Source organism: Corvus hawaiiensis, chromosome 5 (genome assembly GCF_020740725.1).
Source record: "Corvus hawaiiensis isolate bCorHaw1 chromosome 5, bCorHaw1.pri.cur, whole genome shotgun sequence".
Taxonomy (NCBI): Eukaryota; Metazoa; Chordata; class Aves; order Passeriformes; family Corvidae; genus Corvus; species Corvus hawaiiensis.
This window is the reverse complement of record NC_063217.1, coordinates 72,523,786-72,660,356: the sequence shown is the minus strand read 5'-3', so window position 1 is coordinate 72,660,356 and position 136,571 is coordinate 72,523,786. Positions and strand designations below refer to the sequence as shown.

The 136,571-nt window shown below is 40.4% G+C and overlaps 1 protein-coding gene and 2 long non-coding RNA genes across 4 annotated transcripts; all 3 read right to left on the bottom strand.

Annotated features, from left to right (window-relative positions):
• Positions 1 to 23,711: 23,711 nt before the first annotated feature.
• On the bottom strand, positions 23,712 to 26,331 carry LOC125326665. The gene is made up of 2 exons (XM_048305121.1): positions 26,247 to 26,331; positions 23,712 to 25,495 (listed from the first exon to the last, which is right to left on the bottom strand). Exon 2 carries the CDS (start codon positions 24,426 to 24,428, stop codon positions 23,712 to 23,714), a length of 717 nt encoding a protein of 238 aa, XP_048161078.1. The 5' UTR covers positions 24,429 to 25,495; positions 26,247 to 26,331.
• A 13-nt stretch (positions 26,332 to 26,344) lies between these two features.
• Positions 26,345 to 77,513, bottom strand: LOC125325967. Of its 2 annotated transcripts, none has more exons than XR_007203634.1 (4): positions 77,011 to 77,513; positions 76,530 to 76,671; positions 35,497 to 35,572; positions 26,345 to 26,423 (listed from the first exon to the last, which is right to left on the bottom strand). It is a non-coding gene; the product is annotated as an uncharacterized LOC125325967 (long non-coding RNA). The 2 variants fall into 2 exon arrangements; XR_007203635.1 differs by lacking the exon at positions 26,345 to 26,423 and adding an exon at positions 30,483 to 30,617.
• Positions 77,514 to 106,418: 28,905 nt separating this feature from the next.
• LOC125325763 lies at positions 106,419 to 109,858 on the bottom strand. Its single transcript, XR_007203532.1, has 3 exons — positions 109,682 to 109,858; positions 107,375 to 107,449; positions 106,419 to 106,539 (listed from the first exon to the last, which is right to left on the bottom strand). It is a non-coding gene; the product is annotated as an uncharacterized LOC125325763 (long non-coding RNA).
• Positions 109,859 to 136,571: the final 26,713 nt, after the last annotated feature.

Here is a 136,571-nt window from a genome sequence, read left to right as displayed (position 1 = left end):
ACTGCAGGTGAACAAGGACCAGTTGTCTCAGCACTCTACCTCTCCTAGTTTCTTTTGTGCCTTTAAACCAGGAACACAGTGTCCTAAACATCACATACCTGAAAAATCCGGGGAGGAGGGTGGGGGGATGGATGTGGTGGTGGTGTTAATTTTTCTGTGTACTCAGCTCGCAGGCCATAAAGCACACCCTGGTTGTGCTTCACAGTTTCTCTCCAGAAGCCAGTCAGCCCTTCCTCATAAACAAAACCAACCAAAACATTGAAACATTCCACAATCTTTGTCTTTCTCACAAATCCCTCGATTTCTCACTTTTATCCACAATTTCTCCCCCTCATTTTCCAGCTTACTGCCTGGATTCAAATCCCCTTCCAGAAAACATGAATAAATGAGTGACAGCTATTTCAGAATAAACATTTACTGTCACGTCCCTTCAAAGCCTTCTCTGAGTTTCTGCCCCATCCTGTACCATGCCACCAACACCTGCAGAATTCCTTGCAGACCTTCCAAGCTGTGATCCTTATCTATCCTCTCCAACCAGTATCCCATTTAACTGCTGTGATCCCACCACCCAAGGGGGAATGACAGCGTCTCTGGTGACACTCAAGACACATCTTGCCATTTCTGTAAGCATGGCCAAGCTGCAGAGGAGTAATCCACAAGGATGAAAATGTTCTCTATTGCAAATGCCAAAGACGCATCAGTCTGGGCTGCTTTTCACTTTGCATTTCCCAGGGAAGCACTCACACAGAAGATGAGGCAACTGCGAAATGCTGCCCCTGCTCTGTTGGTGAGGGGCCGCCCACCCTTCACAGGTACAGTCCCTGTCTGCTTCCATTCCCTGCCAGAGCCAGCCCGGATCGCTCCCGGTTTGCAGCACTGCCTGCAACGCCAGACTAAGGAAACGCCTTTCCCACTCTCCTCCTGGAACAGGCTCCAGCTGGCACCCACGGAAAGCACCCGGCAATGCCTCCTACTTGCCATTACTTAAATGCCACATCTTTATTTAAGAGGAAAAACCCACCAACCTCATCCCCCAGAATGTTGCATCCAGACATCTTTCAAACACAGCAAAACCATGTGCACCTTCCTCTGAGAAGGTCATGGCTATTACTGTTGAAAAATGCTTTCTAATTTCCCAGCTTTTATGTCCACAAGAATTTATTTGGGAAGGAGGAGCTACTCTCCCTTTTTTAGCCCATTTCTGTGCACTGTGCACGAGGCCTTCTCACCTTCTCAGCCACCTTGCTGACCCTGGAAATGTCCCTGCTGCTGCCCCCTTGGCAGAGCTGCTATTTGGCAACAAAACCAGTTCAGGATTGCCTTTAATCAAAATGCCATGAAATGGATTAAAGTTCGTACTAAGAAGATTCTGTCCCTCAGTTCTGTATCTAAAATTTTCAATTGATGACATATTTAAGAAGATGACATGAGAAGAGAGTGCAGTCAGAAGCAATCACCGTTTGTGTTTCAGAACTCTCAGGTTCTCCACCACTTTCCATCACTTTGGTAAATTCCACTCCTCACTACCTGTCAAGCACTTGGCATCTTTTGAAAACCAGGCAAATTATTAAGGAGCCTTAACAAGGTCTTCAGGCCGTACCTGTCAGTCTCCTTTTTTCTTTTAAATATCAGGTGCTGTTTTAATTCACTGCATTTTCCATGTAGGTGGCAGTTTTCCTCTCAGTTACACCAGGCAAAATCCCAAACTTCCCTGAACTGCAGAGTAAATTGTGTTAAAAGTGCCTCAGCACCACATGTTACAAAGTTTAGGATATGGGAAGGTGAGCGTGTAAAGCTTATTGAAAAAAATACAGATACTGAGATTTTCTTGAATCACTGCAGTGTAACTGGAAACTCTCACATTTAGGAGAACTTACATCTGAATTTTCCAGTTAGCTTTCAAGTCATTAAAAATAAAAATTTTTTTAAAATTGCAGTTTGATGCTCTAATAATTCCAAACACAGGGAAAGTTTGCCAGCTGGACAGACCCTCCACATTAACTGCAAGCACTTGGGCAATATCTTTCCTCATAATTTTAATGGATTTTAATTAAAGACATTTCTAAGAGCACAGCTTAAAGGAAGGAACCATCAAGAAGCCGGATCCTTCATGCCAGATGAAAGGCCTGGTTTGAGCCCTGTTCTGTGGACAGAGCTGTGGACAAGGCGGCTGCTGTGCCAACAGCGTTCCTGAAGGAACTGCCTTTGGAAGAAGGTTACCCTAAATTACATCTTTAAACTATTTAAGGAAAGAAAGTACAAGACCTAAACACACTTAGAGAATAACCTTTAAAACCTGCTTCTGCCTTTGCAGCTCACACAATAGGAGTATTAAAGAGCATAAATGTATTTAAGTACTTTTTGCTGCAAATCCTGGGTATAACCCATGGAAGTAACTCCCTTCCCAGGGACAACGTCCCGCAGATTAAGGGTACTCCTACACCTAAGGAACACTCATGATTTATTAAACATGCAAAAGTGCAGGAAGGAAAATTGGTGAATACAAACTAGTAAGGGCAGAAGGACCTGGTGAAAAACCCAAGAGTTGCACTGTGGGTAAAAATAAAGTTCCTTCCAAGACAGCAGAATAAATTCTAAGGGATAATGCAGCAATACATTTTGCTCCGACGGGCATCCCCCTGCCCTGATAATGTGCACATGTGGCTAAAGGAACAGAATTCACAATCCTAAGGAATTTACAAAATGGAAACATGGATTACACTAAAAAATGTATTAATGACAAACTGCACCTGCATTATTTTATTAATTAATGTTTAATGTCCAACAGAATGTAGTTTTGGAACTGATAGATTGCTGGATTGTTACTCCCTTGATTTATTTTCAATAAATTAAACCCCACCAATCTGCTATAGACACCCTTATAGGTACAGGGAAGGCATTTGATTTATAATGTTTCTAAATAGATGGCACTGTGATGAATTACCACTTCACAAGATTAGGAAATTATTACATTGTGGCCTCTATTTTCTACTTCTTCACTTTTAAAGCTATGATTCCCACAAGAAAATCCTTGTGGATGTTGCCAATTTTACAACAAAGGTGATGTGTGGTGATACTGAAAATCATGGTTCTTTTTTCCTAGGCATGGGCAAAATAGGAGTATTTTGGCAGCCTGCACGGGAACCTGGGGAGAAGCAATGCCAGGTACAAGATGCAGAGCAGTCCTTAACCCAGACCAGTACCTTGTGTTTATGGCAAGGCAGGGGGTGGATTTCAACATGAGCATAGTGCAGGGAGACGAGAAAGGAGAGGGGATGAGGAGATGTGTGGCACTGGCATTCATTTCCAAAAACCCACTGAAGACGTTTGCCTGTATGTGCAGAAATGTGTGGACATGGCTTTGTGTATTGGGAAAAAATAGGTGGAAAGGACCTTAACCATCAACCTGGGTGCTTCATCTTTAGAAACCTCATCCATTCCCACAGTTCGTGTCACTATGCTCAATAAGAGATTTCAAAGCTTTTTTAAGGAGACATTCCAGTGCTTGTGTGCACAAGTATGTGCTAACACAAAGATGTTATCTTCAAGTTTGCTGGAAATAAGTACTTCAAATCTGGAATGTGTTATTTAAAACTGCTCTGTTAAAAGAGTATTAATTAATTATTAATTAATTACAATTAATTAAAATTAAAAGACTGAATGCCATTTTTCAAGCTGCCAGTACTGTTCAGAAATGAATTTTTAATATCTCTAATAGCATGTTTTCCTATGGATTACTAAAACCATAACCAAGGGGAACTGTTATTATCAACATGAGTCCAGGGCATCAGACTGCTAATTAATAGGAGATCACTCTTCTCCCAATTCCATGTTTTTTTAAATGTGAAGATCTCCATAATTGAATGTCATGCAAAATATTATGCAAAGCATCCAGCTTTTCTCCAAGATCAGCAGGAGCTGAGTGCCATTGGAAAGGATGTGCCAGTACAGAGTTGGAGGAGCTCTAATGTTTACTCATCGAAAGGCTACAAATGCAAATCACAGTAGGATTCAGAACGGAGCCTGGGGGAATCCGAGAATAACTGAAGCCCAGCTGGAATGAAAAATCCTCTGGAGCAACAAATTCAATATGCCAGGAAAAAAAAATTAAGACTGAATTGAATAAAGTCTTGCAAGCAGACTGGCAAACACAGCAGCAAAAGTTATGCTCAGAGATGGAAACCAAAATAAAAAGGGGGGTTACCATGATGGGAATGGAGACCTAAACCACATTCATTAATTGCATTTTCCCAAATTAAAACAAGGACACTGCCATCCCTAAACGTCTGAAAGGAACCAAGTGCCTCAGCCTTCTGTTGTCCATGCGCAACCAAGCCTTCTCCATGTCTTCCTAATGAAATATGTGTAATATCCAATTACCAATCAGTTGCAAATTAAAACACTATTTCCCAATAATATGATCCTGCTAACTGAATTTCCATGCAGCCCTTGGCATCCTGCTTTATGAGCAGTTCTGCCATCCATCAGTTCTTGTGCTGTCAGGTCTAGGGATGTGCCGAGCAGATGGCCAAGGATGCTGCCTGAATTCCAACTGCTGGTTTCCACACAGGCTGAGGTGGGGAGGGGGGGACAAATATTTCCATGTGGAACACAATTAAAATTAACCCACAAGGTGTCACTGTTGCTCCAGAGAAATTCAGCAACGGGCGGATTTTCCCAGGCATAACCTGGGACTGGGGGACTGACTCCGGTGCACCACCAGGAGCTCTGGTTACTGTCCCTCCCTTTCCCAAACTCTACCCATGCCCACACCTTTAAAGAGAAATCCAACAGCACCACCTACCCAAATGCCACCAGTTGCTCCTTCCTTCTGCCAGTTACTCCCTGCTTGCTGTCCTGCTGCCTCTTGACAAATCCCCATGTTGGATGGAATCAGGCTCTGCCATTGCTCCAGCTGGTGGAGCTGGCAAAATGAAGGCAGCTGGTCCCAGGAGCTTTTAAACCCCAATTTCAGCTGCCTCAGGGAACCAGAGAGCAAAGCTAATAGGAAATAAATCCACTGCTGATCACAGCACACAACAATGACCATGGGCTTCCTTGGGCCTGGCTGCTTTATTCCAATGAAATATTTACAGCAAAAATAAATACTTCAGTAAAACCTTCCAGAACATGTAATTTCAGAGCATGATTGGCTGTATTTAAGAATACATATTCCCAATTTTAACCAAAAAAACAGACAAAAAAAGGGTTCATAGCATTTACCCTGTATGGAAGCACACCTACTGCAAATATTCCAACACTCGTAGGAGCGAAGACTCAGACTAAGCAAAAGCACATCCTCACAGTATCAGCGTCAGGCTTCCCTAAACAGCTGTCTACGGATTAACTGTGCCAGTTTGTTTTTCCCAAGCTCTAAGAGAAGAGAGGTCAGTGGCTCCTCTGTGTGTGTGATGACTCCACTGGAACTGCTCGGCACCGCTGCTGCAGGTGCATGTCCAGCTACGTCCATCAGCGCTGCGTGTGCGGCGTGACAAGAGAAATAACTGTTCCTCGGGAGCCCTGAGCTTCCCTTTAGATGAAGACACTGGCATTCTTGAAAGGAAAAGTTCCTAATTTTCTTGTTAAGCCAGTCTCAAAAGAAACCCCATCTGCACCATTTTCCACTTTTCACCCTTCAGGACCCCTCAGGATAACGGGTTTGTTGGAAATAGAAATGCCAAGGCTTTGTGATTTCCAACACCCCCAAAGACCAGTCATGCCCTCTTTTGCTATGGAAATGATCCCTTTGCTATGGAACTGCCAAGCATTTTGAAGAACTGGAAACACAGTGAACAGGAACCTGTTCTCTCTGCTGAGGCCCCTTGTGACACTGGCTGGATCTCTGCTGTTTTGGAACGGAGAGGATGGCCTAAGCACCTCTGTGTTAGAGGGTTCCCATATAAAGGGGTGTTGCTGCTGTGTGGCTGAAACAATCAGACGCAGCTTTGGTAGCCCCAGAAGGAAGCCAAATTTCCAGCCCAGAGCTCTCCTAGCTGGTATTTCTTTGAGTAAGACCTTCACAGAGCTAATACAGAGAACCACAACCTGCAGAAACACTGGGGTTTAGGCCATGTGCTGCAAAGGCACCCCTGGGTTTGCTGTAAGCCCCCAAATCACACCAAAACTGCAGAATAAATGGACAACGCTGTGTAAGGTAGAGCAGTTTCAGTGTGCCCTGAACTCTCACTCTGTTTTAATCTGAATGCATTAAAAGCTCTCCAGAACCAAGTCAGTGTCTGTGCCCAGATATTTGTGCATTTATGGGGCACACGAGACTTCCACTACATAAATTCTGGGATCTCTTCTGGGCTCAGGAATCCCTGCAGCTCATTCCCACGCTGCCCATAGATCATGGCTCCATGAGCAGGGAGCTGGAGCACAGACTGCCAGGACTCATTCACTGGGTGTGGACGTGGAGATAAAGCTGCCCACTGATGCCTGCCAAGCATCCCAGTCACGTCCCATGCTGGGAATTCTGTTTCCCTACAGCAGTTACAGCTTCCATCCATCGTCCCTCCCCTGTGCCTGCAGGGGTGGCCTGAGGCTGCAGGTGCTGTGCTCAGCCAGGGCCTTGAGTGCCTCTGCCACTTTGGACAGGCAAGGAAAGGAGGAAAGGAGGAGCCAGTGCAGGAGTTATGTTTGGAGCTTGCCTGGACAGATGGATTAGTGCTTGCCTGATCACTGGCTCCAGTTCCCTGAGCTGTTAATAGCCTCAGCCTCTCCCAGGGTTAGTCACAGAAATACTGCTCAGAAAAAGGGGCCATTTCCTTTGCTGAGCTGGGAAAAACAGCCCCTCTAGACTGGGAACACCTTTCTCCTGTCTGATTGTCTCAGAGTTGTCCAAACACAGTAAATACAGCTTTGGAACACAACTCTGGCCTCTGAACTGAATAGTGACATACCTAATACTAATTAATTTTACTTTAAAGACTACCCAGCTATTGCTCTACATTTGCCAGCACTTCCTACAGATATTCCTAACACTAGATTAGTATGGAAAATGTGTAAAAATTGGGTTGCTCCACTTGAATAGGTTATCTTTTCTGTAGACAAAAGACCCACTAAATAGTGAGCTTTCCTGGAAATTGACCTGCTGTATTAAAAAACACAAAAGCCACTCAAGTTACCTCAAAGACATGGGAACCTTCTCTTTTCTAAAGGGAAGAATGACCCATGGATACTGAGCAGGAATTGCTCTTCTCCTGTTTGTTATCCAGGGGAGGTCTTTACCTATCACATTACAGAATCATTCCATACTATTTCAGAGTTCATTTTCCCCCAGGTGCTCTCCACCCTGCCTGATAGTAATTATTTGTGATAGTTAACATTTACTGAACAGTACTGTAATATCCCTCCCAGCCGTGGGGAAAGGGAGCCAATACCTCAGGTAAGCACAAAGGGGTTTTCCCTATGGAAAACCAGCCGTGCAATGTGTGAATCACTGATTTCAGCAAGGGCTGGCTGCTCCACACCAGCACTGACCCAGGCACGGCTGCCTGTGGAAGGCTCTGAAAGGAGCACAAGCCATCACCTCCCTCAGGCTGGGCTGACATCTGACACAAGGAGCCAGCACAAAGCACTCAGTCACACTCTTCACTGCCTTCTCCTATCATCCTCCCGCTGTCAAAGAGGTCACAAATCATCTCAAATCCTAAATATTTCTATTACGTCCAACTCATAGCAATGTAACTGAAACACACCTCTGAGTCAGGCCTTCCCTGACAGCAGCGATGGCCTCGTGCACAAATAAACAAAAATCATGAAATTGCAGGCTCTATTTTCTCAGTACCCCTCACATTTACTCATTTTTCCTCAAAGCTTTTTCCAGCCCCTTATATTCCTTGTGTTTCTGTTGGGATCACTGCTGTAGATCGGAGAGGGGCTTGGACATGAAAGCAGCACAGCTCTTGCCCCTGTGAGTTTCGGAATGGCTATCCTAAACCACAGCAAAAATCTGCCCAGGACACTGTCTCTGGAGACAGGTAGTAGCCAGGTAAAAGAGACACAGATCAAGCACAGAGACAGATTTTTCTTCTGTGCCCACCCAGCTTCCAGCAGCTAAGAGATTTCATAGTGCAAAGATGTGATCTTTGAATCTAGGAGATGAGGAAATGGCTATTCCCTTCAGGTATTTGTGTCATCTCTTTGTCACCCTTATGAAACAATGGAGGGAAACAAACTGGGCACGGAGCTCCCACTTCAGCAGGAGGGAAGAGCCAGAGCTGTGGTGGTGCAGTTTCCTGGGCCCAGGCACTGAGTGGGGACAGGAGCACAGGCAGGAGCCAGGGATGGAGGAAATGGCTGTCAGCTCCAAGCCATCACCTCATTTGTCACTTTTCTTATTCTACTGGTGGTAGATAGAATGAACCAAAGTTAATCACTCCAGTGGTACAGGTTAAAAAGAGTAATGGACAGCTGTTTGTAACCAATCCCCTCAGCTGACCAACATTTGCTAATTGCAGTTTTAAAAAAGTTCATTACAACTTGATTTCTAAGTTGTTAGTAATGACCCACAATATCTTTATGTGAAAGCACTGGTTATTCATAGTGCAAGCAGAATTTAATCACAGGTGTGAAATGATAACTGATGAGCAAGTAAGTCCTAGGGGTATAAAATCACAATTCATCCTGGATTGACCATCATGAACTACCTGAGAACAAGTCACTGCCATGTTTTTTAAAGACATAATACTCTTTGAATTTGCTTTACTGCACTTTTCTCAATTGAAAAACACACTTCCTTGTCATCCTGCCAGTTCTTCCCAATATTTAAGTACCTGAAAAATAAGTTACCTAAACTTAAATAACTTCAACCTACTTACATACTTATTTCCTTTCACAATAAATGTATTTCCTAAAATACTCTAACAGTGATATCATTTCATATGGAATTTTCCTGTCCTTCCCTTCAGGCAGCAGGGGATCTGTTATTGAGTGCAGTAAAGCCAGCCCCAGTTGTTCTGTGCTTTCCCAGGAATCAAATCATCTGTCTTGATTTGCTTTCTGGACCCAAGCAGGTTTTGGTGGGATGGCATTTATTTTGTTTAAACAGTGAGCAAACACAGTTCAGAAATGAAAGTGTCTCAAATTATTCACAAATAACTGTGTCACTGCACAGGAGCTCAATAACCAGTTAAAACAGCATTTCCATTCCCAGTTCCTTGTATGTGCTATCCACAAAGACATTACAAATTTGCAGCACAAAATCCTGACCGGCAGCAGGAACTAATGATTCCCAGTGACCTTCTCTGCCCAGAAATCTTAAAAGCAGATTCTTGAAAACAAACAAGTGGGAGTTAAGTGCACTCAAGTGTACATGACATTGCTCATGACTTGGTTGAAACACACACACAGAAATAGGAAAAGACCCCTGTCAATAAGACAGTTCTGAGCTGTCCCAGCTGATTAAAAAAGCCCGGCCTAGTTGTCACATCAACATCCACGTTTCCTATTTGCTGCCATACTTGTCATAAAGGGCTGTCAAGGGGAAGTCTTTCTGTTGCATTTGCCATAAAGGTGGGTGGGTGGGTGGGAACAGGTATTTAACCACATCCTTTATTTGAGCAGAGAGCCTGCTGTCTCTCTAACGTGGAACTGTGTTTAAATTTGGGCTGCTCGTAGCAATCTAAACCCAGAGAAGTGTCAGGAACGCCAAAATCCATCCGAATTTCAGCTTTAGTCTGGAACAGCAGCAGCAAGGGCCCTGCCGTTCATCTCGCTACAATTTCAGAGTTCCAGCACTTGCTAAGTGTTTTACTTGGGATGCACCTAAACAATCTGAAGCCTCAAATAACACCATTACCTGGGCAATAAAATGGAATTTCTGTAGATTGCTTAGGATCTCCAGAGAATACACGGCAGGGGGAGGGAGAGTGAAGCCTCATGAATGGAAATACAAAGTGAAATTGGAATTGAGGCATTTTGGGAACACTGCTGAGCTGAATGGCCGTTCAAAGAACCCTCCTAAGTGATGGATAAAAGCTCCAAAACAGCTTTATTTTAGGCTTGGCTGCACAGAGAAGTGTGTGCTAATAAACTGAATCACCAAAAATAAGTTGTTTCCACGTTCATTTCTTTAGAATTAATACCTGTAACCAGGGTTTTGTCACATTCATCACACAGAACAAGCTTGTGATCTGATGTTGCACAGGACAACAGGTTTTGAGGAACTGTACTCTGTAGAATTGGGCTACTTGGGTTTTCTACAGTGGAAGTTTTTTCTTTCCCAGAACAGCAGGTATCCACAATGACGGTTTTTAATTAGGGACAACTTTATGTACAGTGCTCAGTATTTAAGCTGCAGGGGAAAAATTGTGAGAGGACACTGAGGAATCCAGGCACGTAATGCCATTAGCTGAAATACTGAAGGACATCGCTGAATTCCTTTACAAGGAGCCAAAATTTACTGGCTCATGGTACTTGCACTTTAGTAACTGGCAGAGGATCCAAGTAAGCCAAAGTCCTGTTTAAGTAGCCGTCCTACAGCAGAAGAGAGGGGGAAAGGTGAACATCACAAATGTGAAGATACTTCAGCATCATCTGTATGTGCAACCTGGAGTTGAGTTGCTGCTCTCATGAGATGGGACTGAGAGGAAGGTACCTTCCTCCTCCCTCCTATCCATAACCCTAACCCTGGCCCCACAGAACACACCTTGCAAAGGAAACTGTAAGAGTCAGATATGGCAAGGCTGTGTTGGCTTTATGGCTCCATCTGCCTCAGCTCACAGAATCCAAATTACAGGTGCAGATCATGAACTTGGCCAGGGCCATACATTTTTTTTGGTCAAGGACAGTTATAAGCAACTTTTAGTTAGCATTTCACAGCATATTAAACAAGAGACAGCTCACAAACAAAACCAAGCATACCATACTTAAGGCTGTAATGCTGCCCATCCAACCCCATCCCTGGGACCCAAGCATGCCTGTGCCTGGAAGTGCTGATGAGGGAAACAAACTGCACACATGTGCACAAATGGTCCACTGGGGCAGTGCAACATTAGACTTGGCTGCACTGGAACAAAGCCCTTCATTACACTGTGATGATAAATATCTCCCTTGCACTGCTGCAATTATCAACAGGCTTGATTAAGGGACTGATTTGAATGCAAACAGCATAATTGACCCATGAGGAAAGAGGAATGGATATGGCCAATGCAGCCTTTCAGTGCATTACAAATAGATGGTAGCAAAGGGAAATGCCACTAGTCACAACTTATTATTTTGCCATTTTCCTTCAAATGAAAAAAAAAAAGAGGAGATTTGCTTTTGTTGCATACAGAGTTTATACAATTTTCCAACATATGTGAGGGCCTTTTGAATAGCCTTCAAAAAGTCTGAAATGGGTCATTTTATTTAGTGCATCCATGAAGTCATGATCTATATTGGGACGTGAAAAAAAATGGTAATGAACATTTAGCCAGACGCCCTTTTCTAAACAACAACAAACAAGAAGATTATTGGAATAATACTTCAGTTTGTTGTCACTTCCTAGTGAGTGGAGATAAAAATGAAACAAAGAGCTGGAACTTTTTGAACTACTGAGATCTGATTTCTGGAGCATTCAAAGGATATTAAACTTTACACAGAGTGTATATATCAAATATCTGCGACATCTCTCCTTTATTTACTACAGTTTCATCCCTGTATTGACTCTAATCAATAGCAATTAGCATGTCTTTAGTGCATTTCATCTTCAAATTGCCCTATGCATAGCACCTAACACATCTTCCCAAGCCCTTGAGAGATGGGTAAGTGAGGGCATTTCATTACCCCTCACCTTCAAGGTGGAGAAACTGAAAAGTGAGGTAAGCAATTCTGAATTGTTAAGCTCACGCTAAAGAAGTTTCAGAATTGGGTCTAGCTTCAGCTAGCATTACTGAACATTGCATGCGCAGCTTAAAAATATGTCATGTCCTTAACTATTTACCTCTGTGCACTGGAGGGCTTGGGAGGGAATAAAAATTGCCTCTAGAAGCGCACAGTAAGGAGTTAATAAACAAAAGGAAACACAGCATCTCTCATGTTTCATTGTGAGTGCACCTTACAAAGGGCAGTCCCTAACCTACTCCTGCTAGCAAACGAACTATGAATTGGGTTAATGTCCAGACAAGTAACAAAGCTAATACAATTACTGAAGTGGCAGCTAACTTGCATGCTGGAATTGCTGATGAAGGATGAGTGACACTCTTTGAAAGGTACGAATATTAACAGTGTTGCCTGAATCTGTTCTGGAGCACTAGGGGAGTCTGCTAATTCCCCACCATTACACATTGCATTGTTCTTATCTCAAACTTAAATAGCTCCTGAAACCACAAAGCAAACAATTCTGGGGGACACTTACATTGGCTTGAAGATGATCAAGAGGCATGAAAAATACATACTCATGGCACTGCATCCTGGCTGTTCAGTTTGCACTGGTGCCATTTCCAGTTCTGCTGCTACAAGCCGCACCTTTAGCATCACTTAACCCATTTCCTTTACATTCTGACAAATAAATCCCTAAACCACCATCATTTTAGGTCTGTAGCTAAAAAAACTGACATTTGGTGTTGAAAGTGAAAAGCCCACAAAACGAAGACTCCGCAATTATTAACCAATAATTTAGGTATTCTGGAAGTCTCGAGCCCTTTGTGGCAATTCCAATTAGAAAGAGAATCAGAAAGAGAAACACAAGCTAAAACCACATCAATCTCATCATAACATGAAAGGACAGGAAAAGCCTTTTTGCACTATGAAATGGCTACTTCAGGGCCATGCTGGAAAATCTTCAGGCTATTTAGAAACTAAATTATGGCCACTGAAGTAATGTAAGCCTTCAACTGAACAGAACACAGCTCTCCAGATATATTTATTACATATTTTTAAAAAGGCTACAGAGATACAAGGGGTTTTTTTAAATGTCTCATCTGAAATTTCATACAAACATGTGAGTTATAGAAATGTAGTAGAACGGCACAAGCAGTCTTCATGCATCCCAAGACAGCAGCAATCGTGATGCATGCTTTGAATATCTGAATTTCTGTCCATACTTCAAAAAGCAGTTAAAGAGATGTGAGTTGGCCATACAGCAAAAAAAATTAAGCTTATGACAAAATATATTTTTCCTTTATAGAACTGCCTGAGGAATTCTGGCATCTCTAGAACTGAAATGCAGAAACAACTCCATTCTGAAGCATTGAAAAATATATACTTACTCAAAATTCATCAAGTCCAGTGAGTTGCTGGCCTCCAAGGAGGACACAGTGAATGTCAGCACATAATTCACTTGATCAGACTTTTAAAAACTGCCTTGTCCCACGAGTCCCCAGTTTCCAGAAACAACCTTTGCCAGCTAGACATAGCTACTGATGTGTAAATCAAGTGTACAGACAGCCAAGGCGGCTCCTGGTGAGCAAGCACTGCAAATAAACACTCCCTTAACATACTCAGTGATGAGAGGGAGGCACAGCATAGCACTAACACGGTCTCTAATAACTCAGCTGAAAGAAATGCATCACTATTTTCTACTTTACAATACAGTTAACTATTAATTGAAGTGGCAACTGGAATCCAGATCTTTCCCTTGTCTCAGTAGATCTCTTTGACTGCAGGCATTCATTCCCATGATCCTAATAAATACTCACTTATTTTATATAACCAGGTTATTTTATATAACTTGGGCTGGACTCACTGAAAACAGAGCCAAACAACCCTTTGAAAACCTATCCACTTATTTCTGACAGGGATTCCCATCTCCAAAGGTGTTAAGACCAACATGCTGAGGACAAAAGAGACAACTGTGCACCCACATCCCGACAGAGAGCTCTAACTGCAAATTTTTGAGTTCAAACAATGTCATTATTACCTGCAGTCAGCAATGTCTCAGCAAAGGCTTGCTTGATTTGCTGTAAGAAAACCCCCAAGCATTAAAAGAAGCTGATTTGTGCTCTGGGTTTTGTGACTGTGCAATACTCAGGTTGATTTAACCAATCAATAATCAAACCAGAAAGTCAGTAGTTAGTGACTATCTCCCAGCTTGCAAATGAATTCTGGGACAACACTGAACTGTGAAGAGCAACTGGGTCCTAATGTGATAGGAGAGGACAGAAAAGACGAGACCAAATCAAACTCATCGCTTGTATGATATAGAGGGCCTGAAATCCTGCTGCCCAAATAAATGAACCAGCAAAATAGTAAGTAGAGGAGCCCTTAATTGGCTTAGTTAACCAGCCATTTAAAAACAAATCCAGCTTGATGGACTTCATGTTAATTTTTCAAGCCAGAACCCTCGATTGTTATGATTAATACAACTCTACCCAGGTTTCCCAGGCCATTTACTACCATGCAGCAGGGATAAAATTGAGCAAGGAGAACAAATTATAGTGGTAAGAACCCTCTACAGCATAAAGCTTTGCACATAGAGGTCAACTCCCCACCCTTCATGCAACATCTAACAGCAGTGGCAATGCATCAGCTCAGCTCCCAGCAGCAGCTGAAAAATGCAGATACCCCAAACAATTCCACTGCCTTGAGCTAAGCCACGTGAAATCCAGTACACTTCAAACAACAAGGAGATGAGAAAGTCTGAAACTCTAATAGTTGCATTTTGGGGTTTAACTCAGCCTGAAAAGATACACAAGAACGCCTTGTCACCATCTGTCCCCAGTCATGCTGGTACCAGGACACAGCACAAGCATCCTCAACCGGAGGATGTTTCTGCTCTCTTCAGGTGGGGTTGGTGCAATGAATGGATGGATTGGATGCACCTTTCCTTCTCTTTCGATGGACGCTTCTTTGCTCGCTTTCTTAACCTTTTTCTCCTCCTTTTGCCTGCTTTAATTGCTTGAAGGTTCAAGAGTTTAAACTATAAAATATTTGTTACGTGTACATTCAGAGGAATAAAGATGCTTTGGGGCTAGAGATGCTGGTAACTCTTGAATAATTTGAGTCATGTTTTTAAGGGGAACACTTCAGGTATGGCAGCAGCCACCAATACACAGGTGCTCTGCTCCTGCTGGTGTTTCCTCTCATTCTGATCTCCAGTTGCCCTAAACACGCTTATTTTACCTTACGTTCCCTTTCATCTGCTTCATTTGCAAAAGTGTTTCAGATGAATAAATAACAGAGAGGATGAGGTAATGCACACAGGCAAAGTTGAGAGCTGTCAAGCTTCCACCACCACAGTAATGTTCTACATCTCTTCATCCATCTTTTTAATCTGTTAATGACGTTTGTACTGAATGTGTCAAGCACAGATGTGAAAAGGCCACTTCAGAGAAGACAAAGAAATATTCAAATGCTAAGCAACTGTGTAAAACCTGAATATTCTATGTTCTATATTCAACTTAGGCTTCAATTAAAAAGAAAGAGAGGAAAAAAAATCAAAATTGAGAATCCAAAATACACTAGCAGGGCCTGCTAAGCTCATAGCTGAAACACTGGCCTAATCCTGTCATTAACAATGTGAGTGATGTTTGTTAGAATAGTGATAATTTAATTACTATGGAGAGCATTGGAAATATGTGAGCTGCCTTGAAAAGATGTGGCATTTGATGACAGGCTGCTCTCACCACAGGGTTGTAGATGCAGCTGGATGGTTCAGAAACCCAGATTTGGATCTGGAGATCCTCAATCAGACTTTAAACTTATTTAACAATGTAAGAAATATTCAGAGAGGTAGACTAGGCTAACTTAAAAACAGATTACACACTTCTAGGGCTCTGTGTGTGAAGATGTACTGTTACTAATGTATTGAGTTTTCTCTGCCTCTCTGTCCATCACAAACACTCGTCTGTGTCACACACACTCAAAGGAAACAGCTGAGAAGTTCGAATGCACCACGGATCAGGCAAGCAAGGAGGACACAGGTACCGTGCAAACACACAGTTTACTGAGGCAGAATTTACAATTGCTCTCGCGCTGTCTGGTTTCAGACACCTTCGCTGCGCCGAAGCGGGCACTGACACCTCTGGGACAGCTGCTGCTGGAGGCTCAGACCCTGCTGCAGAACTGTATTCACCAATGCATTCTTTCTACCTCTCTTTCCATTGCTCTTTGAGGAAGAAAAGCAGGGAAAACGTTGAGGCAAATGGGTGAATTGCAAAGAGAAATTTTAAAAATAGCTGGACAGGTCCAGAGAAAGATTCCTGAACATCTCTCCACGCATACTAACCGTGTATCAAGTATCACCCTTCCTGAAGGCTCAGAGGAAGCATTTGTCAATGAAGCTCTTCCTATTCATATGTTTTTCCAATGTTTATGGCACTTTCACTTGCACTGGACATGACATGATGTCAGTGTAGCATTTTCCCTCCTGATGTCTTTGTGATATTATCAATGACAAGAAGCAAGGTGTGCTGTGTGCATAGTAACAGCTTTTCAAAGGCAAATAACCCAGCTGCTGGGCCTGATTTTTATTTCATAAAGGGCATCAGTTAGTGATTAATTATAAAATAAAAATAATGAAAGACAGCCCAAGGTATCTGCCTTTGAAAAAGCTGCTTTGGCGTAGGCAAAACGTCCATCTTCCCAGTGGGAATTGTGTTAAGCAGACACAAAGTGGGGACTACCTCTTCAAAGGAACAACGTACTTAAGGTCATGGCTGACTTCCCCAGTCCTCCAAATCCTCCCCATATTCTCCACTTAAACCTCTGGAAGCTGCAACTCTATAAACCACCCCCAGTCTCCTAAAGCTGTAGCTTCTTTTTTAATTCATGTAAAGACTTTTGGAACTATTATGAGCTTTAGGTACACAAATGTGTCTCCACAAGTCTCGGGTTCCAGAACTGAGGCTTTTCAGCAATCAAACACCCACACACCTACAAATCACCTCTACACACCTGTCCTGTCTCTCTGGCCCCCCTTGCCAGCCCTCACACAGCTGCCTTTAAGTGAGATGAAACTTTTCACTGGTAAAATCGCAAAAATCTGCCCTAAGTTTTTGACAGAGATTTTTCAACGGTTTCAGTCAATTCACCTCTCCACTTATTTGGCTTCCCCACCTAAGAGCCTGGAATGAGGAGGCCTGGAGAGCCGGTATGAAAGCAGCTATAGCCAAAAGCATTTTGAAATCCTACAGCTGGAAACGGGATGAAAGAAGAAGGTTTTATCTTATCAAATCTCTTCCGATTTATTCTGTTAACCCAGCAGATTAATACACTAACAAGTGCCAGCCCTATTTTAACACAAGGTGCTATTGTACCATGCCTTAAGCTGCCACATAACATAAGCTTAAAAGGTGATTCACGTATATTGCAAAGGTCATTTCTGATAGACCAGGTGGACCATATTAATTAATCTAGGAAAAAAAAAAGAGACGAGAGAGGGGAAAAATAATACATCTAGCTCAGTGGTGAATGGCATAAGGAAGCAGCTGCATCCCAAAGAAAATCTGATGGAAAGAAGATAAGCTCATGCCACACTTCAGATTGGAAGCAGAGCAGTGTTTCATGAAAACAGCAGAAACGAAGCAATGCACTGAGATTTACCTTGAGTCATGGGGATTAGCTACCATCACCAAACAGTTTCATGTAAACAATTCAGTACAGAATCAACTTGCTGTATTTTGATTTTTCAGCTGACTGTGTAAACACCTTGAAATAATCAAGTGCAGAAATTTGTGCAGAGTATTCACTGACTGTATGATTCCTATGGGAATCCCAGGCAGTTATTGCAGTGAAAATGCTTCTTTAGTACAACCTAATACTGGCCATTAACCTGATATTCAGAGGAGACTAACCGGGTTCATTTCTTTTGGCTCCACCAGGGCAGGAGGCGGCCACCAGCTCCGAGTGGCACAGCTCCTGAGGGTATCCATAGTCCATCATCTCCTGGCAGCAGCCCACTGATGGACTGCAGAGCATCTTCCCTGGTGCCTGGATTTGGGCACCTAATCCAGCCCTCCATCTTTTCCACACCACTGAAGCAACTGTCCAGCACCTTTCTTATCATCTCACCAGCTATCTGGAAGCTATTTCAGAGTTTGGAAAGCCAGAATCTTTTTTTAGCCATCTTATTCTGTTGTTTCCTCTTTTAATTCCTGATCTAAAGTCCATAGGAATCACTGCAAGGGTGGTGAGCTTTTTTGGTGTGCTCAGACCTAGTTATATTTTCTCTAATGAAATGTTATTTGCCGGTGTCACTGCGAGTTAAGTACATACCAAAATCAATCCCAAGCTCTTTAACTTCCCAAAGGTTATCCTTTTTGCTTCTATTCTCAAGGCAGTTTTCATCTAACTACTGCAGTGTATTACTGAAGCTAATGGTTTAGCAGGCTGCAAGGATGAATGGGATCTATCTATAGATAATGAGAGCCTCCAGTGTTAACTCTTGACTATCATTAAACAGCTTTAGAAAGAATATAAAACCTCATACTACAGAACTGGAGTTTCTAGGTAACAAGGGTTTGAAAGAAATTCATCCTCTTGAAAGGTGAATCTGTAATTGCCTACTGCAGGATTTCTGTAGCTCTTCCCAAACCCAAACAATCTAATTCTGGTCATCATCAGTGATCTTGTAGCCTGAACCCATCTTCTTGCTCACATATTTCCTTCTGTTGAATTCACAGCCTGCTTTTTTTTTTTTTTTTTTTTTTTGGTCTGCTGATGTGCAGGTTCACTCTTCAAATTTTATTTGAAAGTTTTCTGAAGAGCAAACTTCCTTATTTCATAATTGTTAAAATTAGATACAAATATAAGCTTTAGTCCAGAGCAATACTAGTTAAAGGAGTCATTTCCCTTGTAATTTATTCAGGTCTTTCTCAAAGTGTGGCTATAGTAATTAACTAATAGATCAGAATATTTTGATATAGATATCATATTTTAAAGAGTTAGTCTTGTGGTTTTGCTTCTGACTTCATTTTTTTCCTTTATCTGAATTTTCAGGAGCTGTAAATATTTCTTAATTACGATGATGTTCCCTCCCCAGTCTTTGCTTTTCACTTTGAATCACCAGTGACTATAGCAGAGATTGAATGTGACAGGATTTTAAAGACAAAACCAGAATCTGTAAACCCTGCGAGTTTCTCCCCCAAAGTTCAGTAGATTCCAGAAAAACTGGGTCAACATTTGAAGTGGTCTTCCAAACAAAATTGCAGTTCTTTTCAGATGCATTAATATTGCACAGACTTGCAAAAATGGTTAGTGATGCTCTTCCCTTTTATGTGCCTGTGATTTTACTGTGCAGCTTGAGTAACAGAGCAGCAGCTTGCTCTGTCTCTCTTTGCTGTCACACTGGAGTCAAAAGTGCTGGCTACAGGATGACACATCCTAGACAAAGGGAAGGAAAGGTGGGATTTGCAGCAGCTCCACAGATCCCTGACAAAAGAGGAACTAGGAGGAAACGTGGGAGGAATGAGCAGTGAGTGATGTCCACATTCTGGCATGGCTAGGAAGGGGGAAAGGGCATGTCCAAAGGGATCCTGGAGCTGAGCAAAAATGAAAGCACAAACAGCTTTAAACATGGATGAGAGAAGACAACTTGAGAAGAGGAAAAACAACAGCTCAGACACAGCCCCGAGCAGCCCTGGCTCCAGGAGCACAAGGCTGTGCTCCTGGGGATCAGGCCACCTGCAGCTGCCCTGTCTCATGGCCTCAGTGTTACTGAGGCTGTGAACACCACCAGGGCACCACGCAAAGGCACGTTTGCAAAGCTCTTCTTTGGGCCCCTCGCATCACAGAGCTCTCTCACAGTGAACACGAAAATGTTACCCATTCCCAGAAGTTTGCCAAGTGTCTCACAAAACTAGTAAGCCCTATTTCCCTCTCCAAATTCAGCTTTCAGGAAGTTGAACATAATGTGACATGTCAGTGGGGTCCCACTTCTTAATTTAAAAACAGAATAAAACTTATGGGTAGCCAGCCAGGAGGTACTCCTGAGGTTCTCCTGCCCTGCCTACCATGCTGAACGTAGCTGCAATTCATATTCGTTATTTCCTTATTTAACCTAAGAAATAAGCAGCTATCATATGTCCTTCCATGGACACATCCAGAATGGAGCCATAATGCAGTCCGTAAATAAAAACAGCAATAGTTCACCAGCATCATAGTTGACATTCCACAAATGAAGAAAAAAGGACAAACAACCTAAAAAGGTTGTTTGATTATTTATAAAGTATAATTAATTACACGTGTAACAGGATTAGCAACAGCAACAGCTCTGGACAAGCAATTAGACAGCTAATCATAGGAAAAATGCAACTGAAGGCTCCAACAGATGACCACCCGTCTGCTCCCCGTCCCAGGTGTTCAGGCACTGTCAGGGCTGTTCGTTCAGCTTTCTAAAAAACATCTGCTCGTGCAACTCGGACACAGCCACGAATTCAATACACGGAAGTACAAAGAAGCTCGGCTCTCCCACAAACAGTTCCCTTTTCCTTGGTCCTGCCACTGCTGTCAGCCCAATGAACAGTTCTTGTACCCACCAAAGCACAGAAACTTACACGGGAGGTCTGCTCCCTTTCTCCCATTATGAAACCACTTTCCTGTTGGGAAAAAAAGTGGTATGATCCTTTACATGAGAATGTGCCCTTTTTTTTCTGGAATACTGCAGTTATTTTAAAATCTGCTGCTTTACCTCACTAAATACAGTATTTGGGAAGGGATTTTTTCAGTAATTTATTCCCTTGAGAGAAGTTTACAGCAACTAAATTAATTAGGCATGAATCTAAGTAAACATGAAAGTGCTGATATGCTTCCAAGTGCCTGCACCTACTTAATTAGGTTTTGTTTTATATTTATCTTCCAGCCTGGATGAAAGTCTCCCATGTGACACAAGCACTTTATTTCCTTCCCATGCTCAGTGCCATCTCACCTTCCACAGCTCCTGTCTCAGTTAGGAGGGGAGAGGTTGCCCCCATCTCTGCCCCAACAAACAAAGACAAAAAGGATGTGGACTGAGAACAATGTCTGTGTAACTGCTTCCAACCCAGTTCTGGTTAAATCACTCCAGCAGCTAAAACACTTTAATAATGGGGGTTATCCAACACAGCTCAGTTCAGCACAACTGGCCTGCGGAGAGACTCCAAACGCAGTTCCACTGACAGATCTGAGAGCTGACTCCAGGGAAGGGGTGGGGAACAGCTGAAGATGAGGTGTGGAGCAGCAGGAAACCTTTGACACAAGCTGACTGAATCCAAAATGGCAGCCTGACAGCAGCGTGACTGCGCTCTCCCAGCTTTACACTCCAGAGAGAGGCACAGCGAACATCTGGTGAACATCAGCCCTCGCCAGCTGGCTCTCTCCTGCACCTCACTTTCCTCTCCAGGCCTCAGAACAGGAGCAGGTACAGCACTGCAGGACACGGTGACAGCCCTGCCAGGGACAGGTGACAAACTCGCTCGCAGCGACGGCGGGAGAGGCTCACGGAGCTCCCTCCTGCTGCCCTCAGACACACGGGGCTCAGCGGGAGGGTCGGAACTGAGGAACACTTTGTGATCTGCTTTGTCCCAGAGCAGCTCCAGGGAGCTTTCCAAGGCACCCTCAGCTGGCTCAAGGCCTGGGTTAATCAGAATGGAAAAGCATGGCTGGGGTGGTTGGAAGCAGCAGCCCTTACACGTGTGTGACAGGGCAGAGCCCATCAATGCATTTCCATCATAACCAGGAATATTCTTCCCTTCCTCTGCTGTGCCAGCTCAGTGCATCTGCCCAGGGCTCCCCGTCCTCCCTCGGCTTTGGAAACACCTTCCCACCTCCTCCAGGGGCCCGGGAACCACCTTACAAAGCCACTTAGGAACTCCTCCCTCCTCCTCATCTTTTTATCTCTCTTCTCTCACAGCTCACTGCCAGCCCAGGTTCTGAGGAATGCCAGAGCTCAGGACACTGGGGGCTCCTGGCTCCTGTACCCACAGACAGTTCTAAATCTGGCTGTATCCGATGGCTCCGTTAACAGGATCCACAACTACGTCCCTAATTTTTCCTTTTCTTTCATTTTAAGAAAATGCCACAAAGTTCTCTGTATCAACAAGTGAAACTGGAGTTCTGTAACTCAGAAATCTCACCTCTGCTACTTCACACGTTTTAGAGTTTTGCAGACAGAACAAAGCTCAGCTGAATACCTCTAAACAGCTCCTTTATAAAGATATAGAACACAAAGTCAAGAAACACAGCAGAAAAAAAAAAAAAAAAAAGAATATTTTTGTTGGTTATTTTCCTTTCAACTGTATTGAAAAGCACACAAAGGTGTTCCTGAGGACATGAAAACACTGGATTTCTCACCTGAAAGATGTGCAGAGTCACAAATTAGGTGCCTTCCTCCTTTTCAAAGTCCTCCTTGATACTTGGATTCTTTGACAGCTTTCCAGTTCGTTTTAAATAAAGCTACTTACCTGTGTTCACCTCTTTTTAACAACTATTTGCTGGTACCACTGTATACAACATTAATTCCCAAAGGCTAAGATTTCACTCTGTAAGCCCGATTTCTTTAGAGGAAAATGATTTCTCCTTTTTTCTACCTTCTTACCATGTTCTCAGAACTATACCTAAATACCAATCATTTTCATAAGTGAATTACATATTTTTCCATCCTGTGATTCTCAGCCTTGCCATGAGAGATGGTGGCTCATAACCACTGCTCTCAGCAAGGGACCACTGTTTGCAAAATAGTGACACGCTAAGGGCTGAGCAAGAATTTACAAAATAAGGCTTAATTTAAAATCTTCCCTTCTCAAAATATAGATATTATCTGGAAACAATTGGTATAAAGATTAACATCAATTCTAGGGGAAAAAAAAAATCTCGATATTTTCAAAAGGAGAATGTTATTTCTTAGTCAGGCTCTTTTAAACTGTAGTTTACACTGGCTGCTTGTTGGAGATTTAGGGCTGGGAGACAATTTGGCAATTAAAGCCTGAGACATTTTCTAGCTACCCAGGACATGAAGTTCACATTTCATGAATTAGAAAAAAACTTAGAGGAATAGTTGCTGAGAGGATCTGATGGCTGCAAGTTACCATCAGCTTCAGCCCCCCTCAAACCCTCCCATACTGAGTGGGAGACATTTATAATAATGGAACACTTTCATATAAACTTTTTTCCCCCCCTGCAAAATAGTCATCATACAAATCACACAAAAACATTAGAATTATTACAGGTCGGAGAAATTCCAACAAAATTTTGAAGTTCATGCATTTTTATAATTGCATTTTTTCTCGGTTTTGTCCATCTGTAATTAAAAGCTCTAAAAAGAAAATATCTTTTAAAAACGTAGCACATACCTGGTCGTGCTGTCACAGCTTCAGTGGAAGAGACAGAGGCAGTGGATGAGGAATGCTGGTGTGGGACACATCCGAAGAGTCTGCGTGGGATATTATTGGTCCTTTGCACCCCTTGTGTCTAGCCAAAGCATTTTTATCAGCTTCCAGCCATGTTTCAGAGACAAATACAAATAACAGAAAATAACAAACACTACAAAGTCAGTGTGATTTCAGGAACAGTCCCCAGCCGGGGCTCCTGCCTTCCCCCTCACACACACATTGTGCGTGTGCAACACTTGCTGATGATTCAGGCAGAACTCATTGAGTCAATTCACATTTAATGACTTCTTCAAGGGTAGTTTTACCACTTTCCGAGCTATAAACTCAATTGTAAATTTTTTTTCTCCACACTTCACGAGGAAATTTCCACTCTGGAGCCGGGACTGTAACATTTTACCACAGCTGATGAGGCTGTGGTAATGGCGGCAATCCTGAGGCAGGGCCAGACGGGCTCACTCGCAACTGAAACAGCAGCCAGGGTTTTCACGGAATCCCGGGATTCCCCAAATCCATAGGAATTAGGTTTTCCTGGGAGGCAGCCGGCGAGCAGAGCTGCCAGGGACCGCAGCTCCCACAAGTCGATCCCATTTTCATACGGACACCAGGAGGCGCTTTTGCCCTTGAGGCAGAGGCGGCTCTGACCCGGCCTGGGGGTTCCAATTCCTTCCAGCCCGAGGCGGCTCTGACCCGGCCTGGGGGTTCCAGTTCCTTCCAGCCCGAGGCGGCTCTGACCCGGCCTGGGGGTTCCAATTCCTTCCAGCCCGAGGCGGCTCTGACCCGGCCTGGGGGTTCCATTTCCTTCCAGCCCGAGGCGGCTCTGACCCGGCCTGGGGGTTCCAATTCCTTCCAGCCCGAGGCGGCTCTGACCCGGCCTGGGGGTTCCAATTCCTTCCAGCCCGAGGCGGCTCTGACCCGGCCTGGGGGTTCCAATTCCTTCCAGCCCGAGGCGGCTCTGACCCGGCCTGGGGGCTCCAATTCCTTCCAGCCCGAGGCGGCTCTGACCCGGCCGGGGGGCTCCAATTCCTTCCAGCCCGAGGCGGCTCTGACCCGGCCTGGGGGTTCCAATTCCTTCCAGCCCGAGGCGGCTCTGACCCGGCCTGGGGGCTCCAATTCCTTCCAGCCCGAGGCGGCTCTGACCCGGCCTGGGGGTTCCAATTCCTTCCAGCCCGAGGCGGCTCTGACCCGGCCTGGGGGTTCCATTTCCTTCCAGCCACACCAGCTCCCACCACCTCAGAATCCAAGCTTTCAGCAAACAAGACTGAAATATGCTGGGGTTTTTGAAACTTCCTCCATCGAGACTATCAAGTTTTAAGTGGAAAACACGGGATTATGAGCAGGGTCACAGATCCACCTCTCCACCTACTGCCCTCAGCCCTCAGTGACGCCATCAGGCCCCAGAGCCACCCAGGCCTTCGAACAGCAGAACCAGCTCTTTTTATGTCCCTGAAACAAGTTTTTTCAAGTTCTTTTTATCCAAAAATAGGCATTTTATGTTCCTGATCATCCTGGAGTCTGAAGAAGGCAACAATATGTGTGGGCCTCCCATATACCAGCATTGCTCACTGTGTTTGGACTGACATTTTCAGTGTTCTTTTTCTTTTTCTTCTTAAAACAAAAATCCTAATTGAAAGCCCCACAGAGAAGCTGTAAAGTTAAATTTAGGACAAAGGTAGCTGCTTCTGCAGGTCGGTTTTCAAATCCATGGCTTGAAATGTGACTGACAGACTGACACACCCTGACAGGAAAAGAGCTCCTTTGGAAGGACTTCTAAAAATCAGTGGTTTTATAATTGATCTGAGCTTCAGGAAATGGGAAGACAAAGATGCTTTGCTGGTTTTCCACACATTTACAGGCCATGTTTCTGAAAATTAGTTTGTCATGAAAATTTCTCCTAAGGGCAGCATTTAGGGATAAGTTTAAGTCCCACAGAGATTTCAGCAATACTGAAGGCTGAGTACAGATTTAAATGCTGCTAAAAGGGTTGGTTTTTCTGACAGGCTTTCAAAATCCACTGTTCAGGGAATATGCATTTCAAAAGGGGTTCACACCCCTAGGCTGTCCCAATGTCGTCAGCAATAATAAAGTGCTGCTATGCAGGCATTTCCAAACCACAAATTTCCTGAATTTTTTCTTAGCTGAAGTTTTGCTCATGTCTTTTTGTCTGAAATCTTCTTTCCAATACTCATTTTAACTGAAGTTAGTAGATTAGCATATTTTATCAACTACTGGAGCTCTACCTTTGACTGCAATTAGGTTTGGATCAGGTCCTGAAAAAAAAAAGGACAGGCTATTTCAATAACTTAATTTTTTCGTGTCTTAAAAGTAATACGTAACAGTGATTTAAATGTATATTCAACCACCTTTTTATATTATTATTCTAAACAGAAAACCTGTTTTTCTTTGTTTTCAAGAGAAATCACTAAGTCTGAAGAATATGCTTAAAGAAATCAAAATTGCCCTTAAAAACAATGTCCTTGTAGCTGGGGATTATTTTATTGTCTTTTTTTTTCCCTTCGGCATTTCTTTCAACACTGACTGAAAACCCACCTCTACTTTCAAAACTTTTATTTTCAAAAGTTCCCCCATTTAATCAACACGTATGTTTTCTCCAAAGCCTTTCAGAAAACTCTGTAACAACTGGAACTTGAATTCAAAATGAAATACAAAAGCTATGCAGGAAAGGGGAGAACAGGTGGGGAAGAAAATAAGCCCTGACAAAATGCAAGTTCTTTCAGCTGCTGCTTTAACACAACAAACAAGGTGTTACTTTTCCCAGTGCCCAAAGGAATGTTTCAGGACTGCTGCAGCCTCAAGCACAACCTGCTGCTGCTGGAGAACTGTTTTTAAATCCTGGTGCATTGTTGGAGGGTCGTAGCAGTACCACAGCCATGCTCAATGTGTTCAACAAACGTGACTGTTCCAGATGCAGCAAGGTGCATAGTGCACTCTATTTTTGATAGTTTAACAGAGGGGAAAAGCCACAAGGAATGGCAGCAACAAAAGGTGACATCACTGTACCCGTGTTACCAGGAGTATGCTTGGGCCTGTGGATCACTGAGAATGGTGATCACCTTGGCCTTGGGGGCAAGAGGATGTGCTCATTTGGGAGCTTTCCTAGAGCAGAAATAACTGGCCCTTTTCTCAAAGATGAAATGCCTTGCTGCATCGACTGGAATGGCAAAAAATTCCAGGGACCTGGACAAGTGTGAAAGAGAAATATGGATTAAAAAGCAGAGCTATTCTAATCCCCAAACTATTAACTATAAATATTTTATTTACTATATGTAGGCTATATCTCCAGGATGTATTTATATGCCTGTAAATGATGAACGTAACTGAAATTAGGTGTAAGGATATAAAACCACCAGGGCTGTGTTTATAGATAAAGCTTCAGTCAAATATAAGTTACTGGTGGTGTGACTATTTTATAGCACAGTAAGGTGAAAAGTAGATATCCAGGTTTCCACTCCAGTGCTAGGCTTCCTCCCAGAAGAGCCCAAAGTAATCAATTTATTTATCAGAGAAAAAAATACCTGAAATTTTACTATTTCCTTCATATTGATTCCTGCTCACTGATGAGCCTTACAGGGCCTGATTTACACCACATTCAGTTAATATTGTCAATTCGTTTATGGCCTACACCCAGAGCAGCTCATGACTTCCCATATGGACAGTGACAGAAGCAGTGATAAAGTGAGATATTTATGAAGCTCTGGTACTAATTATTGGAGACTTGGCTGGCTCAAAGATGCCTTTTATCTGCAGGGTAGTGCAAAAAGACAAGTCTAATCAGTGAAGCTTCAAAACTCAAGTTAGGGGTTCCAATCACAATCTAAGTCTGCTTTTCCCAGACCAAAAAAACGGGGGGAAAAAAAGAAATATAGGTACACGAAGGCCTGCTGTTCCTAAGTAAGAAGCATCTTTGGATGCTGCAATGCTTTGCTTTGTTTACTTAGGAATTCCTCCTTCCTGCTTGACTTCTGACAAGAAACTGCTGTTGAGGCGCTTCCTTTGATTGGAATTCTCAAGCTAATCCCAGCTCCATTTTGTCTTATGTTTGTCATGAAATAAACACTACTGATATCTGAAACAGAGCCACAGACAGCTGTGCTAATTATACTAAACCAGCACCTTTATTTAATCACCCTTTTTATCATTATTAGCTAAACAGTAAATTGAGTATTTACACAACATATTAAAAAAATGCAGATTACACATATCTCAAAAAAATCTGTACCTGTCTGGAAACTATTGCAACCTATGAAGTGTGCAGCTGATAAAAAAATGCAGTTAAGGTAGCCTGATGGTCTGAATGGACCATCTATGTCAAAATTCTGCTCCTAATTAACATGGATAAAATCTTAAGTTTCTAATTTGTATCTTTATCTCATTTACAGGAGTGGAATATTTTAATCTTGGAAGTACTGAACTGGGTGTTGAATATCATACATTATCTAAGAGAGGCTTTATCACAACATAAGTTTTAGAGTAAATTTGGCTTATTCTTACCAAAACATGCACACTACTGAAGCAATTCCTCATCCAGTAATCCAAAAAAGGCTGATAACTTTGTATTTCCATGTCTTTGGTACACCTTGTGTAAGAAGGGGGTAAGAATGCTTCCCAGGGACATTTCTGTTGTCAACTAATCAGACACACGAGGCACGTTTCCAGAAGGGTTTCCTTGATGTGATAATAATAAGGGAAATCAGGGATTATAATGCATTGCATCTCACTATTGTTCATTTTATTGCGTCCCATTTAATGGCTTTATTTCCTTCACACTGTTATCTTAGTGCTTCACTAAGATACAGTATGAACTCTGGATTTAATGAATAATTTAATTAATATTCCCCTTGCCTTTTCACCGGATTGTTAAGAGAAATATAAATACAAGATCTAGGAGTTGATCTTGAGATACCAGAACGAGGCCACTTCCTGAGCAAAGCATTCCTCATTGCCTTTTGTTTTATTCTTTTGCTCATTTAATTAGTTGCACTCCCTTTTGTGCATTTCAACCTCCCGTAAAATTACTGTACACTTAGGATGTTTTCTCCAGAATAAATTAACATTGCCAAAATCCAAGCGGGGATAAATTAAGTACGCCCTCGAACTGCTAATATCAGCTATTTCCTGATTTTTGAGGCACTGACTGTTGATATGGGTTTAATTGAATCCATTTGGATAATATGTATGTTCTTGTACATAGACACACTTTTCTCAATTATCTTAATATGTGTTATACCAACTATGACTATGTCTGCAGGGAATATATATTACTAAAGTTGTTATTTAATAATTAATCAGATATTAATCACAGTTTTTTGTGTTTCCAGCCAGCTCAGGCATTAATGTTTTTTCAATATTTACCAAGAAGTTACATTTTTATGTAGAAATTATTTTTTTTTCCAGTAGAAGAAGGTGTTGAAAACGTATACAGACACAAGGCCTTTATTTCACACCATTCTACTCAGTAATTCTCTCTTCTTCCTTTATTTTTGCATTGCATAAAATCTGTTGGTTTGGATGAGCACTTTCAAGAATATATATATGTATGTGTATATATATATATATATATGGCTTAGAACATACAACTTTCATCCTCAAAATCTGTCTATGTTTTCATTTCAGAGTACAATTCACATTTGCTATTTTAAATGGCAGCTTCTATTTTTAGGCATCCAATTTGCTTTAAATCACTTTAACCCCACTACCTTAGAAGTGGGGTTTTTTCCCCTGTTCTTCCTCTCTTCACCATAAGTTTTAGAATTTCTTTGCTTTCACCAGACCCAGCTTGTCTAGACAGCTACAGTAAATGCTGACTTGGTTATCCTGGTGCTGTGCCTCACTGAAAATAGGCATACTTAGTGAACTGGAATGGGAGGAGATCAATAAAACACCTCTCTGTGTTGTTAGCTAAGTACCCCATATCCTGTGCTTGTGTGCTGCACAAAAAGCAGCACTGTAAAAGCTGGAAATAACCTTCCAATTGTCTCAAACAGACATTAATCACTTGTTTAATATTATCATTTGTACTTGATATAAGACCAGCCAAGACCCAGCGCACAGCCAAGAAACAGAGAAAGATGGATGCACGTTATAAATATTAGCTAACACATTTTTAGGCTATAAACTCACTTTGTATCCCTCTCTTCCTGAAGGATTTATTCTCCAACTTAATAACTGTATGCATCCTGTCCCATAATGGTTCTCCTTTCAGACAGCTACTTTCTCACCTCATGATATCTCTTCCCAAGCTTCTTCCTGTAGGACACCAAGCTGAATCTCATCCAGAACAATGCTATGTGCCCATAATGGCAACAGTATTTCAGACTATTTTTGAAAGTCCACTGAAACAGCTAATTAATCTCTTTTTTTTTTCCTGAAAATTTCAGGGGCATACAAAATTATGTGGTGAAATAGGGATCACAGTGAAAACCACGGTGAAAACAGGTATTGTGTCTGGAGCTGACCTTTTTGGTAAATAAATTACAAGGAAACAATCATGCTTCCAAGGCTGGTGGCATTACACTGCTGTTCCCATATGCCCCTGCATAGTCAGCTTTTTGCACAGTAGGAACGAGAAGGAACAAGAATACCTAAGATTTTTTTATCCTTTTCAACCTGAGTTTTCATTTTGCTTTGCCCCTTTCTGTTTACTTCTTTGTTTCTTCATTTGCAATTCTCACATTTTAGCTTGTATCTGAATTCTCCAAAGGCCTTCCATAGGACACGAAGGAAGTCAAGCCTAAATTCTCCTTCTCTAAATAACAGAAAGCTCTTGATGATTTCTGTTCCCAAACCTTAGCACCATTGGAGAACAATTTTATTCGTAAACAATAGAACCTTTTCTTCCTAAATACATGGGATCGACCAAAACTGTTACTTTGTTTACATTTTACCTTCATTGCTTCTCAGTACAACATAAAATAAATTTTCCTGAATCTTGTAATCAGAGAATTTAATACATCTGCATTAAAAATTTATAAAGGAGTACATTCATTCACGAGTTTCACATGGTCTTCTTCTGTCTCCCTTGATCTTCTGATACACAAGAAGTATACAAGTATGAACTCCAGAAACTGAGAAACAGCTGTCCCTTTACACTTAACAAATGCTATCTAATGCTTCTCAGGTTCCTAAATGAGAAACTTGGTTTGGAGTTTCTCAGTAAGATGAAATACACGTCTCTGTCACATCCAGACTTCAAGCAGGCAGGAGATTTTCTCATTTGGACTTTTCTCATCACATTTGGAAGCGTATGCTCTGCTGAAAATGGATGAGGTTTAAGATCCCAAGCCAGTTCTAGTTTGAAGGTCACTGCCCACATTTATCACCTCTTAAAGGCCTTCCCAGAATCCATAAAAGAAAGGCTTTTCTAGATGCTTCCTGAGAGGAACACAGTAAATTAAAACTTGGTACAAGTCAGCAGCTTCCCAGATGGCTTATCATCATATTTAAATCATTGCAGCAAGCCTCTCTTTTCCCTCGGAAGGCAAAACAGTGGAATGGAACAGGATGAAGAATCTAAGTATATGTTGAAATTTTTTGTGTGTGTGTGTTGAGATTTTACTAAGAAACAAACATTTAACTTGACTCATAATTGGGGAACTTGCTGAAGTGTGCTATTAATCATCTTCTCCTGCTAAGACTGCTTTCCTGAAGCACGGCCTCAGGACAAACCACAAACCCCTTAGACAAAACACTGGGAGTGCAAAAGAACTGCTCCAAATGAATCATTCAAATAAATATCCAGCTTGAGAGCTAAATTTGAAAGCTCACTTATATCCTGTAAATATATGCATTTTCAGATATAACAGAGGTGTCTTTTCAAACAAGAGGTGTGTGCATAAAGCAATAACTGCAGAGCATAGCGCACTAATACACTCTATGAAGTCAAAGCTAACAAGTTATAAAGAGACTGAAACGTCTTATTCTCTATCCCACAAGCCCGAAGGAATAAGATGCATTCAGTTTACTTTATTAAGAAAGGATATTAAACCAATCAATCCAGGAACTAGCACGTCTGTGAATCAAAAATAAGCATTGCTTCTGCATGTTGCAACACTCTAGATGTCCTTTAAATTAACTTCTAAATCACAGAAGTACCCTATCTTGAATCTGGTCTCCAGAGCACAGCTGTATGAAACACTCGAGGTAGCTTTTAAGTAAAACTTGCACATAAGGAAGAACAAATGGTATCCAACTGTATTTTGACACAAGCCACTTTCTGTGCATCAGGTTTGCTCTGAAGAATCACAGTGGAGCACAAAAGGATGCATCACAAACTCCCAGCACACTGACTGACTGGAAACTACATTTTGAAAGACTGGCCACTATATCCACTAAACTTTTCTTACTCCTACCTGGACTTCTTTAATTTCCTGAGGTTTTCTTTTAGAAGAATGATAGTCTTCAGAGAGAACAGACTACAAAGGTATGTGAAAGGAGCAGGGCTACAATAAATCCCGAGGAGAAATTTCCTGGGGAAGAGCACTAAGCAGTAGGACATGAAAGACGGGCAGCTTCTCAGATGCTGCACAAACCTGGAATTTTTTAGACCAGACAAAACACCCACAAAAATGGATTAGATGAGAAGTAATAAAGGCAGAGATAATACAGATGCAAAAACATGGCTATTAAGCCTCTTTTGCTCTGAATCACTGGCAAAGAAGAACTTGTTTGTGGTATTCTGGTTTTGACTTCTCTTGAGACACTTCCCATTCGTTAATTCAGAAATCTCACAGCTGTCACCAGGAGGGACAAGTGTGCCTCTCCATGTGACACAGAGACACCTTGCCACCCAGACAAGCTGTGCTGAGGGTCTCAGCACCTGCTTTGCCTTCCGTGGAAGCTGGGCCTCTGCTGGAGCTCACCGAGCTGTGCTTCTGTGGGTATCCTGTTACAGCCATCCTGGGCAGGAGGATTAAACAGAGCTTCAGCAGGGCTCCCCCAACATGTAAGTCACCAAAAGGAACAATCTTCCCGAGGGGATGTATGGCTGGGACACAGCACCCCTCGTGCTCCAGGCACTTGAGCAAGGCGGTGCAATTATGCTCTGTCCCACTCTCAGAGCTCATCTAAGCCTCGTGCTACTGCAGCAAAGCAGACTTGAGCCTATTGATTACATACCTATTTATGTTATGAAGGTACTTTACTTTACAAAGTCTTTTTAAAAAAGAAATCCTACTTCTCTATGGAAAAAAAAAATCTGTTTAATATGTTTTAATCTAAGTAAAATGGCCAGTTTGAGAAAAAGTAAGTGATATGTCTAATAAAATCATAAAATGCAATTTTAAGCTACAGGGAGCTGAGTAAAACGTGGCATAGGAGCCTTCATTTTTTATTATAGTTCATTAATCTTGTTAATGACTTATTGAATATCACTGTAAAAATTGATCCCAGTGGCTACATTGTTGTCTGCTTTAGCAACCTCTTCCAACAGCCGCGTTGAACTGAAGGAGCATTTCTTTAATCCATTCCGTGCAGCTTTGCAGGGAACACTGCAGCAGATGGGCTTTATGGCTGGGCATGATTTAAAAGCTTTCACATTGTTCTGAACTGTGCAGGAACATCTATTTTTCCCTTTTTACATGGATAAGAGGAGTGTATGTACACTCAGAGTAAGTTACCTATGAATGCAAACCATCAGCTTTGCTTTCTCTGGTTTGCTGTCCTGAGTTAGGCTGAAATTCTATTTTTAATGGAGAATATTTCAATAAATCTTACATGTAACAAGACAATTTCCATCCCAAGCTTAAGAAGTATAAGCACACACCCTATTTGAAGAAGGGATTCCAGCAAGACAGACCCAATAAATCTGATTTTAAATGAAGCAGAAAAAGCTGACCAAGGACTACTGCCTGGTAATGCTTTTGTTGCCCAACTTGTCATACATGCATTTGTTTCTTTTCAATACATTTACTGAATAGCAAAAGTGAACACACCCCTTCATTTATAATTCCTTGTTTAAATGAAACTTTGACATATTTAGGGATAACCTGGATACAGCTAAACACAAATGAAAGGTCATAGTACATATTAAAATTAATTACTTCAAGCCTTCTTTCTAAGTGAAGAAGCAGCAGTTGACAGTATCATTAAATACTACCAATACTATCTTTTATCAACTCACAGTTTTAGGACAAACAAAAAGGAGAACAATTTTTCCCTAAAAAGGGACAGAATTTTTAATAAAGACAAAACCAAACTACTTCAGATAATATATCACTACAGGAAATACACTATTAACTATCATAATGGATTTAATTCCAGTAATGACTAGATTAGTAGCACTGTTGCTTTATATTAAAAAAAAGAGATGTATTTATTAAAACTGGAATCTATATTCTATGAAATGTGATTCTTTTATTAAGCAAGGCATTAGTCTTTTTAGCTTTGTCATGCCAACTATGAAGTAGCCTTTTATGCAAAGTCTTTGGATTTTTCTAAATCCTCCAAGCTGATTCCCATTCCCTCAGTGGGTCAAAGTCTTCTCTGAATTAGTGGACTTTACCCTGACATGTTGCAGAAAATGAAGCAAGAAATCACCTCCATCTAATTTCTCTCCCACTTTTCTCATTCATACTCTCATTCATCGTGTTCCATGGGCACCCAAGATTTAAATTACAATAGATGGCAATTAATAATTGAAACATCCAGTCACACTTAATAAGAAATTAACTTCTGTTTTATCTCAGAGTTTTCTGCCTCGCTGCTGCAGTTCTGTAGGACATTTTCCCAATGCTCTTTTTGCTTATGGAGTCAAGAATCCTGACAAAATGTTGAAGTCAGTGATACGGCTGCTAGAGCAGTTCCCTGGAAAGTATGCCATGCCAACTGATTTGCAGATGATCCAACCAGCAGAAATAAATACACTAATTCATTTTAGATATATAGGAATGAGTCAAATGTTTGCCAGAGTAGCCTAAGCAGATACGATGGAAACAAGCAAAAGCTGCACACCTGTTGCAATTGTTTGCCAGGGAGGATTCACATTTCACTAAAATACCACATTTTATGTTCTTGAGATTAATCCTTTTACTCTTTGGCTGGAACCCCGATGCTGCTCCCATTTAGTGGACAGCACATTTAATCATATTTTATATGGCTCATAAAGCAGATGAAGTCTCTCCTATGTATGTCACCAAGTCTTGTGCTGCCACAGCTCCCTGTACGAGAGATGGAAGGTGCTTTGGAGGAAGAGCATTTTCCAAGCGGCCAAAAGGTTCAGTCTGCGGCGCGTGGCAAACCTTGCTCTCCTCCGGCTTCCTGGCAGGAATGATCCCAGTGCTGTAAGAGGGGAGCTCCTTTGGTTTACATTGTTGCACTGTGCAAACCCTCTGCACAAGTTACTGGTTTAATCTCTGGTATTTCAGGTGGCAGGATCAGTCTCCTCAGAGAAAATGGGAACGGTTGCAGCGCTGCAACCTTCATTTCTTGCTTGCACAAGCCAGGCTGTCCCTAGGGTTTAGCAGCACTGTCACTCAGGGGACCATGCACTTTGTTTTCCAGATCCTTCTCTGCTGAACATGGAAAGCACACTACTTATTTACAAAATGAAGAAGCTCTGAGAAGTTTAGAAATGTTCTTACATGTATTTTCTTTCCTTTACAATTAGCTTTGCTTCTAGCTGGATATCTTTTTACTGAAAGTAGATGACCTCTTACCTCTTCGTGCCCTTCCACTTTAAATTCTGTACTATCTTCCAAATTTGTACATGGTTCCACCTGTGTTTCTGCCATGTCCAGCAGATCTCATCACCTCACCCAACAGTCCTCAAGGAATTGCAAGCTCCCCTTTCACACCACGTTGAACTAATGCCACTAAGCATTCCTCATTTTCAAAAGACCAAAAGCTCCTAAAAATATTTGGCTACTATTGAAAAGCAAGTTTCTGGCATTTCACATTTCTTACAGATTAAGGAAAACCACTGTAGCTCCACTGAGTTAATGGGATCTACTCACATCTAACTCGATGACACAGTGGGCACTCGTTTTTGTATTAATCTCCCACTGTACTATTCTTTGTGCAATTCCCCCAGGGACAGTGGAGATGAAGAGGATGCTGACAGTCCTAACTAAATTCTAGCCAGAAAGTGCAGGAAATGGACTGCTTTTACACTGGGGCTACAGATCACCTTCCACTTAGTGCAGGAAGCTGTGACACGTCGGACTTCTCTGTGCTAACCTTCACCTCAGAGGAGCAATTCAGCTCTGCCTTACTGTCAAAGTGTGTAAAAAATGCTCATCTGTCCCAAGGGACTCACCTGGATCTCTGCAGAAACCACTGCCAAAGCAGGTGAGATATGGAACTGTCACAGCTCTGCTGGTGCCCCTGAGTCACTGCAGAGACAGAAATATTTTCACAGCTTTAACAACACAACGAGGGAAAAAAGGGAGCGGGGGGAAGACACAAATGGAAGATCTAAAAGCCCACCTAGAAAAGACACCAATAGCTTTCATATAATGGTAGTTGCAGCAAATTAGTTTATAACCAAAGGGAAAAGCAGCATAAACCCTTCACACATGTACAACAAGACATTCAAACCCTTTGAATCATCAAAAGGTAAGGAACACTTGCTCAGAGCTCTGGTCCTGAGCCAAGAGCATGTTTGTTTGTATCAGTAACAAAACAGAAGTTATTAATTGGGGCTGCTCATGATGGTAACTGAGTTCACTTCTGTCCATATGTCAGGAGCAGAATTTGATTTTCCATGTCTGCCAGAGCCTTTTCTACTTCACTTATCCTACATCGGGCTGTGGGCGCAGAGTTATCAAAACAGAAAAGGGAACAGAGATGGAGAATAAATTGATTAGGGCAGACCTACAAGAGATTGTCACAGGAAGAACCAACTGGGAGAGGACAGGGATATTTCAAGAGGTGAACTCCACAGAAGAATGCAAATTTAAATGAATGTTTACTTTCCACAGTGTTTTGTGTCTTCAGGCAATTACTAGCAACACTCAGCAACCTTCCAAAAGAAGCAGACATTTAAGGAAGGAAAATACCAGCTAGAGCTCCTGTGGGTTACAGAGAGTAGCAGGCAATCTCAACCTCTGTGTGACAACGGCCTAACTCATTATTTGCTGGGCTGGCAAGGAAATTCCAGCCTTCTTTCCCTGCATATTTTAGTCCAACAGGCCAGGGACGAGAGAGATTTTTATTCCCTCTCTTCAGAAATGGCAGGCATGGCTGCCTGTCCTCAGCTGGATTAACTGCAGTTCTTGTGTATTTCTCAGACAGAGGGAGTGGACACCAGCCTGGCTTTGGCCAGTGCTCTGCCCCCACCTCCTCTGCTGAAGAAAGCTCATTCCTGGACCTGTTCCAGCAAGAATCTCCAGTTTGGTTCCTTCATCAGGAACTTCAGAGCAACACACTAAGCTAAACTGCTACCAGTCTCCCACTTCATGTTCCCATCTTCACTAAAGATTAATCTAGAATTAATTCAGTACTTTTCACAGCCATGCAAAAGAAGCATATTTTTCTTAATAAACGTGATTTAATAAAGAAATTAAAAAATAAGTCTTTGAATTACAACTTAGGTAGGATTTTCAATTAAAAAATAGCTATAAAAATAAAGACAAGGTTTGCCCCACTGCATTACAGTCTCTCAAACCATTCTGATCCATAAATGTTTTAATCAAGATTCATCTACCAGACCTTTTTTCCACTGGATGATTCCATCATTGATTTGATACATGAAGCAATTTACATTAATAACTACAATATTACACCAATTATTTCTTTTATAATGAAAGCAGAAAAAATATCAAAACCTTGCCAGAAAACTGATATTGAAGGGTTTCTAAAGCCTCACATTTAAATAGCTTTAAAATAATTTAACTGTACATATTTAGTAATGCAAATCTAATGGTTTCAGAGGAATTCTCAGATTGTGTAAGGTAAGCCAGTATTTAGGAAGTCTAATCATAAAACATTCTTTCCCCCCCTGCATGATTAGGAATTGTGAGGATACTTCTCTTAGCTGGTAGGGAAAGAAATAAAAGAAGAAAAGAACATAAGCCACCACTTTCTTCTGCTTAATATTGATGTCATAGCACCGTACAGCTTCCTGGACCACGTTCGGGGCTCCATTAAAATCTAATTCCTGTGAGCAAGTAAACCAAGGAAAAGTACGCTGCAAAAACAGGGATCCAGTAGTGAAAACTTGCAAGGTAAAGGGAACAGCTAAAGCACAAGATGAAAAAAAAAAAAAGTAAAAGAGAATGAACTAATTAACATTCTAAGGATTAATTTAGCCACAGAACATCTGCTTTCACATGTCCCTCTGCTGAGATCCAACACGAGTGCTTGTGTTGGTTGGCTTTGAAGTTGTATTTTATTATCTAAGAGGTTCTGTGCACAGATTTTGATAGGGATTATGGATATCTTAGTGCCAGAGGGACCCCTGGGCCCCTTCTAACTTCTCTTAGTTCCTTTATTTCCACGTGACTTGTATCCATACGGCATTCTCTATTCCTTGTTGAAAAGTTCTCCACTGGGCACAGTTACAGTTCATATTCTATTTTAAAACATTTAATGTTCCATCCCTCATCTGCTTTCTCCACAAAACAGGACATTGTAATTCTTTTTTCCTGTACATTCTGCTACGCAGCCAGCTAGTTACCTAAAAATGAGACCAAGCTCTTACCCATTTCTTTAATTCCTCTACATTTGCTATTCCCCTAATTTAACAGCTTGTTTTCTAAGAGCATCTTCAAAATCGTGTCCATACAGGCCCAAATAAGATCCCAGGGTTCTAACAATACAGAAACCACCTGCAGCACTGTAAGAAATACTTTTTAATCTGGAAAGTTTCTGAGTCCCCTTCTTGCCCTCCTGATTATAAATACAAAATAGAAACTATTTCAAAACCCAGGAGAATGTTCCTGGTGGATCTCTCTGTGGACAGTTTTCTGTTGAAGAATGCCCACGCAGAAATTTTTTAACACAGAAGATCTGAGAAATTCACACTGACCATGGTAATTAAAAAATTCAGACTCAGTGATCAGCAAAGATAATTCATGCACACACAGAGCTGTCCTTGTAAATTAAGAATCAGGCAAATTGGTGGCTCTCAGCAGTGGTGGCACTGATGGTTTTTAACTGCACCCATTATACATGGAACAGATTTCTCAGGCTTTCAGCACTGGCCTACCTGGACCCCTTTATGAATACAAAGTTATTTTCATTAATGAACTAAACTAATCCCACCACAGTTAATAAGTAGCTTGTTTTCCTACCTGCAGGTAACACAAACCTGCAGGTCATTAACTCCTTTCCCACTAGATAGTGTCATTAACACATGCAATAATGATGTTTTCCATTACTCTGTGTTACTTCACTGAGCATCAGAACTAAAAGATAAAGCATTGAATTGACAGCAAAGTCATTTCAGCTCACCGACCCCCAGCTAAACATTTATCAGTCTCTAACTTGGTCATCATATCAAAATAATTTCCCAGGAAAAAACCCTCTCAACTTGTTGACTGCTGAACAAATTGAACCAGGAAATAGCTTCTTGTATTTTTAAAGGAATAATTGATTCTGTGGCTCTGTGGTTGCTGGTCAATACAACAGTAATTGGAATCATCATGACTAATGCACAGATCATTTTACAGGCCTTTCTTATTTGCATGAACATCTCCTCAGCTCACCTCTGGTGTGCTAGGCCAGGATGTTTCCCCCACTCTTGGGGGAACTGGTTGTTAAGCTACACATGCAGTTCTTATTAGGCAGAGCAAACAATCCTATGTATGCTTTAGCTTATTAAAAGCATAATTTAGCTTGCTATTAAGGTACTATTTTGAGTGTGTCTGTCTGATTACATGGGCCCTCATAGTGAAAACAAAAATCTCTTTTTTCATCTTGTGTGTATTATCAGTCTTGACTGCCATTTTTATATCAAAAAAGAAGGATTTTCAAAATATTTTCCACCTTCTTCTTATTCCCCTTTTGGAAGTGCCAGCTTGGACCTCTGGTATCTCACTGCTCACTTTTGGAAAACCTGGAAAAACTGGCCAGTGTACTCTGTCCTTGTCAGAAAGAGACATTATCCCACCTCCTGCATAAATCATGTGTTCCTCCTGCATCTTCTGAAACTCTCATATTTATTAGCAGACAAATACTCTGTTCCTCAAGACTTTAATGCATTCCCTTGCCGTCAGCTTGTACCTGCAAAGCAATTGTGATTCCAGTTGGGTCACTGTTAAATATGCTATTAATTACTTCAGGAAGACATTATACCATACTCAGAACAGACTGTAAACATTTTATGTCATTAGGTAATGCACTGAGGCTGTTTTTAATGCCAGAACAGCTCTATTTATATACTGTGTTGCATAATTAGCTACTAATGAGGCTCTAACTTCCACTGCTGTAAGGCCTAGATATCTGTTCCTCTTTCAATGAATTCATTTTTGCTGTCTCATTAACACACTAAAAAACCTGCAAATTGTATTTTAATTAAAAGCTAAACTACCTCTGTCTGGAGACACTAATGAACAGACACACTCCAAGGGAAACACAAGAACTTTGTCAGTCAAGAGGACAAATACCTTGCCAGAAGAGTAGCACAAAAAGATAACACAGCTCACTCTCTTATTTTCAAGGGCAGGCTCTTCTCTACTTTCTCCCTTTTTTTTTTTTTCCTTAATTTTCTCCTTTTGTATCTTCAGCAAGGTTGCCTGCCCTCAGACTGACAAACTGCAAGCTAGACCCTAAGAAACAGCAAGACTGTCTTAGAATCATGAGGTGTGTGTGTATTTTGAGTCTTCCTGATGCTTGCTACTCCTGTCAAGTCTTCTGTGTCACGTTTTCTCTATAGCTGCAAGGGCTAAAAACACACCAGCATAAACTCATCTAACTACGTGACTTCACAACCATTGCAATAAAATCATGAGCACTGACCACAGTGCTTCATTTCCTGACTTCTGCAGGCACTTCAAGCAATTAATCAAGCAACATTCTCAAATCCATCAAGTCATCAGGTTTGAATATACTGGGCAAGGAACAGCATCCCACTAATCTTATCAACACACACATACAAAGGCAATTGATTGTACAGCGTTCCAGTGGCAGAAACAGAGACTCAGGTTATTTTAAAAGACCTCAAGGCAACATAAAAATAAAATGGAAAATGACACTCAGAACTAATGTTCCAAACTGTATTAAAGCACTGTGAAAACATCCATCTGCAAGCAAATAACCCAGGAGCAGGAGAGAATAACTAACAATTAACATCGGAGGTAAGGAAGCAGCACTTTTGAAACAATACAGGCAGTTCTAGAAACATTCAGGAAAAAGTTCCCATAAGCTCCTGCAATTAGTGACAGAAAAGGGACTGTATTATTCTCACTGGAAATTGCTGACAGAAGCTGTATCAGAGAAAGAGCAGAGGAAAGACCATCATGGAAAGATTTCTGGATTAACTGTCTGCTTCCCTTGCAAACACGGGACTCGGAACTTGCCGTTCTGCCTCACTTCTTAGGATAACTGGAAGCTACCCTAGTAAATGACACCAGACCCCTGTACACAGCCAGGAGTTCTGCTTCTTGGTCTTAAATTCGGGTATTTCATTCCCATCTCCTTCATGTGAAGAGTTCCTTAATCTCTTATGAAGGGTTTTCCTAATATTAAACTAAGTGGTGGATATTAGGAATGCTTAGCAGTCTATTCTCCCTGAAGATGAAAATCCAAAGTAAGCCAACTTAATTAAGAATTAATTCCCTTTAAATCACAGCCCAAATTTCTCTCGCTGATCAATTATTTGTGGCATGAGATGATTTACAGGACACAAGGGCAGATTAATTTAGGTGACAAAAGTGATTTCAACTCTCATCAGAGATATTCCATCCTGTTTTTTAAAAAATTCACCTTTTTAAGATAAGTTTGGGCCTGCTTACAAGTCTCTGTGTTTTGACTTTGATATTTCTTCACACAGAACCCCAATGCCATTTTCATTCTATTACAACCCCTTCTCTCTTCCTAATTGAAGGGATAATTCTGAAAACTGTGCTTTAAAAGAGTGTATCGCCTCCTTGGAATCTCTGAAAGTCTTCCGAGGCTGCAGGAAAAGTACTGGCTCCTTTCGAACACTTCACACCAGGGCTCTGAATATCAATAAAGTTCCAATGAATTAACACTGTTATTGCCCTTCAGTGGAATAACTCAACTGAAATGCTGGGGTTTTCTTCTGGTGAATGAAAGATTCTATCTATCTAAGCAGCTGAATACACAAAGATGGCTCCACAATTGCATGAGAACATTTTAACTTCTGTGTAGATACAAAAATGCTGCTAGCAAGAATTTTCTTGCTATTTTCTAAGTCCGTGAGAGACTTTTCTCTCTCACAGAAGAGGTAGCAGAGTTATGTAAACAACCAACCACCTGCAACCTTGAAAAGTCTTGTTTATGGTACAGCAGAAAAATATTTTGACAATGGATGTTTTAGGATTTTAGCCAATCACCCCAAGGGGTGGCTGATCCTTTGTCCAATTAGACTACGAAGAAAAAAGTCTATAAAAGAGTTTGTAAAATAATTAAATCAATCACTCTTGCTGCACAATTCCTGCCTGCTGGATCTTCTCCCCTCCTCCTCCCCATGGCTGTGGGACATGGTGATATACCCTAGGGCTGCGGTAATATTTGGTGCTGCCCGACGTGATCTGCACTCTCTGACGTGTCCTGCACGCTGAGAGCCAGGCCGAATTCCTGTAGAGGTACGCTGTTCCCCTTCCCCCCGGGACCGGGAGGTCCGACAGAACTAAGAAATGGTGAACAGCGGCTCACAAACAGACACTGTGGTAATAGTCTGGAAAGGTGTGTTCAGCATCATGCACACCTCCATTCCTGAAAACTCAGTTCGGGAATTATTAGATTGGGCTACCTTAAAAGGGATTTCCATGGACAGAGATACTGCCCTGGACTTTGCCTTATGGCAGGAACTTGGCTGTGCTGTCTGGCGCGAACTCCCGTCTGGGGGCCCAGCAGCGTTAGAATTATGCCAGACCTGGCGCTCGTTATTTATCCTGCTGACCGACCTTGACTGCGGCAGCAGAGCTGGATCGCCTATTTCGGTGGCGAGTGACGGAGGAATGTCCGAGGGGGACCCCGCTGACCGGGCTCCACAGGCAGAGCCTGCACCGCCTCACCCTGCACACTCGCAGGACTCCGCGGCCCCCAGGGACCCCGCGCCGGCAGAGGCGGGGGGGTCGGGGCAGCAGGACGGCACACAGCCTGCCTTGCTGCTCGGCTCAGCAGCGGCCACGGCTTATACAGGGCCGCAAATTAGCGGCTTAGCAAATGGTACCCCCAGAGCGGCTCCTAGCCTGTTTGCCTATGCACCAGCGGAGCAAAAGCCGCCCAGATGTCCGTTCTTAGCCAGCGTAGCACCAGGCGTGACTGCACCAAGACTGCCTGGGTGTGGTCTGCTGCCCTCCTTGGCGCTGGACTGTTCTGCACTGCTGCAGAACCGAGCCATCGACCTTTTAATACAGCATCTGCCTTTGCTGACAGAGTTAACGAACATATCTCGGCAGCTGGGAGAACTGCTCGGCTTGCAAAAGCAGCTGCTGCAGATGCCAGATGCACCAGGCCTGTGCCTACCGTGGGAGACGCAGCTCCGAAGCAGGAAGCGGCACAGCTGGCAGCGAACCTGGAAGTAGCGCTGCTGCGGGAAAACCCAGAAGTGGCCGCGGCTGCAGAGCGGCGGCCGGGGGCAGCAGTGCCGAGCACGGCTGGGGAGCAAGGGCCAGCGGTGGCCAGCGGGTGCTGAACGCTGCCGTGGAGTAAGAGACAAGCTCAGCGCCGGGCACGGCTGTAGCCCCGGAGATGGCTGCAGCAGCTCCAGTACCAGTTCGGTTGGGACCGGCCGAGACAGCATCCCATAAAGAGGCTGCTGTTCAAACTGCAGCACAGCCAGCTGCAGTCTGTGCTTTCTGTTCTGCCTCTAGCCAACCTAGCCAAAGTGCCCCTCTCCGTCCATTTCTGTTCGCTCCCAGCACCTCAGAGTTGCCTTTGCCTGATGACTCATCATCGGGAAGTGAGGCAGATGAGGTTCTGGGCCCAGGTCGTCAGGCGGCTGTAGCCGCGCGGCGAAGGAAAAGGCTGCGCCGGTCTCGCCCCTGGACCTTTCAGGACTGCACGGTAACAGTGCGTCCGACCCACTACAGTCGCTTCTTAGAGTCAGTTAAAATGCGAGCTTTGGAGGAGGGTGACTGGAGGTTATTGGAAACCCTTGGAATGCCAAATAGATTTGAGGATTCTGGAGGTAATTGGGAAGCTGCTACACTCCATCCACAGGCTGTGCCCAAAGTTCAGGATGGTAGTGACTCCCCAAAAGGGGAAATCCAAGCTTTCCCAGTGTATAAGGCTCTCCCAAATTCAGGCGAGCGTGATAAGCATGAGGTGATTGCTTGGAAGGTTGCACAGGATCTGCAATCCAAGGTGGCACAACATGGGCTAGGTTCTGCTGAGGTTACGCAGATAATAAGGGTGATAAATACAGATTTGCTTGCCCCGTTTGATATCAGACACTTAGGTCAAATTCTATTTCAACCTGTACAATTTACAGTTTTTGAGAAAACCTGGAGAAAGCTGGCTGCCAAGGCTGCATTAGGGAATATGCAGCTGCCTGCTGCTGATCCTAGACGGACAGCAGGAATGGATGCTTTGATGGGGACTGGTCCCTTCTCTGATCCCAGTCTACAGGGCACCTTGTCCTCTAGCGTCCTGCAGCAAGCTCAACAGGTCGGCATGGCTGCCCTGTTGAAAACCATAGAGTTGTCAGCACCCAGAAAGCGATATACTGAAATAGTTCAAGGGAAATCAGAGTCATTCCTCTCCTTTGTAGAGAAAGTTGCTGCTTCTCTCGAGAAGCAGGTTGAGGATGATGGGTTAAGACAGTTGTTGTTAAGGCAGTTAGTGAGAGATAACGCAAATGAGGAGTGCAGAAAAATCATAGATGCCTTACCAGGGGATCCTGAGGTAACAGACATGGTCGAAGCCTGCGCTAAGGTGGGATCTGGGAACCAGAGAAGGTCTGCTTTGGCTGCGTTCCTGCAGCCTGTTCGCACATCTGGTCATGAACCAAAGCAACCCAAACAGGCGAAAAAACGGAAGCGGCCTAAGCCGAGCCAAAAAGAGAACACACCGATCCCCCAGTGCAAGAGGTGTGGCAGGCCAGGGCATTGCATGGGCTACTGTAGATCGCAGACTCATGCCGATGGTCAGCCGTTGTTGGGAAACTTCCGCCGGGGTGCAAGGAGGGGGAGTTGCTCTCCGATGCAGTCGCTCCCCCAGAGAGTGGCACAGGTACAGGCACAGGCCTACCCAGCCACCCTAGAGACAGCACCCAGGGATCAGACAGCACCCACGGATCAGACGGGTTTGACGTCCACACCGCAGACGCAGTCGTCTTAGACTCTAGCGGTATTTATAAGGTTCCCTTGGATGCATATGGACCCTTAGCCCAGGGATCCAGTGCGATGCTGGTGGGAAAACCTGACGCTAGCCATCAAGGAATCTTAGTGCACTCAGGAGTTATTGATGCTGACTTTAAAGGTCAGATTTGCGCTATGGTCTCCACGCAAAAACCCCCTGTAACTATTCCTGAAAAGACCTGCCTTGCTAAATTAGTGCCTTTTAAGTCTTGTGTCCCCAGGGTAGAACAACAAACTCACAAAGATAACAGCAGTGGATCTACGGGACTTCCGCAGGCCTTCTGGACTGCAGACATCTCTGACCAAAGGCCACAGATGACATGTACCCTGATCCTGCCGAACGCCCGTCCACCCCGGACTCAGCTTCGAGGTTTGATTGATACAGGTGCTGATGTAACTATCATCTCCTTCTCTGCATGGCCTCCCTGATGCCCTTTAGCCCCGGTGGGATTGGCCATCGCAGGAGTAGGAGGAACCACACAGAGCTATTCAAGCGAACGGCCCGTGGTGGTGAAGGATTTAGAGGGGCACACAGCTACAATTAAGCCTTATGTTGCTACCACTCCCCTTAACCTTTGGGGACGGGACATGTTGGCAGCTTGGGGCGTACCGATTGGGACAAATTTTTAGCAGGGTCACTGTGCGTAAGGGCGCACAGTATCCTACACTGCCTTTGTGGTGGCTCACTAACACACCAATCTGAGTCAGACTCTGCTCAGTTAGCTGAATTAAGGGCTGTTATCATGGCTTTTCAATGATTCTCACAGGAACCTTTGAATTTGGTAACTGAAGCGAACTAGCAAAAGCTTTGTATACAATTAATCACCTTACAGTACCACAAAATTCAAATAATCCTGTTATTCTGAATCATTTTCTCTCATTGCAGTCTGCAGGTGAGACACAACTGCCCGGGCAGAAGTCTGGGTATGGAATTTACTTACTAACCAGTGGGAAGGCCCACATGAGCTTATCGTTTGGGGTCGTGGGTATGCTTGCGTTTCCACAGATACTGGGGTACGGTGGCTACCTGCAAAATGCGTTCACCCTGACCTACGGCACCAGAGGCAGAACAGGCAACCTCCAAATGATGGCCAGAACGCCAACCATCCAAATGGCAACCAGAATGTAGATCATCAGCCTAATGACTCTTCTGATGATGACCAGGATGTCAACCATCAGGCAGATGGTCCTTCCACAAGCAGAGACTGGGATGGTCCTTCCACCAGCAGAGGCTGAATTTTAAATTTCTTGTTATGGAGTCAGATAGTTAAAGCCTTAAGGACATATTTAGAATTAATAACTGATGTAGATTTCTATTTAGGATTAATAGTAGAGTTGTTATCAAACAAAAAGGGGTAATTGTAGATACAAAAATGCTGCTAGCGAGGATTTTCTTGCTATTTTCTAAGTCCGTGAGAGACTTTTCTCTCTCAGAAGAGGTAGAAGAGTTGTGTAAACAACCAACCACCTGCAACCTTGAAAAGTCTTGTTTATGCTATAATAGAAAATATTTTGACAATGGATGTTTTAGGATTTTAGCCAATCACCCCAAGGGATGGCTGGTCCTTTGTCCAATTAGACTATGAAGAAAAAAAGTCTATAAAAGAGTTTGTAAAATAATTAAATCAACCAATCTTGCTGAACAATTCCTGCCTGCTGGATCTTCTCCCCTCCTCCTCCCTATGGCTGTGGGACACGGTGATATACCCTAGGGCCTAGGGCCTGTGGTAATATTTCCAGATACTACTTTTTAAACCTCTTTATTTGAGCTTCTGGATCCTACAGTCAGAGGTAGTAGCAGCTGTTTACTTAGTATTTTACTAATTCATTTACTAATTACTAATTAATTAGTATTTTACTGATACCTTCCTTTTTTTAAGAATTAAGTCTTTACGACAAAAAGCAAATAATAAAAACAAAACCTTTTTTTCTCATGATCAACTACGAAGGCTGAGCAAATAGAATTAGAGCAGCAAGTACTCTTTAGGAAAAAAACTTCAAAAAGTATTTTAATGTATTCCAGATATCAGTAGAATAGGATATGAGACAGAGAGTAGTCTTCAGCCCAGACTTATGGAGAAGAAAGAGCCATTTAAGAGGATCTATGGCTTTACTCTTCGAATATTCTCTTGAATTATGTACCATTTTGCACAAATCTGATCTATTACAAAAGCAACAAAACTGCTTTAGGAAGCATTTCCCTCTCTCTTGTTGATGAGGATTATCTGTTTATAAATTACAGGATGAGTAGCTGACACATTTTATCAAGTGCTTCTCGTAAATCCCAAGGAATCTGGTTCAATATACTACCGGATGATGGTCTTTAAACGCTCAGGAGAGTTTTCATTTCAAACATATGTGTGTTTTAATGAGTCACAGAAACAATGATGCAAGCAGGATACACTGTGTGTGAGGAAGAGCAGTTCGAAGAGCAACAGCTGCATGAAAGCATGGTTAGAAAAACTAGAAAACATTTGAAATATGGAATAAAATTGGCAATATAAGCTAGGGCTCTGCATCCATATTTAGGTCATCAATAAGTCTATCCAATGTTGATAAAGGAATACAAATTGTTCTGAAATTAGCTGCAATGCAGCAGTTGAACCACAGTTTTCCACTCTGTGCTCCAGAGACTCTTTGATGTCCATGGATTGCTCTGCGAGTCCATGAAAGGCTTTGCTTATAAAAACAGGCATTATTTGTCAAGAGACCTGAACTTGCTACACAGAACTCTTCAAGGAAACCGACAGTAGATGGTTGGGATATCCCACCGTCTCCTGTACAGCACTGAACACTGGAATAGCAAATTGCATGGAAAGAACCATTATCAGCAACTACTTTAACAAAGAAGGATGGAGGTGGTATTTTTCACATGAGTAATTCTTAGACTTGTCCCAATGTCATCTGATTATACTTGAAAAATGTCATTAATCAATGGGACTTCTTCTGTGAGTAAGGACAACTCTCCAGAGAAGCTGAAGAATTTAATTCCGTGATAGTTAATTTTAATATACAATGGGAGCATTTCAAATGGCCTATTTACACAATTTTCATCTGCATAAAATAGAAAATGTCACCTCAATGCTAATACAACATTCCTGTAAATTATGCACATTTTTAAAGCTAATGAAGCTGTCATTATCATATTAAAATTTGGCACAGCAGTTATTTTTAAGTTATCATTGTGGCTTTTAAAATATTTTGCAATTAAATTAATTCATTTGTATTACTTCTAGGCTTGTATGAAAACTATTTTTTTGTCTTGCCTATTAGGATGAATGAGAGTACTATGCTTTATTACACGTTCAATCACATTCAAAAACGTGGCTGCCTTCACTTCCCCCACCAATATGGATTCTTTCAATCCTGGTCTCAGTGAGAGCAGAAACTAAATTCCAGCTGATTTCACTGGAAGCAGGTCTGAATAATGAATTTATGCTGCTAGTAATAAGGATCAGGAATCACATTTAACATTACGTTTTTCAATCATTTACTATGTATGGAACAAAAGATCACAAATACACTGCTTTTAATTTAATTTAACTAGGCAAAATATAGGTCAGGCCTTAACTAGTACAGAGAGACATCTCTTCATTTGCAGACTGGATCTCTCCCTTTATTTCAGTGCATATTGTCTGCATTTATAGTGAGGAGTCCACAAACACAGTAACAGTATGTATTGCTGCTGGGCACCATAAAGAAAGCAGTAAAAAGTAATCACTTTTTGGTCATTATAATGGTCATTACAATTACACATGTTCACACAATGCCCCATTCCCTGCACATCCCTGCAATGCACTCTTGTTCCCCTTGTCCCAGTACAGACACCATCAAGAATGTGCCCATCCAAGAACCAGGTGGGCCTTTTCCATGACAGAAATATCATCTTCAGATGGCTGAAGATAACACCAGTAATATTGCACTCTGCCGTATCAAGACCCCAAAGCCACATTCCTGTTCTGTTTACAACGGGGTAAATCAGCACTAACTGCACAGTTCAGTTCTACCAGCGTGTGAGTCACAACCAAATTTCTCCCACCAGGATTTTACACACAAATTCCTTTTGCTGGAGACAAATTTGGGGAAATATTGTATTCCTCTCACAGGCAAGCGATGGATTAGACAGCCCCAAAAGATGTTCTGGCTCTGTCACGAGGCTGTTGTGCTGTTTGCTTTCAGATTTAGGCAGCTTCTTAGCAAAGACCTCTGAGTGTCATTTGCTGCTACCAACACAGACAGCTGGAAAAGTCCCCTGAATAATGGGGAGCTTTCAGTCACCAGAAAGACTGAAGCAGCAATTCAAGATTAATGTGCAGCTAAGGGAGAAAAAGGCCTGCAATTAATCAGATGCTTCAGTAATTCCTTAAACACTTTTTCTTTGATTCTGCTTTCCTCAAGAATATGTAAATGAGACTTAAAAAGACACTTAATAATTTTTTCTTTGTAACGAAGATAAAAATTCTGCTGCTAAAATGAGAGACAGTCTTGTAAGGAAATTAAAATGCAGCTGGAAGGTGTGGTGTTATTTGCTATCTGCTGTGTCACCATCTATTTATTAGCATGGCAGCTGCCACTAATCAAACAGAAGAAGAAAGCTGAATAAAAAACATTTGTTGATTTCATCACGCATCTAATATTTTGATAAGAACTCAGCTAAATCACTGTCCAGTAACTCTGCCTATAAAACAAGACTTATAGAGAGGCTTATGGAATAACACTAGCTTAGAAAAGTGGTAGAAGTGCTTTGCAGGCTTCATTAAACTTAAACAAGATACAAGGTCGTTTACTGCAAATACAACACGTTATTTCCCAAGAAGAGGCTGGAGAACTGGAAATCCAGTTCTCCATGACAGTATAAAAACATAAATAGAAATACTACCTTGCAAAATGAGGAGCTGGAACACGCTAAGCTGACAGATGTAAATTCAAACATTCACTCAGATGGCGCACTGAAAATGGGGTTTGTTCTCCAACACTAGCAAAGGTCATAACTGAGAGAATCCCTGAGACAAAATCCATAAAGTGACAACTGCCAACTGCTTAATTGCCTTTGAGGATTTCAAACGGGACCTGCCACAACATCTTAGAACCCCCTTGCTTTTCTGTTATGCCCCCAGAAGAGCAGCAAAGCCCCAAACTCTAACACAGTGTAAACAGGGGACACTTAACCTGAAACAGCTGCTCTTGTGGCCCCCAGCTGAATCAGGTTTTGGTGAGAAAGGCCATTTTAGTCAGCAACGAGTCAACAAAAAATCAGCTATGCTAAGGATTGCAGAACCAAGTATCTGGCTCTCTGGCAGGTGTGTTTTGCTAGCCAAACAGTGCCTTCTTGCCTGTGGGCAAGTGGAGAAGCTTGTCCCGTTCCCATTGCTCTGGATGGAACTAAACAGCTCTATCAATGGCTCTGGCTCTGGATTACTCCCATCAAGGAGCTGTATTTTGTTGTACCAGCAGGGCAAACAGCTCCTAAGCAGCTCCAGAAAATCACCTGAAGAATACACAGCAACCTAGACCAGGCATTAACTGGCTCTCACAAAGTGCAAGTCCTTACTTTAAACCCTTAAGGAGCTGACCAAATGCCCACACCTCGTTAAGAAATTTCTTTAACAAAGATCTAGGATAAGAAGAATATTTCTTCATTATCTTCCAAGAATTTGGAATAAACTGCTCCTGTTTGCCAGGGGGTTAGGACTCCTGCAGGCTACCCCTCCCCACCCTCCCTGTGGTACGAAATATTTTGATTCCCTAGTGGGACATGTAAAATGTAGAACATTCCTGGAGATAAACAAGTGAAAGTACTTCACAGGTTAGGGAAAAAAGAGACACTCATTTCTGCAGGTGATAGAAACTCTCAGAGTGAGAAAGACAATTATTTTTCACAGAGTTTCTCTCTGCAGTTTCAGAAGTAGAACAGAAGGAATTTTCCACTGGGGTGTGAGGATGCTCTTCTTATCATATCATTATCTCAAGCTTATTTCCTCATTTGGAAAAGTTACTTTTCTATTACTCTTCGGAAATGGAATTAAGATGAGCAAATATACATTATGAAATCAATTATAGTCTTAATGACATTTTCCAATGGCAGAGCAGAGAACAGCATTATTTTATTTAGCCTGCCTGTATTAACTTATTTGAAGACATGAAATACACTGTAAGAAATAAGCAGGAAGGAAGGAAGGAAGGAAGGAAGGCAGGCATTTTTCTTGCTCCCTAAAAAATCTGTGTATCTCCTAGTAAGTGTAACCCTCGTTTTTCCACAGATGTCTGGTGTGATTTTTGCTATTAGTCCTTTTAGGATGAAATCCACAGTAAGTGCTACACACATAAACTGATTTGTAGCTGACATTTAGATACTCAGCACCAAAATTACAATCCCCAGTTAGCTCAGTTCATATGAATCCACTAAACAACAGTGACCTGGGGGAAGTGACCCACACATCCAAGGGGATTTAGTACATGCTCCACCTCTCAGAACAAAGTGCAATCCCCTGATGTATACCTCTAATCGATTTTCCTCTGACAGGACACAAATGATAGTAATGGACTCAAGTAAATTCCAGCCCTACTATATTAGAGTGTCCTATATAATTACTCTGAATAACCTTTATTTTACATGCACCAGGTAATTTATGAGAAGTCCTCGTGTATATCCTTCAAGGTATTCAAGTGCTGCTGAGAGGGGCTTCACTTCTTAAATTATGGGAATACGAATAATTTTTTTCTGTCTTCTCAGAGGATCCTCCTTACCACATTAAAACAGACATAAATCTACATTGCTGACTCATCTCTAGGGCTTGTACTAATTCAGATTTCATTTACATGCATGAGTGGTCATATATTTTAATAGAGTCTTTTGCAGTAAATACCACCCATGTCAGAAACTTTGTAAAAACAAAAAAACCAAATTAGAACTGGATTTCTATGTATGATTGGGAATGTTAATTCGTCAGGTTAGTACCCATTTACTCAGGAGCCTTTAACTAGTTTTATAGCTACTGCTCTGTGTTTTGAGGGGTCATTGTTGGACAGAGGACTGTAGAATGTTCACTCAAATAAGTTAACCTATGCTGGGACCTTGGAAAGGTCCAGTTGTACACCTGATCCAGCTGTAAATACTGATCAGCCTAATTACACAATGGTTTGGCTCTTAATGACTTACATCAATCCTCACCTTCTAACTCAGCAATGCTTTTGGGAAGGCTCCAACCAGCTACCACTTCCCAGAGAAAGCAGTCCCTAGTAAGCTCCTTGGCAGAATAGATAATGCTTGGCCAATGATGTCACATTATAACCTGCAGGGGGCAAAAGTGCTGATTTTTCCATCAGAAACACAATGAAAGAGTCTTTCTCTGAAACCCCTCTGTCCGCCATCCCAAAACCAAAACCACCACAGCAAATGATTAAATGCAGTGCAAAGAGAGGAGAAATGATGCAGGCAGACACTACTTTCCACAATGGCAGACGTGTTCTTACTGTTTGTTCAATGGTCTTTATAGATGTTGTTCGCTGAACTGGACTTCCACTCTCTTCTGGACTTGTGGTTTCACCGGAAGAGCTACGCCCTGGAGGATGACTGTGTTTATTGAATTGAAAGGTAAGTGGTGATTTGAACTGAATCTGTGTTTAGTCAGCTAATGACATCCTGAGCCTCAAAATAAAGACTTGATACAATATTGGTGAAGGTAAGTTTTCATTAAAAACTTTTTAGAATAAATTCTTTGTCAAATTCAAGCTTTGCACAATTTATAGAACTGCTCTTCTATAAACTGAACCTTTAGCACTTGCTTTAAAATATACCTGTACTACTTTTCTTTTTCACACTGTGAAATCTTGAAAGAAATCATAAACAGATGATCATTCAGCAAAAATATTGATAACAAATCTGACCTGCCTGAAAGTCTAGGGACAGCTTGCCATGGCCAGCTCTACAGGGTGGCAGAAAAAGAGGCAGTAGCAGAAGAGCCATAAAGGAGGAGCCTCTCCTATCCTAGAAAAATCACAACAGGAGAGGCAGCACCCTGCAGAATGCGCCCTGCCATGAACTGAAGGCATACCTGTGGTTTATCATCCCTCTTTCAAAGGTCTGTTTTGATCTCCACCTGATGTACAGATCTTAAGGAAGGATGGATTTAGCTGCTGCTTTTACAACAGGGGAGATGAATGCAGCAGCTCCACACAGAGACAGATTCGGGGAGTTTTAAATGTTTGGGGCCTGAGCAGCTGGAAGGGTTTCCTTTCTCCATGGCTACATTTCCAAGTAGGAAAACCAGAGAAGATAATTCACTTAAGAATAGCTGCTGGCTGGAGAGCCTCCCTTGGAGGTGTACTCAGCAAGGCAGAAGCTGTGAGTACAAATAAGCTCCCGTGTCTCTGTGGGCACTCAGCTTCCAGCTTTTACAACCCATCCGTCCCTTCCAGAAGCGAGCACAATTCTAGGAAATTTGTGTGACAAAAGCCTGCAAGAGAACTCCTGTCTTCTTTCATCTCTCTGTTCTTCTTCCAGCCCTGCTAGATCTTCCCCATCTAATGTAATAATCTAATAATCTATTAACAAACACCTTTTTTTGATATTCCCCCCAGAGAATAGAGTTCTCAGCCTCTGAGACTGGCAGCTGATCTCCAAACCTGCCTTCTGTTAGCTGAGAAAAGGCCAGTCTGATACCTCATCGACCTGGTCAGGCTTCCTGTTGTGAAGAGGATCTCGGTGGAGCAGAGAGGAAAGAGCATCTGAACCTTTTTCCGTGGCAGTGAACTTTGGGCTGGGCAGCGTGAACTGGCCCCAGTGGAACTCAAGAGCAGCCTCAGAGCTGCTCTTAATCTCAGGCAGCTGAGGAAAACGTCCACAAATAAATAAATAAAGCACAAAACGCTTTACACACAGAACTGAGCTAAGGGTCTCAGCACTTACCAAGTAATTCATCCTGGCATTGATTTCTGTGCCTGATCTCCCAGTCTGAAAGCAGCTCCCAAATCTCCCAGCCAGACGTGGAGCCGGGCAGCCCCCGCTGGCTGTAGGAAACGCTCTGAGCCCGCTGCCCCTCTGCCCAGCCCCAAATTCCTAAACCACAGTGCTCATCTGAAATCAGAGCCTACCTCCAGAACAGGTTCTGTGTATCCACTATGAGGGGTAGAATATTTTTGAGAGATGAAGTCTCATTGGCAAAGCCAACTTTTGTATCACTGCGTATTAACTGATTTTCCATAAAACTTCATTTGTTTCCTGTCTAATTCTGCATAGCATGAGCAGTTGTAAACAATCTATTGCAACCACTTCTCTACTTGCTTGCCTGTCATTTTCTCCAGAAATTAAATACAGCAGCGTATCTTTAACGCTTATTATAGAAGAAATTACTTATTCAGACATAAAAATATTTTGAGCCCTGCTGTTATATGTACAATGGTATAACAGATAATCCAAATTCAGACAGTAAATGTGATGCTAGAAAACACAGAAATACATATTTTATTGCAAGAAACTTGTGCTCTTCAGACGTACCTTTGATTTAATATCTGTTTGGGCACTTTACTTTAGCTGACTTAACTTTTAGTCAAGAAGATGAGTAATAAGGATTTAAACGATATGATTTTCAAACTGGAAATTAGTAATCTGACTGGTTTTCACTTACAACTAAGTAAAAGTACTGAAATAATTTATTAGCATAGCAAACAGTACCTTCATCAATTTATATTTCTTCTTCTTCACTTTTCTTTCTTTCAGTAGATTAACAGAGCTGTATACATTGATACAGTTCATAGTTCTTTGACTGAGCTTTTAGACTGCAGGAAAAGAGGTGACCATTTAAAATGTAAATGTGGGGACAAAAATCCTTTCACAAATTAGGATCTCTTCACAGACCCTGACCTGATTTGTTGCTGAAATCAGGCCTTTATCGACTAAGAATACTGTGATCATAAGATGAACTTTTGAGAAGATACCAAAATTCAAGCATGCATATCAAAAAGAATGAATCATGGATTTCTTTCAGAATGGAATTCCTTGGCCTGTTGTGTTCAAATGCACATTTGGGACAGGGAGATAATGGATGAAACATAGAGTGATCACTGGAAAACCTCAATGAAGTAAGAATAGTTTCATATTGGAGGAACACATTTCTAATTTGATATTACTTTCTTAATAACCCAGACTAAATATTACAGACTGCAATGTGGACATCCTCAAATATTTGCCTGTAATATGAACAACAGACCACGCACATTGGAGAAGCTGAATCAGTGCAAGGTACTTTTTACTAAAAGCACAGTTGTTAGCCTAGCATTCCCCATGGCTGCAAAGCAGATGTTTTAAAGAAGTTGGTTTAAGTAAGGGTGAGAAGATCCCTTTTGGCAATGGGAGCCCAGTAAGCAGTGCTGGTGGGTAGCACTGTGCACACATTTCTGAGCCCTGCACAGTCAGTGCACTGCCAGCACTGCCACCACCTGAGGTGAAGGAGCCGTGCTCCGTCCTGTCCCAGCGGTGGATGCACGCACCCACGGGAGCAGAGAAGTGAGAACCAGCAGCCCCAGTGGCATTCATCCAACATTCCAGCACAGTCCCACTCTGCATTCCTGAGCCCTGCACAGTCAGTGCACTGCCAGCACTGCCATCACCTGAGGTGAAGGAGCCGTGCTCCGTCCTGTCCCAGCGGTGGATGCGCGCACCCACGGGAGCAGAGAAGTGAGAACCAGCAGCCCCAGTGGCATTCATCCAACATTCCAGCACAGTCCCACTCTGCATTCCTGAGCCCTGCACAGTCAGTGCACTGCCAGCACTGACACCACCTGAGGTGAAGGAGCCGTGCTCCGTCCTGTCCCAGCGGTGGATGCGTGCACCCTCGGGAGCAGAGAAGTGAGAACCAGCAGCCCCAGTGGCATTCACCCAACATTCCAGCTCAGTCCCACTCTGCATTCCTGAGCCCTGCACAGTCAGTGCACTGCCAGCACTGCCATCACCTGAGGTGAAGGAGCCGTGATCCGTCCTGTCCCAGCGGTGGATGCGTGCACCCACGGGAGCAGAGAAGTGAGAACCAGCAGCCCCAGTGGCATTCATCCAACATTCCAGCACAGTCCCACTCTGCATTCCTGAGCCCTGCACAGTCAGTGCACTGCCAGCACTGACACCACTGGAGGGGAAGGAGCTGTGCTCCGTCCTGTCCCAGCGGTGGATGCGTGCACCCTCGGGAGCAGAGAAGTGAGAACCAGCAGCCCCAGTGGCATTCATCCAACATTCCAGCACAGTCCCACTCTGCATTCCTGAGCCCTGCACAGTCAGTGCACTGCCAGCACCTGAGGTGAAGGAGCCGTGCTCCGTCCTGTCCCAGCGGTGGATGCGCGCACCCTCGGGAGCAGAGAAGTGAGAACCAGCAGCCCCAGTGGCATTCATCCAACATTCCAGCACAGTCCCACTCTGCATTCCTGAGCCCTGCACAGTCAGTGCACTGCCAGCACTGACACCAGCGGAGGGGAAGGAGCCGTGCTCCGTCCTGTCCCAGCGGTGGATGCGCGCACCCACGGGAGCAGAGAAGTGAGAACCAGCAGCCCCAGTGGCATTCATCCAACATTCCAGCACAGTCCCACTCTGCATTCCTGAGCCCTGCACAGTCAGTGCACTGCCAGCACTGACACCAGCGGAGGGGAAGGAGCCGTGCTCCGTCCTGTCCCAGCGGTGGATGCGCGCACCCACGGGAGCAGAGAAGTGAGAACCAGCAGCCCCAGTGGCATTCATCCAACATTCCAGCACAGTCCCACTCTGCATTCCTGAGCCCTGCACAGTCAGTGCACTGCCAGCACTGACACCAGCGGAGGTGAAGGAGCCGTGCTCCGTCCCGTCCCAGCGGTGGATGCGTGCACCCACGGGAACAGAGAAGTGAGAACCAGCAGCCCCAGTGGCATTCATCCAACATTCCAGCACAGTCCCACTCTGCATTCCTGAGCCCTGCACAGTCAGTGCACTGCCAGCACTGCCATCACCTGAGGTGAAGGAGCTGTGCTCCGTCCTGTCCCAGCGGTGGATGCGCACACCCACGGGAGCAGAGAAGTGAGAACCAGCAGCCCCAGTGGCATTCATCCAACATTCCAGCACAGTCCCACTCTGCATTCCTGAGCCCTGCACAGTCAGTGCACTGCCAGCACTGACACCAGCGGAGGGGAAGGAGCCGTGCTCCGTCCCGTCCCAGCGGTGGATGCGCGCACCCACGGGAGCAGAGAAGTGAGAACCAGCAGCCCCAGTGGCATTCACCCAACATTCCAGCTCAGTCCCACTCTGCATTCCTGAGCCCTGCACAGTCAGTGCACTGCCAGCACTGCCACCACCTGAGGTGAAGGAGCCGTGCTCCGTCCTGTCCCAGCGGTGGATGCGTGCACCCACGGGAGCAGAGAAGTGAGAACCAGCAGCCCCAGTGGCATTCACCCAACATTCCAGCACAGTCCCACTCTGCATTCCTGAGCCCTGCACAGTCAGTGCACTGCCAGCACTGCCATCACCTGAGGTGAAGGAGCCGTGCTCCGTCCTGTCCCAGCGGTGGATGCGTGCACCCACGGGAGCAGAGAAGTGAGAACCAGCAGCCCCAGTGGCATTCATCCAACATTCCAGCACAGTCCCACTCTGCATTCCTGAGCCCTGCACAGTCAGTGCACTGCCAGCACTGACACCACCTGAGGGGAAGGAGCCGTGCTCCGTCCTGTCCCAGCGGTGGATGCGCGCACCCTCGGGAGCAGAGAAGTGAGAACCAGCAGCCCCAGTGGCATTCATCCAACATTCCAGCACAGTCCCACTCTGCATTCCTGAGCCCTGCACAGTCAGTGCACTGCCAGCACTGACACCAGCGGAGGGGAAGGAGCTGTGCTCCGTCCTGTCCCAGCGGTGGATGCGTGCACCCACGGGAGCAGAGAAGTGAGAACCAGCAGCCCCAGTGGCATTCATCCAACATTCCAGCTCAGTCCCACTCTGCATTCCGTGCCTTTTCATGGGGCTGAGCTGCTGCCCGTGGAAACCCACAGGAGGCACGGCTGATTCCGCCACGAACTGAAATAAATGGTACTCACTCTTTGTCCTGCTAGTGCTGCAAAGCTAATGCAGTCCTACAAAAGGGAGCTGCTTTTGATTTTGGCTGACCAGCACTGGCATCAGCTCAGCTCTTCCTGCAAAACCTTCATGACTGATGAGGCAGAAAGCACAAAAGGCAGCGCTTTGGCTTTCAGACCACAGATGAAGCTTCCAAAGGCTTCTTCTCTTTCTTTTGTTTCTATCAATTAAAAATATATTAAAACAGAGTCTCTGTAAGCAACAGACATGCAAGCACATACCATCTTTTTGCTGTATAAAGGCAGAATCACACTCTGAGATGGAGCACTGAAACATAAAACCAGAGTCCCTTCTCACAGTCTGCGTAGTTCAGAGCTGTGTTTTAGAGAGCACTCTCCATCCCACTGATGGCATTTCTGACATGGCAGGAACTGCCAAAGCCTGCTTTCCTGCTGCTGCTCCCTCTCTCTGCCGTGTCTGACAGCATTTTTAGGGTTTAACTGACCTAAAAATGGCTTCTGCCCATTACTGAAAATGCAAAAAAGGGTTCCACTAAAAACAGCACTTAGGGAGAAATTAGGATTAAAGAGCAGCCAGCACTTAAACCATGTAAAACTGAGTGATGTCAAACTGACTGCAATGACAGAGCTCAAGAGCAATCTCATGGATGCTTTCTGCTGTTTCAAGTGAAGCATTAAAACATTTTAATACAAGGCTGTTTAAAATGCATATTCTGTGCCACTCTAACTCAAGCTATGATAGTGGCTTGATAAATTTCCTCTTTCTGACCGGCACACAGCAAAAGATCCCCCACACCTCTGTGTGTTGAGTCCTGTAAATTTAACAGCTTTTTTTTTTTTTTTACACCATGTATCCTGTAACATTTTTGTGTTGGAAAACCTGAACTCATAAAATCAGTATCTCTAAAATTTCTGCTCTACCCTGCAGCCAGACTGTAACATGTGGCATGTTTGAAGGCCTAAAATTTGCAGCTTTAAAACGTCTCTGACTGGAATAATTAGGTACCATCTTGTATGCCTGCTACAATGTTTGCCACATAAATTACTTATAAACCACTGTGAGATTCAAACAAGAATGTGACAGAGAAAAATAGGTATTAACTCCTATGAGTAATTTAGGCATGTCAAAACTATAAATTGTTGCCTTACTTTTTTCTTCTTATGATTTGTGACACAAGAGTGGATTACATTTGCACTATTTCCTACTTTGGTTATGATTTTTGTCATTCAAATGAAGGCAGAGCAAGAAAGAATGAAAATAAATTATTATGGCTCAGTGTAAACTATTTGCATGATAGTCTTAAAAAGGAAATAAATAGAAAAGATATATTCTTAAATTTCAATTCTGAGAATTGTAACCTTAATGGAAAAAACTGTGTAAAGTTAACCAATGTGTATCTAGTTCTGGTACAATTATCTAGTTCTCCATGCTGCAACATCTGAGAGTGATGATGACCTTGAAGTTCTAAAAATAATGACTAGAATTTTCACCTTTCTTGTCCATTGTTACAGCTAAGTGCCACTACAATTCATTTACCTGGTGCCATCTTCCTGTCCAGTTATAATTCTTGTCACAGAAATGAAGAATTTGAAACCTTTTCCAGATCATTTTTAACATTCTGCATCTGGTTCTGTTGCTAATTCTATCTCCACATTCATCTACAGGCACGATCTCTGAATACATATGTAAGGTTCACTGAGCCAACCAAATGAAATATGGAATATTAACAAGATGAAACTTCTTTTTCCTTGCTGAACTGTGTGTTACTACATATCACTAGAAGACATCCCAATTCTTATAAATCACACGGTACCGTGCATAAGAAAGGGGAATGACTCAGGAGAAAAGCAAAAATATCATTGGTGTGCTCTTAAAGTAATGTTAGAGTCATTCTTAGATGCCTACAAGTGTGATTGGACTGTGATATATATGTGTATTTCACTAGTTGTGGAAGAGATTCTATCAAGGCACTCTATTTTAACAACAGAATGATGTACTCCAGGTAACTTTGCATCCCAGTTCTGAGCCTTACCCAAAATTCCATCATAAACCCATCATTCCACGAATTCTGTTGTACAAAGGGCCAGCAAAGTCCCCGTGCCAGTCACACAGCCTGTTAAGATTTCCTGAAGTGACTTTTCCTTCAAGTATTGAGAAGTTTCAGAAGGAGGCTCACAGTCTTGTGGTTTGCCAGTGCATTTGTCCTTCAGCTAAATGTCTCTTGCAAAGAGGTTTCTTGCAGGACAGAGCTGCCCCGTGCCCCTCTTTGTCTTGCAGAAGGTCTGAGTCTCTCAAGGCCTAAATCTCTCAAGCGAAGAACTCAAACACACTGCAAGGAAGTACCACAACCCATTTCCCATCCCTTTCCCCTCCAACACACATTATCAGGGTGTGAAACACGCAGCAAACACAAGCTCAAACACCGGGAAATGCAAAATGCGGGCAGCCCGTGCTACCGTAAATACAAATTTCGCTGCCCGGGGCCGAGCTCCGGGAGGGGCTTTGTGCCGGGCTCTGCTCAGGGGGCGGCCAAGCTCAGCTAAAGGAGCCGGCAGGCAGCGCTCCTGCCCGGCCCGGCCCTGTGTTCCATGCGTGGCCCTGGCTCCTTCCCTCAGCCATCCCACCCTGAATGCAGAACCCGCAATGCCAGCGCCATTCGCGGCCACTCAGCCACTTAAACAAACAAGGAGGTGCGTATTGACCCTGGGGAAAAACTCCCGCAAGCGCCCTCAGCGTTTTAGCCCAGGACTTTTAAATCGGGACGCCTCTCTGAGAATTGAGCTGCTTCAAGAGATGTTCTCCTCTTTTAGGATGTTTCCCATCTTTTGTGTGGAAGAAGGACTTTTTCAAAAGTGTTCATTTTTGGCTTCATTGGTAACTCTGGTATAAGGGATCTGTGCAATGGCATAATACTTGTCAACAACCCTGTGGGTCCTAAATCCCACACAGTTCTGCAGTTTTCAAGACTTCACGGACTCATTTCAGTGTTCTCCCACCATCTCCCTTTACAGAGGGGCAAAACACAGAGCATGTAAGAATTCAATCAAACAAAGAGGTGTCATTTGCATCACAAACCAGATTTCACAGATGTTTGTAAAGGTTTCAATATTGTTATTTTTCTACTTAAAATGCTTCTGGTTTTATGTCTAACATGAGCTGTTGCTTCAATGCTACCAATAAACCACAGAAGCATTTGCAGTATCTCTGCTGCATTATGAACTTTTATATGGATGCAGATCCCTCCATCCAGTCACCTACAAACCTGATGCAACAACTGTCTGTCATCTTCCATTTGATCAGAACTCATTCAAAGCAATTTACAAAACTATTTTCTACTTTTACTAGATAACTGCAGAAGGTAAACAATATGAATTTAACTCTTTTTTTCTAACAGAGATAACATATACTGTTGGACTACAACCCAAAAAAACAGATTTACTGATATTTGACATTCACTTGTAATTCTGTTTCTCTTCTTAGCAAGGATAGAACAGAGAATCGTGGGCTGGGAAGTTTGCCTTTCTTTTCCATTCCTATATATAATCTTTGCAGTTTAAACAACAGTGTAGTGCTTAAAAACACAGCACAGTAGCTGTGGAACATGGTATTGCATCTGGACACCATCCATTTTCAAGAAATGCCATCTATATGACTGAATTTGGATCTAGTTTGGGAGAAGCCAGGATTTCCAACACTATCAGTTTAGAATTTGGCTATTTTTCTCTTCCTTTGCTTATAAAATCCTGTAGATTTGTGGGAAGAAAAAGCTGTTCTGAGCGTGATGTGTTTATAATCAATGAGATGGTCTAGAGAGATTTGGACTTTCAGACATTTGGATTGAATTTCAGCTGTGTCTCAGCACAGTAATTGATTATCACAAAAATAATTCTACCTTCAGCTCAAGTCTATCAGACCAGACAATTCAAAATGTTTTCAAAAGCCAGGCTATTTTAACTACTTTGCAGAATGCCAGGCTACCAGATGGAGAAAGAAAACCCTAGCAAGAGAAATAATGGGATTATTATGTTACTTTAGACCGCGGTAGTTTCTTCATAGATAGAAACATCTGTTGTGTCTATGTGTGTGCATATGTTTAACAAAAAAAAGATGGCATGTCTGTGTGCACGTGTGTACATGTCTGTGTATAGTCTAACAGCTGAAGGCTTTTCAGTTGAGAAAGCTATTTCAGAAAAAAAAAGGGTTTTTTTCACGTTCATACAGATTTCGCTGCTGTTCTTATGGAAAAAAAAATATGAAAGAGTGAAAGTAGTTTTGCTAACACATGAATTAATGAAGTCTAGTTTCTTATGAGTTTAGTCTGCTGGTTCCTTATGTCAGAGTCAAAGATGGTCTGGCTAACATCTTCCCAGCCCCTGGAGAACAAAAAGGGATCTCTCTCAACCAAGAGGCAAAGAGCAGCCAGTGGTACAACAACAGGGTCACACAGCCAGGGAGACAGACAGATGGATTCCCGCCCTTGCTCCATCTCCCCTGCCCTCCCTTTCTTTCCTCCATCTCCTCTGCCATTTCCCATGAGGATTATACAGCTCTAGTTTCCACAGGAAGCCATGCTAGAAAGTCTGTCAAAGCACAAATACCAAGGCTTATCCCGCCCCGTGGGAAGCGCGTCACTGCACAGCGAATGAACCGCTGCAAGGCAGCGGGGTGCTTTTATTTTCAGCTCCACAGAGAAAGAATAAACATCACAAGCACCTTTTGTTCTTCTCTCCCCACCACGAGCAACTCCAGAGGGAGAAAATGCATGAGAAGTAGATCATTTAATGGTGAGAGACATCATTATGATCAAGGGGAAATAAAGCTTTAGAGCTGCAATCCAGGGAGAAACACTTTCCCTTCCTGTCACCAGGACAGCTGCGCTTGTGCTGGCAGCCAGGCCCTGCCAGGGCAGAGACCCTGGCACACACCTTCCTCTGCTCCTACCCTGGGGCAGTGCCCACAGCTGGATTTTGGCAATATCCCAGGATATTGCAGGGACCGCTCCCCTCAGGCAGCCTCGGTGCTGCCTTCCTGTTTGTGAGGTTAAGAGAGTTCAGCTCCACGAGCTTGTGGGGCGTTGTGCCTTTTGCCTTCTGGGTGCCAAGCAGCCTGAATCCAGTTTTTATTTTAGAAGTACAAACGTGGGCTGCAAGTTCAGCTCCTAAGGCTGACACATTGTGAGAAAGGCCTCTTCCACCACAGGTCAAGTAAAGCAATTTGTTCTGTACTGGCTTAGTTTTCAGAATGTTATTTTAAGCCACAGATGCATTGCCAAGATTCCAAGCTCTCCTGATACAGAGGCAAAAAGACCTGAACCTGTGTCAATCAGGCACATGTATCGAATCTCCTGCTTATCTGAAATATCACTCTTATGTAGGACCTTAAATCCTAGCCTCAGCCAAAATTCCAGATGGTAGTTTCCCCTTCATCAGGGTTCTTTCTATTTCTTTATCACAAAATGTGCTTAACTTCATACCCTTTTAAAGTCAGAGTCAGCATATTTCACAGGGTTTAAGTAGCTGCATGTAAGATTTGTAGTTTTTGGAATAGCACAGGTATGTTAGTTCTCCCCAGACTGCTATGCAGTTTATTTCAATTGAGCTGGCATCTATTTTGGGTAGGATTGCAGATTAGTTGATGAGTCTTAATTCCAAATTGAATCTAGCAATGCCAGCTCAAAAATGTAGCTGGTGACGATTGCTTCACAAAGACTCAAAAATTATATAATGTGTATGGTATTAATCAGCTCCTGACCATCCCAATCCTGGATGAAGCAGGTGATTAAAAAAAACCCAAACCACTGGCAACACAAGAAACCAGGCACAACTCTGGTCCAAATTGCATCTCCACAGAGAACACTGAGCCAAAAGTCAGATTCTGCTGGCAGCACCTCAAGAGAACTTCAGAACTGATTCCAGTTTAAAGAGATTTTACAGAGACTAGATCACAAAATTAATGATCAGAGAGCAATGAACAGAATTACAGATTCTGAACGTACTTTGTTTTATTTGGGGTTGGTGGTGGGGATTTGTTGTTTGGCTTTTTAGGTTTTTGGTTCTTCCTTTTTTGTCTGTATTTGAGAGCTCAGAGGTGCCAACATGGGGGAAAGGAACAACACTGTGGAAACCCTGGAAATGGCACAGCCATTATGAGTGTGACTCAGGACAAATGCTGTCCTCAGGATCAGGCACAGATGCAAAGACCCCTAGAGAGTTAATAATATTGAAATGAGTTCCCTGAATTTCCATTTTTAGCTGCAAAATATAGCAATTTAGTATCAGTGGACACCACTAATATTATTTTGCCTCTTATCTCTGGAAGTCAGTGAAAGAGATGGGAAACAGAACACACATCCCAATCTAATTCCTGCAGTTCAAATAATCACAGGCAATTAGTTATCTGTCTATCATCACAACAAAAAATTTACAGAAAGAATTTCAACAATGTTTCTCCTGACCAGTATTGTTCAGATTATATAGCTATTAAAAGTAAGTTTTACATTAATCTTTTTATGTGTGCTCTCTGGGGAAGTTTAAGAAAAACCATGATGAACAATAACCGGGATTTAATGAAAATAATAATGCAGATGTAGATTGACCTGATTTTAGTCATACTCTGCACATTTGAGAAGCATTAGAAACAATCAATAGGGTTCAGATATCTAATAGATAAACTCAAATTTCCAGCACTTTCCTGGGCACACTAAGGAAAAGCTGTTATGGAATACTAAATTAAATAGGCAACAAAAGAGGACTTTTTAATTCCTAAATAATGCAGTATAAAAGTCATAAGAAAAAGTTTTAAATGAGAATAAATTCATTTTAAGGACCATTATTTCTAGTGTTTTGCCATTCACATCCAAATTCTGAAAATAAGAAATAGCAGATGCTTGGAAGCAGGATCTGAAAATAGAATAGCATTTTATTGCAATAGGAGGCTGAAAAGGTACAGATTAGCGCTGAAATAAGAGAAACAACGTATTGCACCTCTTAAATCTACACTCACATCTGCTCTCTTGCTTTCACAAACCAATTGTTCACATGGAAAATTCTTAAATACATACTCCAGTGTCCCAGTCATTTCTCAAATAGACTTCCTAAGAATTTGGATCCATGTAGACTCTGACTTTGCAACCATAGACCACAGCATCAGAAAGCTCTGCTGGTTTCAACTGGAATCACACGAGTTTAAACATCCCCTTTTGCAAAGAGTATCCAAAGGTATGGGAGGATGCTTTTAAGCAAGAGCTCTAAAACTCAGTATCAAACAGCACATCCAAGTCTTAGTCTGATTAGGAAATGATGCTTGGACCTCTTTTACAACAGTTCTTTCTTCACCTTCTGCCTCTCTTGTCCTTGTCCTGTACTCAACCACGATTTTCCTCAGCTACTGCTGCATGCTGAAGTGTGCAGAAAGGCAAAATATGTTCCAATGGCATTCAATAAAAAAGCTGTTCCCCTGCATTAAGCCACCAGTATTAACCTTCTCTAATTCTTTTAACGTACTGTTCTTTGATTAAGGATTTTTTATCGTACCATAATATTAAATGCTCCCCATCTGTTCAGGAGAGTAGTGCCATTCTTCAGTGGCATGAATAAACTGAGAAGGATTTGCACTGGAGGCGTCTTTTGGGGCTTTGCTGCAGTGGGCTGATGCTCTCATCACAATCACTGTACAAATATAACCAATTGTATGTGGCAACTGGCAACAGATAAGAGAGTGGCACTGATGGAACCCTCTGGATAATGTCTGAACATGCTGGAATGAGACACACAGTCTGGTCTGTTTCCCAGAAAAATCCTTCCATTAGTGATATTGTGATAATTTCCATGATTAGGAGGATTTCATTTTGTTAAGGCAGTAAAAGCACACCCCCGAGTTTTATTTATTGTCTGCTCTAATTTTGTTGTTTCAGCTTAACACATTTATGTTCCAAGTGTAATAGTGTTTTGAATTCATGCCCAGCTTACATCATAAAAATTCATTTGCTAAGATGGCTTTCTTTTAGTATCGAGTGTCTTCTAAAAGGACAAATATAACTCTGGCATTTTACTTCTCTAATCATGTTACTAAAATATATATAAAAAACCCGTTAGAGATTCATGTGATCTGGTTGTGCAGATATGGTAGAGTTCTTACCACCTAGAACCCTCATTAAAAAAATCCAGATAATGAAGGAGAATAATGACAATTCTCCATAAATCTAGTTTGATATCTGAAACCACCACCAAAAAAAAAATCTATCACTAAGAAGCAACAAGAAAAAACCATTATTTTCACAGTACTTCAGGTATTAATTTGAAAGAGAAAAACCTGTTTCATACAGAAATACTGGCACATTATCCTAGCCATTCCTTCAGAGTCAAATGATTTTTGTCATCAAATGCACTTAATATATTCATAACCCTTACAGAAAATGTATGTCCATGGATTACAGGACCCAACGATTTAAAGCCTCAAACTCTTCCTCTAAAATAATCATATTCTGTGCATCATCTTGCCTTGAGGGTGGAACTGAAGCTGGTAATGGCAGTGTCTCCTGGGCACTAAAGCAAACTGCTGAGCCCCCTGCCCCTGTATTCCTCCAGCCATACTTTGTAACCTGGCTGTGAAGGCCTTGCTCTGTTCGGGTTAGATCCGGTGGAAGATGAACTGCTACACCAGAACCAGCTTTTCTCCGTAGAGCTGCGGCCCCCGGCTGCCCCGCGGGCTCCCACCGGCCCTTCTGGATGCACAGACCGAGGCCGCAGCCTCCGCCCAGCCACCACTGAACGCCGCTCTTCCCCCTCTCAGCTCGCAGCTCATTCCTTGTTTACACACTCTGCCTGAGGCCCCTTCCCCTCCACGGGAGCCAAAATCCAGCTGTTAACAGAAACTCCTCTTGACAGTCTGCAGTGACCTTCTCCTTTCCAGGCTCTGATCCATTACCAGATTTCCACAGCCTCTGACCCGTCAGTCACCCTTAACATTTTTCTCCTTATTCATACTTCTTCTCATGCTTCTGCTAGCCTCACTTCTCTCATCTCACCCTTTGCTTCTTACTCTGCCCATGACCTGGCTGTTCTTTTAACTCTTCCTGTGCAGAACCTGTCTCATTCCCCATCCAGTTTTCACTGAGGTGCCTCATTAGGCTCAATCTCTGACTGATCACCTTTCCCTCTTCACACCAATTGCACCCGTAATAACTTTGTCCGAAGTTTTGCACAAGGATGTCAGTTCTGACAATGCTAATTCAAGGAGTTCATTTTTGATGCTCTAAATGAATCATTAAAGTTAAAATCTGGACACCAAGCTGTTGGTTCAGAGCTGTTCCTGCTTCGGAGCAGAGCGAACAACAAACTTAATACCAAAAAAATCAGATTTCTCTCCCACAGATGATGTTATCTGTAACTCCAAGGAAGATCTTTTGAAATGTTAATAAACTGTATGAGATTAAGGTGTCTTGAAGACACCAGTGGCCTCATGAATTCCTGCAGTAAACAATGATATAGTAAGGAAACGATACTGTGAATAAAGATGCTGAGTGAAGTCCAGCCTCAAAGGGATCAGAGATGAGGTATAAAGGTGCCCATTTAAAAGGGAAGCTGAAACATTTAGCTTATCTAGCTAAATGTATTATGGCTATCTTAGCATGATTTTTGTAACAGCAGAACCATATTTAGCTAATGCTCCACAAATGGAACTAATTAATCTGTATTTAAAGTATTTTATTTACAATTGATAATTGTCCATTTCCTGCAGATCAGACTAATGAGGCAAGTACTTAATTTTGAAATTATTTTCTAAGCATTTACATAAACTAGCATGGCTACTTGAACTTTATACTCAGTTGCAAGATCTAGACTGCTCTGCATCGATAATAATTTAGAGAGGTGATATGGTAGGTGACGGGGGCAAGCAAGCCTTGACCACACATTGCTGGTAATAGAGGCAGGTAAAGGTAAGTTCTATTTTTACAGTTCCATGGCTACAATCTATCAAAAGTCTGCCCAGACAAAAAGCTAAGTAAACTTTCAGAGAGAAATGGAGAACCAATTTTTCCTTCTACCCTACTATTTACATCGCTGCTCTTCATCTCTGGAATCTGGTGGGACTTTTTTAATCACAGCATACATGCCATTGCTTACTTACTACACCAAACTCTACCCTGGAGTCTTTATTACAAATAGAACAAAAAATACTAGCTGAGAGTAATTACCTTAGAGCATTTCTAGAAAAACTGGATATAAAGAAGATAGAAAGTGCTCAGGACACTGGTTCTTTAATCACCAAAGTCTCAAGTTCATAGCTGCACAGAACCTGCAGTTGAATCAGTTCTGCTGCACTGAGTGGCTCTAGGGAATGCCACGTTCTGCTCCCACACTTTTGGGGCAAAACCTTGTGATTAATGCATGTAGTTACATGAATGAGGTGACTGAGTTCCAAGGAGCAGAAAGTATGGGTAAAACCACTTTCTGCCCATTTTTGATATTCCAGGCCAGTATCTCCCTTCTCACTTTTGAAAGAAGGGAGATGCTTTTTTTCCCAAAACTGCTTTCTTTCTGTCCATAAACACAGGGGAAGCAGGAAAGGCTCAGAGAAGGAATTTGAGCCATTCTAACTCCCTGTCAGCACACACCTGATGTTCAAAGCTGTCTTTAGCCCACAGCACCCGTTCACGTGTTTCTCGTCTGGTTGTTAAAGCCTGTGTAAACCAAAGAATCATATTAACAATGTGCCAAAAGATACATGAAGGCAAATTAATTAAATTTGACTAACCTTGCCTGCTAAAGCTGGTTTGCACTGAAAATGTCTGGCTGGTATTGGTACACATATTTGTAAATTACCCGCACGATTTTTCACCGATACCATCTTCCCTCCCACTGACTACTTCAGAGGACTCCAATTCTTTTTTAATTAGAATTCAGTAAAACCAAAGAGACCAACCTAAAGCTTGTCAATAGCATCCCTCCTTTCAGGCAGCACAGTTTTAGACAACACTGATACATCAGCTGTTGTCAGACAGAAACCTCGAACTAAGGTAATTTGTTTAAAGATCACAAACATTTATTTAGAGGCCCTTATTTAATCACAGAGCACTGTTTCAGCAGCTATGAAGCACTTGATGAGTTCTAAACTGGGGTAAAACACCTTTAAAGGAAACACAGCTTAATAAAATTAAGTTTCACCAAAGACTCCTGTAGCAGAAATCAAACACATCCATTTGGTGGGACACAATTGTATGTATGTTTGGTTGGTTTTGGTTTTTTTTTTTAATAACTGAAAAGTCTAATTCATTGAAATCAGGACTGATCTTTCCCTAAAAACCAATGACTCCCATATTGCCTACTACAGAAGATCTGGAATCTCTTCTAAACTGCTTTCAGATACCAGTGCACATTCATCACTGAGTCTTTACTGGTAAAAACATATCAAAATAAAGCCATTTTGAGGAAAAACCAGTTCCCACTCACCCAATCATACATTTTGCTACACTTGCAGCAATTTTTGCAAACCCTTATTGCTCATATCAAGAGCAAACATTTTGATTGATTTTGACTACCACTTGTACAGAGAAAAGTGCTGAAGAATCCTAACACGCTATTTTTGGAAAGTTTAATGTTTTATATTTTAAGCATATCTGTAAAACTGTAATAAGAACCCTGCAAGATCACAGCTAACAGAAATTAAAGCTGGTATGCTTAGATCTTAAATGTAGGGAGTTTGTTCATTTTATAAGAATTCTATCATTTCATTGCATTATTTTCTAATTCTCCAGCAAACCTTTCCTACAATGCTCATCCTAAGAAAGAAGTTTAATCTACTTGAATGCCTGACAATCTGCCAGAACTCTTCTGCTAAAGCTTTCATTCAGAATTATACTGGAAAGAGAAGCTGAGTAAAAGAGAATAGAACTGTGAATGCTTTGAGGCATTTTCCCAGTATTTCTGTGTTTATCCACATCTTCTATGAGACACAAATCAATGATACAAGTGCAGCTACCTGGTGCTATTGTCCAAATCAGCAGGCTCTAACTTTTGATACTACAGGCAAGAAATGCTTCTCACATCCTTTGCTATTTTGTTGCTTAAAAAAAAAAAAATTCAAGGAGTCATTAGAACTTGTCAGGCTGGCAAGGTATTACAAGAGGAGAGAGAAAACATGCTGTGCACAGCACAGTCTGCTTTTCACAGTCAGAAGTCAGGGTCAGTTGGAGGGAAAAGAACTGTAAGCTTCAAGGAAAGATTTAGGTGGAAGTAAGTTAGGCATTTTATCATTTTTACCCTTTTCTCTACATGCTTTGAGCTTTGGGGGAATGGAGGGGACAGGGAGAAGTGTTTGAAGATGCTGGTTCAGACTCAATGTAATCAACTTCCCAGTTCCTGAGACTTGAAGAACTTACAGGTACCAATTTCAGCTGGGTTGATGGTATGAGCAGAAACTGATAAAAGACACGGCACTAGAACAAGCAGGTCACATCATTTCACCCTCAGTGAGATGCCAAATGTCAGCCCCATCACTGAGGCCAGAAGAAATATATGACCACATAGAGTACCCAAAATCCCCCTTTCCTGCTCTCCAGGAATTAGTTCAGTCCCACTGGCCGCAGTCTCAGACACCACAGGCAGAGCCGACCTGCAGAGCTCACGGGTTTGCAGCCACTGCTGGCTTCAGCTGACAGAGACCCCGCTGTCTTTTGAGCCTCACGGGGCCCTTCTCTCCTCTCTTCCTACCCCTCTGGCAGCTTCTGTTCTTCTCCCGGGAGGTGGAGATTACTTGCACCTTCCAAATCCAGGCTCTCCTCGACTGCAGCCTACCATTCACCCTTCTTTAGTAAAGGGAAAGGAAAGCCATCACTCTCTTCTCTCTCATCTTTCTGGCTTAGACCTTTCCTTAGGTCAAAGAGAGGTGGAAATTCTTTGTGTAAAGCAGCACTATCACCCTGATGAGTGAGAGTTGTTTGGGCAGCTTATTTCACAGCTTATTTAACCACGGATAGATCTGAGTCATTCTCCTAACACAACACAACAACACAGAGCCTGAAAAATGCCTGGAGCAACTGGAGCAATTACACAAACACTAATGAGGCAGTACAGCCCAGATCTTACCCAGCGGACGTGTGGGGACCTGAGAAGCTCCCTGACCTGGAAAGCCTTTCCAGGAGCCAGCCTTTCCAGGAGCCAGCCTTTCCAGGAGCCAGCCATTCCAGCTCCAGCTGGAGCATGTGCCAAACCACCTCACGCTATGTATGGTTTGAAAAGAGCAGCAGGAGACACATGGGAAAAATACGGGCTTTGTAATAACTCTGCTTTATAGACAGAAGAAATAATACTGCTAGTTTCTTCCTGCTGTCCACTAAGACTGCTGAGTTCATAAACAAAAAGTTCATAATCTAACTGTAATAGATTTTGCTTCCTCAGGCAACACAGGGCTATGAAAGTGTTTAAAATGGACTTTTCTCTGTGTAATCAATAAAGCTTTCACAAAGATTGGTTCTGTTCCAAAGACTTTTTTAGCTGCTTAGGCAGGACTCCCAAACACTAAATAAGCCTTTTATCAATTTCTATTTTGTAACTTTCTCCTACTTCTTTATAATCCCTCCTCAAAGTACACAGAACGCAATGGTGAAAGATTTATTTAAATCATAAACTAAAAAAACAATTCCACTCATAATTTGTAGCTCAAATTGTCACTATATGCAACTTCAGTTTTACTGACAGAGAAAGTATTTCTATTTTATAGTGTATTTCATCATATCTGCATTTGAAAACATATATCCAGGCTCAGAACCTCCTAACTGCCATTGGGTGTTTATTGACATTACATGGAATTCCATCAAAAACTGGAGGTTTAAATGGCTAACATAACCAAAATCAGGATAACTGCACTCTTATCAAAATAGATCCATTTACAAAGACTTTTTTCTTTTTTTTTTCTTTTTTTTTTTTTTTTTTTTTTTTTGTCTTTATCATACAATTTTATCTGTAATCACATGGCAGAATTTTGACTGGGCATGCCACACCTAAAATTACAAAACCTTAATCTGGGCTTTTGTGTACAGTAACTCTGTAATCAGTTCAGATGGAAATCTATTACCCCTTCTCCCACAGCAGTGTTTACCCTCCCATCACTGACCACAGGCTCTGGCACACGTAATCCAGTGGCTGGGCATTTGTAATAAATAATTAGAAATTTTTTTGCATGTATTTCAGAACAATTCAGCTGAATTTCCATGACTTCCCCAGGCTTCTCTTGTGGTTGCAGAGGTCAAAACTCCACTGTGCTGCATGTCTGTGTACAACAGAACCCAAACCAGCTGTCAAATCCCCCATCCTTGCCCTTTCTCCCAGTCCACATGCACTTTCTGCCCTACTGGAATCAAGCTGAGCACACCACTAGGCAGAGCTTTTGCTCTCAAGAATTCTCCTCCTCTGCCAAAATCATTATCCTGATTTTCACCCAGGGAAAATGGTCCAGTGGAGAATTTAGTGGATGTCTTACCATTCATTCCACAATGCTGAAAACTGCAGAAGTACTGCTCATTACTTTTGCAATGAAAAGTAAGGGAAGCTGGATAGTGCTAGGACTACTTAATGTGTTAATGCAACATTTGGCTTCCCCCATATTCCAGCCATTTTCCCTAACAGAATTACAGCAACAGGAACCCTGAGCGTCCATTTTTATGCAGTATTCGGTCTCATTTCAGGAACTGAAAACTTGTCTGAATGTGAAGGAAAAGTAAGTGCCTTGAGGCTCAATCCTGCAGGTGCTCAGTGCTCACAACTCTCACAGAAATCATCCACATTCTGAGATTTTGACCTGCTCTCATCCTTCTCTTGACTTCTCTTGCAGAAGGAGATTGCACAGATGAGGCATAAGGAATGAGACCAGATTGTCTGCAGATGGAAGCCACGATGGGATAAATCAGGGAGGGAATTTGAAGTCTAGTAGTTGTTCTCCACTGCTCCCATATGTGGCCACATTTAGCCCATACAAAAACATTCCTGGTGTGGGAATTACTGAGCCCACAGCAGAGCTACTGCAGAATTGCCACACAATGGGAACTGCTCAGCGTGTTTTACAGCTGCACCCAGGCACTAATTCTGTTTTATTCCAGGTAACATGTTTCTTTAACATGGTTGATCTCCAAGTCAATATTAGGCTTTTTTTCATTAGCAGCAGTCAATAACTGGTTATCTCATATTTCTGATCTGATATTTTTAACATCTGAGCACTGTCTCATTACCTTCCCCTGCCAAGCACACACTCTTGATCTACCACTTTGAACTCTGAGGAGCTCAGAAAAGATTGATTTTTTTTTCCTCTCATCTGTGGAGAAACTTCTAAAATTGTATATAATCTGAGCTGAGAGGTAACAGGGACTTGAAGAGCTCTAGCATTTTTTTTCCCCTCTGGGAAGATGTGGTCAATGTGGTCACAGGAGAGAAAACAGAAAATAGACTATGGCATCTGTAGAACTCATATATTAAGAAGGCAGAATGTTTGGCAGTGAAAAAGTAAAGTGATCTAGAGCAGTAGTTTCAATTTATTTCAGCTGCTGATTTCCACATCCATTTCCACCCTCAGGAGGTGGTATCTGTAGCTGTGACATCTTGGGAGCACATTTTTGCACTCTACCATGAAGTGCCTACTGTCCCTTCTGTTTCAGATGTCACCACTGCTGTGTTCATCTCCCCTGAATTAAGAGCAGTAGCACTGAGCTTTCCTGTAGTGTGTCAGGGTGATTCAAATGCAGCAGTCGTGGCTGGCTGTATTCGCCATGACAATCAAGGTACTTCAGAGTCGTTAAACGACGAGGAAAAAAATATCTTTGGATAGCTGGGCTGCCACAAAAGAGTCCTGTGATTCTGTGATATTCCCTGCATAGTCCCTGCCACAGAGTCATTTTGTCTTAGCCTTCCATTGCCTCATGCCTTTTATATGTACTCTTTAAAAAAATACATATTTTTTTTACAGTCCAATTGCCTCATGCCTTTTATATGTACTCTTTAAAAAATACATATTTTTTTTACAGTCCAAAAAATTGCAATGCTAGTGAATACTGAACCCAGAGCAAATACTTATGAGAAATGTGGGCCAAGGAACACTCCTACAAAGACAGACACAGTTATTAGAAGTTAAATCATAAACTGCTTGAGATTCACCTGTAAGATGCTTACACTGAAAAAGGAAAAATGCTACACTTGATTATATTAACAATAACAGTATGTGTCAAACCAGCACAATAATCCTTCTGCTCTGCTCAGCAATGCTCAGGCTTCAGCAGCACGACTGACTTGATTCAGTTTGAGACATGACATTTTAAAAAGACAAATTGAAAACCAAGCAGATGAGAACAACAAAGATGACAAAATGGCTTAGAAAATATGATTCAGAAGGGTTTATGCTTTGCATTCTTTCCACATGTATAAAGAAACTGGAGCTTGAGATATATCCCTCTAAGAAAGATGGAGTAAGAAAAAATGGTAGTTTCATGGAATGCTAAAATTGCTGTGTTTATCACTTTCTGTTTAATAATTTGGGTGAAGACAAGAAAAATGACTGGGCAGAAAAGTGAGGTTATCTTCCCATTTGTCATGGCACAACATCATACAAAGATGTCATAGCTGTCGAACGTGAAGAGGTGCACACTGAAGGTGCTCTGAATGCAGCAGTATTTTCATGCGTGTGTCCTGTGGGGTAAGTGAGCACCTAGTCACTATTTAATTACCTACCCTCACTCTATAGCTGAACAGAGGGCTGAATAAAAGGCCTTGTACCTCCTGAAAGGGCACCATTTCTTTTCTAGTCATTCCAAGTTCTTCTATAATGTTCAACATTATGATTAGAATGGTACAGGAAATTAATTTCCTTAAAAAAAAAAAAAAAAAGAAGGAAGACAATACTCTTTTGTTCTCCTCCTTCCTTTCCCTAGAAACATTTTGCAGAAGAAAAATAGAATTAAAAGAAGAAAGGTATCCAATGCTATCAAAATTAGACCCTGAATGGTTCAGTCCTGTAGTCAGGAACTGGTGACAGCATGAACAGCCAAGGTCAGTCTTGGTCTCTACGGTCCCAATCCCTGCAGGAAAACCAGCTGCAGTGGGGAAGGATGCTAACAGCAACAGTTTACTCAGAAGCTCTACTTCTGGAGAGGGTTTAGTGCCCAGGGCATTTCCAGAGACTTCAGCTACCAAAATCCATATGTTTCTAGTAAATGCCCTAAAATGGGATTTTTCAGAGACGAGTGACTTGATAGGCAAATTTCACAGAGATGGAAAGAACTCATCCCAGGAAAAGATTGCTCCTCTGATCTCAAGCCTCTGCTCCACCACACAGAGGATATGAGATCATTTGGATTAAATGCTTATGTGATTTTATTAGCATGGGTAATAAGAATTTTTCCTTAATTCAGTTTCAGAAAACGGCTATTTTAGCTGAAATAGCAGGAAAACTTTATCTAAAAGGAGACAGTGGTAGGGGAAGGAGGGAAGGTCACATGCATTTTGAAGATACAAAGGTACCTGAAAATAAGGGCTCACAGTAAAATGTGATGGGGGACCGTGGCAATAAGGAGCACTAACAGGCCCACCTTTCCTATCTATGGAATACCAATTACCAGATGTAAATATAACCACTCCCAATCTTTTCAAACTTAAAGGCTGAAAGGAAATAGCCTGAACTGAGTGGAAATCTGACTGCAGATGAGAAAGCATTGACCAAAACATTGCAATATTCACTCCTGGTTTGCTGGGAGGGCTGCTTGGGGTTTTCTTAGGAATATACTTATGCAAAACTAATTCACTAATTCATGCATTTTGAAATAAATTCTTTGATACTAGACTGTCGTTTAAATTCAAATTTTCATATTATTTATAGGTGAACTTCCATGGAAAAGATGTTTCTGGGAAGAAAATTCTGACCTAATTCTGTAGTCACACACTGTCCCCTCCTCACCCAGGTCCCCCCACACTGACACTTGTGTGCTGTTCCCTTGTTTATCTTCGGCTACCAAAGGGGACAAGAACATTATGGGCTGCAAATGCTCAGAGTAACAACAGCAACAGATGCTTATTGCTTCGGAGGAGTCTACTCCCCCAGCACTAAATCAGGTGTTTTAAAATAAACAGATAATAAACCAGGAATACCAGGCCATAGATCTGTCACACCTAAAACAATGTAACCACCTGGTAATTCCTGCATGTGTATTCAGGGCCGGCACTGTAAACAACCCGACCGTGAATGTTTGGGTTCATGATACCCTAAAGCAGACAAGTAGCTCTAATGCATCACAGAGTTTAATGAATAAATGTCTGAATGCAGGGCCTGAAAAGGAGTCTCAGAAGATGAAAAGCTTAATTTTTGAGTCACTACTCATAAAAGGTTAAATATATATATAGTGAGATAAGGTAAACCAATTACTTGGCAAAATATAAAACCTTTCAGTTGCTGCAAACTTCAGACTTGGACAATTTCTGCAATTATTTCACTGCTCTTTTTTGAGGACTGCTGCAAACTTTGCCATGTTTAATGATTAGAAACCCACTTCTAATTTTCAGAGTCGATTTATACATAACTAGTTGAAACATAGTTGTTTGTTCTTCTGCCTCTAGAATTCACACTTCTGAGGCATTTTTAATGTCTATATAATACTGTCTGTCTCCCCTGTGTCTAAGCCTGTCCAGCACTTTTCTACTACTAATCTTCACTCCCTTCTAGGCCCTCTGCAGCTCTCCAGCCCCCTCCTTCCTTTGTGGGGGACTCAGACTGTACATGGCTTCCCAAGTGAGATCCCATCAATCTTTTCCAATAGTATGAATATTTTTCTGTTGGAATTACCTTGCTGGACGGGCTCTACAACAACATCTGCCTTTTCTTCACTGTCTTGGTGTGCACCTTCTGGTACTTATAGCTGGTCCTTCTCCATCTCTACCATTTCCTCCAGATCCTGTATTCAGTTCTTGATGTAAATTCTTTTTACCTGTCAGCAAGAAAATATTGCCTCGTTTTATAAATCCCAGTATTTTACTTTTGAAGATAATTTAGTTCTCTCTGAATGATTTGCTAATTTTCTATTTGATAATGTCCCAGATTTCATTCTCTTTTTATTCCACGTAGATTAAAATATACTTGTGTCTCAGTTTTGAGACAAACATAAGAGAGGACACTATGCCATGAGTAGTCTCCTCTAAAGAGTTTCAACAACTCCCCTCCACCAACAGAAAATGAATACTAATAGAGGAAAGTGGAAAAAACAAACCAAAAACCCCAAGGCAAGGAAGAAAAGCGAACTGCCAAACACGGAGCCGTCAGAACTCACCCCTCGCCCCGCACACACAGAGGAGCACAGACCCAAAAGGTCCCGGGGAGCGGGGCAAATGCTGACGGAGTCCCCCTCGCTGCCCCGTGGCGCGACACGGCGCGGGCTTTCTCTCTGAGGGGAGCGCAGCTTCCACGGAGCAGCTCCAGCAAGAAGCAAGGACCTGGTGGTTCTCTGGCGTCGAGCTCCTCTCCACGGCAGCCACGGCAGGCGGAGAGCCGGGCTGGAAGCTCTCGTTGGGTTTTCTCTCCCCGGCTTGGGGCCGGACCGGGGCGGCCGCGCTCCGCCGGTGCCGCTGCTCCCGCCTCGCTTCACCGCAAGGCACCTGGAGGATTGCCGCTGCAGAGCCTCCGATCCAGGTAAGGGAAAAGCTTTTGCTTGGGTCACGAAAACCAAGCTGGCCAAGCAAAACCGAACCGCGAGCCCCACTGGGCCGGGAGGCTTCGAAAACGCCCCCCAGAGCTCCCCTGGGCCCGGCCGCCGCCTCCCTCAGGGCCTGGGCCTCAAAGACCCAGCAGCCATCTTGGGGCACAAAGCTGAGGATCATGGAGTAGGCTGTCGTCATAAGTCACGGCAAGACATCTCGAAAACATGTTTTAATAATCTTTTTAAAATCCAACTTTGTTTTACTTTTGTCAAATCTGGTTTTAGCCCTGTATTTCTTGATCTCCAAAATATGACTATTTTCTTCATCAATCCATTCATTCTAGTCTTTGGGGGTTCTTGTTCAATCCTGCACTTTTCTGGAAATGATCTCATTAATTTTAGAGTTCTTTGAACACTTTCCCTCCCCTTTCCCACACTTCTTATATACATTTGTGATAGATTTTCCTCTTTTGACTCAAAGAAATTCCAGTCTTTCCCGTTTATATCCGCGCGATTGACTTCACACTAAGAGCTCCTGTGAACCAAAATGTCCTGTTAAAAGTGACAACTTCAGTCACAGATATGTTTTTGCCTATCGTTCTTCTCACTTATAATGAACTAACTGATACTTAATCTGGATTCTATATACTTTTCTCACTACTGTTTTCCTTTCCTGTACTATGCAAAACTTTCAAGACGTGTTGTGGATTCCACCATGTTGCTTTTTTCAGTAGTATAATACTGTATATTTTCATGAATTTATCAAGTGCCTCCATTTTGCTCCTTGAATTAAAAAGCAGCCTCTTGCTCCTGGTGACACTGCTGCAACTATTTATCCAACTACCATTCTCACCATTAACAGGTCATTCTGTAACCATGTTGCTCTTTCTCCCATTTAGGAATATTTAATTAATAACAGCTTTTCCCAGTTACTAGCCTTTATCTCCAAACATGGCACATACCCCTGAGCCGCCGTGCAAGGACAGGTCATTTCTCAAACCTGACATCCAGTCACACAAACAGGGACATAGGGCCATGCAGGAGCACAGAGCTTGAGGCTCAACAATACATTGATTAGGCCAAAGTCACAGTTCAAAGTGGCATTTACAAATAAACCAACAAACTTCAGCCTGTTTTATCTAGAAAAATCCTGGTTTAGTTTACAGCTGAAAAATAATTTTTATCTGTGAAAGAAAAAAAGATTTGTTTTTCACTAGAATTTAGAAAGCCACTGAGAAGAGCAGAGAAAAACAGATCAACAACAAAGCAAAATTATACTACAATAAGAGAATTTTACTGGCCTTTCCTGTGAACACATTGATCTCTTTGCGCAATTTTTCTGTTGTCTGAGAAACAACATTGTTAGCTTCCTTTACCACTAAATTCAACTTAGACTGATTCCTTTCTTAGCAATGTTGATAATAGAGTCTGGTCTGATTACTCAGTAAAACCTAACTTTTCCCCCTTAAAGAAAACGAATGTATTGTTTTAAAAATTGGTACAAGACAATCCAGATAAAATATCGACTATTTTTACACAAATGTTTAACACAAGCAAAGGAAATTTCTGCTGGTGCTAGATACTGTATTTTCGTATATACAGTGGGTGAAGAGAATCAAATTAAATTAGAACAGCAGCAGCTGGAAAATATCCAAAGATCTGCTTTCCTTCTTGATGTACCCATGGTTCAAACAGTGTGTACTGGTATTTTTCTCTGTTACTATTTATGTCTCTCCTCATCATTACTTGGCTTCTTATTCATTCCTGTGTTCTGTCTCTTACCAGCTGCCTGCTATCATGATCATCTTTGCAGTATCCATCTCTGCTATTTCCATCTTGAGATATTGCAACAAAATATGCAGCAAAATATACAAAACTGAGCGAAGAAGCAAACAGGAACAAGAGACATGCTAGAACCTCAGACTGCTGAAAGAACAGGCATGATTTGATGGAAATCTGTTTTCTTTGACTCATAGAAAGCTAGAAAAATTTGGTCACTTCTCTTTCTGTTGTCCTTTGGCAGAGATATGGCTTTATTTAACAACACAAACTCCCCATTTCTGGACTTGGCATATCACCAGCTCCACTCTACACTCCAGTCCGACTCAAGTTCTGTTCTTTGCTCATTTCCCATCTCCTGTTCCCCTCAATGTCAGTAAAAGTCTCTGTACACAGACACATATCCATGTCCTACATACATAGGAGAAACTGTTCCGTACTTCCGATGCACTTCTTGAGATAAAGAAACTGGAATTGCACACATTGTTCTAGATGTGGACATGTCTTTTAATAATCTCTATTCCTTTCTAATAACCTTTAGTGATTGATTTGAATTTTTACCCTTAATTGATGAAGGCGATCAAGGAAACAAAAATCAAATTGCAGCAAAGGCATTTGTAATGGAACATTTAAGAGAAGTGGAAAGCAGTCATTTCAAAATTGAATTCCTTAATCAAAATTCAGGACTCCAGAGCTGTCAGCAGCCACAAATGTTTTTGAAATGGATGACAAGATGGTATACTATCAACAGATACTCTCCTATATTGCAAAAACAAGCATAATTTATTTCAGAGTGGCACAGCCAGCAGACTGAGGAAAGTTATTATATACTCAAGGCAAAATAAGCCAAGTGTGCTTCACTTGCTTGTTTTCAATTTGGCAGATTTTAAATTCTTTTGACAACAGAAGAGAGGCTGAGAATAGAAGTCAATTTGTGAAGCTGATTGTAGCATTATTTACAAGCAAAGAAATAACGTTGGCTGATTATCTATACAGTGTCCCATAAATTTTTCAGCCTAATTGGGATACTGAAAGAGGGCAGAGCTTCTTTGTTTTAGCTTTAAAATCTTCACTATCCCACGGATAATGACTGGTGCTGTTTCCATGGAGAATAGTCCAGAACCTTCCTCACTGCTAACTCTGATTTCCTGTAGAATGTTAAGATTTTAAGGCAGCAGTGCAATGTTAGGGATTTAAACTGAATATTGCTTCATAGATTAAGTAAGAAAATAGTGTGACTTTCTGTTATTCAAATGAATGTGAATAGCTAATATATTCATACACATCCAGGTAAATTTTCTGGCAGATTAAAATAATTTGACTGCAAAACCCTTTAAAATTAACCTACACTTACTTCTGCACTAATGAAAGAACTTCCTCTCCAGGGAAAGAGATTTTCATTAAATTCTTATCTCATATAAATGAAGAAACACATTTTCCAGTAGAGAATTAGAGCTTCAGTGCCAAGAAATCTCACTCAGTTTGGCTATAAGGAATATTTTCTAAAGATGTACCGTTGATTCTTTCTACAACTGTCAGATTTTTCACTGACTCAAGTGGTATCTTTTTTGCCTCTTTGAGAATTGACGATGTTGTATGTGTCAGAAGATTCTAAATGCTTATTTTCTTATGACAACTTACCTCTGAGATAAGAAACATCCGCAACTGAGGAGCTTTGCCCGCTGCTTATCTCATTGTGTACGAAACCCCAGTTAAAAACTGTAACTTCATTCCAGGCAGTGGAAACTTTTCATCTCTTTTAACAGGGCCAAGGTTCCACCCACACACTTTCCCTTCACAGGCATTCTGTAGAGTCCTCCAAATAAACCTAATTACATTCTACACATGGAATATGCCAGGACAGAACAGTTAAGAATTAGGAGAGCCACTTTCATACTTAAAAAGCACAACGAATTGGTACAAAACCTTGCTGATGTCATGTCCCTGATGGAAAAGAACAATTAATACTCTGTCCTAAAATTGCTTGCGGGACTTATTCATCACCACAGAAGTCAATTGGATTTAGGTGGAAGCACTTAGCTACAAATATTTTCCCTATTACTGTTCCCATTATGGAACTTCAATGTAGAAAAGAGAGGGAATTTATGGGTAAGTTTTAGAAAAGAAAGATTTGAAATTTGACGCACAAGCTGTGGGCATATACAGAAGAAAAATAATATTGATACTCATGCTTTAAAAAACCCCAAACAACACTAGATACTACAAAAAAATGCACTAAACTTTCTCGGAACAGAGGTGGGTCAGTCTAAGGCAGCACAAACACTGTGTGCTGGGGCAGGAAGGGGAATCATAGGTGGAACTGGTTTTGTTGGAGCTTGGCAGCTTAGACAGAAATGGGAAAATGGCCCATTTTTTCTGGAGTTCACTGACTGCAAACTCTGTGCTTGATAACACTGCCTATTTTTCTTGCTTTATGCACATTGATTTCCAATCCACACAGCTTGGGATGTTCTCATTTGTCTTCCAAGGGAAAAATCTATCAGAAATCTTGTTGTCCTCTCCTTTGAGAAAAAGGAAGAAGGATCAACTGCTGCCTTTTTTTTAAAGTTCTTTCCCCCTGCAAGTTGTGCAAGAGTGAATTAGAGAAACTCACGTTCATTTATGGAAAGGAAGATGTGACATGCTTGAAGTTGGCTGGTGGTGGTTGGTTCTGGTTTGTTTTTTATTTTTAATTGAGAGAAATGTGGAGTTCATTGCAGAGTTCACTGATTGCAGTGGAAAATGTGACAATGGAAGAATGACAGAAAAAATTTTAAAAAAAGAAGGAAATGTGGCGGGAGCAAAAAAGGCACAAAAAGCATCCAAATTATTGCAGAACTCTTGAAGACTTGTTTAAAGAGTCTTTAAATATATTTTAAAGGCAAAAACACAGAAAGCCGTCTTAAAGCATGAAGAAGTTTTTCACAGCCATTTAAAGTGTAATCTGATAGCGAAGGCAACAGTGAATAAATAGGATTCGTAAAGATAAGAATCATGGCTCAGCTCTAACCATTGGAGAGATCACTGAGATCAGGGTTCAGAGCAGCAATTTATAAAATACTAAAATATATTCGTTTGCAATGTACTGCACAGTGTGATTTTATTCTTTTCTTTGATACTTGAGTTAAAATCTTCTATCAAATACTTTACCAGATGAAGCCATGAGGGCTAAAATATTCAACAGGAAAGACAAGGAAGGGAAGAAGGTTTGGACTAAGCAGCTAATGCTTGAACCAAGTTATTTGGGTCTGAATCATCTGGCCCACAGCTCTTTCAATGTAATTTTTGACAGAGAGTTTTAAGAAAATTGTAATTACTCTGAAACTCTTCAGTAAAGTGTCTTCATTTAAATATAGCAAACATATTTTGCTACCAGCCTACAGAACACAGTGATTAATTCTTTAAAGCTTTCTGTGAGCACCATCTGGCCGTCGTGATTGTTGCTATTTTACTTATCAACATGTTTTAACAAATTTTCTTTTGACAATTTAGTCTTTGACAGTGTCTTTTTGACTGAGAACATGGGGTACTTGGTATTCTCACCACATTTGTGTTACCCACAGCGGGTGTTGGAACCTGTCAAGCGAGATGGAGAATGCATGAGCAAATTTTGTGTGGGGAAACAATTTCAGATGGTGCTTTCTTTGAAGGAAGGGAGATTGCTCCAATTCAGAAGGGGAGTGCTCTTTCTATAGGTGTTGGGGTACCCCTGAATGATTCTGAGAAGGTATTTCCTCCTCACTGAATAAATCTTGCATTGAATGCAAAACCAAAAAAGCTTTGGAACAGATGGGAACACCCATGTCAGAGTAATCATTTATGCTTAGGAGATGCCCAAGTTGGAGAAATAATAAGAGGACTCTGGGAAATGAATTTTTAGGAAGAAAGGTGACCCATCTGAAATACAAGTAGGTGTGGAAGGGGAACGTAAGCTAATGTGAAATTGCAGAGGAATGCCCCATTAAAACAAGTAAGCTTGTTGTTGATGATAGGTGTGATCTCTGCTTTGAACTAGTATTTCCCAGCAAGAGTCTGTGTTTATTACAGATAATGTTTAAATTACATATTTCAGGGAAAAATTCCATACTGCAAGTCATCACCTACTGTTATCGAGCCACTTGCCATCCACAGGGAGAGTTAGAAAAACACATGAAAAACAGTCTAGAAAACACAGAACAAGGGCTGGGTTTAAACCTCTCAGGCAATTTCCTTTCTCAGCATCAGGAGGCTTTGGAGCACGATTTCACGGGTTTTCTGAAGCACTGTCTTAAAGGTGCTGTGAAATAAAAGCTGCTGTTTTAAACCTGTTTGAGGATTTCATTAATCTCTTCCTGTTTTTATGATCAGCTCAGCAGCAGAACAATTCCCCCATTATCTATAATCCCACACTGTTAAAGGAGCATGAGCCTCTTGTGGAGGATAGATCATAAAGACATATTGGCAAAAAGCAGAGTTTGGATTTCCTTTTACTTTTAAATTTTCCCGAGCTTTGTGTTGAAACTGAATTCTGTCAGACTCCAAGTGAACCAAGTCAAAGTGGTTCAAACAAAAAAAAGAAAATTAACACATGGCTATGATGTAACCTTACAACACAATGAGAATGCCAGTGTACTCCTTCAAATGCATAGGGACCCCAGTGCTTCAGAGCGTTTGTGTGATCTTTCCAAAGAGAATATTGCTTTACAAAAAAATCAGAAAAATGATAGCTTTTTAAAGTTCAGGTTGAAAAAAAAAATGTATTTCAACTAGATTGAATCAACAGGTGTAGATCTGCTGGAAAAAGAAAATGAAGCTGATTAAGAAAAATAAGCAATGTTTACACATATTTGTTGTTTTAATATATTCACCCATCATGAAGCTGATTAAGCATAAGTTGATTCTGTATTTCAGATATGGTCTCAAGATGATAAAAAATCTCTACTGTCCTTCTGTTATTCTCAGAGCTCTGCTCAGAGGGATCCATGTGACATCCAGCCAGAATAGCCAAACACAGTAGCCCCAGGTGTTTAGTAAGTCACCTTTGCTGCCCACAACCCAGAGGAAGAAATATATTCCCTTGAGACTGGGAGAATTCGACATAAAAGCTTCCTAACTTAACCTGCCTGCACATGATTTCTAGAAAACTAAGAGAATGACTTGTAATGTTAAATTACTGATTCTGATAGCATGTTCCTTGCACCAAATACATGTTTGAAAAGAGCCTTCGTAAGAACATATTTTTAAAAGATAAAAGACTAAAAGATACATACACCACATATTGAAATATCACATGTATTCAAAGGCCAATAAAACAAAGTGTTTAAAAAGCCTAAAGTAATCCCATACTTTTAATGCACAGGCACCTTCTTTGGGCTATACTAGAATATGGTTTTAATGAATACCTGGAATAAGCAGTTGTCTTGTACTTTCAGGGCTCAGAATTTTAACTACTGAACTTTTCTTTGTTTTAGAAGTCTGAAATCACACGCGTCTCCCATTCATAGCTGCCTGAGGATTAATATAAAAATTGACTTCAGTCATTTGCATGCTGATTTTTTTCCCAAAAACATATTAGGAACTAAAACCAGAACTGTGTTGATGGTACAAATTATCCAGGATTCCAGTCCTGAACAAAAGCACCTCCTGTGGCTCGTGTAAAGGAATTTAGAAGATAATTGCTATCCTATTTCTCACTGTACATTGAACTTTCAACTGCTTGAACATAATCAGCCTGATTATGCTTGAGCATTCAGTTGGGTAGACAATTAACTGCTTAAAAACAATCTGACCCAAATATTGCACACTGGTATAGCCACAGATTGCAAACACTATCAAATAACGCAATTTTCCATCAATTTAATTTCTCTTCTGCAAAAAACCACCATAGGCTGCTTAAAATTATTTCAACTAAACAGAACAAAAAGCACAAACAACGGCAAAATAAAACCCTCAAACTGTTTGAAACACCCAGAAGGTTTCAGCAGTGTATGGTGAAGAGAAAAAAGGCTGAAGAATATTCAGCTGAATGGATGGCGTTAGAACACATGGAAGTGTAGACATACATTTCAGGTACTTGATGCGAGACTTCAAAACTCCACTGCTCAGAGGCATGTCTGTAAAGTGAAGGTCCAGATTTTCCTGCAGTTAACCCAGCCTGAAATACTGTAGAATGTCATCTACAATAGTTTTTCAGGCTTGCTTGTCTGCTGAAGTCATAATTTAAGGAATGGACAATGATCCTGTATCGTGAGCCTTGTGTTATGAACGAGGAGGAAGATATATGAGGAATAAAGTCTTAGAGAGATTAACAGACTTATCTGTTAATGGCACAGTAAACATTTTAGTAACATCACTGCAATAATTCAGATCTTTTTGACTGCTTCCTTTTAACTTCATTTAACCTTTCTGAACATCCACTTCCCCGCTCTATTCCTACTTGAATATACAATGAAGTCTGTAGGCTTCCTGTTTTTGAGTAGGGTTCATATTATTTCCTTAATTTTTAAATGGAAAAGTAACATTTCAACAAAGTAACAATTACAACACATTTGCAGAATATCTTGCTTTGGGTTTTGGGCTTTGTTTCTTTGTTTGTATGGCTTTTTTGGGGGAGGAGTGTTTGTTTCTAAAAGGCAACCTTTTCTAATGGTCACTTTGACTTCCATAACACATACAGGGGAAAAAAAAAAAGAAAAACCTGTCTAGAAATAAGGCTGGCATCCTGCTGCACAAGAGAGCAAGGCCTTGTTTTCTAGCTATCCAGGCACGCTGTAGTTGGAATGCCTCCCGATCATTTAGAGCATCTAGATAGAAAAACATACAAAGCCAGATGCCCAGGATGACAGGAATTTTACAGGCAACCAGCTGGGAAATTGTTTTGAAAGTCAGGTAGGAAAAAAGTGAAGTTTTTCAGCCTGCTAAGGCATAAGGGCTACAGTGATAAGATTAATAACTGGCCTCACTAGATTTTAACTTCTCTGGGTCAGTCTAAGACAAGATCTCTTTCCCTCTATGCCAAATGTCCTTTTCCTGGAGTTGGGAAGGAGAATGATGTTTTTTGCTTTGTGTCTGATACCTTTGGTCCCAAATGAAGAGTACTTTTCAGCATGAAGCTGTCAGCAACTAATGGGAAATTGAAGATCCTGCATTAATTGAAGCAGATCATCCCAGTTCTTTCACAAGTCAGACTAGCAATCTGGGAAGCTTTATCATTAAAATTCACAGAAAATCAATTAAGAGAGGCCTAAAGCAGACTGGAGTTCCCACAGGGCCTCTTTGCATTACCTCAAAAGGTAACGAATGTCAAGGGACAGAAGATGTCAGTCCCAGCTCTGTTTGCCTGGGAAAAGTTCGTTAAAGAAATTAAAGACTCACACTAAGGAGTGGAGGACCAAGGTAATGTGATTTTGTTAGCCAGTTGGTTCAATATTGAATCATATAAATCAGAGATAAAAATACAAAATGAACACAATGAAAACTTTATCTTAATAATAACTAATTATACTCTGCGTGGATAAACTTCTTAAAATAAACCTCTTCATCTGTTGCAAAAGCAAGGCACCAGTTACAAGAATGGACTTTGTTAATTTTCATAAATCAATTTTAGAGGAGCAAGTGAGACAGGTAAACTGTAACTGGAGCAAGATTTAGCCACCTCATAGTCAGAGGCATTGTTGTGCTAAAGCAGCGGTGAAAAAGCAGATGCTGACCTTGGTACTTACTAGGCATGGAAAGAAGTCACTTTGTCTAGCTGTCCACAGGACTTTGATGCAGAGAACATCTGGTGTTCTCTTGAGACACGGTTGGTTTGGTCCACATAAGAAATTGTGATGGGAGCTGTGAAAGATTTTCCTGTCCATGTGTTGGGGTGAAAAGAAGGAGTCATGCTTCTGTCCTGCTGGAACCTCTTTGAAAGGGCTAAGTAGTGCTGCTGGCTCCAGGAAAATCAAAAACCACCAGTAATTTGCTAGAGTTTGTAAGCTACGTGAGGAACATGGAAACAATGAATCAGAAATAATGCTGCTGTATTAAAGGACTTGTTGAGATAGCATGAAATTGTGCCAAAGCGCATGTCCTTGTGCGTGAGAGACACTTAACATTTCCCTTCTCAGTGTAAGAAATTAAATTCTCTCACAGAAAAAGTAGTTCATCATTAGATCTCATGAAAGCATCCAGGAAAAGCAAGTGTTCTGAAAACCTTAACTACTCTGCTAATGATTTTTTTGAGATAGATGTGCTCTCATCCCAAATTGACATCACCATAACAATGGGCTGTAAGAGCCACAAGCATATATGGAGAGTTAAGTGCTGAACTGGCCATTCATGCATGCCCCAGCACAGCAACATGAAGCTGCAGTAATTGCATGGCCACATTAGATGGCTGAGTGTTCTTTCACAGTTCTGAAGAAAAAAAGTTAGTAAGCATTACAAACACAGGTACCAATTAGTATAATCAGGCATATTGTCCCACAGGCTCAATTTAATCTTTTTCCTAGCAGTGCAGCAATAACTGTTTTTCCTAACATAATTATGTTACATTCAGTAGAGCATTTCCATCTACATTTGCTACCTTAGATATATGCCAGCACTAGCATTCAGCCTAAGATAAAAGTGCAAAGTGGATTTAAAAAACTGCCGAGACATTTTAATGAAGTAAATTAAATAAGACCATTTTTTCTATCTCAGTGATTCCATCTGACAAGAAGGAAAAGGGGAGCAGCAGAAAGCAGGTGAGTTGGTGCAGTCCTGGGTAAGGATCAAAATGAAGTGTGGTGGTTACATACCCACCAGTATGGGAAAAGCAGGCAGGACAGAGAAATCATCTCTGAAATTAAGATGGAAGTTTAGCTTCTTCCTTTTCTGTTAAGATTTATTATTGGGTTGTCTAACAGGTTTTCAGACTGTTTTATTTTACAAACCTTACTTAGATCCATATTAACCAGCTGAGTCTCTGCTGCCGTCAAAATTGAGGGAAGTAACACTTTTTTAGCACTGCTTAGAAACAGAGGAGATAAAACTAAAATATGCAGTCCCAATGAGCAAAGGAATTATGTCCTATCCACCTTCAATAAGTCACAAAGACTAGAATCTCTTTAGAGCATGTCATTTACTTTTAGCCTTGCACAGTGAGCCCTCAGCTCATCATGGATCAAAAGATGCCTCACTAAATTACAAGAAAAATGTCTGCATTCTGTTTAGTTGCAATCCTGTTAGTCATAACAAATCTTGGGTGCATCAGCTGAGCTACAGGAAAGTCATACGCAACAGCAACACCCTTTTTAGAGGCTATTCCTGTACCTTATCTAATAATTGCTCTGTGACTGTAGAAGACTTTCCCCCCCTCACACCTCTAGCAACAAATCTACTAATCTTCCAAATCCTTATTAAATTCCAGATCCCTCTGCCTCTTAACACTCCTGCTTAAAACCGTAGGGCTGCCCACAGGACAAAAGTCCAGTCCCAGAAACTGCTTTTCCTCACAGAAACCCCTTACACATCTTAGACTGGTGCTCTGGAACTGCAAAACTCGTCGGGAGCACCATTATACTTAGAATTAGGGAAACAATTCCTTCTGCTGTGTTAGGTTTGAAACAGTTCAAGGTATAGGAATTATTTATTGTTCATCCTCCTGGAATGTCCCTGTCCTTCAGAGCTCCAGCCCTACTGTGCAAAGCATTTCATGGAGCCAAACAGAAATGACTGCTGTCCCAAAATAAGAGTCTATGAGGAATTCCTTCACGCCTTGAGAAAATTAAGGAGCATTCACTGTTGGGCTGTAGGGTACAAATTCAGTTCAGATGAAAAATTTTCCAGGATGATCTCCCTCCTCTTTATGTTCTAACACAACTACAAACAAGCAAAATGAGAGATTTTTTAAGGAATACGGGATGTTTAAAAGCAAATCTCTAAACTAAGCCTGGGCTGCTTGTTCAGCAGTTAAACACAGAAATGAAGTCACTCTTCGCTACCTAGTTCATGCTAAAAGATTTCTAAACTCTACAAAATTAAGAAATTAAACAGAGAGCAATATAACCATATTTTAATTAATTTAAAGGTATGTAAGAACACATGATACTAGGGGTTTTTTTCCCTTGTTTAGTGCCTGAATAGGATTAGCAATTGGAAAAAAACCTACTGAAACCGTAAATGCATTTTGCCTCAGGATAGAAACAAAAGGTAATTATTTAAAAACTAGGAAAAAAATCCGATCAGAATCATAAAACAATATGGGCCATGTACTGTTTTTATCACCAAGAATTCCCCATATAAAAGCATGGAGAAAACCATAATTCAGAAGCGGGAAAACAGAGTGACTGTAAAAGTGAAATGGAATTCTGACAAATGATACTGTATAGAGTATGGGTTCACAGACAACAAAACAAAACACCCCAGAACTAGCAAACTAGAATAGTGCATATTCCAGCTGAAGCACAGGTGTTACTGTATATTCATCTTGTAAACTGGCACACTTACTTGCCAAGGCTGCTGAACTTCTTCTTTTACTTCTTAAACCCCAAAACCTCCCAGTCCTTGCACAGGAATCACTTAATCAAATGAAGACAGACCAAAAAATGTTATTTTCACGGTTTACAATAACATCAAGTTACGTGCCTAAGATACACCATTTTAAAATATAAATAACAAGCCAGCAAGTGTATAAAACTGGTATTTGAAGAAGTGATAAAAAGACAGGAAACTGAAGCCCAAGGTTAATAGAAAACCCCATGATTAATATAACACAAATGCAGATGGTCAAGAACATACCTAATTATCTCAGTTTTGGGATATAACAAACTTGCATTATTAAAGCAAAAATGATTTCTAACAAAAATCATGTTTTCCAGAATTATATATTACTTGTGGTGGCCACTCATGATCTCTCCATATTATTTCAGAAGTTCAGTTGGCACTAATCTTTCTGAGTACAAGCAGGGAGGACGTATCTGTTCTTATTTTTTAAGTACAAGTTCCTAATAATATGCAGTTCTGTAACTTAATTAGAAACCATTCATCTTTCAATATTTTAAATAAAAGCTAGAAAAGAACCTGTTTTGACACCAACTGTCCTTAGTAGCAACATTTCACAGCACACAATCTGAAAAGGTCAACCTGCCAGGCAATAAAATAAAACATTAAATAAAAATTAAAGTGAGGGCAAGGAAAAACATCTTTAGGTGAAATAGTCTTCTGCAAAACCAAAGTGATATTAAGATTCATCCTGTGAACAACACATTCCTCAGCTATGAGAGAAAATATAATTCTTAAGAATCTGTTCACTACATTAAAGATAGAAAATCAACTACAAATCAGGTGTTAGCTTGTTCAGTACTCAGACATCATCATTATTACCACAGTATTAGCATAACAATCAAATAAACGCATTCCAGATAAGCATTTAAATTCATTTACTAGTGTCAGCCATGCTCTGCTTTGATTCTATCAATACATCCTGCTGCAAAAAGGTTAAATTGTGTTTTGAACATCATGTAAAGTAAGCTCTTTGTCTCGTGGCTCACCACAGACCTCTGAACAGGAGGCAAAGATCTATACCAGTTCTCCTTTCAGAACTTCTAATACATCTATTACCTTTCTGGGGGCAGCTTCAGAAAATAGGGGAAAAGCCATTCCAAAGAACAGTACCCAAGGAGATCACACAGGACTATGGACTTTTTCCAGGCATGAAATTCTTAATGGATTATGTGAAATAACACACAAGCAATTCCTGTCCACAGAAAAGATTTAAAATGTTTTTGCTTCAAGGACAATCACTGTATGTTTAAAACTTCTGGTGTTGAAACTGCATTAGGTCCTTGACATGGAGTAATCAATGTCCCTGCAATCTAAACTGTGAAATTACTACCTCTCCAAGGAGAAAATTTTCAGGATTTCCAACTCATCTAAAAACCTCAGTAAAAGTAAACCAGCAAAATTTTTCTGAGATGACATTTTGTTCTGTTACTCTTCAAATACTTAGGAAAACATACTTGCATTCACTAGGAGAGCTGTTAATGAAAATCTGGAGTAAAACCTATGAGAAATGGCAGTGTGCTGGTCCACAGCAGGCACAATCAAATGCTCCTTGGAGTGGCCTAAAAATTGAGCAGCACTCACTGGCACAGCCTACAGGTGAGGGACCAACAAGGCAGGGCCAGCCTTCTCAGACACGGGCAAGGACAAGAGAGAGCAGATGCCAGCAAGGGTCTGTAGCTGCACCAAGGGAGGTTTGGGTGGGACATTAGGAAGCACTTTGGCCCAAAAAGGGGCATGAGATATTGGAACTGGCTGCCCCGGGGCACGCTGGTGGAGTCACCATTGGGGGAGATGTTCAAGGAAAGCCTGGGCGTGGCACTCAGGGCTCTGGTCTGCTTGCCATGGTGGGCATGGCTCACATATGGGACTTGATGACCTCACAGGCCTCTTGTAAGCCAGTGCATTCTGTGATTCTGTGACATCACAGCCTCTGGGGACAGCACGATGGCTGGCAACTGTCCCCAGCCATTGCCGTGCCCAGAGCCTGAGCAAAACTCCGCACGGAGCAGCATCCAGAGCCTGTGTGGTGGTGGCAGCTCATCGTGCAGAGCACCATGGCTGGCCAGGCCTACTCCTGGCTCCTGCAGTTTTACCTGCTGCTGATGCTGGCCCATCCCCTCGACCCTTCCAGCCCTGCTGGGAGGGACATGGGCACCTCGGGTCTGCTTCCTGAGGAGCTGCAGCTGCAGCACATGGACCCTGAGCCAACCCCGTTGGTGGACATGGTACTGGTTTCCTGGACATGCTTGCTGGTGGAGCTGCTGACCTCGGGCATTGTCCTGGGATGCTGCCTTGGCAGAAGGCTCCGGAGATGCTGGAGAGAGGTGAGGGAGGGGGGTCAGGCAGGCAGGACAGGGTGGACCCCGAGGGTGCAGCGCCTCTTGGGCAGCTCTTTGGCCAAGGCCCCGCGGCAGAGGGGGGCTGAGCCCCGGGAACAGCACCAGGCAGAGGTGGCCGGAGCTCTTCTTCCTGCAGCCTCTGCCCGGGGCAGCCCAGCCAGGCCCGAGTCTCTCGCGCAGAGGCCAAAGGCAGCCCGAGAGGCCTCAGCCCACTCCGCCCCTTCCTTTGGGATCCCTGTGCTTTGCCTTGCAGGAGAAGCGCCAGAGCCCCTCGGCCTGTGCCAGGCCGGGCTGCTGCCGGGGGCGCGGCTGCCCCAGGAAGCTGATCCAGCTGCTGAGGCACAACCGTGCCATGCTGCAGCTGTGCCTGTGCTACTGCTCTCTGGAGAGGTGCAGAGCCAAGAGAGCAGCAAAGGGGGGCATCTAGAAGAGGAGGAGACTCCAAGCCTCCCCTCAGCGCTGACTCCAGCTCCAGCGCGGCACTCTGCGTGCAGAGCATTGCGGGGGATGGGTGACCACTGCCCAGCCCGGGCACAGCGATATCCCCCATCTTAGGCATTAGAGAAACCCCCATTCTTAGTTGTAGGATTCCCCGCCACCTTTCCTGCAAGAAGTTCAAGTTTCCCTTAGTGTTCCGGTTCCAAAAGTTGAACTTTTTTGGCATAAGATTCTCACCCCATAGTCTTCTAGTCATCCCCAGCTGTAAATTTTGGGAGGAGTCAAGTGAATAAAGTCCACATTTTCTACACATTGCTGTGTCATTTCCTTGATATTCCATCTGAGAAGGGACACAGCGAGTGATGGGTGTGCATGGGAGCTCCAGACTGCCTCGAATGGAGAGCCTGAGTGCACCAGCAGGATTTGCAAGAGTGTGGAGGGCAACTGGAAAGAAGATGGTGGGCAACATTCTCCTGCCTCCATCTTCCAAAGAAGCTTGGATTCGATCCCTGTCTACACTCTGCCAGGGGCCCTGCAAAGGCTCCAGGAGGTGTCTGAGTGGCCCCAGAAAGTGCTTGCAGGACCCTGGGCCACCAGGGAAGGAGCTGGATCGTCCCTGGAGTGCTATGAAAGATACCCAGAGGGGCCACCTCTGGGGCCCAAGCAAGGGCTGCATTCAGGCAGGCAAATGCACGCAGGGGCTCCCTGGGCTATGCCAGCCATTCGTCCGGCGAGGTTCAGTCCTGTTTCGTATCTTTCTGGGTTTTTTCTACTTTTTTCTATTTATTTCTTTGTATTTGTCCTGTTGACCCTCAAAATGGGAATCAGAATTCATTTACCTTCAACACAAAACGTGAGTTGTTGTTTTTAGGAATTAACCATGTGTACTTCCTGCTTAAATGACTTCTCTCTGACTTATTCTGCATCTGGCTCCTTTAGAGCACCATCAAACACCTTTGTTAAAATACAGATCCCTCAGTGGAAGCAGGACAATCTTGCTATTTTCTGAAGAATGTTAACTTTGATGGCTTACCCAGTTTTACATACCCAGTAGGGAAAAAACCTACAGATCAGCTTTACAATTTCAAAAGCTAGTTCCTCAGCTCTTACTCACCAGTTTCATTATTGGCGGCATTCAGCAGTGATACCAAAGAAGCACAGAAAACAAATGGAAGAAGAAATGTGAATCAGCAGCAGCGGACACCACCTACCAAAATACATTTTAAATCTAGTTCTAGGGTCGCTAAGAGCAAGTTCAAGTGTGTAAATGGAGGCATTCACACAGAAGTACTACCAGTTGGTAGTTCTGGCATTTCCTCTGAGTTACCTCTTCATTTTTTTTATCTTTCACTGAAATAAGAGAAAAAAAACAAACAAATGTGACCTTTCAGGCAGAGAAAAGATGAGGTTGGTCTTTAAGAAAGCATTTTATTCTGCCTGTATAATAACCTGTTGGGAAAAATATGAGCTTTTAGCAAAATGTCACCGTGCTGTTGCAGTTGTTCTACTACTGTGATGAATAACAGGCACGTCTGTAAGGCTCCTGCAGTTCACCTTGTGCGAGGGTCATTGACCACGTATCACTGTAGGGATCACTGGGAATAATGACGGTGCAAAATATGGAGGGAGCTGGATAAATACATACTTGCCATTTCCTTAGCAAAAAAAACCCCTCAAAACAAAGCTATAAAAATAGTTTGCCTCTGAATTAGGAGAATTTAAATTAACTATTTTATAGTCTGCTTTTGGTTCAGCATTCATCGATCTGAATTTGAATACACATAAGGTACCTACTTAAAGGTAGCCGAAGCTTAAAAATAAATTTACTTGTACATAACCTATACTGAAACACAAAAAAACTAGTGTTTTGATTTAAATCTGCTTGGTATTTACTTCATTCAGCCTTATACTCATTAGATGATTAAATACATGGGGAAATATATTCTTTGTTTCATTAAGAATGTATTATTAATTAGGAAGGCATAGCTTTATTAGAGTCACTGCTGATACCAACATTACTTGGATAAGTTCAGTGTCCTCACACAAGAACATTATAACAGCAGCAATGTTCAACAGAGCCTCAAAAATAAAGATGTAGTTCGAAGTTTTTCAGATATCCTACAGTTACTAAGGCATCTCCAGAAAGAGGAGTAAACTGAAAATAGCACAGGAAATTTTACACCCATTTCTCTTTTGTTTTCTTAACTTTCTTGTGGGCAACAGAAAACTCCTAATAAAGGGAATGAAATGTAATTTTTACACCTGAGTCATGAGTCATCCCCTCAGTTTCAAGCTGATCCAATGCTCAGTGGAATCCTGGTAAGGGTCAAGTCATCAATATGAAATTTAACTTGTATTCACAAAAGTAGGTATTTTTTCTCCATTCATCAATATGAAATTTAACTTGTATTCACAAAAGTAGGTATTTTTTCTCCATTCTCCTCCCTCCCCAAAATGTATTAACACCAAGTAAGAAAGTTTTCATTTGAAAGATAATTATTACGAAATTATACTTGGACATAGTAAGTTCACTACAAGATCCAGAGAAAGGAGAGAAGAATCAGAGGTTATCAAACTCACTATGAAATCTGGCTCATGCTTTCCCCAAAAACCTCATTTAATTTGCCCAGGATTTATAAAACAAATTCACATAATAACATTTCACATATTCTTATCTTAAATACTATAATTTCTGTCTGAAATATTCATAATTATTATGCTTTTCAGAGGTGAATTACAAAATCTTCTGCACCCATCTTCCCAAAATCTGATTCTAAGTGCTTGCAAGTCTATTCCCTTCGGAAGCAAAAGCAGCCCCAGGTGTCTCAGGATCAATAGAAACTAAATGACAAAGCTTGACAAAGTATATTAAATTGTCAATAAAGTCAATAAATATTTTCCACTGTAAAGATAGATCACCAGCTTATGAATTTCGCTAGTGCAGGTTTAGTGAAGAAAAAATAGGTCTTTACTGCCAAATCAGTTATGAGCTGTTCTACTCTACTGCCAGTATGATGTGAGTATAAACACCATATTCTTCATAGTATCATCCATGAAGAATTCTACTTTAAAACTGAGTCTGCTTTTGAGTTTGATGAAACAAATGAAAATTCTCTATTAAAACACAGTGATGGCATCATGGTCACTCTTTGCAGTGAAAAGCTAAGAACTAACAGTAGATTCTTGATCAGATCTCCAAGGTTGAGTGTGCGTGGTTATTGTGATGGCCTGGCCCTTGCTGGCAGCCAAACTTCCACCCATCATTGGCTCATCCACTCCTCTCAGGAGGACAGGGGAGAAAATAAGAAAAGTAGGAACTAGAAAGCTCAGGCTGAGGTCAGGGAGGTGACTGATGAAACAGACTTAACTTGGAAAATCTTATTTATCAGCAATTAAAATGAATATTTAATTATATTATTATTCATTATTATTAGATAGTCAGAGACAGCCAACCTGACCTCAAGTATGCTGAAGCATTGGGCCAGGCAATGCACATCTTCTCAGGAGCTAATTTTGCCATCTTTCTCGAATGAATTTACCCGCACAGAGTTCCACACTGCAATTGCTAGGCTGCCAATAGAAAATATCTCTGGCTAAAAGTCAAACCCCAATACATAAACCATATTAAAGGAAGAATGAAACCTACACCATTTGATTGACCTTCAATGCCCTGAGAAGATTTGAGAATTTCACAAGGTTAAAGAGTTGCCAAAATACAAAGCAAAGGACTGATTTTTATGGATGAAATTTTAAATAGGCCTATAATACTGGACTTCTTAGATTGCACATGAAAGAAGGGGAAAAAAACCCATCCCAACCTTCAAATGCAATTTCAGATCCTTCTTTGAAAGTCTGGTTTAAAAAGAGGGGAATGGCTACAATCTCCCCCTCACCTAGAGATTTTAATGGATTAAAACCATTTCAAGTCTGTGAAAAAAGCCCTATCACAGTCCCAGTCAACATTTTCTTTCATTTTTTATTCTCATTACTACTTCAGAGCAGTCTAAATAACAGCAAATAAGGAAATTAAAGTTGCAATCCAAACGCTAACCCTCTGGAGTCCCCTTTTGCCTTCAAACAACTGTATGAAACTGAAACTTTATGCTTAATACTCTCCAATACATTTAAGTCATTTATTTGCGTATCACTTGGATGCTAAAGCTGTAACTTGCATTTTATTAGCAGATGGGCCTGATTCTTGCCTTCCCCTGATACAGATTAGCAATGTTGACCCTGACTTTCTGGATGGCTCATGCTTAGTTGATAAAAATCTTGGCTTTTCTCTCTGTAACACTGCTCTTCCTAAATCCCACCTAAGGTACTAAGCAGCCACACACCCTCTGAAATTTGCATTGTTGATATCTGCCTCTCAACGAGGATGCTTTGCAAAAACAATTAGGATCAAATGTTGCTTGTGTCTGCTGCAAAGAGGAGCTCTCTGGGTTTTTTACTCCTATTTTTAGAACATTCTGTTTCTAATGCCATGGCAGCTGTGTACAAATATAGAGAAACACCTTGAAGCATTGATAAACAGACGCAACAGAAAACAAAAGCTGTCGCATTTCCTGTGGCCATTTGTGGGTGAAATTGCATGTGTAAAAATACTGCAATTATGTAATACAGTGATATGTACGTTTCAAAGTAAATATATTAAAAGCAGATTATGCAGCATATATTTGTTACCCACTTTAAATTATTACTAGAAGTCAGAGAAAGATTTATTTGATTGCCTCGCGGGTTTATCTTCATAATTTACAATGGAGCAACTACTTTGCTTTAAATGCAGCTTTTTTTTTTCCCTGACAGTTTCATCTACCTGGTCACCAAGCTGATACACGACAGAGTAGCACCGATGGTGCAAGGAACTGATTTGTAATTACATAAGTGGACCTGTCATATGGCTATGACTGATATTTCCAAGTCCTTTCAGACTGCAGACTAACAGCATACATCAAATGTCCTGCCATTCCACCACTTCCTTGTGGCATGTACAGCCCCAGCTTCCACAGAAGTTAGAACAATGCACTTTTACTTTGATGTAATGTGGCTGCTGGAAGTGAGACAATGTAGCCATCCATTTGTATTTGGTAGGTCAGTATTATCCACGAGTTTAAAAACTTATTGTTAGAAGAGGCAAAGTCTCTCCAATCCTGCTGTAAACAAGAGTGTTTAAGAAACCCAACTCCCCCAACTTTAACTTGCTTCCAACTTTATAGTATTTACTGTTTTAGATAACAAAGGATTGTCTGCAGATTACTGTGGATTAAAATTAAGCTATAACTGCAGGCCTGCATACTGATCTCAAGTTTGATGGTATGAGGAAGTTGATGTTCTTCTTATCCATCCCTGTGATCATCATTATGCACTTTCTCGACTATCTCCAAGAGGTATTTTATTTTAACCCGAGTAAACTGTTATATAAAGTTGCTAACAGGGAGAATGGCTGCCTTCCATACGAATCAAAGTGGTTCCATTTTAAAGTGATTAGAACTGTGTCAGTCTTCAGACCCAAATATGTGTAGCCACTGTGTAATACAAAAGCCCTTATGAAAGGCTCACTCAGAAGATGCATAAAAACTTTCCATTCCCTAACACTTCAAAATTCCACCTGAGTAAAATCTCACTTTACAATGAAAGGAAAATATTTTAGTGGTGGTGCCAGGGACAAGGTGAGGAGGATATACGGTACCAGGAAGGATTCTGCACTAACGGATGCTGAGTATCCAGCCAAGAGACAGATATTCATTATGGAACAGACTTCTACAAACTGAAAATAAGCTTGGCTGAGGTAGGTTTCAGTCAACAACTTGGATCCTCCAAAGGCAAAAGTAAAAAGCAGTTTAGTCCTTCCCCCCTCTCCCACTCCCTTTCTGGGTCCACTCCTCCCCAGTTCGGACAAAGAAATGAAGTGTGTCATACAGAATGAGGACATAGGAGCTTCTTTCCATGCTCCAATTCAAAAAATGTGAAAGAAAAATGTCTGCTCTGCATCTTGTTTAAATCTGCCATTTTAAACCACGTTCTGAGTTTATCCGTGCTCACAGGTACTTACTTTCTAAATTTTACTTTTATTTCTCTGCTCAAAAAAATGTTACCACAAGTAAATTTCCCTTTGAATAGTCTGTCAGAGAAGAAGAAACAGTGTTTGCTATCTGCCACCAAATTTTACATCCTGTCCTATAATCTTATTTTCGTAGGCTAAAGGATGTCTGGAGAAGGCTGAGAGAGGTCTACGTTTGTGCATCCTAGCAGGATTCCGCACTGGTAAATACCACTACCTAGTGTTCTTGGGTTAGTGGATCAAAATGTCTTTATAGAACTTGAGGGTCTGCACTCATCTGTGCTAAATGAATGTAAGGACATTTACATTAGGTTAGAAATGCAAACTTAGGAATAGATTGCCTCATAGGCTTGTATTAGTGCCTTTATTTTAGGTGCATTATCAGATTATATGGCTGAAGATATCATATGCTATCTATATTATGAACACACTCCTATATCCCTTGAATATAGTTTCTAGCACTAAAATATTTTGCATGCCATATGCAATGGTGGCCAAAAAGAAACTTATTAAATGTCATCAAAGCTAAGGGACCCTATCAGCATTTTAAGAGAAGCCTTATTAAGATGAAATTCTGTATTTCAGCTCATTGTGAAGTGATTTGACATTTCCGTGTCACATCTAATACTCCTATCAATAATGTAATACACAGTACACAGATTTCAGTGAGTGGAAAGACGGGTTTGTATGCATCAGGTATCTGCTGGAGTTACCATTATAAGAAACTGTGCTGTTAACCTGTATTTGGATTTATGCTTCTTTTCTCTGCTTTTGATCAAATCTATGATAATTTTTATAAGATAAAACAGAGAGAGCAGCTGGAAGAACAGCTCATCTGAATGCAAATGAGCTTTTTGTCCCCCCACATATCTCTCAAGGCTTATCTTTTTATTACTCTCACAGAAAGCAGGACAGTCTGGTTAGAGCCAGGGGCTAAATCAGAAATGCCTTGACAATCCACTGATAACATGGCATTTTTAGAATATATTCTCTACTCTAAGCTCCAATGGCTAAGGGTGAATCATAAAATTGTACAAGTCAATCAGCTTAGGATCTGTTTTTCACATGAAGACTTATGAAAATTCAAGTGTACTTTATCACCTGAAACCAACTTTTACTTTGAACATCTACAACACACTACAGTCACAGGCCAGAAATATGACTGCAAGAGAATATAAATGAAAAAAAGGACTTTTGCTTACTAGATTTGGGGGTTTTTACTGCTGAATATATCTTCTGCTATATTGCCAACTATCAGATAAAAAGTTAGAATCAAAAGATGATGTTAAGAAAATTAGCGTACATTATTCCTTGACTCCCGAGGGCTGAGGTTACTTTTCATCTCTTCTATTATTTCTCAGTCTCAGAACACAGCTAGCCTGGTCCTGTTATATCTGGTCCAACTGCAAGTACCATTTTTTCCAATTGGTTTTCACAACTTACACCTCTTTCAATTGTGCAGTTTTATTCATTTGTAGGTTTTGTTTGGTTCTTTTCACTCATAGGTAGCAAAAATTGGTTCACGTGAAACGTATGTCAGACAGATACAGTCCATCAGCTTTAGGGTTTTTGGGTTTCTTTTCCTTTTCTGGACATAGTTAACAGCAATTTCTGTACTTCTCCCACACAAAAACTAGCACAAGCTTCCCAAAAATGCAGTTTTTGAGAGGCATGCATGTTGGACCATAATTACATGTAGATCAGTGGAATTGCTTCACTAAAGGGGAAAATTAAAGGAGACTAACTAACCGATAGGTTAACAAAAGGTGAGCATTAATGGATGGATAGATCAATTTAAGTGCCAAGTGTCCAGAGTAGCTTTCAAGGGTGATAATGGATTTTAGTACCACTGTAGGGACAGATTTTAATTGTGCACTATAACAGTGCTGTTTGAGCCATTATATGACTGAATTATTACTATTTCTGTAACAACCTGGATGTAAAACTTGACTCTGGGCTGAATTGTGGCACTAAAGGGAATCCAGGACGAAATTATTTTACACATTCAACACAATGAAATGTATTTTGCATTCCTGGCATTACCATTTGCCAACCTTAAACAAATTCTGTGCCAAGCCAATTTATTGTATAAAACCCATGCATTGGTATAACCTATGCTGGTATCTTCCAGAGAAGGAGAGAACAAGAAGGAAACTTCAGCATGTGTCCTAAGAGGTCAAGATCCATGCATTCAGTAGGAGAGAGCAGAGAACAAATGAATCAAGGAAATAAATAGGAAGAGAGAGAGGTAGACTGACGTAAACACTCTTTGCATACTTGAGTTATGCCTTATTATGCCTCCACAAATCCATATGCAGACACAGTAATTCTATGAACAAATCCTGAGTGCTCCATGCCCCTCCCAAGCAAATCAGTAGATCTAAACTTCAGAACGAATAAGACAGAAATCTCCCAAGACTTAATGGCTTCATCTGTCATATAGTGACTATACCCTTGATACACAAAGTTCCTTAATCAATATTTACTTCTCGTATTTCTGTTTTAAAATTAGAATGCAAGCACCATATCCATAATGCAATGTTTCTGAAACTGAAGAGCTAAGACTCGCATCCCAATTAAAATGCAGCAAGCAGATTGGTTTTAACACTCAGTGGCATTCTTTTTATGGACTCTTATTCCTTCTTAGACCACATAGTTATAAATAATCCATGCATAGAGCAATTAGGCCTTTTTCTTGTTTTATGGGTTACAGACTCTATGCCTGTGCAAGTGTCGTATAATATTCTAAAGCACTACAATGCAACAAAACACATTTAAATCCCTACATTAAGAGTAATTGAATAATTTTGATATTTAATTGCTCTTCTTCTGTCATATGATTACAGTCTTTTGAGTGAATCACACAATTACTGAGTCCAGACCAAAGAATGACTGCTACCCAAAGCCATTTTAGAAAAGGGCATCTTTAGCACCTGCAAATGATTAAATGTAATGATGAAATAGGACACTGACCGGAATACAAGGACCTGCAATTTTCACACAACTAACACATCAGAAATGAAACAACAGAAAGTGCCTTCCACACTTTTTATGGTAGAGAAGCAATAGAGTTTTGACTTATTTTAAAAGACTGATCTCATGTGTTTACAGGATCCTGTGAATGACAAGGGAGAGTTGGGTGACTGAAATCAGAGAGGAAAGTCTGCTTCAGTGGCCTCACACCAAGACTCACATGGTTCTTCTGTTCTATGCAGAACTTAGAATAAAACTGAGGCAGGGGGAAGCTACAGAAGACAGAGGCACACTTGGCTTTGCCTTTATTTTTTAAAGCTAAAATCTCTACTGTACTTTCTCTTCTCTTGCAAAAATGCTATTTATAACCTTTATACTTTAAACATAGAGTAGGTTACACAGAATTATAGAATATCTATAGAGATGCTTTAGGAAACTTTGCAGCAACAACTGAAATCTTTGCCCTCCTCTACGTAGAAAAGATTCAATATTGCCTAGGGACTTACATTCAAGGACAGAAATAGAGTGAGAAAAATCTTTCTTAATTTTCTAAAATAAATTTAGTAGACTGTAAAAGACTGGGAAGAATATTAATCTGTTTGACTCATACACACTCTCTTCTAAGACATTAATTATGCAGCAGGGGCATTTAGCATAAAAATACAAGCTTTGAAATGTGAGTGTTAAGTGTAGTACAGGGAAATGAAACTGATAGAACTGATAGAAAGAGATTGAAAGAGGCTAATTAGAAAACGTCTGGAAGTGCATAACCATTTGACAAAAGCACTGTGGGCTTTAGCAGATTATTAATGGTTTGCAAGATTTAGTATCCAATCACCTTTGAGATCAGCTTTTTTTCCCCACCCAATTTAGTCTCAACAACAAAAATGCAAAACAGCAAATGCAACTGTTGTTTATAATGAGGTCACAAGCTAATTGTGTTCTTATTTCAAATTTTAGAGTAATAGCCCTAGGAAGATAGTGCCTTAAAATAAACATTAGTTCAGCAAGCTAAAGCTATAAACTGGAAAACTGTGACCACATTCTTATCTTTCTTGGTTTTTCATAAAAAGTGAGCATAAATCTTCGTCCTGTGGGTCTCAATCTCACTGAAGGTATTAATGCTCTGAGAGGAATTCCCTTTAGTAGGTCTAAGCAGATTCCATTACTGCAATGATATTTTCCCCAAGGAAAAATAGAATAGATAATGTTTCACTCCAGCAGTCACTCATTTAGTCATGTGGCTGAGGAGTATTACTTCTCTCTGTGTGCAATGTTCTGAAACTAGACCCATGAGAAGAGTGACTCGAGACCTCACCACCAATTTTCAATGGAATTCATGTAACAGCAAAGCCTTTAGAAATTATGCAGCAAGTTTATGCAAAACTAGAAGACTTAAAATCATTAGTTTCTCCATCAAAAGGAAACAGTATTTTGAGTATTTGGGAGGTAGATTAAAAAGATGACCCCATATTTTGCCTATTAATCAATTTTAGTAAGAAGGAGGATGTTATTGACATTACACATTACAACAGGGAGTCAGGTAGAAGTGGATGTAGATTACACACCTATCGAATCAATCTGCAGTGCTCTGCTACTTCTGTGAGCCAGGTCTTCTGATTTACCGGAGAGCTTTACATTTCAGAAAATTACGAGAAGTGTGTTTTCTCTAATTTTCAAGCCCACTGGTTTATGGTTGATCATGACACAGCATTTGCTATTATTTGTTAATAATCACACTCTGGGCTTACCACAGAATTACAATAATCTGGCAACAATCCCATGTGCAGTTGGATACAATACATAGATGTGTTTATATTACTTATTCAGAGATAAATAAACAAGCAAAGGGACTAGAGTTTTATGAAACTCTATATACTAGAATACCAAAACAGCGGCAAGGTGCCAGTGGGAACATCAAAAGTAGGCATGTTTCTGGAACTACAGTCCCACATCTGTGAGAACTCTGAAGTGCATGGATCTTATTTTTCTATGGAAGTATTAACTATTCAATAAAACCCACTTCGATAGAACATTCATAGCAATAGACTCTGTATAATAGCAATGTAGTGTTCATTTGAACAAATGCTTGCAACATTTAGGCACTTCATGAAATCACTGCGTGAAACACACAGTGTAACAGAACATGTGTCATTCACGTAATTTTGCGAAGTGACTCAAAGGTTGCAATTCTTTCATAAAATGACTGGTTTCAGATTATGACCAACATAAATATCCTTTGTCCTGCTTGTTTCAAAAATCTGCAGTAGCACACCAGGGAATCAGACCCACACTGTGCCATGTCATGACCTAGAAAACAGAAACCAAATAACAGCACTGGAACTACCAGTATTTTGTTGGCCACAGATAGGTTTATAGTAATTTAAAGCACAAATGGCTGCAAAGAAGAAGAATGGAAGGCAAGGACAATAAAACACGGGGTGTTTCCTGGGAGAAGTTCAAGAGCTGTCTATCACTCCAGCAGCAACCTCAAGTTAATCAAGTTCTACAAGCCCTGGTTTGTCTGGAAGATGGAATGAATTAATGTCCAACAATGCAGAACTCCCTGAGGAATTCTTAATAAAACAATGAGGATTTTATGTAAAAGTAAATGACAGAGTACGCTACTTTTTAAGCTAAATATTGAAATAGGACTTATTTTCAGAGTGCTTTTCAAACATTTAAGATTTGTTTTGAAAACAGAAAAGAAAAAAAGCTACTGATTTGCATGTGGTATTTACAAAAAGTAGATAAAGTGGCAGCAACATTATGTCCACATTTGCAACTGCTGGTATTAAAAAAGGGAAATATGAAATTTTGTTTCAACCCTTCTCTAAGGTTATTTTTGCAGGATTAGTTAGATCAGTAGTGACTGCAATATTAGTGGGAGGGAGAGGGGGAAGTTGTAATATTCGTGAACGATTAGGATTCTTTTTAAAAATGTTGCCATCTGCGTTAATAAAATGTACATACTTTTATTTTGCATGGAAACCCTGAAAACAGCATTCATGTGGGCATGCTTCATGGCTCAGGCTCTGGAAGGTATAAAATAGTTTGCAAAATACTGATCCTCAGTGCCATTCATCACAGGATCCAAACACACATTAGCTCTTCAAACTAATAGGTGTTGGGCGTCTTGCTTAAAAATTCCACAGCAACAGTTTCTATATGAGGTCTGCCTGTGAAAAAGTTTGCAGAATCATACCCCCTTGTTTTTCATAGTTCAACAGAAGTCCTGTAGAGAATCAGCTATGAATAATCTTATATTAATAAATCCCATTCAGCTTTACCTTTGAGACCTGTCCCACTGGAATTCAAAATTAATCTCTAAGTATTTGTTTGGGAAAAAAAAAGAAAATTATGCATTACCTTATGGATGTTTCCCACTGAAACGTGCCTTTGTTCATTAACTCTTTTAGGTTGACTTTACTTAGATTCTGTTTTTATTCTTGGACTTAGTATGTTTTAATGGTTACAGGGCTATTAAAAATGGTGAAATAGCTGTGGTCAATTTTCCTTTTTTGGTCTCATCCACGGAGATAGCAAAAGTCAGGTCAGCCCTACTAAAAGAAACGTTGATCCTGCCGAGATCTTGAATCCAGGTTCTCCAGCTCCATCTTCTGGTACAAAAGTACATAAGAAAAAAGTACTCCCACAGCCGATTTTACCAGCCATAATGTCTTGAATATATAATGGGATTCCAGCAAAAATGAGGTTATCATTCATAATATATGACAAGATCTGAGTTGGTAGTTACTTTACTGAAAGGCAATAATTTCTCTCCCCAGTTTTCACATATTTTCCCCATTTCTTCTAATCCCCAATATGTAATGTAATTAATCTCAAAGATGCTTCAATCCATATCCAGGGACTAGATAAAAATCATTTCGGGATTGTATTCAAGATTGAAACAGACTCAAAATAAATCTTAAAATCTTCTGGGATTCACTTACTACAGATGTCATGTAACATGCACAGAGTTTGAACAAGTCATTCCAGTCTGCACCAGAATAACAGAACCAACTCAAAATCAAATCCTTGACTCCTTAGAATTTAAAGTTTCCCAGGATTTCTATGGGTTTAGTCACATAACTCACTCTGCAATGAACATTAAAAACAGAACTTAAAACCTTGTTTTTTTTCTGAAAACCTTGTTCTTGCTTCCTCTGGTAAACTGTATATGTAATTGCTGAATATTCTAAACTATTCCAATGCTAAAACAATTCAATGTTAAGCAAAATTAAAATTAAAACACAGGAAAAGGCAAATCACTTCGCTAAATCTGGTTCAACCCCACCTTTTTAAAGCAATGTGTTACTTATGGTCTCTTTAGGATTAGGAAGTGCTTTAAGCTGCTGCTGTTCTCACTAATACTGCATGAAGACCTTGAGCTCAAAAAAACCACAAAGGAGATTGGCCTCAGTGCACAAACAGCTCCACTGTGCGTGGCTTTCTGACACAAGATCAAAGGAAATATTAATCCCCAGATTTAGTAAAATTTGAGTCCTTAAAAATTGCAGTCTTGGAGGTTAACTTAGGTATTTAGATGTCTCTTAGTCATTTTAATTATTTGTGATATTTAAAAGTATTTGTGATAGGCACCAGTGTTGCAATATTCCACTATTGCTGCAGCTTTATTTATTTGTGATATTTAAAATATGCTTCCTAATAAGCACCAGCATCACAATTTGCAGTACTGCTGCTACTGCCAATTTAGTTTTAGCAAATTAGTTGTGTTGTCAAAGCACTGAACTGTGTTGAATTACACCATTTGATTTAGAGTCTTCCAAGATGTACAGGAAGAGACATCTGAAACCTGATGCAAAGTTCACCCCCATAGTTCCAACTCTTATTTTCCTGCCCAAATCATTATATTGTCACATGAGCTATGGAAACAGCTGCTGGACTGAAAGAGAAAATAGAAGTAGTTCTCCTACCTGCCTCAGTGAAATGATTTGTGCTTTGAGGTTTTTGAATGAAGAATATCATTGAAGATCACAAAGAACAGTGATTTCTAGATTTGTCCAGGTAGATGTCAACATTTTCTTGATGGAGGGTATTTTTCTGTAATAGAGAGTGCAGAGTTCTTTAATTTTAAAACAGTATTTGACGTGGGGAAGGGAGAGGAGAGTTGGGAATATTTTCTATTTGAATATAGCTCCCATTATTTTTGAATTACAAAAAAATTATCATTTTGTAGTTATGGCTTCTTACTGTGTTGCAATGGAAAAAGCTAGCACAGTAAACTGTTTTCAAATCAAAAAGTGCAAAAGGAAAAATGATGGAGAATAACAATAAAAGCACACTAAACAGTGGGGTGAATGCTTCAACAGAACTTAAAGGAAGACAACTTCTAAAAATTGTCTTCTAACATTTACTCTACAGTCACACCAAATTTGAAGCTTTTAACTCCTAGGAAGTCTCATTACTCCCTGCCTTCCTCTAATTTACCAAACAGTGAATTATTTACATTAAACAGAATTTCTTCCACAGGAAAGGCTTGCATGGTACTTAAAAGCCTGAATAAATCAGGGGCTTCAGCTTAAATGTATACCACCCAAAAAATCCTTTCAGTATCTGGATTGTATTACCTTATTCTACTACTTGTCCATCTGAATTGTTCAGGAATCCACACCAGAAATGCTAGACAATGTCTGTCTATGAAGCTGTGATGTTTTTTCAGTTAGAAAAAAATTTTTTTTTAATTCCCAATTTGCCACAGGTTAACTTTCCATACAAATTATGATGTACTACACCCAAATCCTTGCTATAGCAGGAAGCTCACTTCAGTCTGGAAGTCTTCATGTTGCACCCTGCAGGAATCAACTTATTTTCCATAAAGGGCTGGAAAGCCCCACAAGAACTGGTTTTGGCTGAAGAACTTCTCCGATGTACTTACTCGTGGACTTAGCCAGGTCAGGGATCTATCTTATCTCCCTCTTCTTTGAAGTTCAGTGTGCAACCACTTGTACTGCTGCAAGAAGAACAGAAGAATCATCTGCCTATAGCAAGGACTCTTCTGGTGGGCAAAGTCCAAATTCCATTCTTCATACAAAAAAAAGTGAGGAATTAATGTTTGCTCAAAATTTCATCCTTGACTAGTGAAAGCATTGGAAGTGTACGTACATGTTTAAAAATGGAATTGTCCTAATTTCTACCAAAAAAAATTAGATTCCACCACCATTTTTCTTTGCCCACTCCTTTACTGGAGATCCAAACAGCTGAGAAAGCACGGAATAGTCTGTGGGAATGGTGGGCTAAGTTAAAATAAGAGAATCTCTTGTATCTTCCCTAAGGTAAGAATACAGATCACACAGAAGAGTATTCTGAGAAAAATATTTCTTAGGGGAACACAGAAGACCTCAATTACTATCCAGTGAGGTGGGTAATACATGTTTGTTAAAAAACTATATGACTGTTTTTATACAAGATTTTACTTATCTATTAACTATCACATATTTTGGAAAACAAAAAGACCGCAGCAAAGTAAAATCCCACATTTTTCCTATATCTAAACAACAACAGTATTTCTGAAATGGAAATCCAGAGCCTCAGCAGATAAATATCACCACCTTTCTTCCTTCACTTTGTTCAGGGAATTTGTCATACCCTGCTTCTTCTGGTTTCATTCAGTTGGAACTTCTGTTTGCACAGTGATTGCTCTTTAACGGTTTGGGATTTAAACCAGTCCCTGAAGAGATAGCTGACAAAAAAGTGATGTTACTTTTTAGATCCTTTCTAATTATTTCTACCCTCACCCAGTACCTGCAAACATCTGATCTCCTTCACTATGCTCCCAGCTCATTAAAATTGGAACACTAAATAAGAATATTCAAAAGATTGCATTTTGCATTGCTAAAGGCACCACTACAGTTACTTGACTCATCCTTCAGACTAGAAATAAATAAATAGATGCAGTCTAGGACAGGTGAAAGAAAGACACTATGGGGTTTTTTTTTTAAGGAGACTTAGTAGATTTGCGACCGACCTTTTATTAAGGAAGAGTTTCTAGAGGAATCAACTTAGAGAAATTACTTAATACTTAGTATGTATCTAATTGATTGCAGTTCTTTTTTTACAAATAGAAACCAACATTTTCACTACCACAGTTGGTGGTTTGTAATGTTGAGACTGAAGAGTACTGCAAGGCTAATTTCTCCTCCAGCCTTCATTATTTTTGTGTACCTCAGCACTTCCTCACCCTTACTGAGACTTGATGCAAATTTAAAATACCCTAATAGAGCTGAGATAGTATTGCAACAATGTTTATCTATTGTATCATTAGGGTTCTTGTTACTGTAATGTCACAGTTCTCAGCAACAATTCTCATTTTATGGCCAGGTAATTGAGCTCTATGATACATTAACTGATTTGCAGGGGAAATACATTAAAAGCTGGTTGGAAAAGCGAATTATTCAGGATCTTCCCTCTACTTGCCTTTTAGAGCTACCACACTAGGACCCCTGAAGGAGTTTGTTTTATCTCATGTCAGTGAAGCTACAATTTAGTGTTTGTCCAAATAATGTTCACATTCTAAAATGAAATTGAGGTTACTGTGGTTTCATGAGTTATAAAGGCATAGTTAAAGATTACTGCTGATTCTTAGATCAGGATCACTTCTCAGCTCAAGGAATATTTAGTGGGAAGAGCTAAGGCAAAAGACAGAATTCAATGAAGTGTTGCTGATAAAGTGAGTTATGAGTTACGTATGAAAATGTTAACAAGGGTGATCCAGTCAGAAGTCCTGGCTGCCTGTGATTCAGTCTGCAGCTGGTAGCACCCAGAGTGCCAGTGATCCAATCACTCCTGAGGAACAAGTTTTTTAAAGTCACCACTGTTGTTTCAGGATCAGTGAAATATAGGACAGAGACAAAACTGATGGTACTCCCTCAGCATAAATAGAACTTTTCCAGTGATGAATTTGCCCCCTCTGGTCCTATCTTTGATATTCATCTTTTAAAATTCCTGTTTTTATCAGCTTCTCATAAAAGGCTTTATCACTCAGAGAAGTGAATGTTAGAAGTGTTCATTTGAACGAAATAAAGAATTAAGCAACATCTTCCCTAACCTGATTTTGTAGAAGTTGGTTTTGTTTCATTTTTTTAATGACCCCATGCAAAAGTAGGATCTGAGAAAGAAATTGAGAAGGTTGGCTAAAAGGAGTCAGCCGATAGTAACCTGCCAGTAACCTCTTGCTGCAGCTCACCTGCTGGAAGTCCGAGGTAAGAGGACAAGTGCTTCATCTTCAATCAAGTCCATATAAACCACAAAAAAGGCAGAGGGACAAACATGATTCATAAAGGCAGCCGTCTGTGGCCAAAAGCAGCGGAGTCAGCAGCTAACGTTTCACTTCTGATGATAGCCCACTTGCAAAAGTTCCACTTGAGTACCTGCCAGAAAGCAGAGGTTGTTCTTCATTTATGTGTCAAACCATAACAGCCATACTTCTGTTGCTATTCAAAGAACAGGGGTAAACTCTGGGGTTTGTTAGCTTTAAAATAGTTTCCAATTTCAGGCCTAATAGAAGGCAAAATGGAAAATATCACAGGTAATAGTACTTAAAAATAGAAATATGGAAGAACACAGTGTTATACTCATGTTACCTATTGCTTTCTTCAGCGGAGAAGAGTCTTTGCAAACACAAAAATACATCATTTTTCCCCCAATGGAAAAAAAAAATAAAAATCTATCTTATAGCTGGTAAGAAAAGCCATAAAATCAAAGAAAGCCTGATTCCTGTAAACAGCAAATATTCTTTAAAAATTCAGTTTGGGGAGCATAAATATTTAATGGCCTTGAGCATGTCTTAGAAGCTCAGGTTTACTCAAAATAGTGTCAAGAGCAAACAAAACTGCAAAACAATCTCTTTAAGTAAGAAATGTCTTGTGGAAAAAAAAGTATTTTCTTATAATATTTCACTATTTCACTTTATGTCTGAATCTAGCTCCAAATCCTAGAACAGCAACAGCGGGGGAGAGAGACAATGAGCACTCCTTTCGTTATTTGAATGACTGTAAAGTTTTGACATGTACAATATTAATAAAAAGAATTTATTCTCACAGGGTTTCGTTAGAATAACAAGCTGGTAACCTTGTATATGTTTAAGAAACAAAATGTAACATTTGAAATAGCAGGACAAAACCTTCATAAAAAAATATATACATGTACTGCTAAGTACCAGATATCTATATATGTCTATATCTATAGATATCTCCAATTTCCCAATGTCTTGTTCTAAGTATTAGACAACTGGCTACAAAATTTAGATTTATTAGGTTATTTATTGACTATTAAGTGAATCCTGATTGATAATTAATATCACTGGGGACTATTAGTTATTAAATATACATTGCCTAGTCTTTAATAAATAAACTTTAATAAGAATAATTTAAAATCTAAAATAAAAAAAACAATTTCTGGAACATTTATTTTAAGAAATTGCACTAATAAATAGTAAGACATTATATACAGTTAAATGACTAGCAATTAATTTATATAATCATGGTAACAGTCATAGATATGTACTACAATTATAAGTGTTATGACTTCAAGAGTTTATTTAATCATAGTATCCAAGCATTATTTTCTAAATAACACAAAATAATTTGTCTGATTAAATCTTTGTTTAAGAAAATATGCAATGGGTATGACTAAGAGCTAAAATCAATGGCAAGTGTTAGCTTGGAAAGATAGAGATCTACTGCTGAGAAGTAGGAAGACACACAGAACATATTCACGTAGTTAACACACGTTCATACTATAGACATTAATTTTCAATAAATTTATTTCAGATAAAAATTGACAACTGTGGAATATTCTTCTATATAGATTTTTGAGTGACCATAATTCTGTCTGAAAACACAGACTAGTGTGTTTTCAGAAACTGTCCTGCCTCTCAGAAAAATTATTCCATTTCTACTTAGAGTTTTAGAAAAATATGTGACCAAAATAAGGCTTCATTGCATTTCAGGCTTTGTTGCTCTAAGTAATTGTTGCTATTATTATGAATAATTATTATTTATTTATTTTTAAATTATCTCCATCTAATTTGGGTAAATTACTGAAAAAAGCAAACTAACTTGAATATTTTAAATCTCTCATTTTAAAATGTGATATTCCAGATAGTTCAGCTCTCTGCAACCCTTCAGGGTTAATATTCATGTATATTTTCTGAGTTCAGAAGAAATTTGTAAATTATCTTAGTTGAGTTGAGTTAGATGTATGAGAACCATAGTCACCCCTCAAAATTTACACTCCTATTCTCAGCAATGATAATTTGATTTTTCTGCACAGGTTATTTTCATTCTAGCAGCAGCAAACCAGTTTAAATGGTGAATCACTTTGTGCTGCTCCCCAGGCACCACTAATCATGGTAATCTAATCTGCTCAAATTAACCCTCCTGCTGCAGTTCCACAATTAACCCTTGTGTTGCAGTGGGTTGTGCAAATCAAATCTCAGCCCATTACCATCATCTCCTGCACACTATGCACATTGCTCCAGGATCCATAATTGCTCATAAAGATTCTTCTTTCACATGATTACTCCCGAGATTTGAATCATGTCTGGGTAAAGTTCTGAGGAAAACAGAGACACCAAAATCCATCCATCATCTCAACACGTCTCAGTGTGATATCCAGGTCAGCTCCATAGGAGTGCCGGGGAAGCAGCCCCATTTCCTAGTTTGGAAGGACAGGCTGGGATGTGAAGATGTTTTCCTAGTGCAGTGTTACATGGCTGAGGACAAAATCCTCTCACCACAGCTACTTTAACAGCGTCTTTTGACATTGCTTGTGCTTCACAGCCTGTTAGGTGGCACTTCAGAAAACATATTAGAACTGACCACGAGACAGACTGTTGAACTTCTTGACAATTAGTTTGACTTCCTTAGGACTTAGTTGACTAAAAACTCACTGCCCTGTGTCTACTACTCATGAAGGGCCCTGTCTTTGTCCAAGACAGTATGAAATAAGAGAAAAGTGGATTTCTTCCAGGTCAAAGTTTGTGCCATACCTGTGTGGTCTCTCAGATCCTTGGTTGGGAGAAGGATCCAAATCGTATTTGTTTACACAAATATCTGAACTGAAAATCAATAAGGTAATAAAATCCCCTTGAATAACCCATGTTTTTTCCTCTTGAGAGTTTTCCTGACTTTGGCCCAAGCTTGCAGAGACACGAGAGAGAGAATTACCCAGAAAAGAGATAACAGAGACATAATAGAGGGCAGAAGAACACACCAAAGAAAGGGAGGCTCTGGAAAAAGGTATAAAAGACATATTTCATGTTATATAGTGAAATTAATATTTATCATCCTTGGTGGTCAAGAGACGTCCTGATGAGCTGAATTACAGGTGGCCATAGAGCATCCAAGCCAAGGGATGGGATGTGAGAATCTCCTTGAGTATCCGCATGATCCTCAGGTACTGATTTATCACAAAAGTAGATATAAAGCTGACAGTAGTTATACACAGTTTAAGATTTTATGACAGATACATGAATCCAGAGACACATTCAAGACTGTGGACTGCTTACAAATAGCTCACAAAAAAAAATCAACTCTAAAATCAGCTTCCACAAATTCTATGGCAAAAATCCTTTAACTCGTGTTCTTCTGTATGTTACACAGAAATTATTGCCTTTGAACTAGTCATATTTTAAAACTGAATTTCTTTAATGGTAAGAGGATGTTTTACAGGGTAAAATCTGCTTCTTGACTTAATTAGCAAAGCTCATGGAATCAGGTCTTTTAAATTGTGTTTAAAACCTATCAGATGCTATTTACAGATAATAATCATATAAACACAGATTAAGTTCATTTAAACTCTTGAAGGACCGTCATGTAACTTTCTTACACCACGCTGCATTGACAACATTGTCATTCAGTACAGATACACAGTTACAAATCTGTAATATAGAGTAAGCCCTGCATTCAGCAGCAACAGGAAATTTAGAAGGCAGTGGTTGTTAGAAGCAGATGGAGGGGTCCCTTGCATTACAGCTTAGAGGGGCTGTGATGCACTCCTCTAAGGCAGATCTAGAAATGGATGGAAAAAATACAAATTACATTTGAACAACCATTTCCTGTGTTGCGCTTTCATAGCCCAATGCAATGATTAGCTCTGCCATGCTTCAAGGGACTTCAAAGTCATCATTAGTTGACAGTAAATAACCAGAATACTGCTTAAAATACAAAATAGTTATCAACATATTCCAAATGTTTTTAATTTAAGAGATTATTAGAAGATCACAGGATAATGGCTGAGTCCCTTGAGGATTTTTCCATCTGACAGTGCAGCCCCACGCTTTGTGGTCTGACACATAATGCTTCATGCTGCATTATCAACACTTTGGGACAGCAAAGATATTAAACCAGTCTGAATACATTGATGTGCAGGTTCCTCCCTCACTGTGCATTCAGTCATTCCTTTAAATTAGAAACATTTACCATTTTGCCATCTACAGGAGGGGTTTTATGTTGTTTTGCTGAGAAGTTTAAGAAAGCTCTCTCTGCAGGCAACAATGGATTGCACAGACATACAGAAAAGCTCAGATATTTGAGAAAATCAGAAAGTTTGGTTGTCTCACTGCATTTAGCCTGAGACAGAAATGACAAGTCCAAGTTCTCTCACAATTACCAAGCTAAAAGGAAGAAGCAGTGGGACAAGAAATAGAACCAGTGCAGCAGCATTTTAACCTGTTCTATCCAAGTGTTAACACTTTTCCATCACATTATTCTGTGTTAAACTTGAGTATTAAGCTGACCTTTTGGATACCAAAGGATAAAAATGCTTTAAAACTTCTTGTCTTTCAAACACAAAGACACATCCAGTTTCTTTTCTTTCATCAGGGACAGTTCCTTAAGCCTTATGTTGCAAATTTTCCTGCCAAACTCTAACAACACATTTTTTCCTTCAATCCTCTGTTATTTGTTCTCCCCAAAGACTCAAGAGCTGGGATCAAATGAAGCTTTTCTAATGCTCTTTGCTGCATGGCTCGTGACTTAGAAGGGATAACAGTGGAGCTTATATGACATTAACCTTAACTTGAATTTACACTGAAGGAATTATATCCCAACAACAGGCTTTGGTTTTCTAAATCTGATGTAGCAGAGCAAGTGCTACAATTACTGTCTTCAGTGATCAAGCTCAAAGCACAACAATCACAAGTATCTGGAGCAATAAATCACAATCCATGAGTCTGGGGAAAAAAAGACAAAAATATGCAGCAGTACCAACACAGAGCAACTGCACAACTCTCAGGAAGACCTTTAAGAGGCCTCAGATTGCAGTAAGACTGCCACACACAGTCCCAAGAAGTCAGTGAATGCAAAGTGTTCCGCATACTGCATGTAAAGACCAATCTTCATTTATGGGGAGGTCTGTTTGTAAGATTTGATTCCCAAGTTAACTACAATTATGGCATAAGGTTTTAATTTCTTTATGGCATTAAATTAAGAATTTTTCCTTTGTCCTGGAAATGTTCTGAACTAATTCCATATTTAAATAACATGAGTAAAATCCCTATCTGGGCTGAAGGACACTAAATATTCACAAGAACATGAACAAATCCTACAGGCAGGTGTCCAGTACTGCTGCAGCTATAACCCCAATAATCCCCCTAACACAGCTGAAACAGAGTTCTCCACTTAGTCTCCACTTTTTTACTGTGGGGATTGCTTTAATCTATTCGCAGTACTTAACTGCACTCTGCTGTAAAAACCCACAAAAAATTAGTCACCACTGCAGAGTTTGCAATCTGAAATTAATGCCAAGAATTAATTAAGCATTAGGAAACAGAAAGAAACAATAAGACAGCTGTGGTCACAATGTTGGGATGCAGTCTCAAACATAAGCCACCTGAGCATTGGGGCAGCTTCTTTTGGACATAACACCAGCAAGGAGTTACAGGAAAAGGTTGGAAGGAAGGTAATTAAATCAGTTTGCAGATATTTAGAAGCTAATGGTGAAAACAGCATATTTTTTTCCAGCAGTTAATAAGTGGATGATGAAGGCTGGTATCACAGGTCCATTGAGATGGAATCAATAGTTTAATGACAATTGAAATAAAGCTCAGCAACAAAAGTACCCAGGAAGAGTGGAGAAGACCCTTTCTGATACATGATACCACAAGTCCGCCAATTTAAGAGAGTAAGAAGGAGAACATGTGAATGACTATTATCCCTAGCAGAAAACCAGAAAAGCAATTGAGAGGAGGAGGCTATATCCCCTGACACTGACTGGGCAGAATAAGCAAGTAGAAAGCTTGACCTGTACTCTTCCCACAGAGGTAGGAAAGATTACATGAGGAACTTTTTCCTTACAGAAAACATGACCTTGTGCTTCTTTACGAGTAACTTTTCATTCATATTGGAATTGGTCAATTAACATTAAAAATGTAAAAGGAAAGGCTATAAAATCTGCCTCTGGGATCATTCATTTTTAATCATTTTTTTTTAAATGGCCAAACAAAAGCAAAAAAACAAAAACTAACTCTGTCACACTCCCTGCTTTGAGGTGTGGAGCTGCATAAAAGCAGTTACCTATTGAAGTCAGAAACACAAACAATATAACCACAGGATCCTGTAAAGCTACAAAGCAAAATCTCAAAGGCTGTCCCTGCCGGTTTTGTCCATGCAAAACCACCTTCATTCTGAAGCCAATGAGTGTGTGGGGACATCAAGATATTCCTCTCCACAACTGAGATCACAAAAAAAAAATATAGAGGCACTGATTAAAGTTCAGACTTCAGAATGTTCTTATGAGAGGTGGTCCTTTAAAATCTCTTCATTCTGACTTTCCACTAGAATGTCTTCAGAAATAAAAAGCAACTCCAGCTTTCATTATTTCTATGAATACTAATTTCAAAAACATCACTTCTGGCTTTTGGTCCAGACTCCACATCATTATAAGAAGTTCAGCAGCTTCTTCAGCATTGTTATCTAATTGTGTCATGGTTGTTTATATCATTTAAGGTTGGATATTAGGAAAAAGTTCTTCACCAAAAGGGTTGTCTAAGCATTTTCTGTTGCAGACACTTCTAAATGCAATTTAAAGCATCTGTTAAAGCAGTGAAGTTATCTGTGACGAGTTATGCAAATTTTATCCCGCTACAAAAGATTCAAAGTAAGATATGGGAATAAGTAACTCTAAACTGCCTTAGCTTCCAAGCTCACAAAGGTCATTATATTTATCAGAGAGTCTCAAGAAAACTCTCTGGTAGTGTCAGAGTACCAAATGTGCTCCCTGAAACTTGAGGAAAAAAAATGTGTTAATAATTTAGCAAGTTTTCTCCTTTCTATTTCTTGAACCTCATGAATTTAATTTTGGTTTAAATGACAACCTCCCTCATTTTTCGGTCTTTCAAAGAGTACTTCAAAGGAAATCTAAGTTTTCTGAGTAAAAATAAAATAATATAAAATTATATTATATTAATTTATTTTCTCTTTGTGAATCAATATTAAGAACAACTGATGTAAACAGAGGTGTTATCACTCCATATTATGAAAACTCAGGTATATTTACCATTAAAAATGAATTGCAATAATCAGTGTCCAAGAACAGTTGTTGTCCTTCCTCTTACTGTCAGAGAACAAGTGTGAATTTTTTCTGCAAATGAAAGTTTAGTGGCTATTTTCCAATTTGATTTCCGCTGACCACGTATGCAGAATAAACCGACGCAGCAGGATAAATAATTGTGGCTGTTTCTCTATAGACAGATAAAGGCTCATGATCATTAACAGTAAACAATAACTGCCAGCAATAAACATTTACTGATACTCATAAAAATAATTGGCCATTGTGAAGCTCAACAAATTTAAGACAATTTCACATTAAATTGGTGGTTGTGCATTTAAGAAGACAGTATTTCACTGAAGGACAGGAAGTGATAAAACAGCCACTATCTCCTGATTCTGGCTGTTTAAAAAGACATTTTCTGAAACAGAGCATTCTGTTTTTTTCCTCCTGCATACTCTCCAAGGAATCACCATGCCTTGCCCAAAAATATAATGGGCGCTACTCTTGCAGAAAGTTGTGCAAGTAAAGCAAAAGAAGTCCATTTTATAATTGCCAATTTTGCAACCAGGCAAAACTACAACTAATGCTCTGTTCAGGGAGCAATTTTGCTTGGTTTTCACCAGTCAGTGTCGTCCTCAATGCAAGAAAGGCAAGAAATTACTTTTCTCCATTCAATCCACGAAATACACGGACCAGATGGGTGCAAGCCGACTGTTTTCCTCGGAACATGTTGGTACCACACAGTTATTAAGCCGGCTCTGTGTCCGTCACAATCAGACCAAAGATTCAGATTCAGGACAGGACTTAATCATTTGTCAGCCCCAGTCATCCGAATGTCCCACAGTTACCATAAAAGTCACAGAAACATACTTTCTAAAGGAAAATTGGGAATGGGTGAATTTTTAACATTAACATTTTTTTTAAGCCAAGAGATCCCAGAGCAAGAAAATAATTAGACAGATCCAGTTCACTGTATGGTCAACCATTGGATCATACATAAATCAATTTAAGATTTCAAATTATGGCAATGCACTTTTTAAGTTTTCAAGTGGTTATTTGTACCCACTGCTAAAAACCATCATTCAAAGTGTGGTTTCAAAAAAGACACCTTCAACTAACTTGGCTTACTTTTCCGAAATCCACTGGATGAAACAATTTAAAAGGCAGAATGCAATTTTGTCCCAGGTACAAAGAGCTCTGTGGCCATGAATTAAATCAATAAATCAAATAAAAAATAAATAAAAACTTACGTACAAATGTAGAGAAAAAATGAAATGCTACTTAAATGGAAGCATTGACTTCAGTCATACCAATTTTTAGATAAATGATAAGAACTGGAGAGGGAAAGTGAGGAAAAAACATCGCTTACTTTTAGTTTCAGTTAAGGCACACCTGAAATGAGAGTTAATTACTATACAAAAATAACTCTCCTGTTGGAAGTCTCAACTCAAATGAAGTGCTAGAAATTAAAGTACCTAAAGTCACTGCAATTTTAATATCTTTTCATTTGACTGCTGCAGTATTGCTCTTAAAAGTAATCAGCATCTCTTCATCTTCGTGATCATTATTTCGTTAAGCATCCGCTATCATGTTATCAAGGTCTTGAAGCATTTTTGAGCTTTATTGATCATTACCTGGCATATGAGCCATCAAAAGTCAGATCCTGTGGATATTTAAGTTATAAGTGTACTCATGAGAGAACTCTGGTAACAATAGTTGACATCTGCATTAGTCCACAAGAGGAGCAATCTCAGCATACTCTTTTCTCCATAGCAAACAAAATTTGTTTTGACAGATTAGGCTACCTTGAAAGAAGAGCACGACAAAATATAAATATACTGTCACAAAAACCGGACTGGTAATTCAGCTGAATTTAAACAATGAAATCACAAAAGTGATTTTTACATCCCAAAAGAAAATAAAAATAATTGCATTTAAAGAAAATCTTATTTTCTCGTGATCCAACACTCTTAAGATCCCTATGTTCCAGAAGAATCTGACGTAAATAACAGAAAATTTCAGATTACGGAACTAAGGTGAAATCAGTTGCTTGGCTTCCTTTTCTATGTGGACTCAGCAGGCTAATTTGTCAAGGACGTTCTCAGGGTGGTAATAGTGCTTGGCAGTAATATGTATCTGTAAAACTCCAGCAGAGCAAATAACTGGAATAAGTGTCAAGAAAACTCAGTTATCTGCTGTACTAATAACCACAAGGATGTACACATCATGCTGAGAAAACCTCCAGAAGGAACAATGTCATTACCTTAAAATTTCAGGTTGGCTTGATGAGCTGTTTCTTCCAATTAACACAGAAGGAAATTGCTGGGTAACTACCACCCTCATTTAAGAAGTCTGTCTAATGTTCACACTATGATGAGTTCTGAAACATACTTTTTTTTGAGGATCACTACATTTAAAGCAACATTAAATCACATATGGCAGCTACAAATTTCATCTCTTCATGCCGTAATCACAGACCGAAATAAGTGTCTAAGGAGTGTTCACACATCCAACAGAAAAAGTAAAATACCTGAAACTGCCTCTGATCAGAGCATAAGTTAAATTTTCATTTTACAAAAGGCTGCCAAAATTCTGTTTCCGTGTTGAAAGTCTATATCCCTGGTAATTGTGCAGTTAAGGGAATGAGCACAATACTATAAAATGGTGTCTTGCAAATAGCATGAAATGGTCACTTCTGTCCTTTTCAATATTTGTTTTTCTAAGGTTTAATGAAAGCGGTGGTACATACTGTGTATAACTTTCTCTATGAATTTGCATTTATAACTTTTATAAATTAGTATAATTTTGTGTGTACGAAGACTTCTTTTCACAGGATATTGTATTAGAAAAGAAAGCTAATCCTCATTTTCAATGAATATAGTAGAACACTAATTTATTGATCTATTTTGTGTTACTGGTTGTTTCTTCTATGTGAAATTTTGAAAATTACTCCCAAGAATTTTCAAAATATTCCATAGAAAAAAACAGTTTCTTTGGGCTAAGATGTAAGGTGTGCGTAGTTGAACGGTTTCATTCCACATGGTTACAAGCTGAGCCTTGACCAAATTGAGACGAGGAAGGCAGTGCTTTTTGCAATGGAAAGATCTAAATAACTAAACCCTTAACACGAGAAAGGTTCACAGAAAAATTAAAAGTCCTTGCTGAGCCAAGACAGGTAGAGGAGATCATTATATTTAGTAGATAGGAAAGCTCAGGTCAGAATACTGACCACTTCTCCTCAAGAGCAGCATCCATTGAAACACAGTCTGAAGATAGAATAAGGTTACGCCTTCCCAAAATGGAAAAAAACCCTTCCAATCTGACCTAAATTATGTAATCATCTACACTTACCATTTAAAATTTTGAAAATAGTATCCAAGACTGTGAATCCTAAACTTTGAGCTGATTGACTGATTCTTTTGTTCTAATGATTTCCCATTATTTTCCCTTTTTTCCATTTTAGGCAGAATTACTACAAACAGGAGACAACTATACAAAGCTGCTTAGAGAGAAATAAAAAATTAGCACTTTCAGGATAGTTTTTCATAAACTTGAAAATAGAGGCAGTGAAGTTTACTCATGTCTGTAACACAGGAGGAAACATTTCAGCCTACATAGAAGAACTGGATATGCACAAACAACTACATTAATGGAGATTATTCTGGAAGCTGGATGGCCCACGAGCACTGGGATGTGTCTCACATCAAAGTTTTGAACGTAACTAAGGGTGCAAATGACTACAGTGCTGTGATTTAAAAATTTATGCCTGAAAAATCACTACATCAGAGCAACTTTTAGATCAGGAGTAACCTCTCATTGAAATTATCCAAAAAAATTGGATAGGGTGAAATGATCATGTCGCTGAAATATTTCTGATTTTCAGGAAATAGAATACAGTCATATTCAGTGACATTTAAAAAAAACGTGGACACAACACATTCACATTACAGCATGGTACAGTCAACAACGTTTCTCCTAATCTCCAGTGTCTCTCATAGTAGTAATGGCAGGATGAAATTACCAAACTTAAAAATACTATGTAAGAACTGGTATTCTCCCACATGTATGGGATACCTCTGTCTACTTCAGAGAGATTTATCCTGAGCTTTCTACAGTCTCTGTAAATACTGTAGACATTAAGCAACCACTGGAGTGTTTCATATGTTCCCTCAAAGCTTATTCCAGTAGTTTATGCTTCCAATAGGTATCAGGAAGAGCGGAACTCAACAGCAAGGGGTGGGATAATTGGCTAAAAATAATAGTATTATTGGCACATGAGAAATTAAAAGAATATTGATTACCTAAAGGATCTGAAATACGCACCTTATCAAGTGCAACTTCCATACTGAGGCTTTAAAACAGACACTGTAATTTATAACTTCTAATTTTGAAGTCATGTAAATCTGAAGTCCTCAGCCTCCCCCTCCAAAGTAATCAACTGAGACATATTTGCTATTAAGATTTTATACCGTGGCCTTATTGTTTACAATGTTTCTTGCCAGCAAACATACTGGTTGCATGAATACCTAAACTCAGTATATCCCCCACCACTTGTAAACTGTTACAAAGAGAAATGGTGTTTTTCTGTGCTAATTGTTGACATTATAAGTTACCAGGAGTAGAGTGAATATGGAGTAAGATTTTACACAGCAAAATAAAGAATGCACATAGACATTAAACCCTGGATCCCAGCCCTGAAATCCTATTTTATACTCATTTCTTTGGCTTAGGGAAGACATTAGGACAGCCTGTAGCTTACTAGAAATAAAACATTGACACTGACAATCCTAGTTTAAGCAGCTGTTCTGCAGATGCAAAGGAAGATTTAAAATGTTTCCTGGACAAGCAGCCTGAAAATTGCTCCCTCACAGATGAATAAGCATCAATACAAAATACACTGTTACCAACCTTGTATTTCTATATAACAGATAATGAAAAACCATCTGTCCATTGTAGTTATTTGCCAAGCAGCCAGACTAGCATACCATTTTACTATCTGTATTTAAGATATCCTACTAGTAAACAATATTTCTTAACTGTTTTCATTCTGTCTGCACACACTCAATAAAAACTTCATCATTTAACCCACCTCTTTTCAAGATCAGTCATGTACATAAAAATATTAATTCCTGAAAGTATAACTGTGCTCCTCTTATGTATTTGGAGAAGAAAGAGAGCTTTAAATTAGTCAAAATTAGTGTTAATATTTTATTCTGCAGGAATTCCTCAAGTTAAGCATAATATTTCTATGGACTTTTTATGATCAATATCCTGGGCTCTCAATGTCTAATTCTACTCCTAGTTGTCTTTCAGGTGTCAAAAGCCAGTGGGTATTAAGCGATCAATTGTATCCAGCACTACTTTGGTCCAAAAAAGAACATAAAGAATATGTCTGCAATTAAAATTCACACAATGGAGTATTTTAAGTGAACACATTTTAGTATCAGTAGCAGCACATGTCAATGATGAAAAATACACAATGGCATGGTACTCTGCGCTGTATTATGCAAATGGATGCAGCAAAGGTCAAAGCTTATCTCAATCTCATAATAATGTGGTCTGCAGAGAATAATTAATTTACAGTGTGCTTTCTTATATTGTATACCACAACTTTCTTTTTTATGTTGCAGAGAGAAATCATATCAAACGTTTTCAATTTTCTCTTTGGGGACTATGAGGGAAGGGAAGGCACATTTCTTTGCTTTCTATTAGTCTAATAGTAACACCAAGCTAAAATTAAGCACTAAAAATACTGTGTTTTAATTGCTAAAATGCTGTTAAACTTTGGTGTTTAGGAAAGAGATTTCCATGCCCAACAGCTGCCTTACATTACTACAGCAGAAGTGTTTGAACAATTTCCATGAAGCAAGCAGTACTATAAGGATTCAGTGATACTACACATTTCCCTACAGTGGATAACAATTTAGATGTATTATATGTTTGTAAATTACTGAAGCCCGTGCTGGGGATGGGAAGTGCCATCCAGAGCACAGAGGTTATCAAGTTAGTAGCATAAAAAGCCAGGATGATAACCTGCGTCTGAGGTGCTGGTGGGAAGTTGGAAACCAGTGTTCCCTGAATTCTGGTCCTGTCACTGTAAACCCCATCTTCTCTGTACACTGGTCCAGCTCTATTTTCCTCTGTCTGCCAAAAAGAACAACAATTTCTTGGCTTTGTAAGAAAAATACCCTTCAAGAGCTGATGTTCAGAGCAGCCATGCAAAGACTTTTTCACACCTACTTTTAAATAGACATTAAACATGTAGAGTTTTAGGAAGAGTGGTCTTCTGACATAAGCCTCAAGAGAGCAGATCTCTAAGCAATAGGATGAGATGTTTGTGTTCTTTCAAATCCAAGGGATCTTATTCCTTACCCTCAAATACTTGTACTGTCTTGTCATTTTGAGCTGGAAGCTACATATAGGTGCTTGGGAATCAGGTGGGGTCACACTGTACAGGTGACAGAAAACTACCATGATAAGGAAGGTTTAATTGGTCCCACAGTAAGTCTGTCATTCATCAGGAATTTTAAGTCCCCAATTCTAGCTTCAGTTTGTTTAGCTTATTTTCCTTCATATTTTCTAGGAAGGTACATGCTTGTGGTTGTTTCAAGGGAACCTGAACAACATGTTCTTCATGTGATCCAGTGGTCTCTAAAGCCCATTCCCTGCTGTTTGCACAGGTCAGAACAACTCTTGTGTGGTTTTTATCGCCTTTATGTGAGAAACTTGCACACAGGCAAGCACCTTTCTCCATCTCTAGAAGTCATCTATCACTATAACCTCTAGTGTCCATCACAAGATGCCGAACTAGACCAATGGCAGTGCCATCAAAACTAACACAGATCCTGTTGTCCTTACGTCACTTATCTTTACACACTCCAAACAAAACACCAGCAATTTCCAGGGAAGGTGAAAATGCTGCAGAGTAGTTAATGTTGACAGTAGTTGCTAAAAGGTCATTTGGAGACATTCATTAGTTGCTTGCTGTAGCAGACAGTCATTATTATTGGCAGCAGAAATTGGCAGAAAGCGCTGCTATTGTCAGAAAGCATTAAAAGAGTGTCATTTGTCAATATGTGCTCTTCTACAGAGCAGCAGGCTAAGAGAACTCCATCTTTCAATTTAAGTGGGAAAAAATTAGCAAGAATATCCTGATGTACTTTCATCTGCATCTCCTGATATTGGCATTAAAGATTCTTTAGGAACTCTCTGTCAGCTCACTAGCCTCTTTATCTGGGAGCAGAAGACCAAAAGAATATGCAGAAAGATTTTATCCTAAATCTCAGTTTCTGGGATTCTGCTATGAGTTTTTCCAGCATGAAGAATCTCTGTGATTGTCCACCTATTAGTCAGGCACATTTAACACTAACTCTATTTCTAAGTACAGATACTTAGGTATTGCTATCTAAATGCACTCAGATCTGCTTGCCCTGCATTGGTAAGGGGAAAAATATATTAAGATTCAAGATCCCTTTTTTTTCTTGCTGCGTTTGAGCAAATGCAACCATAATACATTTCAGACTCAGAAGGTGGAAGTAAAGTGTAAATCCAAGTTGCATCTCTATAATTTTCCGTTAAGGCATTCCAATAATGGAATTAATGAAACTTTCATTTTAATGCTGTCAAGTTACATTAAAAGCATTATCTAGCCCTCCCCAAGCCTACATTCTAATAAATGTCAAGTCCCCAATTATTAGATATTTAAATATTTGTGCTAAGAACCTTTAATAATGAGAATACACGCTGCAGATGTGTGCTATTGTACTATTAAACTGAGATAAATAACCTGGGACAATTATTCCCAGTCTTAATAAAGCTGATTTTCTAATCAAATGTCAATAAAATGACTTGTTTTTAATATAGACACAATTACACTAATGATTTAGAGTTATTCAATAATAGCTTTCAGAATGAACACAGAAGCACTGTTAATTTTTTTTTTTTTGGTGACACCCTTCCTTCTCCTACTGTCTTCCTTCACCTCAAGCACTCAGAATCCTTTTCATTCAGTAAAGCAGTCAAAGGCTGGTACTTGACTTGCATTTCCATCTCTGTCCCTGTCACAAGAAAGATGACAAAAGCAAGAAGATGGGAGAGATAGTAGTGTATTTCATTGCTCACCAGCCAGCTCTACATTTTCAATTAGGATGTCCCAACACTTTTCTGCGAGAAAGAAAATGAGCAATTGTTTTAGTACACTTTCCCCATCTCAGTCCTTCATTTGACTGTCTGCTGGATGCACTCATTTTTCTAGAAGCTGAAAAAACTGAAAGCCAGTGTAATACCGTGGGACAAGAATTTCAAAGAAACTAAATGGAAACTGGCAATAGCAGAAGTGTTGATGCAAATCTTACGTCTTTAAGGTTGCTGACAGCTTTGAGTACTGATTTTGACCTTGACCATAACTCTTTTCCCAATTCAAGAGCTTACTTTTTTATTCTATTCATTAACAATGAAACTGAATTTTTAAATGAATTTGCATAGTGAAAGAAGGCGACATGTTTTCACTTCAAAGATTTATGTATTCTTAAGGGACTTTTTCATATGCCCTGTTGGTGAATCATTGAGGAAAAGATGGTTACTGTGTTACAAAAGCAATAAAACATGCAATTTACTAAAACACTATCACAAAATATTATCCAGGGAAGAATGAGTCTGATTAGCTAACAGCAACAGATAGGCTTATGATTGCAAGTTTTATGACTATTTGATAACATAAAGCACTATTTTTTCTCAAAAGGAAGTTGCAGCACTTAATGCATTTGCTGAGCTTGGTGTTGTCAGCACTATAAATCACTCAACAAGTTGCACTCCTCCAAAATAGAATCTGCACTTTATGGTTAGAAATTTACAGTGTGCTAATAAACTACTTGAGAGATAACTTCTGATTTTCATTATCTAATCGAAAGAATAGTTATTGCTACAGTCAAAGGCATTTATTGCTGATAAAAATACAAATAATATCACCAGTTACTTACATTTAATAATGACCATAACTGACCTGGAGCAAGTTGTTCCTTACATTTAAAATCAGCAAAAGATGATAATCTTTGGTGATGGGTTTCAATTATACTTGCAAGATATAGTAATACAAGATAACTAGACAATACACTTGAATGACAATTTTTTATTACATTTCCCTGGTTGGAAATAAAAAAAACAAATGTTTTCTAGTCTTTCCTCATCTTTGGGGCAGACCAAATTATTCAGTTGCTTCAATGTATCCACAAATCACATATTCTGAGTGTTCGGTTCAAGCTCTGTTGTGTTGATTCTATCACAAACAAATATTAATGGAATGCCACAATCACACTTGTACTCAAGGGAAATCTTGAGGCACTACATCCTGGCACTGTCATACAGTTCCCAAGGGCAAGAGAGTCTTTCACTACAGGAATAATATTTGTTATTACTGTATTATTGCTATTTTTAAAGACTGATATTTATTTAAGGACTAGTAATTCTTATTTTAATGCCACATCAAAGAACTTATTGACAAGACAGTGTTTGACACTAGAAAGAACCTGACAAAATGAAAATTAGTGCAGCATCATCTCTAAAAGTATCTGTTTGACTTGAGCTTGTATTAAGGAAAAATTAGGCAGAATGCAGCTGAATAGGTTGTGGCAGATCAGACGTAACCAAGCACAAAATAAAAGCAATATAAAAAAATAAGCCAGCAGCCAATTTAGTCGAAATGACAGGACAACCTTTTCTAGGTGTGTGGTCTGAAGTTTCATTAAGGCACAGGTTCCCAGACTATTTTCAGTGGAGATGCAGGTATTGAGACTGCAGATGTTCCACAGACAGCTCATTAGTCACACAGTGCTTCATTCACCAGACTCCTTCCAGCTGAGAAACTCCACAGACATACAACAAAGAAATATTAAAAAGTGTGTCAATGATATAGACACATTTGTCTATAAGCAATCATCATTATTACAGAGAGGTCACATGCCTCTGTGTCAAAGGATGTCCTCAGAGATTCAATAAAAGTCTTCCTAGAACAAATCTCTATTCAAAACAGGGCTCATCCTGCAGAAGTCTTCAGCATCCCTACTTCCAGCTGCTCCATTTGCCTCACGGAAAGATCTCACTTCAGCCATATGGAAGCACCCGTTCACTCAATCTGCTTACCTCCCACCCTGCTTGCATTAACTGCTCATCTCCTAACAGAGAGATCAGTCCTATCCCATTTGTTTAGCAGCAGCCTAACAAACAGAAACTACAACAACAAAAAATTTCCGCTTCAAACTCTGACAAGCCAAGGCTCATGCAGTGCACTATGAATGACTTCTTAATTTGTTAAAATCTTGAAGGAGCACAATAAAACATGCAAAGGAAGGCTGTAGAACTTTGGACTGTGATGTTGGAATGATGAGCTACAAACATCTGAAGGAGTTTAACAAGATTCTTTTATTAGTCTAAATTGGGTTTAATAAAGTATTAAAAAAAAAGTTCAGATTCTTCTCAAATTCATCACAGTTTTGCCTTACAATGCTCTGGTCTGTCTGACACAAATATCTGCAGATTAATTAGTCCTCTGAAAGATCTACCTGGACACAAGATTTCTGTCTAAATAAAAACCCCCTTCCAAGCTATTTTTCCTGCTTCTGTGGCTCAAGAAACCACCCATTAAACTGGTAACAACAGATAATTAGCCTATAACTGCAGCTGCCTGCATGTTTTCTGGTCTATTTACATATCCTTGAAACTATTATGTCCAATTAGTAGCTTGGATTGTTTCTCCTTTCTAGCAGTAAGAAGGGAAGAAACTCTTTAAAAATGTGATCTCTCCTAGGCTTTCCACTGAATATGCCACTCAGCTACCCTTAGGCCATAAGGTATAAGGTAAAAAGCTGTGCCTTAAATTAGTTGCTGCTTTTCCCTTTACCTAGTACTTTGTACTAGGTGCATGCGCTCCACTGTACCGATACTGCCAGCTGAGTACACTTCATAGTTAACAACCTGAAAGCAACTCTAATTTAAATTGCTCCAATATTACATGCACATTCTCCCTAAAGAAATGTAGAATACTTGTGAAACACCGCTTTTAAGAATCTTGGTTTAGTCACTGAAACACCTACACACCTCAAAAAAATAAATCCATTATAGCTTCTACAATTTTATGTTTTACTTCATGGCTACAGTAAAACAAAATGAATTATTTTAGTGCCAGATTGAATATTTTAAGAGGAGTATTTAAAGTAAAGTATTATCTTGACTAGCACTAGAGCATCAAAATACTTAGTGCCCCTGGAGGAGTTGCCTTTTGCTCACAGCAGATAAACAAAGACTACACGATACTATATTAAATACTCAGATGTATGTGTTCCTCAGGCCAGTTTTATTTATCAGCTATGCATAATTCCAATGTCTTAATTCCTCCTGAAACCACGAGTCCCTGCAGTTCCATCCCAAGCAATGAAGGTACGTACTGAACTCCGAACCCAGAGAGCACTGCCACCCAGAATTCCCAGTGCAATGCTCAGAGAGAGCTGGCCAAGCAGCTGCTCCTCCCAAAGTGCTGGAGGGAAGTCCAGGGATGGCAGAGGGCAAGATATCTTACAGTCTATCCTGTGGAGCAATTCTTCAACAGGATTTAAGAAGTGTATCAGTAGTAGACTCTTCTGTCTATCTGGGAAGGAGTTTAGCATTCTCCTTACCCGAGTTTACCAGACTGCTACATAAATGTATTCTCCCCATCTGTTCTCCTTCTTCAAGTGGTGTCACTGCTCATCTCTGAAGCTGAACTCCCATTGCTAGGGCAATGGCAGCTACAGACCTGGCTTGTCACTTTTGTTGCCTAGCAGCAGGTCTTCGGGATCTTCTGTTGTGTGACTTCTTTGCAAAAGAAGGTGCAAAGTCACCATTTGAATCCCCTGTCAAAACTGCCTCTGGAGATGGGTGATGTGCACCACCAGAGCCTCTGGAATGACCAGCAGCTGTAGAAGCTGAGATTCTGTCACTCTCCAGAAACAGTAATCTGCCTTGTTTTGGGGACACGTTTTTGGTGCTGTCAGCACAGGAGCTTAAGGAAAACAGCATGACTGGTGTCTCACATTGTTTGTTCCCCTTCAGCCTCGGTGTTAAGGCTGATTGCTTGCCACTTGTGCTGCTATTTTGACTGGCCTCAAGTTGCAGAGGTCTTTGCAGTGAATCTACCTGCAACATTCCTAAAAAATTAGCATCCCCAAAACACTTTACAGCTCTACAGGAAGGTTTTATTAAAGTAAAAAAAAAAAAATCATCTGAGAACACAGAAAAATCAGTGAATTTGTCAATGGTTACAGTTATGACAGATTGAGTTTGCATTTATCATTTTATACTGTTTTACTTATATTTTACCTATTTCAGAGGAATACGGTTTCCTCAGATATTCTACAGTTAATGCAGCATACAAATTTGGCTGCCATTACCTGTATCAAAGAACATTTTTGCAGCCAGTTTGTTAATCTCCAGCTCAGCATTTGCAAACAAAATTCAGTTAGAGAACTTCTGCTAACATGGGATGTTCATGCACTTGTGTCTTCTTCTAATGCACTTTTTTAAAAATGAATTCTTTTACTGCAGCACATTTTTGAAAAAGATCGTGCTGCATCAGAGCCACAAAACTTTTACAGAAGGTAAAAATCAATATAAATCTTGATTGCCTGTAAATAAGATGGAATGACAGATCAGTTGCTCTTTGGCATTTCTGGCTGAAAAGTAGCTTGGGAAACACATGCCATGGTAATGACACAAGAGGGAATAAAAGTAACCCGCCCAGTATTGCAAGTGCTAAAAGAGCAGAAGGATAAACCAGGTCAGTGTTGACATTATGTAACATCCTCAACCAATTTTAACGGATACTGTGCTGTCTACCTTAAAAATACAACCCTTACAAAAAGGGCTGTGTCCCACTCCTGCAGCTCAAAACTTCAGTTTAGAAAATTCTAGTCTAAATTCCAACTTAAGAACCTATTTTTGGTACTGGCTGTAGTGAATCCCCATGCCTCATTTAAACAATTATGTCATTAAGTGTTTGGATTAAGCACTTCTGTAGTCCATCTGCACAATTAAATACTAGTGGCTTTATGGTGGGAAGCCTTTTGCTACAGCGAATGCAGCAGCCCATCTCATTTACATGCAAGACAGCCATCATCTCATTCCCTACATCATGCATAAAAAGAAAAACAATTTTAATATTATCCCAAATTCACATGACAGCACAAATAAAGTGCTTTTAGCTTTACAGTATCCATTACAATTAATTAGTCAAAAGTCCTTGGCATAAACTGTGAAAAGCCCTTTCCTTTGAATAAATGGACTCCATCAAAATTATACAGGCACCTGAACTGACTGCAAATGAACGCAAATATTCACAGGCATTTTTTTTACAAACAAAGGCCTTTTCTCTGTCAAAGTTGTTTGACACAGGATTGTACTGCCCTGGATTTCTAGTATAACAGAGAGCATAATGTTTTCGTTAGCAGATAAAGCTAAGAAGGTGTGGTTTATGATATTTCAAGAGATAAGGCCAATAACAGGAGAAAACATTATTATTTTATGTAATTTCTTTACCTTTATAAAGTCAGTAAAGCTATTTCACAATCACTCTGTTTCTTCAGTGTCAATTAGACTAGTTATTACACTATCATAAATCAAGCAACAAATGAGAAATCTCCCAGAACCTCTGATAAAGAGAAAGAACATGCAAGTGGACTACAGGCTAGAAATTTGTAAGTGGAAGGGACAAACTAAATTAGCATGAAAAACTTACCTAAGCACTAAAGTTCTGTTTAGTTAGAAGGCTACTGAGTTGAAAAAAGCTCAAAACTTACTAATGAATTCCTTCTCCCTTCAGGAACAGAATAGCAGAAAAGAAAAGCAGTATTTTACTATTTCAATTCTGTGTTAAATCCTGTCTTTTTGACACCCCATTTGTCAAGGTTAATATTTGCCTTTCATTGTCCCTAAATAAATTCTGCTTATTATAGTTACTAAAGTTATCTAGCATTTTATAGTAGAGTCAGCATTTGCTCAGTTATGAACTCTGCATTGTAGGTATTTTAAACACTCTCCTTCCTCTGGGTGGAATTATTTCTGCAACAATGGCTATTCTAGGTGTCTATTTTGGGATGGACCTATATTAAAGCTACTGCAAAACACTGTCATTAAAATACAAATGCAGAAGTACTATACTCCTCAGATTGCTTCATCCTTGTTCCACAGCACTTACATTTGTATTGATTTTATAATGAATGCACATGAGATGAGGGAAGTGCTGACTTTTTTTGCTCGGCCATGTTCATTGCTGCTTTTCTTGCCTAAGCGAGGTGCAGTGTCTCACTGAACTGTTAAAATAGAATGACTGACAGTAGGGGAATAAGTTTCTCTTACAGCATAACCATTATAGAGCTTCTCTCATAAGGCACTAGGTGTAACTAGCTTAGTGGATCAAAAAACAAGAGTGACACCTGTGATTTAGTCTTCTCTGGAATGCACAACTTGAAAGAAATGGTAGTTTGGAACTCAAGTAAAACATTGACTCATGCACCACCAGCAAGCATGCTCCCTGTCCCTTCACCCACAGCATCCAGAGATTCCATAGATTGTGTTTTTTAAGATTCTTCATGATGATGATGGTAATGAGTTAGGCTGAAATAAGGTACTGAAACCCTGCCAGTCAGAGGTTTGAGAAGTTCTCCTAGGACATTAGTCCCATTTTCTTAGCTGTGAGACCTCTTGAAGATGTCATGTATTTAGAAATCATATCTAAACCATTAGCTGGCACTAGGAAGATGGAGATGGTAATTCAGTTCCAGTGTAAGTACAGCTCAGAATGCCAAAGGAGAGCAATGCTGAATTCACACTTCGACACTGACCCTACCCAGATAAATCCTGTCAATAAGATACTTTCCCAAAGGCAATGCACAAGACACATTATCATAATTGTCTTCTTCCTCCACAATTAGTTCACCTAATGTGCTTAATACTACTAGAAATACCATTCCCATAAGACAATTAATACCAGGTGACAGACAGAATGTCAAAGCTTATTCCCAGGTACTCTTCTTCAGAGACAGCTTCCTATCTGCTTCGCAGGCCATTTCAGAACTCACTGCAAGCTCACAAGAGACAGTATGTTCACACTGAAATGTATGTGGGGAAAAAAATTAAAATATGACACTTTGGCCCTCAAAATGGTTATTTTTACAGTACATCAAATTAGAAGAAACTTTGACACCTGTGCACTTTATGCGAACAGAAAAAATTAGTATTACCTGGAAATACTAATAAAAACACCCTACCTTTTGTGTTTGACACATGAACGGTTAGGAATTTTCCATGAAGAGTAGGTCTGTTCTGACAGACTGCAGAGATGAAAGACTTCCTGTGTTAACAGTACTTACTTATTTGATCCAGGTCCAAAATCTGTTTACAGACACTACCGAAGAAAATCATGACCAAGAAAACCAGGGCACATCATCATGTACGCCAAGGGCATATGCCTAGGGCTTTTTATACATTACTAGAAATCTACTTAATATGAAGCCGAGGAGGAAGTTTGAACCTGTCCATGAATAGAGAATGTTTTTCGTAAGGATGTGACTGTAGCTTTTTTTCTGCCACCAATTCAGCAGTATTCTGCAGCTTTGCAGGGAGGAAGAAATACAAGTAGTATAACTGCATGAAGTCTGTATTGACAAATGAAAAAGTTTCATACTTCTGTTGCCCATTCAAGTAGTTCACTGTTATCAGTCATAGATTAAACTCCTTTCCAGATACACCTGTGGCTGAGCTTTGAATTAAGTACCTTGGATATAGACAGCAGCAGAGTTGGGTCAAATTGTACTTGGTGACCTATTATTTTATCTATACCTCTATTTGGGTTTTTAATACCTTCAGCACACAACTTTAGATCTCAAAGACAAGGCTAATTGGACTTCACAGGAGACAGAGAACAGAAAACATTATAATCTTCTGAAAATAACTCTCAAAGGCTTTTAATTTCAAAGGCTTTCCTCCTTTTTAAGAGATGCAGTCTCTTGCCAACTATCTCATATGAACAGGCCAGTTTAAATACGTCACAAAAGCACAGCAAGCAGTAACAAAATCTGCTCCATTATACCAGTGATCCCAGTTGTTACACACTTGGGGTTACTGGCCAGAGCCCCAAGCTGGGAAACAGGAAGCACTATAGAGGGTGCTGAAACACTGCATAATGACCTTGGAATAGGATCCACAACTGAGAGTGAGATGGAACTACAAGACACGCTGAAAAGTCTGGAAAACCTATGACAACAATTGCTGCAGTGATTTTAAATTTTGTTACGTACCACCTTTTTACTGCAAGCAGGAACAAGCAGGTCCAATGGTACGTGATGCTGTGATTCCCTGCTCAGACCTGAATTGTTCTCTAGTAAAACTTCCATGATTTTCTGGATAAATATGGTCCCTCAGCACTATTGTGGCAAGAAAGAAGCTTACATCTAAACTTGTACTTTTGGTACCACTTTAGGCAAGTTCTCAGGAAGTCTTCTTTCAGCCACTGTTACACAGAGAAGGAAAGAGAATACACCATTACAAGCTTCCCCAGGTTCCAAACTAAGGAGATTTCACTACTAAAATGCCATTCAAGCAAATTATATCCTTCTTTCAACTTACTTGAAAAGAGCTTCCAAGATAGCTTATTTCATAGATAAAAATTGTTGCAGTAAAACTGATTAAAATGTATTACATTATTTATAGTTCGAAGTTATCTCTGCTTCAGGCAAGCTATTTATACCTTTCATCAGGATTAACTATTTTTACCAAGTATTTTTTTAAATGTATGTCACTCAATTTTAATTCAATCCATTACACCTGTAAGTCTATTTTGGAGAGATTTTTGAGGATTTACTTCACAATAGATGAGCTTAATGTGTATTTCAGTGGCAGACAAGATGGGTGCTTGGAGAGATATGAAGAGATGATCCATGTATTAGTCTCCTAACAGAAGAATTTAGTATTAAAAGAGAGAGACATGAAATGTACACACTGGCTGGTATTTAAAGCTTGTTTCAATCCATCTTCTCTTTCATACCTGAAAAATATGCTGAAGCCACTGATAAAACTTGCTTTGGAAGCACACGTTATTAATGGCTACTAATACATACAGACTGGTGTGTTTGTCAATTGATAATTGCACAGTGGTGCAGTTACATCAAGAAAGCAATTTCTGTATTGGTTTCCTAAATTTAAACAAAAGGCTCCCAGTGTTGCTCATAGACCATCAGGCACTTTCTGTTAGCTGCCAAGGGGAGCTCCTATATCAAAACCAGATGTCTTGAAGAACATCATGCAAATTCTACATTTTGATTACATACTGATAAAGCCTCAGAATATCTCAGTTTTACAGGTTATTCCTAGAAAGTGTGAAATTCTGCTCTTATAACCAATAGATCATTCTTTTTCTTTTCCTCATATCAAAAAGTACAGCTGCATTACATTACCCTGTGCTGCAACATTTGCATGTTGATTCCATTTAAAAATGTTGAGGTATTTGTTCAGCAACTTCCTACAGACTGTAGGATTTCTTTTTTCCCCCCAAAGCAAAGAAAACCCCAAGCTAATCATCATCTCTCTCGAGCACAAATGGAAGTGTCTGATACTAAAAAATAGCCAGGCTAGTATTTTCCAGCTACATTTCTGAAAATGCCAACAGAAGAAATGCCTTTCACTCCAAGTCTTCTGAAGTAAATTGATTTGGTTCGGTAAGCACTACCCAGCTGCCTCGGTGTCATCTGGAATAAGTAGATACATCCTTTGCTTTGTAAGATCCATGCTCACAAATTACTGTGCATCATACCTGCCTCAACATTTCCCTGAGCAGCTTAATGAGATCCTTGTTGACTTCAATCTTACTAGGTGCAAACCTGAAGCTGCTGTTGGAAGTTCCTGGCATTCGTTCAATGTTTACTTGGCACATTGTACACTTAATATTTCAGCTGAGAAATGACTGGTGCTGTATTTTGCACAACATTCTCAGAGAGCTTAAAAGGACAGTAGGGCTAAATACAGTCCTTTGCTTATTCTGTTGTTTTGGGGGAGATGTTTTCCATCTCCCTGCCATACATTTCTGCTTTATGCAGCAGCATTTGTTTACATTTGCATGACACATCAAACACACTAAAAGCTCTTTCTCATGTTTTATCAATGTTTCCCAGATCACATCCTGCTTCCACACTGACAAGTTAGACAGAGAAATTCTTGTTGGACAGCAAATTCACCAGACTCACAAAATTTCTCCAAATTTTTGCCGATGGATTGTATTCTGCTTTTCCCTTAAGGACAACATGGACAAAGAAAATGAAAATATATTTTTCCTTCAAGAAATAACTCAAGCTATTTAGCAAGTAATAAGAAAAAAACAGTATCTATTGATTTTTTTTGAATCCTTACACTCAGAAAACAATCCATCGTGCCTTGCTTCTTGGGTGAAGAGTTCAGATAAGATTCAAATACAGGGATGAGGTTAAAGCAAAAAAAAATTACACTTACTGGTCATGGACAGCTAAGGAATACCAGCTCTACCAAAAACATTGCTGTGACTCTTTTTTTGAGGAAATAAGAGATAGATTTGTGTCATTCTTTCAGGGACAGTACCTCAGTAACTCACAGCAGATGCCATTCTGTTACTCATCCTATCCTCCAGCTTTCAGACAGATTCATATACTGGATTCCCTGCATCATACTACAGACTGTGCTCTCCATGGGAGATTAACACATCCACCTCACTAATGTAGAAAGAAGTGATGAAAGTACCATGAACTATTATCAGAATGAAATTCCTGTTATTTTCTAGTAAGGTGCTTTAATTTCACGTAACATGGAGATTTCATTTCTCAAGAATAATTACAGGTTCCTGTGGAAAACAATAACTTATCTCCAAAACACTGCTATAAACTGTTTAATTAGACACTGAATATGCAATCAAAATTCACTTCATAGGTGACACCAATTGCAATTTTTTTTTACTGTGTTTTTCTGATCTTTATCTTAATGTCTATGCATTTCCACACAAAACTCTTTGGTGATAGAGTTACTTCTTGGTCTCTCAATCTTTTGAAGCCATGGACATTACCTTTAAAAATGTGGTTTGCTTACAAATTTCAGGATAGAAAAAAAAAACAAAACAGTGCTGATTTCGGATTGGCCTCAACTTGATAAAGTACTTGAGAAAGTTTAACAATGTTTCCTGCAGGATTTTGGAGTTGCATACCCTTCCTTTCGAAATAGCCTTCTCTAGTTCAAATATGCCACAAGCAACTTCTTAAGGCAATTCCACAGATACTTTTTGATTGGTCAAACACAACAAGGAGATTTTTAGTTTTAGTAATACAAAGCTTATTTAGTAATACAAACACAAATACTCAAACTCTCCAGTCCCAAACGTGAATTTATTCCAGTAAAAAGTCAGCTTTATCTCTAAGCAACGTTGTCAATGTGTTCTCAAGGTTAAAACTGAAAACAGTCACAAAATGCAAGCAGCAAGAGCTGTACTTCATCAGTAACCTTTTCACTGATAGCAAAAATAAGAAAAGTGACACCATGATACT

What these genes read in the sequence shown, in the direction of transcription:
- LOC125326665 (XM_048305121.1), bottom strand. Translation starts at nt 24,428, where the DNA reads ATGGAACCCCCAGGCCGGGTCAGAGCCGCCTCGGGCTGGAAGGAATTG.